This window comes from Perognathus longimembris, chromosome 6 (assembly GCF_023159225.1).
Source record: "Perognathus longimembris pacificus isolate PPM17 chromosome 6, ASM2315922v1, whole genome shotgun sequence".
Taxonomy (NCBI): Eukaryota; Metazoa; Chordata; class Mammalia; order Rodentia; family Heteromyidae; genus Perognathus; species Perognathus longimembris.
In genome coordinates this window covers 62586664-62703131 of record NC_063166.1, presented here as the reverse complement: position 1 = coordinate 62703131, position 116468 = coordinate 62586664, and the positions used below count along the sequence as shown (strand labels likewise).

General features: G+C 43.6%; 4 protein-coding genes and 1 long non-coding RNA gene across 6 annotated transcripts; 3 read left to right on the top strand and 2 right to left on the bottom strand.

Moving 5' to 3' along the window:
• Positions 1-3696: 3696 nt before the first annotated feature.
• On the top strand, positions 3697-23404 carry Crls1 (cardiolipin synthase 1). The gene is made up of 7 exons (XM_048348824.1): positions 3697-4164; positions 8853-8990; positions 13870-13999; positions 18882-18967; positions 19897-19965; positions 22266-22357; positions 23085-23404. Exons 1-7 carry the CDS (start codon positions 3844-3846, stop codon positions 23170-23172), a joined length of 924 nt encoding a protein of 307 aa, XP_048204781.1. The 5' UTR covers positions 3697-3843; the 3' UTR covers positions 23173-23404.
• A 3855-nt stretch (positions 23405-27259) lies between these two features.
• On the bottom strand, positions 27260-38553 carry Lrrn4 (leucine rich repeat neuronal 4). Its single transcript, XM_048348823.1, has 5 exons — positions 38471-38553; positions 36637-37303; positions 34509-34713; positions 29655-29792; positions 27260-28734 (listed from the first exon to the last, which is right to left on the bottom strand). The coding sequence occupies exons 1-5, from the start codon at positions 38498-38500 to the stop codon at positions 27549-27551; spliced, it is 2226 nt and encodes a 741-aa protein (XP_048204780.1). The 5' UTR covers positions 38501-38553; the 3' UTR covers positions 27260-27548.
• Positions 38554-49112: 10559 nt separating this feature from the next.
• On the bottom strand, positions 49113-85772 carry Fermt1 (FERM domain containing kindlin 1). Of its 2 annotated transcripts, none has more exons than XM_048348819.1 (15): positions 85389-85772; positions 81567-81792; positions 78331-78564; positions 74069-74215; positions 71626-71839; positions 70203-70305; positions 68104-68211; positions 67316-67447; positions 64461-64510; positions 62540-62664; positions 61039-61145; positions 59613-59834; positions 58664-58788; positions 53579-53720; positions 49113-51658 (listed from the first exon to the last, which is right to left on the bottom strand). In XM_048348819.1, exons 2-15 carry the CDS (start codon positions 81715-81717, stop codon positions 51485-51487), a joined length of 2034 nt encoding a protein of 677 aa, XP_048204776.1. In that variant the 5' UTR covers positions 81718-81792; positions 85389-85772; the 3' UTR covers positions 49113-51484. The 2 variants fall into 2 exon arrangements, with proteins under 2 accessions (XP_048204776.1, XP_048204775.1); XM_048348818.1 differs by having other exon boundaries at positions 81567-81790; positions 85393-85772.
• Positions 85773-86201: 429 nt separating this feature from the next.
• Positions 86202-94020, top strand: LOC125353274. The gene is made up of 3 exons (XR_007211303.1): positions 86202-86439; positions 92497-92591; positions 93496-94020. It is a non-coding gene; the product is annotated as an uncharacterized LOC125353274 (long non-coding RNA).
• Positions 94021-94546: 526 nt separating this feature from the next.
• LOC125352327 (cAMP-dependent protein kinase inhibitor gamma-like) lies at positions 94547-95081 on the top strand. The gene has a single exon (XM_048347423.1). The coding sequence runs from the start codon at positions 94814-94816 to the stop codon at positions 95042-95044; it is 231 nt and encodes a 76-aa protein (XP_048203380.1). The 5' UTR covers positions 94547-94813; the 3' UTR covers positions 95045-95081.
• Positions 95082-116468: the final 21387 nt, after the last annotated feature.

Genomic DNA, 116468 nt, shown 5'->3' with positions numbered 1-116468 from the left:
ATGGAACTCACACACACTCAGATGTGAGCCATTGTTGGAAAACCTACTACAACACAAGTTTTAGCAAACCAGAAGATGAATGAAAAATAAGAAGATGAGGGGCTGGGGATATAGCCTAGCGGCAAGAGTGCCTGCCTCGGTATACCCGAGGCCCTAGGTTCGATTCCCCAGCACCACATATACAGAAAACGGCCAGAAGCGGCGCTGTGGCTCAAGTGGCAGAGTGCTAGCCTTGAGCGGGAAGAAGCCAGGGACAGTGCTCAGGCCCTGAGTCCAAGGCCCAGGACTGGCCAAAAAAAAAGAAAAATAAGAAGATGAATGGTAAAATAAAAAATATTGCATTTATACTGAATACTTAACCAATATAAAACCAAAAAAAAAAAGTGAAATGTAGGATGACTGCCATAGAACACAATGTAAAATTAAAACCTTATATTTTTGTGGATGAGGGTACCAGGGTTTTTAAGATCAGGCCCTTCCTCTTGCCTAATTGGCACTCTGCCACCTGAGCCACACCTCCAACCTTGCTTTGTGCTAGTTATTTTGCAAATGGAGTCTCATGTACTTTTCTGCTCCAACTGGCTTTGAACTCCCATTTTATATATTTCAGCCTCCTGAATAGTTAGGATTATAGGGGCTGGGAATATGGCCTAGTGGCAAGAGCGCTTGCCTCGTATACATGAAGCCCTGGGTTCCATTCCTCAGTACCACATATATAGAAGAGGCACTCTGGCTCAAGTGGCAGAGTGCTAGCCTTGAACAAAAAGAAGCCAGGGACAGTGCTCAGGCCCTGAGTCCAAGCACCAGGACTGGCAAAAAAAAATACTGAATAGCTAGGATTATAGGCTTGAGTTACTGGTGCCTCAAAAAAAAACAAAAAAAAACCTGACACTAAAACAAGGAAAGCCAAGTACAGTGGTGCACTAAAACAAGGAAAGCCAAGTACAGTGGTGCACTTGTAAACCCAGCCACACACAGGCAGAAGCATGAGGATCTAGAGTTCTGAGCTAGCCTGGACAAAGATCTGCAAGACCCTTGCCCAAAACAGGAGTGCTGATGTGGAAAGCTTAGAGGCCGTGGGTTCAATCTGTACCCACGTCAAATCAGGAATAAGGTAGATGATAGTGTAAATACAATGTCTTTAAAGACTAGAGGGTTAAAAAATATCTAAAGTTTATTATTTATAGAATTAAAAGCATTTTTCGGTGAGGCTACGGTGGCTCACACCTGTATTACTATCTACTCAAGAGTTTGAGAACTGAGGATTGTGAGAGCTTGAAAGGATTGGGAGTTTGGAAGGCCTTCTCCCTCCCTGCTCTCTCAGAACGAGTTTCCTGGAAAGGTCATTTACTTTTGGTTTAACAGGAATTCAGATTTCTATCCTCAGTGTGGGCTAACTCCATCCTAAACTGCAAGGGAGCTTGGGGGAAGACTAAGGTTTTTTGTTTTTGCCTGTCGAGGGGCTCAAACTCAGGCCTGAGCAGGCTGCTGTCCCTGAGCTCTTCATCCCAAGGCTAGATAGAGCTCTACCACTGGAGGCACAGCACCACTTCCGTTGATTAATTGGAGATAAAAGAGTCTCCTGGACTTTCCTGCTCTGGCTGGCTTTGAACTGTTCCTCAGATCTCCGCCTCCAGAGAAGCTAGGGTTACAGGCTTGAGCCACTGTGCCTGCTTAGACTAAGGTTTGTACAAATTGAAGCTGTTTACTGTTTAGCTCATTCCCCAGATAAGGAACTTGTCTATCACATGTAAACAAAATAGTCACATGCTGTTTGTTTGTACCTTACTTTCTGCACATACTTCCCTATATGAAACCAATTTTTAAAAAAAACAAACAAAAAAAACCTTGGTTAATGGAACCTTGGGACCTGAAGCTGGCAGAAGGCTACAGGTCTCTTGGTACCCCAAACCTCAATCCTACCCTCTGGGCTCCATTACTGCCTTGTTCCTGGTTGAAGTGGGTTAAGGGCAGCCAACATGAGCAGAAAGTACTTGAGACTCTTATTTCCAGTTAGCTACCAAAAAGCTGGAAGTGGAGCTGTGGCTCATATGGCAGAATGCTAGCCTTGAACAAAAAGTGCTTAGAGACAATGCTCAGGTCCTGATTTTAAGCTTCAGGAACAGCAACAAATAACAAGAAAACGCTGGAAGTGAAGCTCAAAAAGCTCAGGGACAATATCAGGCCTGAGTTCAAGCCTCAGGACTGACGGAATATGTAGGTATAGATAGATATACATATATAGATATAGATATGTGTTAAAAAAGTTAGCATCAAATGAAAAAGTAGAAAAAGGAATTACACAATTCATCATTGTTCAAAGAGGAAACAAAGCTCTGGAAAGTAAAATATGAAGATATATGAAGTTACTGGGGGAAAGATGATAGAAGCCTAATTCATGAGAAGAAACTGCTCTAGATGTTCCCAGATTCTGTGTTCAGTATCTACTAATTACTGGACCAGACAGCCAGAATTGTAGAGAGCCAACCTGGCCAAAAGCACACAAGCCCTGCAAATTTAAAAGCAGCATAGACTGGGGCGTGGGTCCAGGGGTGGAGCGCTCCCTCACCTAGCAAGTGTGAGGCTCTAGGGTTAAAACTAGTACTGCTAAAAATGAAGAAAAAGAAAGCATATTCAGTTTGACAAAGTTCCATAAGAAGCTCAAACACCTATTGTGTACTCTTTTTGAGCTTGAAAAAAACAAGATCTTAACCTCTCAGCCTAAGCTTCATTACCTGTAAAAGTAAAGTCGAATGGAGCCTACAGTAGATTTGGAAGGATTATATAGGACAATATCTGGTATAATAGACCTTTCCCAGTAAACTAGTAATTGGTAACAGGGACAGTTTTCATTATTTGGACATGCACACCTTCATTTCATGCACTTCATGCTCATGAAGGAAAAAAAGGGGATGGAATATGGAACCAGAACATTATTACTTTTCTGCCAGATACCAATTTAAACCTCCCAAGAACCACTGTGCACAACTCTGGACTTTTTTCATGACTTTTTTTTTTTTTAATGTGGCTCCTGGGACTTGAATTCGGTGCCTGGGCACTGTCCCTGAACTGCTTTTGCTCAAGGCTAGCACTCTTCCACTTAAGCCACAGCGCCACTTCCAGCTTTTTCTGTATATGTGGTACTAAGGAATCAAACCCCGGGCCTCATGCATTCTAGGCAAGCACTCTACCATTAAAGCCACCTTCCCAGCCCACCCCTGGGTTTTTTTGCTCAAGAGTAGCACTCTACTTAGTGAGCCACAGTTCTGCTTCCAGCCTTTTTGGTAGATAATTGGGGATTCGAATTTCACAGACTTTCCTGCCCTGGCTGGCTTGGAACGGTGATCCTCAGATCTCAACCTCTTGAGTAGCTAGGATAGCAAACCCTGCTCCACCCCACAGACACCCAGGATTTCAGGCTGTAGGCTGAGACGTCTCGACCCCTTGCGCCCCTGTAGCAGTGCTCATCTCCTTGTCTCTGACCACTGGCCTGGGCTCCAGCCTGCGGAGATGCGGAGACAGAAGTTTAAAAAAAACAAAACAACAACAAAACAACACTGCTTTTTGCAAAGGCATCATGGACTGTACATGCCCGCGTCTGCCACCCGGGGGCGCTGAAGAACCGATCCGCGTTGGTGTCGTAAAAGCGTCGCGAAAGCGTCCTTGCTCGGCGGTTCCAGACTTCCTGTATAAGAGGAATGTGCTAGGGTCTGCTAATCAGTATGGAGGCTTCGGCCGCCGCCCCTCTCTGCGATCGCTGGGCCGCCGGGGTGGAGCGGCTCGCCGAGCGTGCGGCCTGCTGAGCTCCTGCCGCTTGCGGGCCCGTGGCGCGGCCGCAGAGACATGCTAGCCTGGCGCCTGGCGCGCGACTCGTGGGGGTCGCTGCGCGCGGCCGCACGGGCGCCATGGGCGCGCCTGGGCCGGGGGCGCGGTCGCGGGGCGCTGCTGCCGCCCGCCGTCTGCTGCCTGGGCTGCTTGGCCGAGCGCCGGTGGCTGCGCCCGGCCTCGCTTGGCCTGCGGCTGCCCTGGCCCGGCCCGCGGAGCCACTGCTCGGGCGCCGGGAAGGCGGCCTCGGGGCCTGCGGCCGGAGGAGGCGCCGCCGCCGCCACCGCCGCCGCCGAGCCCGCGACAGGCCGGTGGGGTCCGTCGAGCACCGCCAGCTTGGTACGTGCCGCGGGGGGGCGGGGTGCCGAGCGGGGCTGGAGGTTCCCGGGCCGCCTGGGCCCGCCTCCGAACTTTCCCAGGCTTTCCTGAGAAGTTTAGGGTCCGGTCATTCGGTCGGAGCGAATTTCTGGGGCCTCGGCCGGTGGGTCCCCTCCCCTCGCCCCCTTCTCCATCCTCCACACGGGTTGCTGGAAGGGGCGGTGTGCACATTGCATCGGGAAACTTCGGCCGGGGGCTCGCGCGTGCAAGCCTTAAGCCTTCCACCTCAGGCCGGAAGTTGAGATCTGAAGATCGAGGGTCAAGTGGCCACCAAAAAGCCGGGAGTGGGGCTGTGGCTCAAGTGGTAGAGCGCCAGTCTTGAGCGACAAAGCCCAGGGAAGGCAAGCCGACCGGCCCTGGGTTCGAGACCCAATACGGGCAGGCCTGCGCGCACTCCCCTTTGCTGATCTTATTAATCTTATTAAAAAGTTTTAAGCCGGGCGCGGGTGGCTCACGTCTGTAATTCTGGCTACCCAGGAGGCTGAGATCTGAGGATCGCGGTTCAAAGCCAGCCCGGGCAGGGCAGGAAAGCCTGTGAGTTAACCACCAGAAAACCGGACGTGTAGCTGTGGTTCAAGTGGTAGAGCACAAGCCTTGAGCTGGAGAGTTCAGGAAAAGTTCCCAAGCCAAGAATTCAAGCACCATGACCGACTCCCTCCCCCCCACCCCCCAAAAAAACTTTTTAAAATTCATCTAAAGCGTTTCTTTAAAGTGTAAGCCATGTCTAGGGAAGAATCTTGAGAAAGATACCCCTTCTTTTAGTGTTTCACCTAATTTCAGAGTGGATTCACTTCACTTTGTATGTGTGCCAGTAAACTCAGGGTCTCCTGCTCTATCTACCCTTGGCCTTTTTGCTCAAGGCTTGTGTGCTTAGCATTTGAGCCACTCCTCTTTCCACTTCCAGCCTCCTCCTCCCCCACCCCCATCCCATTTCAATACATATGGTTTTATATGATTAGAGGTACATAGGCATTGGTCTTTCTGTTTCTCCCCTAAGAGTATCCTCTTTTGGTTGCATGTGTGAATGCCTAAAGCCATGTATAGTTTATCATACCCTGGTATATTTTACATGTAGCTTCAGCATGTGAGAAAACATGTGTCCACTGTCTATTTGAGCACTTCCAGCTTTTTGCAAGTTAATTGGAGATAAGAGTCTTCACTGATTTGTTTGCCAGGCTGGCTTCAGACTGATCCTCAGATCCTCGGCTTCCTGAGTAGCTAGGATGACAATCTTGAGCCACCAGTGACCCACTTTTTGACTTTTGTCAACCTTACACATTAGACCGGAGAATAATTAGCTTTAACTAGTTGTTAAAAGATTTTTCAACTTCTTTTTCTTTTCTTTTTTTTTTTTTTTTTTTGGCCAGTCCTGGGCCTTGGACTCAGGGCCTGAGCACTGTCCCTGGCTTCTTCCCACTCAAGGCTAGCACTCTGCCACCTGAGCCACCAGCGCCCCTTCTGGCCGTTTTCCATATATATGGTGCTGGGGAATCGAACCTAGAGCTTCATGTGTAGGAGACAAGCACTCTTGCCACTAGGCCATATTCCCAGCCCCAGATTTTTCAACTTCTAATAAAGATGAAAACTATCCTTAAGGCCACAGAGGAAGGTATTTATCCACTTACCTGTTCAACTACTTCCCAGGCATAAGACCCCAGAGCTTTTGATGTCATGTTAGCAAGACTCATGCAATTATTACATCTTCAATTGTTAGGTCTTCAGTGGGCCCCTGTGCTGCTTTCATCAGTTTACAGCATGGGTTGAGGCTGCCAGATCCTGGCAGGGCTCTCAACTCCCCTACTAGCTAAAGCATGTTGCGGTTTGAATGCTGGAAGCTTTGAAGTTGCCCTCATCCTGGCTGAAGACCTTCCCAGAACGGCTGTAGTTGGTCGAGTATGCCACAGGTTATCTGGTTGGGTAATCTAAGATTAGCTCTCCTGATGTTCATTTTTAAAACTTTTACCAAGTCTAATGATTCGAAATTATGGAGATGTTTTAAGTGAGCTATTTTATAGGGAAACCAAAAGAATCCCTTTCACAGTTGGAGCAAACATTCCATTTTGTTTATTCAGTGTGAATGTGGCTGTTGGCCTCCATAGGTGTCTCTTGAGTATTTTGTTTGGGTCTTTCCCTTGGTTATCCTATTTTCTCAATGTTGACCTACCTTCCCCTTCCCAGCTGGTTCTGAGTTGCTGGAACACTAGATTTGTACTTGATGTATACTGTGCCAGGGTGATCAACAGACTTATCTTTTTCCCTCTGATCTCTGAAACATTCTAGTCTTTGAGCCTGATTTTGGAATCTAGTCTGAGGGTGTTTTCAGACAGTTATAGAATGTGGTCCTAGTTTCAGTTTAAGAACCCAGTGTAGAGGGTTGTGTTTCTCTTGTTTGGTAATTGTTCCTTGGAGAATTTAAAGTTGTCCTGTAGCTTTCCAGTGCCAGTACGCTGCCACTGACCCCAACAACCAGCTTTACCCCCTAAACTGAGGCGCTTCCTTGCTGGCTTCTGTTTCTAACCACAAACAGTGTCTTTCTAGAGTGCCTTTTCTTACAGAGTACTTCATGGGAGTCGAAAAGGTATCCTTAGAAATGAACTCTTCTTGTAGTTTGTTTTCCTAAATTAAAGTTAAAACTAGTTGATTACTGATTTTAAAAAAATGTTATCTAGCTGGGGGCTCATGCCTGTAATCCTAGATATTCCCGAGACTGAGATCAGAGGATCTCGTTCAAAGCCAGCCTGGGGGTAGGAAAGTCCTAGAGATTTGTATTTCCAGTTAACCACCCAAAAAAGCAAAGGTGGAGCTGTGGTTCAAGGGGTAGAGCACTAGCCTTGAGCACAAAAGCTCAAGGACAGTGTGCACGCCCTGAATTCAAGTCCTAGGACTGGCACACAGCAAAAAAAAAAAAAAAAAAAAAAGGTAGATGTAATTTAGGATTGTAGGAGCCATTGGTGCCTAGTTTTAAGATTTGTTTTGTGAAGACAAAGTCCCATGGGCATAGAATTAGCAGGCTTTGATTTAGTAGAGAAGAAAAACTCAGGCTTTAGGGAAAGGTATATTCTTATTGTTACTTTTTGTACTTTTTTTTTAAAGAATTCAAAGTCAAATTTATTGTTTTAGAATTGTGACAAAGTAGCAGAACTAGTATGATTCATGGAGGAAATATAAGAGAAAACTAAACCATAATAATAATGGGAGCCATTACCAGGGATAATAGCAATAAGGTGGAAATGAATTTTTGAATATTGGAGACTATATGAAAGAAGATCTACTGATCTAGTACATCCATAAGGTTTTTTTTGAAGAAACAAATGGAACAAATGAAACAATATCAAGGTAAACACTGGTAATCTGTGTCTTAACTCCATTGGGCTGAAGCTTAAAGTTGAAATACCCTCTTACAAATCAGGATTTGTTTGGCAAGGAAGGGTTGTTTTTCAGAGCAGCTGTCAAAGAGCCCTTTTGCTAGTGCCAGCTTCTAACAGCTTGGCTACAAATGAAGTTTCAAGGAATCAGAGCTCCCATATGGTAGCTGTGAGAGCCCATGGTTTTTACTTGGGAAGGTCTTAACTTTTTCATGGCTGTTTTGAAGTGATTTACACAGTTTTCCTTCATTTCCCTTTATCTCAATCTCTTTCTATTTCCACTTTCTCCCAGCAATTTTCTTTTTTTGTTGTTGTTGGTTGTGGGTGTGGGGCTTGGGTTCCTGAGCTCTTTTGCTCAAGGCTAGAGCTCTATCACTTTGAGCCACAGCTCCACTCCACTTCCAGTTTTCCTGTGATTAATTGGAGATGAGTCTCATGAACTTTCCTGCCTGGGTTGGCTTTGAACCACAGTCCTCAGTTCTCAGCCTCCTGAGTAGCTAGGAATATAGACGTGAGCCACCAGTGCTCACTTCATGACAAGGTTATAGAATTAAGTCTGGTCCCCCTTATGCATACCTTCATATGCTACTTATGACAAATGCTTGAGATTGATAATTTGGTGCTGTCTGTATGTGCTTGCATTCGTGCATGTGCCAGTACTGGGTCTTGAAATCAGGGCCTCACATGCTCACCTGGCTTTTTTGTTCAAGGCCAGTATTCTACCATTTGAGTCATCCAAATTTTTTTTTCCTTTTGTGGGCTGTGGGACTTGAACTCAGGGCCTGAGCGCTGTCCCTGAGCTCTTCTTGCTCAAGGGCTAGTGTCCGACCACTCTGAGCCACAGCTCCACTTATGGTTTTTGAGTGGTTAATTAGAGATAAGAGTCTCTCACAAGGACTTTTCTTCCCGGGCTGGCTTTGAACCGTGATCCTCACATCTCAGCCTCCTGAGTAGCTAGGATTACAGGCGCAAGCCACTGGTGCCCAGCTGCTTCCCAACTATTGATAGTTACTAGAAGGGTCTCATGGACTTTCCTGCTCAGGCTAGCTTTGAACTGTGATCTTTAGATCTCAGCCTCCTGAGTAGCTAGGTTGTTGACTCAAACTCAATATATTTTAAAAGTTTTTCTGTCATTGTGATAAAACTTTCTCATATACACACACTTATATAGGAGTACTTATGTAAAAATATTAAATTTTTAAGTGTGTATCTTCCCTAAATAAAATGTATTTTAAGTATGAACTTATGATATTTCATTTAAATTTTGTTATCTTTGTGTTTCAGTATGAAAATCCATGGACAATCCCAAATATGTTGTCAATGACAAGAATTGGCCTGGCCCCAGTTTTGGGCTATTTGATTCTTGAAGAAGATTTCAATGTTGCCCTAGGAGTTTTTGCTTTAGCTGGGCTAACTGATTTGGTAAGTTACAAATGCATTCTTGTTTGGCTCCTTTCCAAATCCCAGGGTCTCTACTGCTGCCTCAAAATAGCACAGTCTTAGCCATTCTTTGGAAGGAAATCTTCAAGATGAATTTGATCCTAGTACTTATCTTTAGCATCTGTGTTGAACTCCTTTTATATGAAGTTGTATAGAGGCATAGACATATAGTTTTTACCCTTTTTTTTTTTTTTTTTTTTTTGGCCAGTCCTGGGCCTTGGACTCAGGGCCTGAGCACTGTCCCTGGCTTCTTCCCGCTCAAGGCTAGCACTCTGCCACTTGAGCCACAGCGCCGCTTCTGGCCGTTTTCTGTATATGTGGTGCTGGGGAATCGAACCTAGGGCCTCGTGTATCCGAGGCAGGCACTCTTGCCACTAGGCTATATCCCCAGCCCCTAGTTTTTACCCTTTGATTTAAACATCTTCATAAAAGAATTACCTTTAGGAATTCCCAAGAGCTAAGTGCTTGCTTTAGGAATAGAAGGAAAGGAGAGAAGCTCTATGATTGTTTTTTAATTTATTGTGATAGAACTACTCTGATCTTCAAGAGTTGATTTTCCTAGTAGAGTTCTTGGAAATAGTAGACCAGTTGTTTTTACGGCCCAGAAATTTAGGATATGACCTTGTTGAAGCCAGAGCTCTGCTCAGCTTTCCTGTCAGCAGGAAAGGCTGGAGTGAGCCCACGTATTGGATTGCTGATTCTGCTCCACACAAGATTTCCTACTGGAAATCTTTGTTTGGGCTTCGGGCATCCTTCCATCTGCTACGTACTGCCCCAGAAGACAGAGAGGAGAATAGCTCTCTGATGTACCTGTGTCTGTTTTGAAGAGGAGTGTGTTGAGGGATCTCAAATTAGAACTGGAAAAAATAGTTTTATACCAGAAGGCTACATTACTTTTTGTTTCCTGGCCAGCTGTCATCACGTATGACATTTACATTTATCACCCACCTTCTTCCATAAAGGATTGAAAATAACTTGTAAAACTCCATGTAAATGGGGGAAAGGGAGAAGGGAAAGCTTCGTATCAGGGCATAGTTAGAATACAAATAGTAGCGTCTTATGTGGGGTTGGTCTGAGATCCAAGTGAGCACACAGGTAGGCAGTAATAGTTTGGTGTTCTCAAACCATTTCTGTTTCAAACTTTTATTTAGTTTATATTTAGTAAAAGTAGAAACTATTGTATAGTATCTTTCCCTGTAATGTCAGCTATCCTGAGCTTATAAACAATATTTTACCTGCCCAGTACCATTTGTGTGCACTATAGAATTAGCTGAAGAATTTGAAGGGTAAATGCATTGTTGTATGGAATTTCCAAAGAGCCATCAGAATACATTCTCTCAAATGAACTCTTCTCTTTATTCAGACTTTAGTTCTTATTTGCCTCTATCTCTTCCCGTTATCACAATCTCCTCTTTTTTGTACATGTGCCTGCTTTTATCTCTGAAACCTGGAAGTCTGTACTCATGTTAGTGTGGCCTCCCACCCTGCCAAAGACCATTATGCTGATGTTGGAAATTTTTTTGTACAATAGACAAAAGGTTCTTCATTATTGTATTCTCCTTTCATGGCTTTCTGCTAACTTGGGGGTTTGCTTTGTTTTGGAGAAGGCAGAGGTTTAGCTGCCACATGAGACTGCAATATTCCCGGAATGGGAGAGGACCTTGTTTCCATTTTTTGAATGTGTAAGATGCTATGTATGAAAATGTAGTTAACATACTATGTTGCACACTTATTCTGTGGAGGTTTTGGTGCCTACAGTTTGGCTGCTGTCCAGATAGCCTGCCTCACCTGGTTCACTACAGGAGAGTGAGAATAGAAGCTGAGCAACTGGGGAGAGAGGCTTGCCTAGGAGAGCGGTGGTAGTGTGTACTAAGATGGGTTTAGAGGAAAAGTGGATGGGTTTGAGATAGTATTTTAAACGGTGTTGATGTGTTGATAGACTGGATATATGGAGTGAAAAGGAGTCAGATGTAAACACTAGGCTGCTCCTTTTTCCTCTCTTTCCAATAGCCAGGTGAATGGAACAGCATTTTCTGGTATAGGCAGCACTGGCAGGACAAGAATTGTGATGGAGGCATCAGTTGAGTATTGACTGTATTAGTAAAGTTAGCGGAAGTCATTGTTGTAGAAGATTTGGGAGCCATCACATAGAGATGTCAAGTCTGGGTGAATGATCTAAGCTGGGGAAGAATGAGAGAAATGAGAGATAAGTACGGAGAAGAAATGGTAAAGGGTGCTGAGAAGGGTAGGGGTTAGAATGAAGGGGATATAAGGGGAAAGTCCTGGGTTGTGTTGAGATGAGGTAATCTGAAAACTCATTGGAGACCTTAGTGAGGGCCATCTAGAGGAGTGGAAACAATTGGAGTGCATTGGTGAGCTGATGTGAGGTCATGACAGTCAACATTGCTTTAAGGAAGTTACTTCATGGGAGAGTAGAAAAATAGAGGCAAGGAAAGTAGATATCCTGAGGAAATTTTGCTAACTGATTAGTAGCTGTCAGGTAGGGAAGGAGAGCTTGATGATGATGCAAGGGAAATAGGGGAAGGGAAGGCAGGAGACAAACTTGGAAGTGGGAGGCATGAGACTAGAGGAGATAGGGGAAGGGAGAGGATAGTATGCAGCAGTGTTGGGGTTGATGGTGGGAACAGGAGGAAGTGCTGATAATTGTCCCCAAGGACAATATAGACAGTCATGGACTAGAATGAGAGGTCCTAGGAGAGATGAATTAGGTCAGAGGTGAGAGGGTAAATTCCATAGACAGGTGGAAGATAGGGAGTACATTGTGTGTCCAAGGGAGATTGTGGTTGTGAATTTGAAGTGAGACAGGTGAAAGTGTTCAGAGGCCCAGGGATATATAGCAGTTGGACTGTGGCAGGGTTGAGTTGCTGTGAAGTTGTGGATGTTTATAAAATGATGACCTTGAGATCTATGAGTTAGTTCTGGTGAGGCCAGGAAGGTGGTGATGGTGAAAAGTGAGAACTAACTTCTCTGAGATCAGAAACTGAACTGACAACTACAGGCTTTCAAGGGCTCAACTCCCCATTCCAGACACTTCGTTAAACAGTAGTTCCTGTGTTCTACTGAAGAGAGATTGCATCCAGGCACTGGTGGCTCACCCCTGTAATCCCAGCTACTCAGGAGGCTGAGCTCTGAGGATTGAAATTCAAAGTCAAGCCTGGGCAGGAAAGTTCATGAGACTCTTATCCCCATTTAAAAAAAAAAAATCACAGAAGTAGAGCTGTGCTCAAGTGGTAGAGCCACTAGCTTTGGGCATAAAAGCTCAGGGACAACATCTGGGCACAGAGTTAAAGCCCCAGAACCAACACACAGACATACACACACAGAATAAAAAATAGATTGCTCCGTTGGTGTGATATAATATCTAGTTGACTGCATTTTTCGCTTTTTTTTGAGGATTTACCAGGTGCTAAGCACTAAATACAAATATCACATTTTGTGCTGGTGATAGGCAGATGTCTATCTTTCGGGTGAGGGAACTTAAAGAGAAACCAAATAACTTCCCCAAGGTAACACAGGCCCAGAGCCAAGACTTGAAGGCGTTTTCTTCTGCTACAGAGAGCCAAGTTCCTGTCTGTCTTACTGCTGTCTCCCTTCACTCACTGCGGTAGTTGGCTAGAGAGGACTTATTTATCCCGTAAAAATGTTTAATTATATCTCAAACAGAAATAGAAAAGTCAAACAGTTGCTGAAGCCTGAAGTCAATTCCTGGGGTGAACTGGAATTGTCTTGCTTGTGTAGCCTGCATAGGCAGTACTTGGTATCAGTCTTGTTTATTTACTTATTATTTTGACCTCATTGTGACCACATCTTTCCTTTTCTTAAGTTAGACACCTGTTGTTTTTATGGTAAGATTTCAAATTTAGTGCTAGCAACCAAGTCATTGTTTAAAGCTCTGGTGAATTTAACCAACCATGTAAGTATCAACATTTTAATTAGGCAGCTATTAGTCCACTACAAGTAATACAAATACAGTCAGCATAAATTAGTAGTGATACTGAACAAGTAAATTTTAAAATTGAAAATATTGTTATAATTTAAGGAGTTAGATCATACTGTAGAAAGTAGATAGCAGAAACTTTAGCGTCTCACACTTAAAAGTAGTCCCTCCAACTAAAAGCAGCTATTTGGGTTGTAGTAAAAATAACCCAGGCATCAAATGAGGAGCTTCTTGAAGCTCACCTATAATTAAAGCATTCTAGAGGCTGAGGCAGGATTAAGATTTTGAGGCCAATCTAGGCTACATATTAAGACCCTGTCTCTCCCCCCAGCTCTCCTCCCCCACAAACAAAGAGGTTCTGTCAGTCATGCTTCTTTGAGTGTTTTATGAGTTAATTACATGTCTAGATTTGTATCTGGGTTCATCTCACAATAGGGCATTGTGAAAACAGTAAGTGGGGGCTGGGAATGCAGCTTAGTGGTAGTGTTCTTGCCTAGCATTCATGAAGCCCTGGGTTTGATTCCTCAGTACCACATAAACAGAAAAGGCCAGAAGTGGTGCTGTGTCTCAAGTGGTAGAGTGCTAGCCCTGAGCAAAAAGAAGCCAGGAACAGTGCTCAGGCCCTGAGTTCAAGCCCCCAAGACTGGCAAAAAAAAAAAAAAAAAAAGTGGGAGGGCTGGGGGGAAGTGGGGATGGTGGTAATAGAAAAAAGGACATTGTTTTTAGGTCAGCTGCTAATTTAAATGTTATCTCCATAAAAGAATGAAAGCATTTGTAAAAGACAGAAGCAATTTTTATTAATGTTTTATGAAAGCATAGTTGTTATTCTCATATCTCTTTTAAGTTTCAAGGTATACTCTATTCCTATCATGCCATTTATAAAAAAAACACTTCTATTTTCAGTTGGATGGATTTATTGCTCGAAACTGGGCCAATCAAAAATCAGCTTTGGGAAGTGCTCTTGATCCACTTGCTGATAAAATACTTATCAGTATCTTATATGTTAGCTTGACCTATGCAGACCTTATTCCAGGTAAGAGACGCCATCATGCGTACTTTTAAATAGCACAGGGGAGAAGGACACTAGTCAGTTTAGCATTTATCTTGAGACACGTAATTTTTGTTCCCAAAATATATTTTTAAATTTTAAACTCCCCAAATTTGAAACGGTTACACTGTTTTGTTGTCCAGCTGTTTTATCGTTAATGTCCTAGTTATACTAGTAAAAGTAGTTTTCTTAGTACAGTTGTTTAAAACTAAAATTTAGTAAAAAATTTCACAGTGACAATTTATATTACTCTAGAAACTTTCGGTGCTATATTGTATTTTTAATGCCTCATGCTTTGAAAGTAATGTAAACTTTTCTTAAGCTTAATTATTAAGTAGAGTTTAATCCTAACAAGAACTGTGAAATTCTGAAGACACATCATCACTTTTCACCTTACTAGACACTTGTGTTATTTCCAAATCATACTTCTAGGTGCATTTTCTGAATCTTTTCTGTAGCAGAATCTTTGATTTTCTGTGTTGAATGTGCTTTTTTGTGTGTGCTTACTTTCTACTTGAGCTGTTTTCACAATCAGCTTTCCTTTCCCAAACCAGGCTAAACTTGTTTTTCTCCCAGAAGTAGAAATAAGACCTCAGACTACAGTAGCTACCATATGGCCCTTAACTAATGTCTGTCATTACCAACATTGGTAAGAAGTGCAGGGGTCTGTTAACCTTCTGAGTTCTCAAACCAAAGTAAAAATAAATGATGTTGTTTGTTTTTATGTGCTGCTTTGAAAGTTAGAATTGGGGTATGAATGTGATTCTTGATACCGAAAGGAAGGACTTGCTTTCATTGTAATGCATGTAAATAATCTTTAGGAAAAAAAGCCTATGGGGCATTCTGTAGACACTCAACATGTGTTCAATCTTTTTTGTAGAGCATGTGTTTTTACAGTTACTTTATTCAGGCTAGCCAGTCCCTTGTCTTGTTGAACATAGAAATTATATCTAGCTTTTTGCATTATGGATTGTTGCTTCACTTCCAAGCTGGGCTTCGCTTCCTTCGCTATCATTCTTGTAGTTTCCATTTTCTCTCCTTTATAGTGCATCTGTTTTTCCAGGATGTAGCCTGGCAGCAACATTTTTGGAGGTCTAGGGCATCTAAAATGTCTTTGTTCTACCCTCCATACAATTGAACCCTGCTATTTTTCTTCTTTTATTCTAACTTCCATAATTTTTCAACCTGATTATTTTCACTCAGAATTTTAAAGACTGTTCTACAAGGTCCATATTTCATCTTGCTATAGAAGTCTCATATCACTCCCATATGTTTTCTTTTCTATGTGATTGTGTTTTGAATTAGAAATCTTTAAGCTTTTTTTTTTTCCTAGTTGGTCTTTTAAAATTTTTCTCTCTCAAAAAAAAAAATCATGGTGAGCACTTGATGGCTCACACTTAAAATCCTAGCTACTCAAGAGGCCAAGATGTATGAGGTCTGAGGATCCCAGTTTGAAGCCAAACTAGTGCAGGAAAGTCCATGAGACAAAAAAAAAAAAAAGCTGTAAGTGGAGCTGTGGTTCAAGTGGTAGAGTGCTAGTCTTGAGCACAAAAGCAAAGGGATAGTATCAGGCCTGGTTTCAAATCACATTACTGGCATACAAACACATACATGTGTGCTCAGGTGTGCGTGTGCGATTTTCTACCTATAAACCACTTTTTATTAAGACATATGTATTGTAATTGTTACACTTCCCTGTGTAGATGGGATGAAAGGTACACTCCATCATATCCAGCCTTTTCTGTTGAGATGAGGATCTCATGTATATTTTCCCTGGACTGTGATTCTCCTTGAATTATAGACATGAGCCAGTGCAAGTCATCTAAATCTCCCATTTCTTCTTTTCATCTTTTGGTCTGCTCTTTAGTTATCACTGAGGCTAACATTCCTTTCTGTGTGTCTAATTTTTCTCTATTTTCCTTTACAGTTGTAATTTTGCTTCGTTATAGTCTTGCTGTTAAATGCATATACATTGGATTTTTATCTTCTTGATGAAATAAATGTTCCATTCAAAAGCATTTGATGCATCAGACAAGTTGCAGGTAGTCAAGTGAGTTCAGAGGTGTTTGTTGCTAGGTCACAGTGCTGGGTTAGAGCCTAGTGCATTGCCCCAAGCAACTCTGAATTCCATGAACCTATCTTCCTGTCCAGATGCAGGCTTGTGGGTTTACCATATACATGGATTTTTAACATTTTAATCATGTGAGTTGTGTGTTCAGAGTTTACCAGGTAATGATTGCTATAGAAAAGCTTGTCTTACAAGGTTTAAAAAAAATGCTTCTAAAAACTCATGGCTTGATTTTTTTTTTTGGTTTGTTTCTAGTCTAATACAGTTATATCTTGTTAGCTCCAGATTCTGTCAATTGAGTACATTGTAACAGTGCCATTATAGAGGACTAGACCAAAGTTCAGTAACTATAAACCAGCAGAGATTAAAGTTAAAATCTGTAATTAAAAATTGGTGAGATTGTATTCAAATTGCAGAGCCAATAGAATGTCAGGACTGGAGAGCAACATAAGTCAGTCTCAAGTAATTCATGTGTTGTCTGAAGGTATTATGAAGGAAATATATATGATCCTTTCATTTTTGGTAGTTAAAACAAGTTGAACTGAGTTTTGAGCTTTGGGTTTTGTTTTGTTTTGTTTTGTTTTGCAATACTGGAGTGTTCAGCAAGGCCTTGAGCCTGCCAGGCAAGCACTGAGCACCTGAGCAGTGCCCCCACTGTTTTTGCTTTTGCTGCTTTTCCAATAGATTTCATATTGATGCCTTGGCTGGCCTGGAATGTGATTCTATTTACGCTTCCCACCTAGCTGGGACCAGCAGGCACTACTGTGCCCAGATTTTTTTTTTTAAACTGATTGAGGTTGTCTTTGAACCACAGTCCTCCCAATCTCCACCTCCCAAGCAGCTAGGAGTATAGGTATGAGTCATAACACTCTGCTGACCTCTGGATTTTTGTTTTTTAAATGTTGTTTTGGGGACTGGGAATGTGGCTTAGTGGTAGAGTGCTGGCCTAGCATGCATGAAGCCCTAGGTTCGATTCCTCAATACTACATAAACAGAAAGAAAAACACACACACACCAGAAGTAGTGCTGTGGCTCAAGTTGTTTTTCAGAGGGGTGCCTGGTGCTCATACTTGTAATCCTAGCTAGTAAGGAGACTAATCTCAAATAATGGTTTGAAGCCAGCCTGGGAAGAAAAGTTTGAGACACTCCATTTCCAAATACCCAGCAGGGGCTGGAGGCATGACTTACACGTGGTAGAGGCCAGTGATAAGCAAGCCAAGTGAGAACATGAAAGCACTGAATTCAAGCCCCAGAGTAACAAAGACAAAAAATTCTTAGCTGGATTCCCATGGCCAAGAGTTTGCCAGACTCCATTTCAGCCAGTGGCTGGGCATGTCGCACATGCCTAACATCTCAAGCTTTTCTCAAAGTTCATACAACCCCAAGCAAGAAAGTTCAGAAGATCCCATCTCAGCAGAAAAACTGAATGTTAAGTAGCATATGTCTTTCATCCCAGATACGGTGGAAAGCATGACTAGGGGAGTGAACCGGGCTGGCTGGGAGGCAGCCTGACACTTAGCTCTTAAAACCAGAAACAAACCCAGAGCAAGTAGGGCTGGGGTAGGAAAGCTCCTGGCCAGCAAATAGGAAGAATTTCTTGTTTCTTACAAAAGGTACAGGTCTGTGGTTAGAACTTCCTATCGTAGAGAAGGATGCAGTGTGAAGTAAGTTTGCAGCCCTCTGTTGTCATTCAGTAGGGGACTATGGGTGCTTTGGCTACTTGTCTGAAATACCCTCCTGTCAGCTATGCCTGTGGGAGGCTGCCCTGCAGTAACAGGAATATCTTCAGATTTGGGTATTTGGAGCATTTTGCCTTTTGATTAGGGATTCTCAACTGGTAAAATCAAATCTGCCAAGTCAGTGCAAATACTCCAAAATCTGAAAAACATCGAACTCTGTCCTATACACTTTGGGTAAGAGATGTTCAGCCTATAAGAAAACTATGGACAAGTTGAATCCATTAAATGCCTGGGCAGGGAGAAGACTGGATACTGAGGAAGGAACTGGTTAGACAAGGATGATAACAGATTTGTCTTCTTACAGATAATACCTATAAAATGTACTCTCTATAGTGTAAAATGCAGTTGGAGGTATTTAAGCTCCCAAAACTCTGGAAGAGTTTTAAAAGGAGTTTTCGTAAATCTTCTTTCCTTATTATCCCTTTGCATTTTTTCCTCATGAGTTTGGTGAACTTGTCTCCCAATTCACAAAGATGAGAAGAAACAAGGGAGAAGATGGGGGTAGGGACTGACATCTGTAATTGTACCTTGTAAGCACACGTAAGGGAAAGCAATAAAGGAAACAGGAGGATCAAAGATCCTTGATCTGAAAGGAGGGAGTAGACTTCCAAAGCCATAGTCTATGTAAAGACTATGAAGTTGGGCACTGGTGGCTCATGTCTGTAATCCTAGCTATTCAGGAGGTTGAGATCTGAGGATCATAGGCAAGAAGGCAAGAAGGCAGGGATGCCCCTTCTCCCCGCCCCCCCGCAAAAAAAAGCCAGAAGTGGGGTTCTGGCTCAAGTGGTTAGAGTACTAGCCTTGAGCAAATGCAGCTCAATGACAGTACCCAGGCCCTGAGTTCAAGCACTAAGACCGATACCACACACACACACACACACACACACACACACACGACTGAAAGCCAGTGGTTATTACTGCAGATATACTAAATAAATCATCAAATACTTTAAATTTTTCAGTATGAAAAACATTGATTTGTTTTAAAATAAGGTTTTATTATAAAATGTCTATTAGTAATTTTCAAAATCCTCATAATTCTTTTGTATTTAATTTTCAGTTCCACTTACTTATATGATAATTTCAAGAGATGTAATGTTGATCGCTGCTGTTTTTTATGTCAGATATCGAACTCTTCCAACACCCGTGAGTTTGTTTCAGAAAATATTCTTTTAGTATTACTTGCAACTTAAAGCAAAAATTTAAAAGAAATTGTTCTACTGTATGCTGCTTTACTTGCAGGAGTAATTTATTGTGATTATTATTGATTACTTAGCAGTTTTATATAATTACCTTGCTGTTTGAATTGCACACTGAGATAATTATTTATTGAATACATGAATAATCAGTATTAAAAGGCCCTAGTCTAAGTCTAGCTCTTTACCTGATAGTATGTGGAACTTGGCCCAGCTTGCCTCGTTTCTATAGCAAAAGGTTGAAGGTGTTTCTCGGGGCTGCAAGCCCTGTTGCTGTCTTAATAGCCTCTACGATGGATTGTTAGAGCTAGTTTTTAAAAAATCCATGGTGTGTAAGCACCAGTGGTTTGCTTATAACACACTTTCATTGGTTCTGTGACCATTTTGAACACCTAAGCATCACATGGTAACTTCCTTTGCTTTCTAGTCCAGTAAAAAATATAACAGTATTCATTTAGTTTTTTTAACTATGATATAAGAGGGGCTGGGAATGGGGCTTAGTGGTAGAGTCTGAAGCCCTGGGTTCGATTCCTCAGTACCACATAAACAGAAAAGAAAGGAAAGAAGAGGTAAAAGAGTTTCATTGAATTTATTTAGTAAAAAATATGTGGTCAAGCAAACTTTATGATAGCTATTAGAATTTGGGAAAGAATGAAAAAAAATTATGAATTTTAAAGACTATTTTCACTAGCCTATGATTTGTAAAGAATATCCATACCACTCATTTAATATGTAAGGAAGATGCATATAAAGGGCCTTTTTAGTATAAGGCCAGGCATATACAATAAATATTCAGCAACTGTAACTTAAATAATAGCACAGTGTTTGTTTTAATTTTGAATAATAAATTGAAACTTTGTTCCTTTTGTCTTTTGCCAGCGAACACTAGCTAAGTATTTCAATCCTTGCTATGCTACTGCTAGGTTAAAGCCAACATTCATCAGCAAGGTAAGAGATGCACGCAACATTTGTTATTCCTTTGTGGATTTTTTGTGGATTTTTATTATGAATGTAAAACTCAGTCAAGAGTCTTAAAACTAAGACATTTAAATATATTGACTGGAAAGGATAGAGATTAAGTTAGGCAGACAACTCTAACCCAAGTTTCTTGTCCTCTTAAGTTTTTTGGACCCTTCATATAATGTTTTGCCTTGTGTTGGTGGTCTGAGAGTTTAAGCCTTGAATGAGAAAATAGGTCCAGGAAAGTAGATGAGAGTTAACATGCAATTGCTTCTTGACTGAAGATGCAGAGATTATGAAGAGTTTCTTGCAGTTTACCTCTCTCCCTCCCTATGGTTAAAAAAATACCAGGCAATTACAAAGTCCTTTCATTCTAAGACTGGCTGTCCTGCAGGGGCTTGGAGACTTATATTCCCTCATAAACAACTCTTGCACTTAGTTGTCCATTCTGCTTCCTTGAGTCTTTCAGGATAACAACTGTACACAAAACAAATTTTGCTCATAAAAGGATGAATGCCTCTTGATCTGTATTTCTTTCCCCAGTCAGTAGCCTTGGTGTAGTTGCTAAGTCCTTCTTTTGGTTCAACCTTTATGACAGACTTAGCAGATGGGAGAGACTGATCATCTGTGGAGCAGAGGAATTGTTGCTCTTGTACAGACTCCCTGGTGCAGGCTTCCCTGCGTGGTATATAGGTGCTGCTTTGGCTTCACGTGACTTGTATCAAGGACAGCAGTTTGGGTGCAGCACTCCACAGAAAGTTAAAAATGTACCAAATGAATTCTTGTTCTTGTAGGAAATCTTCCAGACAAAACTTACCATTTACTTTAAAAAATAAAGTGGGATGGATCCTTGCTGTACGTGGATGATTGAACCAAGGTGCTTCTTTACACATTATCACCCACAGTTGTATAATCACAGACTTGGACAGCATGCTTCTCATGATGTGTACATGGCATCCTCAGACTAGAACTAGACTAGATTTCCTCCAGTGCTGCCTTTGAGGGGTAGGGAATCCTGCTCAATACTTCCAGAGGCTCTAGAGATTAGTGTATTTTGGAGATGCCCCTTTCTAACGCCAGGACCCCCACTTCCCAATACTAAGTAGGAATTGAACTTGGAGCCTTGCACTTGCAAGGAAAAGTACACTGTTCCTTGAGTTTATTTTTTATTTTTATTTTTTTGCCAGTCCTGGGCCTTGGCCTCAGGGCCTGAGCACTGTCCCTGGCTTCTCTTTGCTCAAGGACAGCACTCTGCCACTTGAGTCACAGCGCCACTTCTGGCCATTTTCTGTGTATGTGGTGCTGGGGAATCGAACCCAGGGCTTCAAGTATACGAGGCAAGCGCTCTTGCCACTAGGCCATATCCCCAGCCCTTGAGTTTATTTTTGTAGTAGGTTCTTTCTTTTTGCCTTCCTGGGTGATGAGCCTCTTATTTAGGCTTCTTGGTGTTGCTAGGGATAACAAGCACAAACCACTGAGCCCAGTCATTGAGTAAGATGGACTCATATGAACTTTTATTTTCCAGCTAGCTTTGAGCCCATGATCCCTTGATCTCCACTTTCCAAGTAACTAGAATTAGAGACTTGAGCCACTGTGCCTAGTGTTTTTCAGTTTTGTTTTTTTTAAGTTAACTGTGGAGCTTGAACTCGGGGCCTGGCACTGTCCCTGAGCTTTTTTGTTCAAGGCTAGTGCTCTAGTGCTCTACCACTTTGGGCCACAGCACCATTTCCTATTTTCTGGTGGTTAATTGGAGATAATAGACTCAAGAACTTTCCTGCCCAAGCTGGCTTTGGAACTGTGATCCTTAGATCTCAGCCTCCTAGGTAGCTAGGCATGAGCCACCAACACCCAGCTCTATTTCAGTTTTTGACCTCATAGACTTTGACAGGTAGACAAGTAAAAGGAGCTTTGGATAAAGCACCAGGAAATCTGGTTTACAGGCTTGATTTTATTGTCCTCTCTGACATGCCACCTAATTCATTGTCCTCATCTAGGAAGAGATAGGTTAATTAAAACAGGACTGTTTAACTGACAGGAAAGAAGAGAAGGAATTGGGCAACATTATTGAACTGTTGTGGAAACTCATGGTAGTAACATGTCTGCTAGTTGTGAAGGACAGCTGTGTGTACAGGAGGCTGACATGAGGCTGACCCTTTATAAGTCCTCACCAGAGAACGCTGACGGCTATGGCATGGATATTGCAAATCAGCCTGAGACATACTGAAAGTATGTCTTAAAACAGGATCCCCTTGGCACCATTCACCCCCCTCCTTTTTTTTTTTTTTAAGGTAAATACAGCAGTCCAGTTAATCTTGGTGGCAGCTTCTTTGGCAGCTCCAGTTTTCAATTATGCTGACAGCATTTATCTTCAGATACTGTGGTAAGTAAAATTTAAAATTATTCTGAAAATGTTATCTAGATGGCTTTTTATTTTATTTTCTGTGTGCCCGTCTTGGGGCTTGAACTCAGGGCCTAGGTGCTGTTCCTAATGTTTTTCACTCAAGGCTGGTTTATTCTACCAGTTAAGCCACGGCTCTACTTCTGACTTTTTGGAAGTTCATTGGCAGTAAGAGTCTCCGACTTTCCTGCCTGGACTGGCTTTGAACCACAATCCTCAGATCTCAGCCTCCTGAGTAACTAGAATTACAAGCATGAGCCATCAGTGCCTGGCTTATGTAAGATTTTGTTTGGGTTTCTTTAATATGGGTGTCTTTCCTTTTTTGGTGCTGGAGGTCGAACCCTGGACATTTGCTTTGCCACTGAGCTACATCCCAACCTTTATATTAAGATGTTTATAGTAGGCTGGGAATGTGGCTTAGTGGTAGAGTGCTTGCCTAGCATGCATGAAGCCCTGGGTTCAATTCTTCAGTACCACATAAAGAGAAAAAGCTGGAAGTGGCACTGTGGCTCAAGTGGTAAAGCACTAGCATTGAGCACAGGGAGGCTCAGGGACAGAACCCAGGCTCAGAGTTCAACCCCGGGGTGGGGGGTTGTTTACAGTAAAAAAAAAAATTTAGGGAACAGTTCTTTTACATGTTTACATTATGGTTCCATAGTTACTGCTTTCAGTTTGACAAATGAATCCTGTTTCTTTTCTTCCATAAAAGGTGCTGTACAGCTTTTACCACAGCTGCATCCGGTTACAGCTATTATCATTATGGTCGGAAAACTGTTCAGGTGATAAAAGGCACATGAAAATCACCCACCAGCATCAGCAAGGAAGCAGTGTACGTCATCGGCAGCAGCCCCAGTGGAAATCTACAGGAGTTTCCCTGTTTTGGTGTTCAGCTTGAAAAAGGACTTGTCAGAACAAACCATGTCATCAAAATTGAAGTAGTGTACATTGAAAATAAGCTTGATCATGGGCATGTGCAGAATTTCCAGTGTATTTTTAAATACAAATAAAACTGTAATTTAGAATTTTTAATCTTAGCTTTCTTGAATAATTTATCATTTTCTTATTCCAATTATTGTCAGTCTGTTTTATGTGTTGTTGTTGTTGTTTTTTGCCAGTCCTGGGCCTTGAACTCAGGGCCTAAGCACTGTCCCTGGCTTCCTTTTGCTCAAGGCTAGCACTCTGCCACTTGAGCCACAGCGCCACTTCTGGCCATTTTGTATATATGTGGTGCTGAGGAATCGAACCTAGGGCTTAATATATAGGAGACAAGCACTCTTGCCACTAGGCCATATTCCCAGCCCTGTGTTGTTGTTTTTTGTTTGTTTTTTTTAAGAAATAATTCGGCATGGAAACTAAAGAGTTGACATTTCTCTAAGTGGAATTTAGGCTGTTTCCAAAGCAATGGGGATATATATCTTACACAACTTCATTATAGGTTTGAGTTTTAGGTTTATAGACACAGGAACAGCTCACGTGGTTCACATTAGATCATCTAGGATAATGAGAAGAAAGCTAGCTTAGCTTTATTTTATGAAGTTGAAAAAGATTTAAAATGCAGTAAGTTTTAAATCTGAAAATTAAGATCAAACAGGATCAAATGTGTTCGAGTTCATCATTTTGTTAGTCTTCCAACCTCTCAGGTACCTTATAGTTTATATATCAGGATAGCAGGCAGTTGAAATATGAGAACATATTTATCACTCTTCACATCAAAAAGGCAGTGAGTTACATCTCGCCTTCCCACTGTGTTTCTAAGGTAGCAATGTTTATATGATTTTGGAACCTGTACCCATATGTTGTGTAAATAATACAAAACTATATTTTTCAAAGGTTTTTTAAACTTTGGGTAGTATTCTTTTGTTAAGATGTTAAGGAATAAAATAATTGGAAAAGAGTGCTTTTTTTTTCCACCTTGGATTGTTCTGTGTTCCATGCTTACCTCTACCCTTCTGTGTTTCATGACATCCATTCAGGCGCAACCCTGCCACTTACATGATAAAAATAATTGGTTTAGGATCATTCAACTTAGAAGACACTGCTGCCCCTCCTGTTTGGGTAGAGGAAGATACAGGTAGAGTTTAATAGCTCCTCTTAGTGGTAGCAACCTAATGCTTCCCGTTGTCTGGTTTATTCCAAGGGGAGTACGGAATCATACCATGAGATTTTGCCCTCCCTCCCTTCTTCTGCAACCCCCAGTGCACTCTCAGCTGGAGGCACTAAGGCTGGCGCCTGCTGCTGAACCATCCTGGAAGTACACTCAGCACTAGTGAAGTATGAGCCCACAGAATTGTTTTCAAAGGGGAGACATAGAGCTGGGCACTGGTGGCTTATGCCTATAGTTTGAGCTACTTAGAAGGCTGAGATCTGAGGGTTGTGGTTCAAAGCCAGGAAAACCCATGAGAATTATCTCCAGCATATTACATAGAAAAAGCTGGAAGTGGCCTTGTGGCTCAAGTGGCAGCATGCTAGCTTTGAGCACAAAGAAGCTCAGGGACTGGCAAAAGATGAAAAAGAAAGGAAGACTTGCAGTTGCAATTAGAATTTTCGGCTTGATTGTTTTTTGTGGCTCAGTGTTGATGCCATCTGGAGGGACATATGGGTTGTACCCAGAGTCTTAAGGCACTTATCTGACTGTGGTAAATACACTTTCTACCTCCACCTTTAAGAAAATGGTTCAAGTATTGGGTTTTTGAGTACTAAAATGTTACACAACCCAGATTCTGCCCATTTATAAAACATACCGGAACTATGTTAAGTTGGACATGTTCCAATGTATGCTCATGCATACAGACTTACTACACTAACTTTTTTTGTCAGTTGTGAGATTTGAACTCAGGTCCTGGGGCTGTCCCTGAGCTTCTCTGTACTCCAGATTGGAGCTCTACCATTTGAGCCACAGTGCCACTTCCGCTGCATACAGCCTTAATATGTGATATATTCCAGTGTGCGCAGACTCAGATGAAACTGATATCTAATACCTGTATGAGGATTTAGCACTAGTTCATCACATTTTGGGGTTTTAGTAAATGTTAAACAGAAACATCCTTTAAATTGTCTCATCCAAGTCTCTGATGTGTTTAGGATTACACTAGAATTTTATTTATTTATTTATTTATTTATTTTGGCCAGTCCTGGGCCTTGGACTCAGGGCCTGAGCACTGTCCCCGGCTTCCTTTTTGCTCAAGGCTAGCACTCTGCCACTTGAGCCACAGCGCCACTTCTGGCCATTTTCTGTATATGTGGTGCTGGGGAATCGAACCCAGGGCCTCATGTATACGAGGCAAGCGCTCTTGCCACTAGGCCATATCCCCAGCCCCTAGAATTTTGAAAGGTCTTTTCAAAGTGTCAAATGAACCAGGAAGCAGGTGGCTCATACCTGTAATCCTAGCTACTCAGGAGGCTGCTTGTGGTTCAAAGCCAGCCCAGGCAGAAAAGTCCTCATGAGATACATCCCCAATTAACTACTAAAAAAAGCCAGAAGTGACCTGAGACAGCACCTAATCTATGTCAAGCCCCACGACCCAGAAAAAAGTTTCATATGCCTAAAAATACTATGCAGTTTTTCATGCCAAACTTGGATATGCTGTTCGTGCTGCTCATGGTTTGCAAGATACATGGGATTCAAACTTGCTGTCCATAGGATACAAATAAGTGTTGTAGATTGAATTATGTCCTGTTCCTCCCCCAAAGGGTACATGGGGGCTCTAGTTTCCAGGTATGGTCTCTTCTGTGGAAAAAAATGCTGAGATGGCTGCAGTGTAGCTTGGGGCCCTGTTTGCAAGCCAAGATATTCCAAGAATTGCCAGCAAGCATCAGAAGCTAAGCAAGGCGTGTGCACACGTTCACCCCTCCCTCAGCCTGCGAGAGGAACCAGCCTTGCTGATGAGTCTTTCAGGCTGTGGCCGGACGTGTAAGAAGTTTCTGTCATTTGAAGCCTCTTAGTTTATAAAGTTTTTTTTTTAATAGCCACTGGAGATTTGTTAACAAATCCTAAATAGAACATTTGAAATCTAGAAATACAGCCCCAATTGCAATTTTATAGACTTATAAAGGCACTGGTGGAACCCAGGGCCCAAATGCTCTGACCCTGAAGTTCTCTTTTTGCCTATTTCACCTTCCTAAATAAAAACAATTAGAAATTTTTGGTTTTAAAGTTCCTGATGTGAGCTTTTCAGGCTTCCTTCAAGAAAAAAAAAAAGTATTAATCACATAGTACCTTTGTCAGGTGAAATAAAATAGGTGCTGACCTTTAAGCAAAACAGCCTTTTCCTGTGTCACAAGTATTCTCAGAAGGACAATTTTAAGTGCAAAGCTGGAAGTCCATGTGCCATATGGTGAAATACAACTGATAAACCCAGAAGGCCCAAGAACAACCACACATTGCCCCAGAACTCACTGAGGCCAGAGCTTCATCAGGAGAACTTTGAAAAGACTTGGGGGGAAAAAAGGTTATTTCCAATATGGGAGAAGAGGTTGGATTGTTCCTGCTCAGTTTATCATCTTCTATAGATTATTCTATGGGATCCCAAGGGGCACCAACTGCTCCAAAGATGAAGAATGCCAAGAGTCAATTGGAGTGTCCAATATTCACCATGAGGTTTCTCGAACAGGGTAAAGTAGAAGAAAAGGTTGAGCTGGGCACTTGGCAGCTCATGCCTGTAAGTCCTAGCTACTCAGGATGCTAAAATCTGAGGATCATGGTTCAAAGCCAACCAGGGAAGGAAAGCCCATGAGACACTTAGCTCCAATTAACCACCAGAAATCTCGAAGTGGTACTGTGGCTCAAAGTGGTAGAGCACTAGCCTTGAGCAAAAGGAGCTCTGGGACAATGTCCAGACCCTAAGTTCAATCCCCACAACTAACGAAGAGAAGGAGGGAGGGAGGGAGGGAGGAAAGAAAATGTTTCTTGGCCAGAGAAGCAGTATGGCAAGTTTCACATTTGCCCTGGACCTTCTGACTTCTGACTTTGGAGGAATTAGAGGCGAGGTGGCCAGTTAGGGATCCTCTAGCTTCCTTTCTGCATTACAGATCCAGTTCCACTAGAAGGAAGCTGGGCTCATTGGAGGCCTGGGACTTCAGTGGTTTGTTGTTTGGTCTGGCTGCCAAGGATCAACCCAGGGCTTTGCACTTTGCTGGGGAAGTGTTCTACCACCAAACTATAATCCCTAGTAGCTCAAAAGAACTGATGGTTTTTGAAGGCCACCAGTGGTGTGTCAGAGTGTGGCCTGTTGAGTGTCTGGCATTGTCGGCAGAGACACAGGGACAGCACCAGGGTGCTGACCAGAAGCAGGCCGCTGGTGGCACATAGGCCAGCAAAGATGCCCACTGAACTGGGCCTGGTGGTGAAGGTGGTGCATGGCCTCCTCCAACCGGAGGCTGGCAGTGGACTTAGGCCTGCCCTATTGGCTGCCAGCACACACACGTGGTAGGTGGTGGCTGGCGAGAGCCCGTACAGGGGGTGTTGCCTGGCGGTGGCATAGATGTCCACCACTGAATGGTTCTCTGCCTTGCCTTCTGCAGAGTAGTGGATCTGGTATCCAAGCACCACCGAATTGGGGGCGCACCAGTGGATGAGGGCGGATGAGTCTGCAATCTCCAGCACCCCTTGTAGCTTTGGCGGGTCTGGGATGGTGTCTTCTCTGCTGAGGCCAGGGCAGAGGCACTGGAAGCGCCTCTGCAGCTCTGCACATGGGGTCTGCAGGTGCTTGCAGGGATGGTAATCACAAAGAACATTCTGGTGAGTAGCTCTCATCTCTTCCTTGCTCCCCTCCTCTTCCTCACTGTCATCCAACAGGAAGATTGGAATCTCAACCTCCTGAGTACTCAGATGAGGCAGAGACGTGGTCGTCTGGTGAGGCTGAGACGTGCTTGTGGGCTTCCCGGGGGTAGAGAATGGATCGAGGTGTTTGCTGGTCAGTGGAGTAGAGGCAGATGAGGTACCCGGCTCAAGGCTGAGACTGCCAGCGTATTCTCCACGCTCTGACCCCGCTGTGCTGGCAGCTCTGGGTGGAACATTCCCATTGCTGTAACTTGCTGTGGAGTTGGTAGTGAACAGGCTGATCCCTTTCCCAGCATTCTTGAGCATCCACAAAGCTTGTGTGAGGGGAGCCACAGTGTGGAAGGGGGGCTTGGTGACACTCTGCTGACCTGTGGGCTGAGCAGAGCGGTCTGGGCTCTGCTCAGTGGAGAGCCTCTGTGTTGGAGATATGTAGGCTGAGCTGTGGAAGGGATGAAGGGTAGGAGCCAGGAGGGTGGTGCTTTGGCTGGACTTGCACATAACAGGCATCTGGGAAAGGGGCACAGGAGCTGGGAAGGGGCTTTCGGATCCCCTAGCTGGTGTGCACACAGTGTCTGCAGCCCTATGGGGGAAACCAACCAGTTAGAAGATGTCTGGCTTTGGGCTGTCTGTTCAAGATGGGTGTCCCCTTCTGCCAAGCTCTTTTGTCATATCCCTGCCAGCTACCACCTGATACACAACAGCTTACTGGCTCTCAGGAAGCCTTTGGAGGCAGTCCTGACATCGCTCTCATTGGTGAAGAAGAAAACTGAAGTTCACAAACAGGAACTGACTGCCCAAGATACCATGGCTAGCAAATGGCTGAGCCTAAACCTGGGGGTGTCCACATCTAAGGAGAGTTTAAGGATAGGCTACGGTTCTGTTCTCTCCTGTCTGCCTCTTGGCACGGAGAATTGGTGATAATAGGCACACTACTGTTAGCTAATATCTTTGAGCCATTGTCATGTGTTAGGACGATTCTTCGTACTGAAACAGCTTATGTAATTTGCACGATCTTATGAAACAGTCTTTATTATTTTCCATTTTATAGACAAGGAAGTAGAAGCCCAGAGAAGCTGTGTAACTCAGGCAGGCCAACCTTACAAAGCAGAATGAAGCCAATCTCTCTAGCTCCAACCAGTAAAATAACAAGTTGTGCATTTTACCCATTTCTCTTTCCCACTGGGCATACAGCCAGCCTGTATTTCCCAGCCTCCTTTGCAGTTAGACATGGTCTATAGATTAAGTCGTGACCAATGAACCTGAGTGGAAGTGATGAGCCCCACTTCTGGGCCTGCTCCCACGCCTGCTCCTCCATGTGCTTTGTTCCTTCTGGCTGGCTGAAATGAGGGCAGAGCTTCCATCCTTACAAAGTGAGGAATACCCCGTTCAACTCTGTACAAATGCCTAGCATGTTCATGTGAGCAAGACACAAGCTGGGACGACTCAGCTCCCCAGGGCTGACCTTCACCCCCTCAGCCATCCACTTTGTAAATGTGTTACCTGCTTAGGACAGTTCTGTTTGTATCCCTGAAGAGCCAGGACAGCTCACAACTGCAAATGAGGGGGTTACCAAAGAGGCTGACAGATAGACGCTCGGAGGAATTCACCATCCAAGGAGGAAAGGAACTTAGGTTACAGCTGGAAGAACACAAAAAGAATCCACCATCAGACTTTTACAATTCAGCTAATAATGTTCTTGAGAGGCATGGCGGCATCATGGAAAAAAAAAAAAACATTCCATTACGGATGAGTGGATATTGTTTTGGCTAACATTCCCATAGCCTGGGACCTCTTTTTTTTTCTTTTCCTTTTTCTTTTTGTTGGTTGTGAGGCTTGAACTCAGGGCCTGGGCGCTGTCCCTGAGCCTCTTTGTGCTCAAGGCTAGCACTCTACCATTTGATTCACAGCACCACTTCCAGACCTCTTTCTTTTACCACTCAATTTGGTCAAATAAATATAGTACCCTCGTAACCACTGGTTAATTCAAAAACATTCTGTGATGAAAGAGGAATTTATAAATATAAATGTCTTCACAAAAGTAGACATTGATATTACAGACCACTGCTGGGGACCAAATCCAGAATCTCATACAGCAAGGCCAGTGTAGCTGCTGGGCTGTATTGCCTCCAAAACCGTTAGATGTGTGCTATTGTAGTTGGACCCACTCCATTGGATGTGTGCTATTGTATTTAGACCCCAGCTGCAGGCACCCAACCCCGACCATTGGGAAGATACCTTACCCATGTGCATCAGTTAGCTCTTGCTAAATACAGAACATTGCCAAAACTGAGTAGTTGAACGTGTTAAGTACCTCATTTCTTTCCCATGATTCTCTGAGTTAGCTTTGTGGCTCTGAATGGCTTCATGTAGACAAAGCTTTCTCTGAGTGTCCCAGGACCTTTCTCTATGCATCAGCTGGGAGGCCAGCCTAGATCTCACATGAGAGTGGGGCTCCCACAGCAAGAGAAGGTAAGCCCCATTGCTCAATGGCTTTCTAGTTTCTGCCATTATCACATTTCCTAATATCCCACTGGCTTGTACACAGCCCATTTTGATAAGAGGAGCTTCAGTCACAACGCAGATGGGTGTGCCCACAAGGGTGGGAAGGATTCTTGTGGTCATTGTTTTTTAAAAAGGAAATGGTCCACCTGCAATGGCAGGTCCCCTCCCTGCTGTCTCCTCTTTCTTCTCTAGAGTCCCATAAAATGTTTGGCTCCAACTCCTTTCCCAAAGTCTCTTGACTTTCTCAGATTCAGACAGATTCAGCATTCATCATATGCAGCTGAAGCTACACTTTTCTTTTCCTGTCCCTTCTAGCCAAAGGATGGCTGTCCTCCATCTGCCTGCAAGCCTCTACCCTCCACCTACTGTTCCTGAGGCAGATGCAAATGTTCTCAGAAAGGAAGGAAATAGCACCCAGCTCTGCTCTATTGCTACTGGCCTGTGGGCAGGTGCAAAGTCGGCCTCTCTGGAACTCTAGTTCTATGTGTGTGGGCCAGTTATTCACTTTATTTGTTTGATTCTTTACGTTTTTTTTTTTTTTTTTTTGCCAGTCCTGGGCCTTGGACTCAGGGCCTGAGCACTGTCCCTGGCTTCTTCCCGCTCAAGGCTAGCACTCTGCCGCTTGAGCCACAGCACCGCTTCTGGCCGTTTTCTGTATATGTGGTGCTGGGGAATCGAACCTAGGGCCTCGTGTATCCGAGGCAGGCACTCTTGCCACTAGGCCATATCCCCAGCCCGATTCTTTACTTTTTTGTTCTGGCACTGGGGCTTGAACTCAGGGCCTGAGTGCTTTCCGTTTTTGGGGGGGTTTTTTGCTCAAGGCTGGTGATCTACCACTTGAACTATAGCTCAACTTCTGGCTTTTTTGTATTAATTGGAGATCAGTCTCATGGACTTTTCTGCCTGGGCTGGCTTTGAAGCTCAATCCTCAGATCTCAGTCTTCTGAGTAGCTCAGACTATAGCTATGGGTATGAGCCACCAGTACCCAGCATATGTGGGCCATTTTTATTGAAACTTGAGATATGCCCACATAGATATGCTTGGGTGTACCTTCAGAGTTGTGGCCCAATTGTGTTCTTCCTAAAGAAGCCTCTTTGATCCAGTCTGTTGGGTCATTATCTCTAGCTGCATCCTAACCCAGCACAAAGTGAGCACCACTGCTATTGAGCATGGTAGATTATGATAATTGACAGGTGTCTGCTGCATCTATGGAACTGTGAACTCTTTGAAAGTGTGGAGTCTATGGCATCATCACCATCACCACCATGATCAACACCATTAGCATCCACATCACCACCATCATTATCCTCCTCCTCATCATTGTCATTCACCACCATTTCCCATAGAGCCATGATCACTAGTTCCATATGACTCCTGCTATGCTAGAAACAGAGTCAAGTATGCCACATGTACCATCCCCCCTCCCTTGTGAGAAACCCCAAAGTGAAATGCCATTGCTATCTCTCTATTGACACATAAAGAAATGTCATTTGTATGCTGACACCTTATAGAGTTTTTGAATTTTTTGTTTGTTTATAACAGCACTTGAAGTCAGGGCTTGGCACTCTCGCCCTATCTTTCTTGCTCACAGCAACAGCTCTACCCCTTGAGCTATGCCTCCAGTCCAGCATGTTTTGCTGGTTAATTGGAAATAGAGTCTTACAGACTTTTCTGCTCAGACTGGCTTAGAACTACATCCTCAAGTCTCAGCCTCTTTTTTTGTTTGTTTGCTAGTCCTGGGGCTTGAACTCAGGACCTGAGCACTGTCCCTGAGCTGCTTTTTGCTCAAGGCTTGCACTCTACCATTTGAGCCACAGCTCCTCTTCTGGCTTTTTCTGTTTATGTGATACTGAGGAACCCAGGGCTTCGTGCATGGTAGGCAAGCACTCTACCACTAAGCCACATTCCCAGCCCTAGGTCTCAGCCTCTTAAGGAGCTAGGATTATAAGTGTAAGGCACTGACACCAGACTAGTTTTTAGATTTTTTTTTTTAAATCAAGCTCACAGAAGTCAGAGCCAGAGATACAAAAGCATTTTCCTTCAAAACGTTGTGTACTCAACAGCTAACTATTGAATAAAGGAAAGAATGAACTAATGGTTCTGGTTTGATTTGAACAACTTAATCATTTTTAGAAGACGAGTTTCATCCATCTTTAGTGACTGCACTTAGTAAAATCTAACTATCGAGACCTGCCCCTAGACTTACGAGATTTTCTGCTGCTAACACTTCATCCAATGATTTCTGCAAGACTCTCATGCTTTTACAATACTATCTCACTGGACTCTGGGAGGAGGGAGGTGGAGGTGGGGAGGTAGTCTTTACTTGTTCCTTATTGCAAAGTGTCATGCTCTAAGTGTTTTTTGTTGGCTGGCTTAAAATCCCAATGCAGTTTCTACTTCTAATATTTTACACATGGAAAAAGGGGTGGGGGTGGGCAAGGGAAAAGCTGTTCAACAGTAGGATGTTCAAAATGGGACTGTTTCAGGCTCAGGTTCAACAGAGACCACACAGGCGGAGAGCACTGAGAGAGTTGCTGAGGATGACCATCTCCTAAGTGAGCTGCTACAGCCCCCAGGGCAGGACAAGGGAAGAGCCCTGTGAAGGGGTTTTGCTGGCTAGGTATCCATCTTTCAGCTCCATGACAAGTGGTCAGAAGGTAGAAGAGACTTCGAAGTGGAGACTGATTTGGAGGCCCCCCAAATTTCCACCAAACCACAGTATTGGGGAGGGAGCTGCTTCCCTATGCAAATGGAGTCTCCTCGATCTTTGAGATCACCCTCAGGACTATGGGTGCTCCTTGGAACTTGGGGACGTAAGGGACTTTGACTCACCCATGAGAAACCTGATAGGATTTCTTCAATCAGGCTGTTTGGAGCTAGCAGGGAAAAGTGAGGAATTGGCTGGGGGACTGACAGTAAATCAGAGGTGGCTGCTTTCTGGGGCCCAGATGTGGGCCCCAAAGGGGTCATATTCAAGGAATGCTGCCTTTCCTGTTAGAAATCAAGTCAGAGTTGCTCTTGGAGATGAGCGAGTTTGGGAACACAGTGGACACTCAGTAGGCCAGAGGCCTTTCTGTCATCTTTCCTGAGCAAACCCTGGGTGAGATTAAACTTGTCTAACATGGGGGAAGGGGTAGATCTGGTACAAAGAAGGCTGGTGTCCCCATTATTTCATCCTATGGTAAATTTCTCAGCCTGGGCTTTAGAGGAGGAGAAGGCATTAAAAAATCCAATGTATATCCTACAAAATTAAGAAGAGTGGGGGAAGGAGTGGGTAGGAGAGGGACTGGTAAGGATGTTGAAAGGGGTCACATTTGATCAAGATACATTATATTCATAAAATGCCTTGTTAAATGGCATCTTCTTTGTACAACTACTTAAAGATAATTTTAAGAAATGGAGAAAAAAGAATTTGGAATCTTAATGTTACTATGGACTGAATAGAGTTGTTTGTTATGAAGCTGTTACTAGGGTGGACCTTCCTAAGGTAATCTCCCAGAAGGCAAGGAAGAGAGGATTTGGAAGAGTAATGGGAGAAAAATTAAGGTGCAGGGCTAGGAATATGGCCTCGTGGCAAGAGTGCTTGCCTCGTATACATGAAGCCCTAGGTTCGATTCCCCAGCACCACATATATAGAAAAAGCCAGAAGTGGCACTGTGGTTCAAGTGGCAGAGTGCTAGCCTTGAGCAAACAGAAGCCAGGGACAGTGCTCAGGCCCTGAGTCCAAGCGCCAGGACTGGCCAAAAAAAAAAAAAAAAAAAGGTGCAGTTTGTTCTATAAAGTTTAATACAGCATAACAGGAATAAAAAAACACCAGTCATATGATTAAGATGTAACTTAGAAACACTTACTTCTGGAGCAGAAGGACCTGCAGACGAGGAGTATCTTGAAAGATGTGTGTGTGGACAGAAGTAAGTGCTGGAGAATCTTGACAATCTAGCTGCTGCAGGTTAGGGGTCATCTTAAAAATGCCTCCCTCCAGGATCCGTAGTCTGGGCATCTTCCTCAGGTAGAGGGATGTGAGATTTGGCAGGTCTCTGATCCACCCAGACTCAACTAAAACACAGGCAGGGAATATACCATTACTCAGAAAGAGGCCAGCACTGCATTTAGGAGACAACCAGAAAAACAGCCCCAAAGAAGGTCAGTATCAGGGTTGGCAGCTTTAGGGATCTCAAAAAGCATACCACTGAAGCTAAAAAGTCCCATAGGGATGACTGGTTCATCTTTTCTTTCACCTCTAGTTGGCCAAGGCCAGAGAGGACTGGCCTAAGGCAGACATAGTCCCTTACCCAGGACAGTTCTCCAAGCCTACTGCTACCTTACCCTGGGGCTAAACTCCACACACAATACAACCAGATTTCATAGAGAGCTTGTGGACTCTCTTTTTCTTGGTGTTGCCAATCCTGAGGCTTGAACTCAGAGCTTCCTGAGTAGCTCAGATTACAGGTGTGAGTCACTGGCACCTGGTCAACTGGTGGGATCTTTTGAAGAATCTAAGGAATGGGTAGAGAGCAAGGCTGTAGGAGCTTCAGAAATCTAATTGTGTGGCTTTCCCCAGCAAATGGAGAATGTGCCCCTTCCCCTTTGAATTTCCTTCTTGCTCTTTTCTCTCAGTCTGTGGAGGAATAGGTGTTGATATAGACCAGGAAGTGCTTTTAAAAGTCAATAAACAGTGTTGATTCAAGGTCAGAACACAGAGTACAAGAGAACCATTGTCCTAAGTTCCCTCCTATGTCATGCTTGAGTGACTCAATGCCTACAAGAACCAATTTGGCCAACTGAGTAAAAAAGTCAATTAATTCATCTTCTGATCAAGAGAAGCTTCACATTACCTGTGCCCTGGGTACTAAATTCACCCACTAATTCATCCCAAAGCCATGAACTTTCTCCCTGATACAAAGCATTTTATCCAGCCATGCAGCAGAGCAGCTACCATTTTGAGCTCTGGACATTGACTAGGTTGTTTTTGGTGGCTCCAAGAGCTAAGTGACCTGGAAGACCTCCATCAAGTTGTTCCACCTTTCTGTGCCTCAAATGTTAAAATGGAGCATGTGACAGTTTCTGCCTCTGAGGATGGGTATAATGAAAGCATGGGTGAGCTTCACGGGGGTGCACACAAGGCAATGCACCTGCCCATTACTATGAACTAAGTAAAAGCAGAAAAAGAGGCAAATGCACAACCAGGGCAAAGGCCTCCTCCATAGAGGCCCTGTATCCCTCATCAAGGCCTTGAGCAGGCCTTTATTCAGGCCCCTAGACATCACCTCACTAAGGCCTTAAGCAAGCGCATAGGCAGGCCCCTGGGCATCAGACTTGCCATGGCCTATTGTCCTGGAAAGACATGCGAGTCTACAACAGGTTGATCAGCCCCCAGATGTGTGCCTGGGAATGGGCACCCCAGTCAGAGGGGCAAAAGGATGCCGGGAGAGCTCATGAAGGCTACATGGAGCTTCTGACTGGGGGCTGATTTGGCCCGCAGACTCGCCATTGATCTTGAGAGTTATATAAGTCTGTCCTATCTTATGAATCCCTTCCTTGAGACCCTTTTACTTAGCAGGAGCTCTGCTTATCTTTTTTTTTTTTTTTTTTTTTTTTTTTTGCCAGTCCTGGGGCTTGGACTCAGGGCCTGAGCACTGTCCCTGGCTTCTTCTTGCTCAAGGCTAGCACTCTGCCACTTGAGCCACAGCGCCACTTCTGGCCATTTTGTGTATATGTGGTGCTGGAGAATCGAACCCAGGGCCTCATGTATACGAGGCAAGCACTCTTGCCACTAGGCCATATCCCCAGCCCCTCTGCTTATCTTTTCGTTCAACGAATCTTCTTCTGTGTCCGTGCGCTCATTCTTTGAGACCACAGAGACAAAGGACCAGAGGTAGGTGTTGCAGATTTTGAGGATCATAAACATCCGTATCATGCATCCCCTCGGAGACCACAGCCAGGTTCTGAACTCAGGCTGGCTGACTCGTCCCTACTCACCTCGTTCCAGGTCGGTGCCACTGAGGTCCAGGACCTCAAGAGTGGCCAGGGGCTCACCGGCTGCTCCTACGAACGCAGCCTCTGCGATGCCCCCTGGATCGCCTCGGCCCAGCGCACTGGAGGAGAGATTCAGTCGCCGCAGCGCGGGGAAGCAGGCAAAGGCCCGCGGCCGCAGCGCCTGCAGCGGGTTCGCGGCAAGCACCAGCACACGGAGGCTGTGCAGCGCGGGCCCGGCGCACGGGGGCAACTCGGCCAGCAAGTTGGAGCTGAGGTCCAGTGTGTGCAACATGGCAGGCATCTCCGCGTCCCAGCGCAGCTCTGCGATGCGGTTGTGGCGCAGCGACAGCACCTGCAGCTCGGGCAGGTGGCCCAGCTCGCTCGCACTCAGGACGCGCAGCAGGTTGTGGCTGCCGTCGAGGCTGCGCAGCGTGCGCGGCAGGCAGCGGGGCAGGTGTTCCAGGCCGCGGTTCTCCAAGGTCAAAGCGTCGGTTACCACGGTGGGGAGTCCTTTACAAGGCGAGTCGGTGACATTGCTGTCACCGCTGTCCCAGGGATTCTGCTGAGTGAGACGGAAGAGGGGAGCCCTCTCCTGGGAGCGACGCCCCAGGCTCTGGTGCAGCCATGTCAGCAGCAGCAGCAGCATCAAGGTCCACTGCATGGCGAGTGTCTGGGGAAAAACAGCCCGCAGCCCATGAATCAGGAACCCGGAAGGCAAATGCGCCTCCCCACCCAGGCCCCAGCATTCCCTGAAAGGTTAGGGGGAGCCAGGGTCCCGGGTAAGCAGTGATTTTGCCCCAGTCTGCTTCCCTCTAACCACACCTACACGTGCACCGGTGACACTCGCTGCCTTTCCTCCTCTTAGCAATGCCCATGATCATGGCTTTTCTTGGAGGAAGGCTCCCTAATCTGTGCACCCTGGGCCTGAATCTCCCAGTGACCCCCAGTTACCTTATCCATACCCTCTGAGCTTCTGCAGGGAGAGTCCAGCCTCCTCCTTTCACTGTAACTCTCCAGGAAAGAGTCAAGATTCCATAAACCCCACTGCCTTCAAGGTGAAGATGCTCTGCTTTGATAACATGTGGGACTGGAGGAAGTGTGTGTGTGTGTGTGAATGTGTGCGTGCGCGCATGTGTGCACGTATGCACTGTCCCTTAGCTTTTTCCGCACAAGACTGGAGCTCTACCATGTGAGCCACAGCTCTACTTCCAGCTTTTTGATCGTTAATTGGAGATAAGACTCTTAAGGACTTTCCTGCCTACACTGGTTTTGGACCTCAATCCTCAGGTCTCAGCAGGTGTGAGCCATGGGAACCTGCTCATGGAAGACTAAATTTGTCATGTCCAGCAAGATTCAGTTGCACTGTCCAAGTATAAATGAGTCTTTATGCCATTTGGCATAAAGTGAGTTCTGGGGTCCCTTTCTGAGGCCTGCGATCAGGGTTGCCTTTAGGAGAAGAAAGGAGCCTAGAGAGGGGGAAGGCTTGTGCATTTCCTGGTCCTTCATAGGTTCTGACAAAAGGGTCCACACTGTCAGCCCTTTCCCCAAAGGAAAGAAGGCCCAGAGCTGCTAGGTGGGAGGCACTGTTGAGCCCAGGATGTCAGATCAGATCAGCATAGGCATAGTGGCAAAGCTACTTCTAAGTAGGTCCTGGCCTTGAAGCAACCCCCATTATCCCTCCCCTGACTCTCTGTGTGGCTGCCAAAACAGCCTTCCAGGCTCTGGGACAAGGGTCTCTTTTCTTTGTGCTAGCTGGAGGTCAAAAGTGTGAGAAAGATCCTTCTTGGAAAATTGGGCCAGGAGTGTACGCACCCAGCAATAATGTTGTCCTACTCACCCGGAGCTGCCGGTGTTGACTGTGGCACATCTGAAAGTCCCTTCACTGTCTTCAGTGTTGTTTTTATTTTATCTATTCCAGGAACCAGTGATTTAGACAGCAGCTCAGTTCTGAATGCCTGTTGCCACTGGGAGGCCCGGTTCCCAGCTGCCCTTCCCCCTCCCCCTCCTCACAGAGGAGCCTTAGATTCTCAGCCTCCTCCAGCCCCTCCTTCCCCATGAAGGCATGCATGGTGCTCATTAGCCAATACTTTGACTGCCTGGCTCCTTCCTCCCTCCTCCCCCCATCTGGGGTCCAGGTCTGCCTCTTTCTAGGCCTGGCACCTCCTTCCTGCCTTCCACATCCTCATCGTTCCTTCCTCCACCTTTCACAGGCATGAGAAATGAAGGGGGTAAGGGTCAGATGTGAGGGCTAATGGAGAAGTGAGCAGAGGCAGTGATGTTACCTCTCAGGAATCCAAGATTCTGCCAGGCGGTCCCTACCTCCTTGGGATGGATAGAGCCAGGTTAGAGGAAGAAGATGTGTCTCCTCACTCTGGAGGAAAACTTGTAAGAAATTCACAGAGAAGCCACAGGACAGAGAATCCTTGAAGGCAGTCAGCTTCCAGTCAATCTAGCTCACATCAGGTCCAGGAAGAATTCGTTGGATGACGAGTGCTGTGGCTCATGCCTGTCTCACTACCCAGGAGCTGAGATCTGGGGATTGAGGTTTGAAGCAACCCTGGGCAGAAAAATCTATCAGACCCTTATCTCCAAATAACCAACAAAATACTGGAAGTGGAAATGTGAATCAAGTAGTAGAGGGCTAGCCTAGAGTCAAAGAGCTAAATGATTATATGAGGCCATGATTATATAAGACTAGTACCAATTAGCACACACAAACATACACAGAATTTGTTGGTTGCTCTGAGAGCAACCAACTGTACATTTCCTCTCCTCGTGCGGGAATAAATAAAGGGAACGGACATGTAGAAAGAGAGTTCCTGCCTTAAGGCTGGGATGGATTCCTGATTGCCCCAAACCTGGGGTCTCTCTGAAGATGTGGTGAACAAGCAGGAATGTTATTTACCATACCTCTCTTTGGAACATACAGCTCTGCTCAAGACCCCAGGCAGAGATAGCCCACGTTGCCTGGGTGCCTTTGATCCGCTCCTCTCCCCTTACTCCCCTCTGGTCCACGTAGGGGGCAGGGCAGGCTGATTATCCCCTGCTCTACGTGCACAGATCCAGAGACCAGACCTTATCTTTGCCCTGTCACTTCTTATCAGGCAGCTCTGAGCAACCCCAGGGCACCATTGAAGCCAAACCTGTTTGTGTGTTAATTGGATAATTGAGAGTACCTGGGGGTTTCCTTTGAGGTCTTCTCTACCCAAAGCCTCCAAAATCTTTTTCCAGTCTGGTGCCTGCCAGGACTTAGGTGCTCTGAAATATCCCAACATATGCCAGTGTTGGAGTGGGAGAGGCCTGTTCTGTAATCTCTCAAGAAAAAGTCTGAGACATGGGTCATCAGTGGACCCAGTGGGAAGGAGAAGCTGAAGGAAAGTTGAGAAGATGAGAGAGGAAGGGGGCTGCAGATCCCTAGGGCGTGGGAGCATGACCCTTATGCCTGACCTTGCACAGAGAACCCTCCGCAGAGGAATCAATGCGTCAAGCTTCCCTCAGAATTAAACCAACTTGGTTTGGCCAGGTGAAGAGACTGACCACCTTGAGGTCAGTAGGGGCTTGGGGGAGTCCAGGCAGGACTGGGAGAGGAGGTGGCTGAATCCATGGAAATAAACCCTGTTAATAGAGACCCTAAGGAAAAAGGGAGTTGGTGTTTCTGAATGTCCTGCAAAATAGGACCACAGAAAGTGGAGGTGTGGTTCAAATGGTAGAGTGCCAATCTTGAGCAAGAAAAAGCTAAAGGACAGTATCCAGGCCCTGAGTTCAAGCCCCAGTACCAGCACGTGCACGTGCACGCACACATACACACACACACACATCAATGTCAGGGACACACTCTCATGCACCGGTAGATGATGATGAAGGGTACAGACTGATGAGAGTGTCGTGAGATGATCATTCTGTGCTTTGGGAGCTCAAGTGCTCTCAGCCAACTTCCTGTTGTGCTGTTTGTGGACTGGTGTGTCAGTGTTAAGGAGGGCCTGGGGTGTGGGCTGATGAATAGTGATGTCAAAATTGGGGTCTCTTGCTCTGGTCCACTTTAGTCCTAGAGGATACATCCTTGCTGGGCCTCCAAGTCAGGCTCCCAAGCTGAGGCTGATGGTAGTCTCTGTCTAGCTTCTTTTATACAATTGAGTACTTAATGCATATAGAGTAGTCAGAGCCTAATTCCATATATTTTATCTCAGTGAGTCCTCTCCAGGTGCTGACTATTACTTTCAAGGACAATGAGGCTCCCAGAGGTTGATTGCATTCTGGAGCACACACTAATGACTTCATCATGGCATTCAGTCACCTTCCATGGGACTCAGCACTGAAATAGCCCCCTTGAAGCACAAAGAACTTTGATCCCTTACTTAGATCCCAACCATACAAGATGATAGGGCAGGCAGAATTTTCTTTTTCTTTTGTAGTTGGGCAGTTCGCTTTCAGAATACACAGAATTGACTTCTTGGGTTACTGGGCACAGGACTAAAGAAGAGTCTTAGGATCTTTCAGGTACCACTTGGGGGAATGTCCCGGCTCTTTTCAGCCCCTGCTTTTCCTTTAGCACTTTTATTTTTGGTCAGTCATGGGGCTTGAACTCTGGACCTGGGTGCTGTCCCTAAGCTCTTCAACTCAAGGCTAGTGCTCCGCTACTTGAGCCACAGCTCCACTTCCGGTTTTCTGGTGGTTAATTGGAGATAAGAGTCTTATGGACTTTCCTGCCCGGGCTGGCTTTGAACCTCAATCCACAGATCTCAGCTTCCTGAGTACCTAAGATAACAGGCATGAGCCACCGGCACCTGGCCCTTTAGCACTTTTTCTGAGGTCAGGAAAATATAGCAGAAATATTTGTCCCTGCCAGAGAAGGATGCTAAAATCTTGTGGCAAAAGTCCTGGGACTTAAGGTCACATGGAATGCCACAGCACATCTCATGTTTTGTGGCTTCCAGAAGCTGCTTTCCTGCCTAGAAACTCCCCTCTGAGCCCTTGATCAGTATAATCTCCATTTTGGCTCACTCCTCTGTACATGGTAGAGGTGCCCTCAAAACCATATTCCTGAGCTAAGTAGGTGTGTGCAGGGAGTTTATAGGAGAGGTGACCCAAGTGGCATAGAGAGGGAACCTGCCAGTGTGTTGATGAGCCAGGTGTTGCTGTGGGCAGTGGGAACTTTCTCAGAGAAGTGAAGAGCACACTTGGACTGCCCCATCACGTGGTGAGAAGGTGGGAGTATTCCTTCCTGGGCATCTGCTGCTTGTTGGTTCTTCCTGTCGTGTTAACTTGTGAACACATCTGGATTTCCCTGAACAACAACTCCACACAGGGCTTTGGGAGGGTACTACAGTGCCTGTGCTAACTCCCATCAGCACTTTACCCAAGCAAGCACTCTCTTGCCTTCCCTTGTCCCCCTCAAGCTGCACTAGGTAACTTTTTTTGCTGCTCTGTCCCAGGTGACACTGGCTGCCCACCATCAAGTGACTGATGTGATTCTACCATCCCTTAGAACCGACATTCCTGAGAACTGGGCCACATGGTTCATCCCATGATCCCCTCGAGTGCAGGGCAGAGCCTGGCACACAGTGAGCTATATTGCTACCCTCGTGCCTAGGGGAGAATGGGGAAGGACTTAAAAGAGGACAAATGAAGTCCAGGTGCTGGAGATGCGTAATCCAGGTCTTCAGTGGAGCTTGGGGAGAGAGAAGAGTTTTGTAATTCAGATTTCCTGAATGCTCATGGCTCTTTGGAAGAATTTTTCTTGAAAGGTCATATGGGTAGAGTGTTAGAAAAAAATGGCTGTAGGAAAAGAGCCAGTATACACACCCTTAGCTGTATTTCTCTGGAGATAGGTTAAAAAAAATCAAGGTTAATCATGGACCCCTGGCTTTCGAAGGGACTTTAGAATTTGTCTAATCCCACCTCTCTGTACCCATTTAAGGGAAAGATTGAGACTCAGAGAGGGAAACTGGCTTGGTGAGGTTTGGGTCACCCAGTCAGAGGGAAGGACATTATTTCCATGGTTCCAACCTGTGTTGGTTCACACAGACCTCCGGGCTCTGGCCCTGGCAGAGAGGACTTATTTACATAACTATGCCTAAGTCCACACACCAGCAGAGGAGTGCCAGGTGCTGGAAGAAATTTGAGGGGTTTGACCCCTCCTATTCTATGCCACTTAAACTTCCAGAATCCACAGATCTAAGACACCTTGCAAAGGGGTCCTGACTGGCTCTGTTCTAGCTCTAATGAGCTGGTAGGTAAGGAAGGCTGCCTCAGGTGACCGGTGATTGCTTCGCCAGCTGCCCTAGCTCTGCCCTCCAGATGCCAGCTACCTCTGCTCAGAGCTTCCTCTCCTCAGTGCTGAAGTTGGATTGTGCAAACTTCAAGCTACATTCTTCCCTGACACCATAGATAAGGCCAAGGAACAGGAGGGTGAGGGCGGGAGAAGATGGTACCAGGTTGTTAGGTCTCCAGGAAAAATGGATGGTATGCAGCAAAGAGGTTTCCAAGTGCTGGGGGCTGGCACAAGCAGCCAAGCTGCCTACAAGAAAAATTATCTTGAGGAAATGAAACAGTCATGGGTTGAGACTCAGGCTAATCTTACATTGAGAGGTCCCTCGTTTCCAGTAAGCTTTCAATATGGGGATTTGTTGAATGACTAGGATGTAAAAAGGTACCTTTTGAGAGCTTAAAAAAATCCATACAGGGGGCTGGGAAAATAGCCTAGTGGTAGAGTGCTTGCCTTGTATACATGAAGCCCTGGGTTTGATTCCTCAGTGCCATGTTTAGAGAAAAAGCCAGAAGGGGCATTGTGGCTCAAGTGGTAGAGTGCTAGCCTTGAACAAAAAGAAGGCAATACAGTGCTCAGGCCCTGATTTCAGGCCCCAGGACTGGCAAAAAACAAACAAACCAACCCCTAAAACAACAAAAAACACAACAAACAAACCATACAGGATGAGTCGATTGAATATGAAATGAGAGGTTGAATTTGAATCTGCTGCTTGTTTTTTGCTGTGGCTGTAGGAAGTGAGGTAAGACAGTGGATGGAGGCTGTTTCCATAGGCCATAGCCTGAGTTTATTATAGTCAGAGGCAGCACATGAAAGAAAAAAGAACCCTATAAATAAAGCCTTGCCTTGCTTTTGCATTTCGGAAAAAAAAAAAAAAAGAAAAAAGAACCCTAAATTGGGACAGAGCTGAGTGTCAGTGGCTCACGTCTGTATGCTAGCTACTCAGGAGGCTGAAATCTGGAGGACTGTCGTTCAAAGCCAGCCTGTTCAGAGAAATCCAAGGAGAGATTCTTAGTCTCAATCAACTAGCAAAAAGCCAGAGATGGAAGCATGGCTTACATGATAGAGTACCAGCAGTAAGTGAAAAACCCAGGAGAGCACAAAACTTGTTCTGCCCTTGATAACTGGCACAAACACAAAACATAGGACACAGAGTGCTAGATTCTCATCTTAGTGCTTCTCTCAGTGGATTCATTGTCTATTAGCTTCTGTGTCTCCTTTTTCATCTGTGCAGTGAATGAATTGGTTTAACAACTTACTTTCCTGTCCAAACATATTGTGTGTGCTGGACCTGGGGCTTGAATTGAGTGGGCCTGAGCATTGTCCCTTAGATTTTTTGCTCAAGGCTGGTGCTCTACCATAAGCAAACCACAGCTCTACTTTTAGCTTTTGCCTGTTAATTAGAGATAAGAGTCTCACAGACTTTCCTGCCAGGGCTGGCTTCGAACTGTCATCCTCAGTTCTCAGTCTCCCAAGTAGCTAGGATTAGAAGTGAGAGCCATTGGTACTTAGCCTGCAAAGTATTTTAACAGCTCATTTGCTTTCTTGAGGAGGTAACTACTAGACTCAAAGGATCATTTATGAAGTGAGGCAAAGGTGAGGATACAAATATTCCCTCAGCCTCTCAAGACAGGCCTAGTCCCCGAGGAAAAGGTTCCTCTGTGGTGAGATCTGGCATCAAGTATTTGTTGTAGGCATGAGTGAGAGTTGAGCTGACCGTCTGTGGGGGTGAGGGTGGCGGTGAAGGTGAAAGAGGACATTTCTGGTTCATTCTGCTGGGCGAAGGACAGAACCCTTTCCCTCCCAATGTGACTCCACCTCTGACCCAGATTTGCAAGCATAGTCAACAAGTGGAACAAGAATTGAGATCTGAGGAGTTTTTAATTTAAAACATTGGCATTTGAAATCTAGCATAAAAGTAATCAAGGGGGAAAGTCTATGGAGTTTTTTTTGTAGGTCTTAATATGTTTTGCATAAAATGAACTCAAGGACACTCATAAATAAAGATAATCAAAGGTTCTGGGCCTGAGAGGGCTGAAGTTTGCATGGTGAATCAAGAATGAGGGCTAGAGACAACTGCAAGTCAGAAGATTTGGGTTCAAATATTTACTTCTCAAGTACTTGTCTGGTTGCCTGGAAAATTTGCTTGGCCTTTTGTGTCCAGTTATGGAGTACCTGGGAACTGGAGAGCTGGGTATTCACATCTCTTTCCAAGTCTACACACTCACAGATATATCAGCTTTGGTGTGGATCTTAACACTGCAGGAACAGGCAAATCCCTGCTCTCCTGAACCTGAGACTTGCTAAACAATGTACTACTGTATGTTCCTAATTTGTGTAATGATACAGACAATACTTATCTGATGCAAAGTATTAATCCAGAAAACTCCTAGGAAGAGCAATACAACCTGTTATTGTGTGAGCATTACCTCTCTCTCTCTCTGCAAGTCTTGGGGTATGGACTCAGGGTCTGAGCACTGTCCCTGGCTTCTTTTTGCTCAAGGCTAGCGCTCTACCACTTGAGTTACAGCTCCACTTCCGGCCTGTTCTGTTTATGTGGTGCTGAGGAATCGAACCCAGGGCTTCATGCATGCTAGGAGAGCACTCTACTGCTAAGCCATATTCCCAGCCCCATTCCCCACGCCCCACCTCTTGCCAAAGAATATTAGCTATATGGTTAGGATGGCTCTTTGGGGGAGGGGCACGATGTCACTGTCATAGTGATTTGCATCACCATCATGTGGACTGGCCTGGCTGCCAATCATGGATCTTTGGAAGCATCCCAGAAAGGTAAGTGATAGCACCTACCTGAGTAAATGATAGAGATTCAGGCTCTTTTTGGAAGCTCCGCTTAGACTTCTATCCCCAACTCCCTGCTCCATAATGCTCCACCATTATAATGCAGTGCTACTGCAGTGTTCTTGCTCTCCCCCAATCCCTGTAGTGGTGCAAAGTGGGGTGTTCTTTACCAGTCAGGTACTGGGTCCAAATGAGCTGCCCCACTGCCAACATATCACATATTTGAATCTCATTTGCCTTTGCTGTTACAGGCTCTGCCTAGATTTATCTAGGCCTTTCAGGAAAATACATCTTAAATCAGATGACACAAGCTTGGGGCTTCGAACCTCCCCTCCCCAGAAACCCTCTGCTGCCCTTACAAAGGGCTTCATTTCCTCTCCAGGACCTACTTTTTGCAGGTTGGGGACCTTAGGGAGGAGCCAAAGATGCCATTTTTCAACTTTGAGATGTGAAGGAGAGAAACAGTTTATGTTATGTTCCTACATGGCCTGTGTAGTTAGATAGCTGAGGAGTGGCTACAGAATTTCCCCTATACCAACTAAAGGAACTGACAACTGAGGAATTATGGGTCTTTTTCACGGCCACAATGTGAATCAAAGAAAGGAGGAAATTTTGTTCAGTTAAAAGAACCTTTGCCACAATAGCAGGACCATTAGTGAACCTATAGCTAAATCTCTATTTCCCATTTGTTTATGTGTTTTTGTGGACTTTTTCTCTCTATCTGGACTGAGTCTCAGTCCATCATCTGTTGTTATAAACAATTACCCAAGATGGGTAATTTATAAACAAAAGAGATATACTTTGATTTAGGATTGTGAAAGTCCAAGGGCCTGGTGCCAGCATTTGCCAGGCCTTTGATGAAGGCCTGAGGTGCAGTACAGGGGCATACATGTGCATGCAAAGAGAGGAGGGGACAAAGGTGACACAGACCTAATAAGCTGCTCCTCTGTTGACTGACCCACTGTCATGGGAACTACATTAAACCTGTCAGGGAGGCAAGATCCTCATGACTGAAATCCCTCTGAAGGCCCTATGATGTTTCAAGTCTGTCACATCACATTCACAATTAAATCTCAACATGAGTTTTGTTGGGAAAATAACATCCAATAGACTAGTGAATCTTTTTTTTTTTTTTTTTTTTTTGCCAGTGCTGGGGCTTGGGACTCAGGGCCTGAGCACTGTCCCTGGTTTCTTTTTGCTCAAGGCTAGCACTCTAGCACTTGAGCCACAGCGCCCCCTTCTGGCTTTTTCTGTATATGTGGTGCTGAGGAATTGAACCCAGGGCTTCAGGTATACAAGGCCAAGCACTCAACCACTAGGTCATATTCCCAGCCCTTATTAGTGAATCTTGATTCAATGTGTGAGCAACTGTTGAAAGGCAGCTGGAGGCTTTTTCTATGCCCTTTAATTGGGAGGTATGTGAACTGGGTTTTATGGAAATCTGGGCTCAGTGGTGTCTTCCGTTATTAGGATCTTATACTTCATTTAGCAAGAATGTTCCTCATGCAAGAGGCCTGAAAGCTTACTCTCTCAAGGACTGAGGGGTCCACATGGGTATTGGTGAGGACAGGGAAAGGGGAACTGGGAGACTCTCTCTGCTCCCCCCCCTTTTTTTTTAACCAGTCCTGGGGCTTGGACTCAGGGCCTGAACACTGTCCCTGACTTCTTTTTGTTCAAGGCTAACACTCTACCACTTGAGCCACAGTGCCACTTCTGGCTTTTTCTGTTTATGTGGTGCTGAGGAATTGAACCCAGGGCTTCATGCATGCTAGGCAAGCACTCTACCACTAAGCCACATTCCCAGCCCCCTTGTCCCCTTTTCTGATACTAAATATTTCCACATCGCTTCAGTGAGGTACAAAGTTAAGGACAAAACTTGGATACAAGGAAGGGCCAAGTGCAGACTTTCAGATTTCCCCCTCCATTATTTCCAACACCCCAGAGCCTTTGGAGGTGAAAGGGAGCAAGAGAGGGAGAAAGGGGGACAGGGGTAAACTAGAGAAGAAGGCTGCTTCCCCATTCTTCTGCCTGTGGAGAAATTCTAGGGTGACAGGGGACAGAAGGCGGTAGAAAGGTCATATGGTTGTGTCAGATCATCATGAAAGAGAATACACAGTTACTCAATGTAAAAGCAAAAAGTAAATCTTGTGAGTGAAATAAGTGATTAAGTGACATCAGAAAAAAAATATTGCAAAATACCTTGGCCTCTGGTGCCTAGGACTAAAAGATTGAGTTTTCAAATGAAAGCCTCATTTCCTCACTGTTTTTTTTTTATTTTTTTATTTTTGGCCAGTCCTGGGACTTGGACTCAGGGCCTGAGCACTGTCCCTGGCTTCCTTTTTGCTCAAGGCTAGCACTCTGCCACTTGAGCCACAGCGCCACTTCTGGCCGTTTTCTGTATATGTGGTGCTGGGGAATCGAACCCAGGGCCTCATGTATACGAGGCAAGCTCTCTCGCCACTAGGCCATATCCCCAGCCCCTCCTCACTGTTTTTAACCCTGGGATGGACAATGAAAATTTCCCAGAATCAAAAAGCACCTCATTTCTGGCTCCCAGATCTTTCCAGTCTCCCCCTTTCCCTTTCCTTCCCTACCTAACTCTGGGCAGCATTCCCGAAACCCTGGCCCTTTCCTTGGCCATTGAACTCCCACACTGGGACATTGGTAGGGAGACAGGTTACCAGCCCAGACAGGCTGGAGAAAGAAGGGAAGAGGGATCTAAGTTAAGACAAATCAGCCTTTGGACTTTTGTTCCACTGGTTATTGGCCACACGACCCTGAGCAAGCTACTTAACCTGAGCCTGTTTTCTCCTTTATAAAATGAGAACTGCAGGAATGGCTGTAGATGAACTCCTGATTACTACCTGTTAAAGGCTTCTTACTTCTCTGGTCTTTGGCTATTCCTTTCCTCTGGATATATTTATTTCTTTGTTTCCTGGTGCTTTGTCAAAAGGTAGACCTGGAAGGGAACTCAAGCTCATGGTAAAGCAGGAAACTTGGCAATCAGTCAATGAGAAATGAGTTGAAAGCCAAGGTTAAATGAGGTCGGAAGTTAACCTCTCAGAAGCCATGTGGTTAGTCAGTCCTTCCTCAAGCCACTGGGGAGAAAGAACTAGAATCCTGGAACAGTGAGAAGCAGCAGGGGTCATACTTGACCTTGTGCTCCATTTAAAATATACAAAGTATTCACCTTTAAAGACAAAGCAAGCTGAACAGGAGACAACTGGACTATATTAACCATATACATCTTTTACTTATAAAAGTCATAGAAATACAAATAATGTAGAGATTTGGGGCATCTATGAGAGACAAGAAACCAAATGGCAATTAAAAACATGCATTAATTTTAAATTTCTATCATAGAGAAGTCAAATGACCTTTTATAGCCAAAGTAAAAATATCATATATATATTTTAAAAAATCCTCTATAAACCTAAAATCCTTAAGTTTTAGAACACATTTTAGATTTTCTTGTCACACTTGTTCATCCTTTGCAACATTGCTGTGTAATCACAAAGGCACAGCTCCTCTGCAAACTGTAACCAACAGACATTGTGTAAAACTTGCCAGCTCCTTGGAGCATTTTCACAGGAATGCCAGCCAATCAGAAAAGGAAGGAGGAAAGGGACTTGGCTGAAGGTCTAACTTTGGAAATTAGAGTTGTCATTATCAGGGAAGAAGTAAATGTAATCAAGGGGGCTTCTGGTTCTGGGGCTTAGACTCAGGGCCTGGAGTTGTCCCTTAGCTTTTATGCTCAAGGCTAGTGCGCTACCATTTGAGCCACAGCTCCACTTCTGGCCTTTTTCTCTTGGTGGTTAACTGGAAATGAGTCTCATGGCCTTTCCTGAATGGGCTGGCTTTGAACAGCAATCCTCAGATCTCAGCCTCCTACCTAGCTAGGATTACTGGTGTGAGTTGCTTGTCACCTGTTAGGGGGTGCTTATTTTAATCTGGGGCCCACTGTAATTTTAGAGACCTGTCTAAAAGGTTCTAAAATAACAGAACCCAGGGCTACAAAGAAATGGCCAACCCCAAATTTAACACAGTATACTTAGCAGTAGCTTCTACACAAAGTGCTCCAAATTAAACCTGTTATAATTGAGTCAGATTTTCCAGGTACCTTAAGTACTTGTGAGCTCTATGCTAGGCCTCAAAATTTCAATGGGTACACAGAAGGTTCTCAAGCATTCACTTGTAAGGCTAAGGAATCTGCAGAAGGTAGCTCTGGTTCAGAGCCAGGGGTTCTTTAGCCAGAGCTGTCTGCCTGTGACTCCCAGAACTGCTGACATGTCGCTTCCCAGATGGCTGTGTTGAAAAATAAAGTGACAGTTGGGGCTTGTGGGCCTCTGAGCTTAGGCCAGGCCTTCTGAGGCCACAGCCTAAGATCTTAGAACTGGAAAGGGAATTGGAAGGCCTCACCCTTCCAACTCAGGTTCTTTGTGTGGTACAGGATGTTTTCTAAAAGCAAAATAAAACAATATCTGAGATTACCCCTTTTCTCTAGTAATACTTATTAGTCTTCTCAAAATCCACCTACACCTCCCACCACCACCAAACCAAAGCAGCTGTCAGCAGGCTGGTGCTCCATTCCAGGCAGGATGTACCAGTAAACAGCTGAGCAAGGACCACCCCCCCACCCCCCAATCCCTTATTGGCTTGTGATTTACAATGCCATAGGTGTTTAGGGAAAAGGTCAGGAAAAGGTCCAGGTGGAGGATTCAGATGAAGTGTGCAGAAGCATTTCTCTACCACGCAGACCAGACAGGCCTCTTGAGTTAGCCAATGCTTATCAGACCTTGGACAAAGCACCTTTGAAAACAGGGCTGCTGTTCTCTTCCTAGCCAGTGGGGGTGAAGACCTGACTATAATCCTCACTGCTGGAGAATGTTTTATTTTTATGAATAGAGAATTGGGCCTGTCTTCCTGAGCCCCAAGTCCAGGGCAGAAACCACTGAGACATGAACCTGGGGCTGGAGTGACCATGCCTTCTAGAAGGAGCTACATATGGTACGCCTGGGCCTATAATTCCAGCATTCAGAAGGCTGTGGTAGGAGGATCGTGGGTTCCAAGCCAGCTTGGGTTACATAGTGAAACTCTGTTGGCCCCTTCTTACTAGAAAGGACTTTAATGTGTCTAAAAGGATGCCTAGAAATGGGGCCTTTAGTGGCAGTAGTACATGAGAGGGACAATGGTTAGCCAGTGGATCAACAGTCACCTTGACAGTTGTCACCTGTAGAGAGATGGCACTCATGATCACCATTTTGGCTCCTGGTACCAGTTAACCCTATCTTTCTCCTCGCATCTCTTTGACTTCCAAGGAGAAAGTGTGTGTGCGTGTGGGCTCCCTCTGCCATTTTGACGGAGGAGAGTGAAGATCAGTTTCATCAAGGAATGACCTATTTCTCATTATACCTGAGTTTTGCTATGTGTGGTTTTTACCCTTCTGTCTTTGTTCCTACTTACAGAGAGGCCAAAACCCACAAAGTTAATTGCTAGGCAACATTTGGCATGTGCTGTAAGTCACCAAGATGCATGTTGGGCCACAGAGCAATCTTGGTACCATCCTCTCATTTGATAGAAAAGGCCACAAAAAAAACCCCAACACTGCAGGTAGCACAAGGGAAAGTAAGGCAAGGGCTGTGCCAGAAGTGTGCTCAAGTGAGGTGAGGCTCCAGGTGTCCACGGGTGAAAATATTCTATGAGTCTGGAATCTACACATTGGGTAAGCCATGGTGCGCAGGGAGAACTTGGCACATCCAGGAGGCCAAGCAGGAAGCCTGCTTCCATTCAGTCCTGACCACCTGTCAATTTATGAAAGAGGTCCTCATCAAGTATTTCATTCTGGTCCTTGGAACGGGTGGACAAGAAAATGTAGCCACCAATGTACTCGTGCACGATCTTGCAATCTGCACTCAGGCAGGTGAAGGCGATGGAGACATTTTGGTCAAACTCAATGGCCACCTGGAAGAGAAGAGCATGGGTAGGCTTAAGCTCTGCAAGGATGAGAAAGCAGCTGTTTTGTCGGAGATGGTTCTGGAGCTGAGACTGCGGAGGGGGTAAAGGATGCCCCCTGTCCTTCACAAAGTTTGACTTTGGGAAAACATGACTGTGTTCTCTTTGCGCCCTCTTGTGGTGTACACTTCAATGCACACCTGGCAAAATATTCCTGTGTCCCAACACATATCCATTCAACATTTTCCATCTACCAATTTAGATATAGAAATTTCCTAAGCCCTTATGTAGTGAGGAACAGAATGTTTGAAGACTAGAGAATTAAAGATCTGGCTGAAAATTCCAGTAGCCATTGTCCTTCCTTGCCCAGAAGAAAGTCATAGATGCTAAGCACCAGAAGACTTAAAGAGATTCAGCTGGTTCTTAGTCTTGTGCAATGCCCACTAAACCATTTGCAGAATGTTAAGACTGATGCCCGATTCCTGCTCCTAGATTTAGTTGGTCTTGGGTGTGGACTGGACTATAGTATTTTAAAATTTTCTAGAAGGTCTATTTTTTTAAATTTGGTTGTACTAGGGTTTGAACTCAGGACCTTGTGCTTTGCTCTGAAGATGCTCTATCACTTGAGCCACATTATTTTTGGGGTGGCAGGTACATGGTACTACACCCAGATATTATTGGTTGAAATGGAGTCTCAGGAACTTTTCAAGTTCTTAGAAACCCAGGCTGGCCTTAGACTTCAATCCTCCTGATCTCAGTGCCCAAAGTAGCTAGGATTAAATGTGTGGGTCACCATGCCTGGCTGCCTTGGGTATCATGTAATCTCTGACTTTCATTCCACACATGTGTTCATAGATGGTGGTTAATGCTACTGAGAGGAATCCAGGGTTCTTAAAAAAAAAAGGAGGTGGTGGTTTCTTTTATTCCTCTATATTATAGATTTGCACTGGAAAAAGAAAAATGCCAAAGGAACAAGGATTCAAGGATTCCAAATTAGTAACACTAGGCTGCTCTACATCAGCAGTCTTATACTAAGAATTTAATCTTCATCTAGAATTTTCTACTATGTAGGTATGGCCTAAACATAGATCCTACCATATAACAGTGGAGGATGTTCTGAAAGCTGAGGGTTTTAGGGCTCAACTCAGAGGCTAAGCCTTTTTAAAAATTTGGTTTATTTGTTTAACTTTTTGCTGTTCCTGGGGATTGAAGTCAGGGCCTGGATGCTGTCTCTGAGCTTCTTTTGCTCAAGGCTGGTGCTCTACCATTTGAGCCACAGTGCTACTTCTGGCTTTTTCTAAGTAGTTTTATTGGAGATAAGAGTCTCCTGGCCTTTCCTGCTCGGGCTGGTTTCAAACTAAGATATTCAGAATCTCAGCCTCCTGAGTAGCTAGGATTACAAGTGTGAGCTAAGCCTTTTTCAATTACCTCTGTGGTACTCCACTTGCTCCTTCAAACAGATAATTGAGACTTTGGGGCTATAACCAGTTAGACACTCTCTCTCTCTCTCTCTCTCTCTCTCTCTCTCTCTCTCTCTCTCCTTCTTTCTCTCTCCCTCTCTATCTCTCTCTCAGAGGAGGCCTTGTTTGGATTTATTTTGTACAGTAGTTCTAGTGAGTATACTTTCTGCTAAGTAATGATCAGTCTGAATCTCATATAAGCCTCTGAAAACTAAACCTCTCTTCAATTTTAGCCTATCTGTATGGCAAGTCTTCACAGAAACTCAGCCAATTTAAGGTGTTAATTCAAAAGTATCTGGCTTATACTTGCTAGGAAACTGCCCTGAATTGCATGTGGTTGGTTTAAGTAGACAATTACTACATGCCTTCAGTTTCTAAATTCTAAATTTCAAAAATCAGAACAAACTGAAATTCTAAGGGGACACACCTTTATGAGTTCAGCCCAGACTACCAGAAACTTCCACCTTACCTGCCGAATTTCCCAGTTGACGTTCCACTGTTTCATAGTGGTGAATCTCCATGTTGTAATTGGAATCCCAGTGGTGGCATCAATTCGAATCAGCCGATTGTATGAAATTCCCAGAATGTCATCTTTCTTGCTTCCTCTAAATCTGAAGAGAAAGATATAATACTAATTAGGAGAAACAACAGCTATTCACAAGCAATTTCCTAAAAGACGATAAGAACATTTCTAAATTATCTTAGAAGGAGAATAAAGAACCAGCCTTCAATAGGATGGCATTTTTTGCTATGCAAACAGAATATAAAGACCAGAGAAAGCTGGGCACTGGTGGCTCACACCTATAATCCTAGCTACTCTGGAGGTTGAGATCTGAGGATTGTGGTTTGATGCCAGCGCAGGCACAAGAAAGTCTGTGAAACTTATCTTCAATTAACCAGGAAAAGAGCTAGAAGTGGAGCTGTGGCTCAAGTGGTAGAGTATCAGCCTTGAGTAAAAAAGCTCAAGGACAGCTCCCAAGCCCTGAGTTGAAGCCCCAAGACCACCACACTAACATACAGAGACACATAGACAGACACACACACAAAGAACAAAGAGAGAATTAGGCTATCTTGAAGACATTTTGCCAGTCCTGGGGCTTGAACTCAGGGCCTGAGCACTGTCCCTGGCTTCTTTTTGCTCAAGGCTAGCACTCTACCACTTGAGCCACAGCACCCCTTCTGGCCTTTTCTATATCTGTGGTACTGAGGAATCGAACTCAGGGCTTCATGGATGCTAGGCAAGCACTCTACCACTAGGCCACATTCCCAGTTCCTCTAGTCCTGCTTTTGTTGGTTAATTGAAAATGGATTTGGGGACCCAGGGAGACTAGGTAGGACTGCTCTGGACCTGGGTTAGGTAGTGGCAGTGGCAGATGTAGCCAGATATGCACGTTCTGAAGGCAGAGCCTGTAGGACTTGCCAGTAGACAGGATTATCAGTACAGAGAAACAGCTGGGTGAAGAATGACTCTGGGAACTTTAGCCTGAACATCTAGGAGAGGAGTTACTTTTAGTAGGATGCAGAATAACTGAAGGAGATAGGGAAGATTTTTTTTTTTTTTTTTTTTGCCAGTCCTGGGCCTTGGACTCAGGGCCTGAGCACTGTCCCTGGCTTCTTCCCGCTCAAGGCTAGCACTCTGCCACCTGAGCCACAGCGCCCCTTCTGGCCGTTTTCCATATATGTGGTGCTGGGGTATGGAACCGAGAGCTTCATGTGTAGGAGGCAAGCACTCTTGCCACTAGGCCATATTCCCAGCCCGATAGGGCAGATTTTAGAGGGAAAGGTCAGGGTTTCTGGACATGATGAGGTGCCATTCATCAGACAGACAAGGGAAGTTGGATGTAAGACTCTTTAGTCCAAGAGAGAGTTCTGGGTTCAAGACAAAACATTTCAGAGTAATCAGCATTTAATAGAAGCTGGGTAAAATAGCAGAGTCCTATAAGGGTGAGTTTGAAGACCCAAGGCCTGTTCATTGCAGTCTTTTCTGAGAAGATGAGAAAGAACCAGCAGTGAATGGCAGAAAAATGGCCAGAGAGCGAGTAGGAAAGTCAGCTGAGTTAGAAGCAAGTGAGTCAGGAGGCTTTGCTGAGGTCAGATGCCAGAATGACCAAGAGCTGATGGATTTAGCAATGTGAAGGTCATGGGTGACCAATGGGTGACCTCAACAAGACAAATTATGGATAGTCGAGTAGGGAATGATCTATTTGGAGTGAGTTCAGGAGAAAATAAGAGAAAGGAATAGGAGTCAGTGAGTAGGTACAATATGCTTAATGAGTTCTGCTATAAAGGGGACAGAAATGAGGGACAACAACTCAAGGCGCATAAAAAGACAGGGTGTGATGTGAATGTGAATGTGGGTATTGCAAAAGGAAGAAAAATATGATTTCTAGTTTAATAAATTACCTTCTGTCTTTTGTCTCCTTCATATTACTTCCCCATCCCTCAATACTGTGGCCTGAACTCATGGCCTTGTAGTCTAGCTTAGTCTTGTTCACTCAAGGCTGGCATTTGACCCCCTAAGCCACAGCTCTACTTCCAGCTTTTTCTTAGTTATTTGGAAACAAGAGTTTTAATGTTGTTTGCTAGACTGGCTTCAAACCTTGATTCTCATATCTCAGCCTCCTGAATAGATAAGATTATAGGCATGAGCTGCTGCTTACTTAATGAAATTGTTATTATAAAGGTGATATACAGAGAGGTTACAGCTATACAGGTCAGGTAGAGTATACAAATTTCTTTTTGGACAATGTCACCTCTTTTCTTCATACTCTTCCAGTTTCCCCCTCCCATCCCACCTACAAGTTGTATAGTTCATTTTCAACATAGTGTCTAGTGAGTACCACTGTTGCATCTGTTTACCCTTTGTCCCTCCATTTCCTGTTACTTTTCTGGAATCATTCTCCTACCTCTTACAATTCCTTCTGTTACCTTAATACTTTAACATGGCAGTAAAGTTAACCCATTTCTTGCCCAATCTGCTCCTCTCCAGGATATGCCAACTCCCCAGGGTGTTCTCCTGCCTCCAGGGAGTTGTGAAGCAGAGATCCAGGTTTCTTGGGGTGAGCAGGACCCTATGCATGGAGGGCTGTTCCTGTCCTGGCTTCTGATTTTAGAAAAGGAAGATTTCCTTTAACCCGATCTGTTGCTGTAGTCTTAAAGCACACACACACACACACACACACACACACACACACACACACACACACGTGTTGGAGGTGGAATTACAGGTGAAAGGAGGTAAAGGGGTAAACAGTCTACAAAGAAGAAGCAGTGAAAAGTAATTGTCCTTAGACTTTTGCAGGGCCCACCCACACGGCATGGTTTATCAGATGTGTGAACTGCCATGATTCCACAGGGCAGGTTTGGAATGCCCACTGAGCATGTGCAGGAGCTAGGGCTCCACAGGTCAGAGAAATGCCCAGGGTCCCCCACCTTGCAGGGACACAGGTCGGCCTGAAGGCTAGGCTGGGTGCTCAAGTGCTCATGTTTTTCCCACTATACATGCTGACTTCAGAGTTCCTAGTAAGGGTGTGCATATGTGTGTGTCCAACACAAGTTCATTCTTCCTCATTGGTGCATGGTGTATGTGTGTGTGTGTGTGTGTGAGATGCTTTTTTGTATTCTAGGCAGACAGTCCTTTTTTTGTGTGTGCTAGGGATTAGTTACATAGTTTAAGGTGACCTTGAACTCATGATCCTCCTGCCTCTGCTTTCTGACTGCTGGGATTTCAGATGGGCACCATCATGACTGACCTCTCCAACTCCTTTGCTAGGATGGATAAAGCAGAAGGAGTTGCTTATTTGGGACAAATGGTGGGGACAGAAAATTAAATGTCATGGTTCAGTGAACAGAAAAGTCTGAATAAAATCTCATGCTAGAAGAGGTAAGAAACAACGAGTTTGGGGGAAGAGCCACAAAAACAGTGAAAAATGGATTTTTGTATAAGCTAATGCTTTAAAGTACAAGCCAATTTTCTAATTTCCGAGAGTGAAATGAGAAAGTGACAGAGTATCTGCAGAATTAAGTGTAAATGTTGCTTTGGCATCAGTCTTCCTTACTGAAAAAAGAAATGTAATTCAATTTATTTATTTTTCGTTGGTCGTGGAGCTCGAACTTGGGAGACTGGGCACTGTCCGTAAGCCTTTTCACTTAGGGCTATCACTCTACCACTTTAAGCCACAGCACCACTTCTGGCTTTCTGATGGTTAATTGGAGATAAGAGTATCACAGACTTTCCTGGCCAGGCTGCCTTTGAGCCACATGACCCTCAGATCTCAACCTCCTGAGTAGCTTGGATTACAGATATAATCTACCAGTGCCTGGCTTGTAATTTGATTTGTAAGTATGCTTATGGTCAATGTTTTGGAAATCAATCATGTCACATGCCGGGGCTGAGACATCAGATCATCAACAAGAATACTAGGTTCAATGCCAAGGTGTTTCCCTGACTAGCAGGTGAACTAGCTAAGTCACTGAAGCTCTTTTTCCTGTATCTCAGTATTCTCATCTGTAAAATACAAGAAGGTGGGGCTAAGAATGTGGCTTAGTGATAGAGTGCTTGCTTAGCATGCGTGAAGCCCTGTGTTTGATTCCTCAGCACCGCATAAACAGAAAAATCCGGAAGTGGCTCTGTGATTCAAGTGGTAGAGTGCTAGCCTTGAGTAACTAGCCTTGAGTAAAAAAAGAAGCCAGGAATAGTGCTCAGGCCCTGAGTCTAAGCCCCAGGACTGGCAAAAAAAAAAAAAAAATACAAGAAGGTAACCGAGGGCCCCCTAAGGGACTTAAGAGCCAGAATTCTTCAAAGGCCACAGGGAAGAAATGAGTCAGCACCCAAAAAAGGCTGGGTGAACATAAAGGTGGGGTTTTTCAGGGCCTCAGTCTGGAGTCGTAAATGTTTTATAGTGCCACACATGCAGGGAGAGGGAAACTGTTATGAAGGATGCCACAGTTTGCATGAAACCAGCAGCTGGCATTTTACCCCTGGTTTTACAAAGGTAGTTAACCAAAAAGAACAAAATCTGCTTTTAAAATATAGTTCCTTTCCCATTGTTAGCTGAATTCAGGGAGTGCTGGTACTTTAGATAGAAGGTATGAAAGACATTTTCTTTTTTTGCCAGTCCTGGGGCTTGAACTCAGGGCCTAAGCACTGTCCTTGGCTTCTTTTTTCTCGAGGCTAGCACTCTACCTCTTGAGCCGCAGTGCCAGATCTGGCCTTTTCTGTTTATGCAGTGCTAAGAAATTGAACCCAGGGCTTTGTGCATGCTAGGCAACCACGCTACGTACGCTAAGCCACATTCCCAGCACAAGACATTTTTTTTAAAAGGCACAGTCCAAAGTGACTGAATCACTTGTGAAAGGACACAATTCTAAAAGAAGAAGAGGCTGACACTTTAGACTGAGAACAAATTAAGCTTCAAGAAAGTCACTTAAAATTGTCATCCTGGCACTTGGAAGGCTGATGCAGGAGAATCACAGGCCAGCCTGGCTAAAAAGTGACACTCTGTCCCAAATATCCTTACCTCCCTCCTCAAAGGAAAATGAACCCTGCAATCACCTGACAAGGTAGTAGGTGAGGCCGAATTCCGGAAGTGATTGCCATGCCTGGATGAACTGCAGCTTCGCTTCAACTAGGGGCATCTGGGCCACGTTCTGGTGAGCTTCCAGGATCCGGGCGGCCAGCTAAGCACAAACAGGAGACATCAGACTCTCCTCAGTGGCTTTTAATCATCACACGAACTCTACATCCCCAAATGAGAACAAGCAGGAAAAAGTTCCATTTCCATTCCATGCTCATTCATTCATTCTCTTTCTCCTCTCTTTTTCTCCACAATGACTGGAGAGTAGGAACAAGTCAGTTAACACATTCACTTGTATAGTTTGTAAACATGGAGAGTGAAGCTGGGTTTTGGTGGTGGTGGCTCACGCCTGTAATCCTAGCTACTCAGGAAGCTGAGACCTGAGGACCGTGGTTGGAAGCCAGCCCAGGCAGAAAAGTCCCTGTGAGACCCTTATCTCCAATCAACCATTCAAAAACTGGAGGTAGAGCTGTGGCTCCAAGGGTTAGAGCATTAGCCTGGAACAAAAGAGCTCAGGGACAGTGCCCAGGCCCTGAGTTCAAGTCCCACAAAAACCAACAATATAAAAGGGGAGTTTGGGTTTCCTCTTTTTGAGGTGTGTGGAACGTTCATGAGGGTAGCCTAACCTTACTTTAGTAAGCTCATGTCTGCAGCTTGTGATCTTCTTTTATGGAAGCCTACGTTAATGTTCAACTTATAGAGACAAAATCATTTTCGTTTTAATTAAAGTCAAAGGGGACTACCATCATGTTCAGACAGCAGTTTAGTCACTCACCTCTCACCAAATTAGCAGTAGTTTTCTACTGGCATCTCCGACCCAGAACATATTCAAATTTCCCTATCAATCCAGTTTTCAAGATTATGGACTTAACTAGCTGGAACACAGATTATCGAGGCAAATAAATGGCCAGGCAGGATTAGCAGTACCTGTTTGGACTTGTATTTTTTGGCACACCGAGGAGACACGAAACACTCTGGGTTCATGTCCATGTTTTCAACATTGGAAGCCATGGGAGCTGAAGAGTTCCTGTTTTTCATCTTCAGAAAGGAAAGGATGTTGAGGACCTCTGGCTGGTAGGAGCTGTCTGCCATGGTTCTGCCCTTTGATGCCAAAATACAGGCAGCCATCCAGCGGGCATATTGATTCTCCTGCAACAAATGGCAGAGGGCACAAATGCAAAGGTCAAGTGTAAAGCCAACTTTCTGTTAACTCTAGAATAGGGCTTGGGCTCTATAACACAAATCCAGAGACTTCCAAGCTAGGAAAGATGTTCAGTGTTGTACTGAGTTTCTAGATGCTAAGGGGCTAGAGAAGAGCAATGTCATCTTTGATCTATTTTGTTCAGAAAACTTTGCATTTAAAAATAACACAAGTGGGGAGGCAGGGGAAAAATGAAGGAGGAGGTAACAAGTTGAACAAAAAAATATACTCACTGCCTTACATATGAAACTGTAATCCCTCTGTGCTTCACTTTGACAATAAAGGGGGAAAGGAAAAAGAAAATGTGGGGGGAAAAATAACACAAGGATGCTAGGCACCAGTGGCTCATGTCTGTAATCCTAGCTACTCAGGAAGCTGAGATCTGAGACCTGTAGTTCAAGGCCAGCCTAGGCAGAAAAGTCTGTAAAACTTTGATCTCCAAGTAACCTGCAAAAAGCCAAAGTGAAGGTGTAGCTCAAATGGTAGAACACCAGTCTTGAGTGGAAAATCTCAGGGAGGCCCCGAGTTCAAGCCCTAGTATGAGAACAACAGCAACAACAACAAGACTCAAGGATACAAAGGAGAACCATTGAACACAAGTAAAACCCCAAATTACCAGACAGCTTCCTAAATATACATTTCCATTTTTATCTTATCTCTGATTTCTTTAACAAAAGGAAAGAATGAAAATGATTTGTTCATTTTCTACATTATGCATTTGCGAACTTTAAGGTATCAGTCAGGGCTGTGACAGGATCTGACCCAGTGAGTCACAGTCTCTACAATTCTACCATGGTGTTTGTGCTCACTTTTTTTACTCTAGGTCTGAGATCCAGACTTGAACTTTGTACCTGCCTGATCACTGGCTGCAGCTCTACCAACTGAGCCATGCCTCCAACCCCTCTGTGCTCACTTTTTCTTTTTTTGGCCAGTCCTGGGCCTTGGCCTCAGGGCCTGAGCACTGTCCCTGGCTTCTTTTTTGCTCAAAGCTAGCACTCTACCACTTGAGCCACAGCGCCACTTTTGGCCGTTTTCTATATATGTGGTACTGAGGAATCGAACCCAGGGCTTCATGTATTCGAGGCAAGCACTCTTGCCACTAGGCCATATTCTCAGCCTGAGAGTTTTAACAAAAATTATCATTTTACTTACATGTTCACATCTCAAATACATTTCATTCATGCCATCAGCCACAGGGATTAATAACTTTATTCCAAATCTTCTCCCAGCTACGTTCACATCAGGCACAACTTCACAGCCTGAAAGACAAAAGGCAGGACAAACCTGGGTTCTGAGGAGACTGTTATAATAAATGTCAGGCATGAATCTAAAAGACTTTGAATATAAACCCTTCAGATTTAGTTCTCTTCTGAAAAATGGTGGAATGCATAATAACATCAGCTAGAGGAAAACAAAGTAAAATAGGAACAATTAATGTGAATAAAGAAAAATGACTTTCTCTGAGCCAAGTACTAACCAGGTCCAACCCTACTTGGGTTCCCAAATCAGCAGAAATTGGGTGTAGTCAAGGTTAGTATGGCTATAGCCTAAAAAAAACAAACAAATTTTGTTTACAATTTCCTTAGAGTTAAAAAAGATCAACTGAATTCATTTTTCAGGCTGTTAGAAGCTGTTCTAATAAATCCTGATTGTCATGCTAGAAGGTAATACTGATTGCTTAAATATTTCAATTAACAGTGACACCAATATGGTTATAGTCACTTTCAGAGATTAGAATAGGTACTCAAGTGGCACTGAATTCATGAAGCTATTCTCAAATTTAATTATCAATCAATTAATTAAGCCTCCATGCATGCTCAGCACACATTCTACTGCTGAGCTTACTACCAGCCCAGATATACCTGGTTCTGAATTCAGAAAGTGCTTCAGGACCTTACAACATCATGAGCTACACTTATAGACACCAACTGCTGGGAGCTCGTAGCTCACGCCTGTAATCCTAGCTACTCAGGAGGCTGAGATCTGAGGGCCACAATTTGAAGCCAATTGGGGAAGAAAAGTCCCCATGAGACTCCTATCTCCAACAAACTGCTCAACAAAGCTGGAAGTGGCACTGTGGCTCAAGTGACAAAGCACTAGAGATCTGAGCACAAAGAGGCTCAGGGATAGAGCCCAGGCCCTGAGTTCAAGCCCCAGCACTGGGGGTGGGCAGAGGGGGAACCAATCACCACAGCTTCATAGACTCTGGACATACTGGGAAAGAAAGGACAGCAAAGCCAAGTGCCAGTGGCTCAGCCTATAATCCAGCTACTCAGGTGGCTGAGATCTGAGGATGGAGACAGAGACTCTTATCCAATTAACTAGCAAAAAGCTAGAAGGAAGTGGCAGAGCATCATCTGTCAGTGAAAAAGTTGAGCAAGACAGCACAAAGTCTTGAGTTCAAGCCCCAGTATTGGAGCACATGTGTGCATACGCGCACACACGTGTGAACACACACGTAGCATTGCACAGATAATCACATTTACTAGACCACATCCAAGGTTCTCACTTCATGAAGAAAAGGAGCTGCCATCTGAGAAGTAGTGGTATACAAAGACTACAAAGTAAATATCACTTCATATTTTTAGGAATCTTGCTTCAGTCTATTTGCCAAGTTATGACACAGCCCCCATGAGATGCAGAATGCTCTTACCTCTAAGGTTTAGTTTTTCTATTGGTTCTCCATATTCAACTTCCTTACTTTTAAAGTATGCTATAGATGTATCCTTAAAGACAAACCAGTATTGCTTGAAAGCTTTTAATAATAGCTTCTTGGGTCTGCAAATTAAAATACAATAAACAGTAAGGTGCTAAGTCCTACTATCCAGAACTGCAGAACACATTATAAAATTTGACATTAAGGTGCTATCCAGGCCTTGTGGATATTCATTATTAAAAAAAAAACAACACAATAATACAACCACAGTGTTAACACTCTTCTGTAGAGCATCGGTAACAGTCTTTGCTTAGCTAAAAATGTATTGTTGCCAGCATAAAAATTAGGGAGAATGTGGTCATATTAAAACAAACACGTACCCCCCCTGAAAACTCCAATGCATTACAGGAGACTATTACACTAAATTGTAAAATAAATTTGAAGAACATTGAATGGAATTGATGTTGCCAGGAATCAGAAAGCTTCTGTACTAAAATAGTATTTATCCTGTTCAGAACTGTAATTAGTATAATTCTTTGGAAAATATCTGAAGGCTTGAAACTATAACAAAAAGATATAGATAACAAGGTCTTGGTTTATTTCTAGGCATGTAAGACTTTCTCTCTAACATTAGGAATGAAATCCTCCTTTAAGATGTCTTTAGGAGTATCCCCAAATCTCAGATTCCTTCTGTGTCCTTGCAGGCTGGAAGCCTGTCTCCCAGATGACTTCCAATTCATCCATAAAGCAAATAATTATTAACCAATAATGACTGCTCTATTCTGAGCTCCAGAGGTTGGGCAGGTGGTGTGGGGGAAGCAAAGATGTTGGCTGGCTGGGAAATGATTTACTGAACAAAGGACTGTCTTCTATCCTTACAGAGCTCACAGTTTAAAGAGAGAAGCACACAGAATAAGGAGACTTCAACAGAACGTGGCAAAGCCTGTAAGAAGGGGTGTGGGAGTTCTCTGAAGGGGTAGCATTTAAACTGAGAATGAAGGATGAGGTAGGAATTTCTTGGAAGGACAGGAAAAAGTCCTTTTAGAAGGTGGTGATTGTGCCTGGTGAGAGCAGGGTGTGTCAGCACTGGGCACCTTATTGGAGGAGCTGAGTTAAACATTTCTTAAAGACCTTCCTTGGGCTGTGCCCTGTGTAGTCTTGGAGATGGGGGAGGGGGAGTTTGTGTGGCTGCAGTATTTCCATGAGTGGAGAACAATAGCAACAAGAAAAGCAAAAAGAATGGGGCTTTTGAATGCCTTGCAGAAAAGCTGGACTTTATTTTATAGAAGGAGAGTTCAAAGTCTCTGAACTGAAAAGTCTCAGAACTGAAAGGAAATTTAAGAGATGGCTGAGACTCAAACATTCAAACCCCAGCAGGTGCGCATTAGGACTTGGGTACCTGCATGCAAACAAGCTTTCCCAAGCCGACTCCCCATGCCAGTAATACTGGCCTAGACCAGGAATTCTCATACTCAAAAAGGACATACTTTTTTTTTTCCTCTGCTGTTACTAGAGGTTGAACTCAGGGCCTGGGTTCTGTCCCTTAGCTTTTTTTCACTCAAGGCTGGCACTTGTGCCAACCAGGCACCATATTAGGCTTCAAATGCATCATTTTATCTAGTCTTCCCAAAGAAGTCAAATGATTAAATGGTATATTCTCATCTTACAGATCAGGAAATTGAGGCTTGGAGACACAAAAATACTACCCAAGGTCACCTGGCTGGTGTGTGTGTGTGTGTGTGTGTGTGTGTGTGTGTGTGTGTTGGAGGAGGATTCACATTGTCTGTCTTACGCTGAAGTTCACAGTGTTACCATTGAACCACAAACTTGCCTAATGAATATGCAATCATGGCCAATACTGGTCTCTTTGTGTAATGTTTGTATGAGGAACTCTTGTTTCTCTTTAAAGATTACTTACCTAAATAACTTCAGATTATCTGCAAGTATAGGGATAACAGTAATGTGCTCCTAAGGGGGGGAAAAAAGCATTTAGTAAAAAGAAAGTTCATAGACAGGCCCGATTACCAATACGGTAGCCGCTTGCTATATGTATTTTTGCAATTGGTTGGTTTTTTTTGGGGGGAGGAACGGGGTGGCAAGGAGTTTGACCTAGGCACTGTTCCTTAGCATTTTCAGTGAAGGCTAGTGCTCTACCACTTGAGCCACAGTTCTACTTCCAGCTTTTTAGGTGGTTAATTGAGATAGAAGTCTTAGGGAGTTTCCTGCCTGGGCTGGCTTTGAACTGTGACCCTTAGATTTTAGACTCTCGAGTAGCCAGCCTTATAGGTATGAGTCCCTAGCCCCCAGCTTAGTCTTGCCATTGTAGAAACTTCAAATAAATAAAACGAGAACCTCAGTTCCTTAGTCACACTGGTCACATTTCCAGTAGTCCTCTTTGGGGGAGGTTGTATATTGTAGGTTCCTGGATCACTGGGGTGGGCTGGGAAGGAATGGGGACACAGGAGTTCCTGTGTAGCTTATAAAGTTTTGTTTCTTGATTTTGGATGGTAACTTAGGTGATAATTTAATGCTGCTTAGTTCACTTGTACCTTTACATATTTTTTTTTCATTTTTCTGTATGTGTCATATAGGCTCATACCTGTAATCCTAGCTACTCAGGAGGCTGAGATCTGAGGATTAGGGTTCAAACCCAGCCAGGGCAGGAATGTTCATGAGACCCTTCTCTCCAACTGATCACAGAAAAGGCCAGAAATGTAGCTGCTGCAAGTGGCAGAGCACTGGCCTTGAGCAAAACAAACTCAGGGACAGTGTCCAGGCTCTGAGTTAAAGCCCCAGAATGAATGCCTAAGAAAACAAAAACAAAAACACAAAAACTGACCAATAACCTCTGTCTCTACCATTCAAGCAGAAAGTCTGAATTTAAAATGATGACTTTTGTGCACACACAAAATCCTTCATTAAAAAAAAATGTAACCAGCCGTATCTAGGTCACTGGTTAAACCGTACAGGAGCCTGCAGGGTTCAAAGTACATTCTGTGAAAGGAGAATAGGCTGGTGCTTGTGTTCAAACTGAGAAGTCTATTGTTCAACAGCACGTTAAAAAGATTGAAGGAAGAAGGCGGAACTTTCCATTTATAACAAGAAGGATCCATTTCTTGCTGTATTTACTTAGTGGTTGGAGTAGCTGCAATTTCCTGGGGCTGGTGGCTGTGATAACTGTGAGACAGGGCTCTCTGCACTATGTCTCCATAGACTCTTGGCATTTAGCTTGGATCAAATATTTGTTCTTTCATGAAACCAATTTCCTATTTTAAGGCATTTAATGACAAGAGAACCTGCAGTGAACACAGAAGAATGTAGTGACTTGTTCTTATCTCTCAGCACTGTTTGGATCCAGTTATGATGGACCAATCTCTCAGATTAAATTTGACTAGACTAATAATTACACCTACCATAGATGAAAGACTAGAGTGTCACTCAATGAATGACTCAAACAGGAGGGGAATTCCAACTTCTCAAGCTGCTGTTCTGCCATATTTCATGGATAAGAAGCAAAGGGTGATCAGGGCTCTGTGTGTGTGTGTGTGTGTGTGTGTGTGTGTGTGTGTGTGTGTGTGTGTGTGGTATTTGGGCTAGAACCTAGGATCTTGTGCATGCTAGTCAGTCACTCTTACCATACTTGGGTCACATCATCACCCTCTTGATCCCCAAGTTTTCCCTTTAAAATTTTTATTTCTTTTTTGAGAGTACTGGGCTGGCTCTCAAACTTTCCATCTAGTACTGCTTCCTCCTGAGTAGCATGCATTATTACACTTGGCTCGATCAACCAGTTAATTTCTTTATATTCTACTGGAGGGTTTTTGTTTATCTATTTCCTGAAGCCAGAAAGAGTTCAGGAATGCTGAACTGTAATGCCCTAGAAAAAGGTCCCCACTTCTATCAACCTTGCTCAGTGGAAATCTATGACCAGGTAAACAGGCTTTCTCTTTCTCTGTTCATAGGGTACCCCATGTCACAGACAAGAGAGTTGTTTCTAGATGTAAGGAACCAGGCCCAAGTCTTATGCTAGTGAAGTGGAGATCATAGCAGTCTTTCCCACAGTACCATGCCAACTTGTCCCCAGGAAGAAATGAAATACAAAAAGTATTGTTAGGGTTAGGGCTGGGACTCAAGAGGGAGAGAGCTATCCTAGCAAGTGTGAGGCCCTGCGTTCAAATACCAGTACCGCCCCGAACAGACAAACAAGCAAGCAAACACCCTCAAAGTGCTGTTATTAGACGTGATGAAAGTATCTTACAGTCCCTTGTTGAGCTAACCTGAGGAGTTCTAAGCTTAAGCCTGTCACATGAAGATCCTATTTTCTCTGTTCCAAATCAGATGAAATAGGCCCTCCCTCCCTCCCTCCCTCCCTCCCTCCCTTCCTCCCTCCCTCCCTCCCTCCCTCCCTCCCTCCCTTCCTCCCTCCCTTCTTTCTTTTTTTCCCTTGGCTGGTCCTGAGGCTTGAACTCAAGACCTGGGTGCTGTCCCTGAGCCTCTATGTGCTCAAGGCTAGGGCTCTACCATTTGAGCCACAGCACCACTTCTGGCTTTTCTGGAGTAGTTTATTGGAAATATGAGTCTCATGGACTTTCCTGCCTGGGCTGGCTTCGAACTGAAATTTTCAGAGCTCAGCCTCCTCAGTAGCTAGGATTACAGGTGTGAGTCACCAGCTCCCAGCTTATAGCCTCTTATTTCTAATTTCACAAAGCTCATCTATATTTATCCATCAGTCAGAAAAAAGGCTCCATTCTCAGTGAACAGGAGAATTCATACCAGAGTGGTGGTTGCTTTTCCACCTTCAAGGGTCACTTCCAAATTAGACAGTGCTGCTTCAACTTCGTCAACCTCAGGCTGGTGTACACAATCTGGGATGTCAGCAGACAAGGACAGCTTGCTGATGTGGTACTAAAATCACAGGATATTTAAGAAACATTACCACCACAAACAAGTCCATAAGCCATTTGTTCTTCTTTGGAGAGAGGTCCCTGGGATCCTTAACATTTCCTGAAAGGAGGCCCTTTGCCTATGGCAAGACAATGACATTTTCATCTGACCCACTTGGCCCACAAAATCTTTACTTAGTCATATTCACAGTTGCCTCATCACTGATTGTACCTGTGGCAGGGAAATGATAAGAACTGTGAGACAGTTGGGCATTGCTGGCATAGCCCATTGCTGGCTGAGATCTGAGAACCATGGTTTGAAGCCAGCCTGGGCAGAAAAGTCTGTGAAATTCTTATCTCCATTTAGCCACCAAAAAATCTGGAAGTGGAGCTTTAGCTCAAGAGGTACAGTGCTAGCCTTAAGCTAAAAAGCTCAGGGATAGCACCTAGGCCATGAAAGTTCAAACCCCAGGGCTCACACACACAGATACACAGAATTGCACAACAGATACCTTACCTAGGATTTGCACCTGTGCAGATCAGTATTTTCAATTTAAATGTATTCTCCATGTGTCCATTAATTTCAGCAAAGAAGCAAATAGCATGAGGAACACAATACTTTGATCAGCACAAACTTGGTTTGTCTTTGGCAGAGGAAAGGTTGTAGAGTTCCCATACCTGTAGCGCTGCAAAGATCATCATTTCCTCCTCGGTGCAGTCAATTTCTTCCAGGAGAACTGCCCACCTGGCTTGTTCATAGAGCTGGTTTATCCGGACAGCATCATACTAGACAAAGAAATAGTGTGAGTGTGTGTATGTGTGTGTGAGCGTGTGCATGCGTGTGTGTCTCTGTGTGTGTGTTGGGTATATTTATATTCCACAACAACAAGATTCTAGAACTCTCCAGGCCATTTTCTGTGAACCAAGTGCACTATATTTCAGTTTAGAAAGTTGGGTGAACACCTTATCTTTTCACTGCCCTAGTGAATGCCACTTCTTCATTCAGAACAAACTTTCCTCAAGTATTTTCCAGAATTTCTTCAAAGGGGCAAGCTGACCCTTCCCAGTACTTCTGATGCTGCGGCGTAAGAAGGACACATGCAGAAATGAGTGGTGATTCACGAGATGGGAATCACGAGACTCATAGGAAAGTCTCTCTTTGTTTTGTTTTGGACTTTGCTGGTGCCATGGCTCAGCTTTTTCCAAAATGGATTGTAAACGAATACAAGAACAGGTACAACATCACCCTTCCTGGTGGCTCCAAACTGGAAACAATCCAACATCCCTCACTCTGCTGGCAGATGAGTAAAAAAGTGTGGCCCTGGCACACAATGGGGTGCTACTTGACAAGAAAAGAGAAGATGCCTCTGACATAGACAAGAACACAGAGCTTCCTTGGTGAAGACTTCAGACGCAAAGGATGATGACAGGCTGTAGGGGTCATCTGCAGGAAATTTCTAGAAGAGGCAAACTTTGAGACAGAAGGCAGACTGGTTGGTGCTGGTTGGGTAGCATGTTGGTTGACTAGCCAAAAACAGGTTTGAAGGAATTATTTTGAAACTTGTCATTCTATTGTATATGCATTTATTAAAATGACTGTATTTTACATTTACAGTGGTACATAAATTATAGGTCAAACAAGACTGGACAGCTGAAAATACCTCACGTGTGCTGTTCATGAAACTAGGTGTGGTGGTACATATTTAGAGGGCTGAGGTGGTAGGATCTCTTGAATCTTTGAGACAGAGAGAGAAAGGAACAAGAAAGAAGAGAAGGAGAGGAGGAGGATGGAGAAGGAGGGGAAAAGAAGAGGAGAGGGAGAGAAAGAGGAGAGAAGAGAGGGAGGAAAGGAGTTCATATTGACTGTTTATTTTTTAATAATAATGTAGTATGGATATAACATAACATATTTAACCAGGTCCCTTCTGATGGACGTTTAGGGGGTTTCCAATCGTTTCCTGCAACATGTAACAACTTTCTTTGTGAATGTATTTTTGGGGTACTGAGGACTGAACTCAGGGCTTTGCACTTGCTAGGCAAGCACTCTTCCACTACGCTAAATCCCAACTCCTAGAAACAGAATTCTGATGGAGATTGCTATATTGCCTTGCATTAAGGCCAGTGTAATTTGTATTTTGACTTACAATCAATGTATGAGAACAGCCACCAAATCTTATTTTATTCCATTCTTTAAAGAATGTATATTACTATATCTATTTTGAAAAAGGTTTTAGTTGCTAAACTTCAGTATCACTGTTTCATTTTGTGGTCCTATGTATTTCAGTTTATGAATTTTGAAAACATCAGTGTCTTGCTGTTTGGGTTCCCAGCACGCAGTTTAATTCTTGGTACAGTCACTCAATATATATTCATTCTACACACACACACACACACACACACACACACACACACACACACACACACCACGAGAGAGTAAGAAATACTGCTGTGGATAAGAAAAGAATTCTGACTGAAGGTTGGCAAAGCAAGATTCATGGACAAGTGTACTGTAGTAAATGGAGAAGATCAACATACACAAAGTCAGGGCTGGGACAATGCAATGTGGTTGTCCTGGCCATTCATAGAACCCTTCACTCTGTTTATATTTTCTCCCACAGGATACATGCCATGCTTCACACTGAGCACAAAGACCCAGGAAATCACTCAAGTTAACACCAATTTTGATAAGCAGATGACTCAGTTTTACATACAGTTCTCTGTATCCACCTTCAGAAAGAGATAGAGGGGGAAAAAAACCAGAAGTAAAAGTTTCTTACTTTAGGATTCAAGTCGAAGAAAGTGTAGTATTTAAATCGTAGCAGCAGTGGCTCATCGTCCTGGATGCCTTGTTCCATCAGGGAGCGCGAGGAATCCAGCCAACTAGAGAATCACACCATGGGGTTTAATAGCCAGCCAGTCAGGTCTTATAGAAGCCCATTATGTTGTGTTATAGATTGCATTATATATTTATATATATAATATAAAAATATAATATATGAATATTTATATATTATGTATATATTTTCATCCATCCATCCATCCATCCATCCATCATCCATCATATCTTTCTGTCTGTCTATCCAGCCATCCTTGAACAAAGGCAGAGTAAGCAATATCAAAACTAGTAAGCACACAATAATACTTTATGTTGTCATCTTATTTTATAGCATTTAAGGTTAAAATGAACAAGACATAGAATAGAATATATAGAATATGTAATTATAGAAGGTTACAATGAAATGGAATAATAAAAAAGTAGAATATTCTCAGGTGGGGGACACAGCTCAGTGGTAGAACACTTGTTTCACATGTGCAAGGCTGTAGTTTGGTCCCCAGCAACATAAAAATGAATTAAATAATAGACAAATGAAATCACATAATAAATGGTCTTTAGAAAACAATAATATTAAAAAAAATCTTTCTTTTTGTGTAAGTGGTACCGAGGAATTGAACCCAAGACCTCATGCATACTAAGCAAGCAGTCAATCACTAAGCCACATCCCCAGAAAGCAATATGAATTCTCATTGACATATTAAAGTAATCAACTAAAGGAAAGAAAGAACCACAGAATGTTGTTATTATCTCAGGATTTTTTTTTTTTTGTATCATTATATATTATAGGATGGCCTGAAACTTGAAATCCTCCTGCTTTGGCCTCCTATGTGCTGGGATTACAAGTGTGTGTTATGTCTGGTTTTAGTTCCACATTTAAATTGAAATATCCCCATGTGGCTAGTGGGTCTTTCACTGAATGCTGCAATTTTAGAATTCAGATATACACACTAGGTAATGGTGAGGGGTAGAGACTAAAAGTCAATAACAAAATGATAAAGAGATGGCTGTAGCATAATACCATGGAATAAAAATGGCTTGAAGCTGGGAGCTGGTGGCTTATGCCTGTAATCCTAGATACTCAGGAGGCTGAGATCTGAGGATCGTGGTTCAAAGCCAGACTGGGCAGGAAGGTCCATGAGACTTTTATGTGCAAATAACCAGCAAAATGCACATGGCTCCATTCAGGTTCTTTCTTTTTGGGAACAAGAATGACCAAGATGTAACACACATCCTAATTATAAGTCAGCTATGGTTTTTGCTAACGAAGCTCAATCTCCAGGTCTATTAACTTAAACATTAAACAGTCCCCCATCTCTGAGACAACTCTCTATGTCAGACAGAAGCAAAATGGAGTCCATCCTTACCCTGCATTCAGCTTGGCTTTATCAACCAGAGTCCGGGGCTGGTACCTGTCAGCCAGTTCTTCCTGTGACTGAAGAGGCTGGCTGAATGCCAGGATGTGGCAGTTTTGCTCCGCCAAGGGGCTATCACTGAACCAAGTCATGGTGGATGACACCGGTGTCCCATTGATGGGGTCATAGGTGGGAGTCATGGTTTTACTGTACAAGCCAGGACTTACTGCAAGTAAAGGGATACTCTGAGATTTGTAATGCTACAATATGGATATTAATATTTAGTGTATGAATATTAAAGTGATAGTTTTTATTTATTTATTTATTTTTTGGCCAGTCCTGGGCCTTGGACTCAGGGCCTGAGCACTGTCCCTGGCTTCTTTTTGCTCAAGGCTAGCACTCTGCCACTTGAGTCACAGCACCACTTCTGGCCATTTTCTGTATATGTGGTGCTGAGGAATCGAACCCAGGTCTTCATGTATATGAGGCAAGCGCTCTTGCCACTAGGCTATATCCCCAATCCCGTGATAGTAATTATTTTAAGGCTGGTACTAGGGCTTGAACTGGGGCTTTGTGCTCTTACTTGGCTTTTTTCACTCAAGGCTGGCACCCTACCACTTGAACCATACTTCCATTTCCATAGAGTAAGAATCTTTATGTGTGTGGGGAAGCACATTCCTCACAGTAAAATGAATTTTGACTTTAAATTTACTTTTTAGAATATCCATAGTAGTGAGGATGATGAGAAGTTAGTTATACACAAGTAGAGATCTTGTCTGTATTTGCAATCTGTAGAGCCTTCTAAATCTCAATGCCGATAGATGTTGAAGACCATTCTCCCCCCAACCATGTCAAGTTCTCTTACTTCAGCAGAAGTCTGGGCACTGCCAGAACACTGGGGATCTGGCACAGAGCAGCTGCCCAAGGCTGCAGGCAGCTCCTTAAGCAAAGAGCAGCACTTGCCAATGTTGAGACTTCAGTAGGCATATTATCTGGCCCTAGTTTGTTTAAAGTACAAAGACCTCTTTTATTCTTTACATTGGAATATACTATGCAGGAAGAAAGTACATGATGTAAGAAAGCCCCAGTGTTGCAAGCAAGTGGGCCTTCATTATTTTGATATAAAAAAGGAAGATATGTAGGTCTTCAGAAGTTTTAGCTGAGCACCACTTACAGGCCCAGTGAGAAAGTGAATTGAAGAATCACGTCAAGACTGAATTACAGCTAAGTGCTTGTGGTTTATACCTATAGTCTTCACTATGCAGGAGGCTGAGATCTGAGGAACATGGTTCAAAGCCAGCCTGGGCAGGAAAGTCCACGAGACTCTTATCTCCAATAGAATACCAAAAAGCCAGCAGTGGAGCTGTGGCTCAAGTGGTGGAGTGCTTAGTCTTGAGCAAAAAAAAAAAAAAAAAGAAAAAGCTCAGAGGTTTGGGATTTAGTGGAAGAGCACTTGTCTGGCAAGTGCAACACCCTTAGTTTGGTCCTCAGCTCTGAAAAAAAAAAAAAAAAGCTCAGGGACAGTGTCCTGGCCCTAGGATCAGCATTAAAAAAAGAGAGAGAGAAAGAGAATCACAAAGAGAGATGTAAGTACACTTGAAAGATCCAACCCATCTATTTTCTAAATACAACTGTTTTATCACCAATCCATAGCCAATTTGGCTAAAATTTTGCATTCATCAGCAACATAAGATATGCAATTAAAATCATGATTTATGAAGCATACCTGTTCAATATAAGTCTGAAGTAAACTTGTTATTTGTAAACCAAACCAGATGTTCCTTGCCCAACTCACTAGTCCTACAACTTGTATATGTGTATGTGTGTCTGAGAGAGAGAGAGAGAGAGAGAGAGAGAGAGAGAGAGAGAGAGAGAGAGAGAGAGAGAGAGAAAGAGAGAGACAGAAAGAGAGAGAGAGATTCCCTCAAGGCTAGAGCTCTATCACTTGAGCCACAGCTCTACTTCTGGCTTTTTGGTGGTTATTTGGATAAAAGTCTCATTGACTTTCCTGCCTGGGCTGGCTTTGAACTGCAATTCTCAGATCTCAACCTCCTGAATAGCTAGGATTACAGGTAGGAGCCATCAGTGTCCAGCTCCAGTCCTGCAATTTTATTATCCTTTTTTTTTTTTTTTGTCAGTTGTGGGGCTTGAACTCAGGGCCCAGGTGCTGTCCCTGAGCTTCTTTGTGCTCAAGGCTAGCAGTGTTCTACTACTAGAGCCACAGCACCATTTCTGGGTTTTGAAAGGTTAATTGGACATAAGAGTTTCATGGGGACTATTCTGACTGGGCTGGCTTTGAACCATGATCCTCAGATCTCAGCCTCTTGAGTAGCTAGGATTACAGCCATGAACTACTGGTGCCTGGCATTTTGTTATTCTTTTGATGGCCAGAGGGAGGGGTAATTTTTCTTCTTGTGTTTTGATCTACATTCACAAATCAAAATGACAATATTACCTGGTGAACCAGAACTTGTTGAAGAACTGTCCAAGTTGAGAACATCTTCAATAATGGGTTCCTTGCTATTTTTGAATTTTTTCTTTTTTTTCTTAAAATAGTCTTCAGAAGGCTTCAACAAGGAGAGTTCTTCTGGTCGTCTAATATCTAAAAGTAAAACAACCAATAACAAAAATTAAAAAGAGAAGAAAAATAAAAAGTAGAAGAAAATTCCACAAAATGTTATTTCCCTAGATTAAACAGATGAATCCATTAAATAAAAAGAAGAAAAAGAGGGGCTGGGAATATGGCCTAGTGGCAAGAGTGCTTGCCTCATATACATGAAGCCCTGGTTTGATTCCCCAGCACCACATATATAGAAAATGGCCAGAAGTGGTGCTGTGGCTCAAGTGGCAGAGTGCCAGCCTTGAGCAAAAAGAAGCCAGGGACAGTGCTCAGGCCCTGAGTCCAAGGCCCAGGACTGGCAACAAACAAACAAACAAACAAAAAAAGAAGAAGAAGAAGGAGGAGGAGGAGGAAGAGGAGGAGGAAATAAGAAGAAGGAAAGAAAATTCTTTTTGAGGCCTAGAGTCCTTTTCCCGAGACCTGTTGTCTCAGGAAGCTCCTGAAAGGTAAAGGAAGAAACTATTTGTGTCCCTCTTTGAAGAAACAAGGAGAACAGAGATCTTTGTGGAGGGAGGGGAGGCAAACAGTGGATGAAGACAGAAGCTAGTTCAAGTTCAAGTTCAAATGCTTGCAAGAGAAGGGATAGCAGAAGTAATGCTCCCTCATGTGCTCATCCCTACCTTAAACCACTTAGCATTTCATTGTTCTAGCATCACCTATCTAACACCAATTTTTATTTCCTTTCCTTTTCCCTCATTTCACTCTTTTCTTTCTCCCTCTCTTGCTGCTTAAAAAACAAAACAAAACAAGAAACAACCTCCCCCTACCTCTAAACCCCCAGCCTCCAACTAACCATAAAGGACTCTCCATTCTGCTTTGTGGATCATACATCCTTCAAGTCTTTACCTTCCACATCTCTAGGCAATTTTTGTTGTTGTTGACAATACAGGGATTTTTAACTCAGGGCCTTGGCACTGTCCTAACTTTCTCTGCTGAAGGCTAGCTACAATTCTACCATGTAAGCCACATTTCCACTTTCCAGATTTTTTTTTTCTTGGTGGTTAATTGGATATAAGAGTTTCATGGATTTTTCTGCCAGGCCAGGCTTCAAACTTTGATCCTCAGATCTCAGTCTCCTGAGTAGCTAAGATTATGGGTGTGAGATACCAGCACTGGGCCCAACAGCTCTTCCCACTTGTAGGGCAGACAGCCTCATGGTATAGCCCTCCCTTCTGCTGCTCAGACCTCATGACTCCCAATGGCTTTGAGGGCCTCCAACATTCACCTCATCAGGGTCTGCTTTTAGCGAAACCAAACTATGCTAATCAGTTTATGCAATATATGAGTTACTGCTCAGAACTGCTGATGGCCATTAACAGTACTGACTGCTCATAATTCCAGGTAAAAGCCCAGGAATGTGGCTGCTTTGTCACCTCTGGGCAGCTTTTCTAGAAGTTTACATACTGATTTCACTCATTCAATCAGGTCACACACCGCTAAGGGCGGAGACCGACTAGCAGTGCGGCTTGACTTTCCCTTCATAGTCTGTTAAGGAATAAAACAATTCCAGTGTAAGAAGTAAACATAAATCAGGCTTGGTGGCTCAAACCTGTAATCCTAGCTATCTGGGAGACTGAGAGGAGAGGAGGATTATGGTTTGAGGCCAGCATAGGGAAAAAGTTTGTAAGACCCTCATCTCAACCAATAAAAAAAATAAAAAACAAAAAAACTGAGTATAGTCCTCTCATCCTATCCTTTGTGTAAAAGAGGGACGAAAGTCTAAGCAGGACTGAGCAAAAGTGAGATTCTATCTATAACCCCCCCTCCAAAAAAAAACCAACACCCCCAAAACAAACCCCAAACAAAACACAGCAGAAAGGACTGGGGGCATAGCTCAAGGGATAGAGTGCCTGCCCAACAAGTGCAAGGCAAATTTAAGAATTAGATGTAAAATAACAAAACAACAACAAAAAACGCTTGTTATCTCCTAGTAGCACAAGATCTGTGCTTGGGAAATTTGTTCTCCTAGGGAAATTCTATTCTGATAAATTTGATTTAGCTTCAATTGGTCAGATATAAAAAAAAAATCCATGATGAGAAATGTCAAGGAGTGGCTGGGCATAGTGGCTCACACCCTTAGTACTTAGAATTTTGAGTTTAAGGCCAGATTTGGCTACGTATAGTGAGTATGCCGGCTGTCTGGACTACTGATCCTGAAACAGATAGACAGACAAGCAGGTAAGTAGGCAGGCAGACAGATGGACAGATAGATAGACAGACATGCTCACAGGAGCCCTTAAAACAACTCCTAGTATCTAATCAGCCCAAGAACCCAGCATGTCTACTGCTGTGTGCATAGTTCTGGTTCACTGTGGGTGTGGAACAGAATTGCATGCTTTGTTTTCAAATCTTCTGTAGAATGCCACTGAAAGCCGCTGTGTCTTTGTGCTTGGCCTTTGCCTGCTGTGCATTGGGGACCCAATTACAACAACTGCGTTCTGCAATGACGGGCTTCATCCTTTGTTTTACTCAATAGTTATTGGGCAACTGGTGTGGGCCACACATTGTGTGGAAGGTCAGGACCCCAGGTGTCAGGAAGCAGGTCTGCTCCTATCCTATCTCCTGTTACCAAACCATATCTCCTCCCTTTATTGTCCTATTCTTTTTTTTTTTTGGTGGTACTAGGGTTTGAACACAGGGCCTCGTGCTTGTCAGTCAGGTGCTCTACCCCTTGAGCCAGGCTCCCAGCCCTTTTAGCTTTAGTTATTTTATTGCATAGGATCTCCTGCTTATGCCTCAGCTGGCTTGATTACAATCCTATTTACACTTCCCGCATAGGTGGATAGGTAGGTACTACCACACACAGTGTTCAATTGGTTTAGGTGGGTTTTGTAATGTTTTTGTAGGGCTGGCTGCAACCAGTGACTCTACAGGTCTGAAGCTCAGTGCTCAGCTAAACACTACATTCTTTTCTTATGCACCTTTGTGGGTTTCTTTATCTGTGTCTGCTAGCATGGGAGCTCCACAAGGGTGGGGATTTCAGTGGTGTTTACCAGTAAGCCTCCTCAGCATTCACCATACCACCTGCCACACACTAGGTGCTCAGTCAATACTTGCTGAGTGACAGAATGAGATGTTTTTAGGGTTTAACCAGGAGAGAGGTTATTGAATGATAATGTCTTCAAATGTTGACTTTGGCCCTTGGTACCAAAGAAGATACATACAGGTCCAAAAAGTTTAAAATCAGATCATGATCTTGGCACAAGATCTTCTCCTTTTATGATGTCTCACAAACAAACTAAGTTGGAACACTGTTGTCCTGATGACTGCTGACTTAGGGGATATCTTAGGGGGTACCAACCCATAAAGAACTAAGCTTCCAGTTCCAATTAAATGCACCAGGCACTTGTGGAAACAGACTAATTTACTAGAATTGGGTGTGAGCAAGGTAATTAAGATGTAGAAACACGGCCATCTCAAAGGCAGTAGAGAGGGGGCTGGGAATGTCACTTAGTGGTAGAGTGTTTGCCTAGCATGCATGAAGCCCTGGGTTCAATTCCTCAGCATCACATACACAGAAAAAGCCAGAAGTGGTGCTGTGGCTCAAGTGGTAGAGTGCTAACCTTGAGCAAAAGGAAGCCAGGGACAGACAGTGTCTCAGGCCCTGAGACCAAGCTCCAGGACTGGCAAAAAACAAAACAAAACACACTACTCCTATGGGGATGAAGGAGTTAACAACCCCCACCTTTGTTGTTTTCCTTAAGTAAGAATGATACAAATATATATGAAGACATGAATTGAGGGAAAGATCCAAATTTAAATGGTTGTATTTACAAATGTCTTTTGAAATAGTCTTCAGCTTATTAGGAATGAATCTGTCCTCTGCCATTAAGGTTTTATTTGTGCTGGTACTGGGGCTTGAACTCAGGGCCTCACAATCTCACTTGGCTTTTATGGGTCTTTCTTTGCTCAAGGCTGGCTTCTCTACCAGCTGAGCCACACCTCAGCTTCCAGTAAATGAAGTTTCATGTAGGTTTACTCTGATTTACTGGGCTTGGATGTGTGCCTCCTCCTGAAGCAGGCAAAAATACACACATCATTGTCCTGTTTTCTTTTGGCGACAGTCTCTGGGGCTCTGGGTCCCTCTGGGTACTCACTCAGGGCTTTGCAGATGTCACCCACAGCCTTGAATACCACGGCAGAGAAACTGATCCGAAGCCTCACGGTCTTCATGTTGGGCAGGCGGAGGCGGAGCATCTTATGCTGTGGGGTGAAGAGAAGCCTGGCATCTGCCTGTACGCCATACTTATCCAGAGGCCAGTGGGTCCTCAGGAGCCAGCACTTCTTCTGTTCCCACCAAAGAGCAAAGTCTGACCAGTCTTGGGCTATGTCTGCAAAACCAAAGGAAAACCCATGTGGCGGACAGGAAGCTGAGCGTGGAGGGTCTGGGCAGGTCAGAGTCTGTGTGATGGCATGCAAAACCTGAAATGAACACTGGGTCCTCAGCTACCACCTCCCTACAGAGGTAAAGGCTCAGCCAACCCTGGCTCCTCTTCAGTGTCTCCAAGGCAAGGTGTGAGAAAATTGAGTCTGAACCTTGCATTGTTTATAAACAACTGTGTGTGTGTATGTGTATGTGTGTGTGTGTGTGTGTGTGTGTGTGTGTGTGTGTGTGTGTATGTGTGTGTTACTGGGGCTTGAACTCAGGGCAGGGCACTGTCCCTTTGTCTTTCCACTCAAGGCTAGTGTTCTACCATTTGAGCCACAGATCCACTTGAAGCTATTGGGTGGTTAATTGGAGATAAGAGCCTCATAGACTTTTCTGCCCATGCTAGCTTCAAATCTCTATCCTATAAGCTAGGAGTAGCTAGGATTTCAAGTGTGATCCTTCAGCACCTGGCTAGAACACAAATGTTGTTCATGATGAATGTGCAAGTTCTTTTTCCTTTTTTTTTTTTTTTTGGCCAGTCCTGGGCCTTGGACTCAGGGCCTGAGCACTGTCCCTGGCTTCTTCCCACTCAAGGCTAGCACTCTGCCACTTGAGCCACAGCGCCGCTTCTGGCCGTTTTCTGTATATGTGGTACTGGGGAATCGAACCTAGGGCCTCGTGTATCCGAGGCAGGCACTCTTGCCACTAGGCTATATCCCCAGCCCCATCAAGTTCTTTTTCCTAAAAATCTCTCGGTGCCACTGTCCTTTCTGTGAAGGCCAAAAGCATTGGGCTTTGTTTAATCCATCTCTATGGGGGGCCTCAGTGGCCCCAAGTGTCCACACAGAGACATTCCACTTTCCCTGTCACGTTCAATTCTAGTGATATCTGAGTGGAAGCATGCCTATGGCCTTAGAAGCCTGGAGAGTGGTCACTCTTAGTAACCACAATAACAAAAATACCCAGTAGAAAGGCCCACAGACAATGTGGACAATGATTGTCTATAGGATCTGAAGACGGAGATGACTCAAAATGCCATCGAGGAATAAACGGATACACTACATCAGGGTCATACAAGAGAATATGATACTGCAATGAAATGAAAGGATTCCAAACTATGTGCAAGAATCTGGGTAAATCTCTCAGGCATCATGTTGAGCGAAAGAAAGCATATGGGCAAGAGTGTACCCTGTATAATTCCCACTTACAAGAAGTCCAGAACCAAGCCACTGGTGTTAGAGAGCAGGAGAGTGGTCACCCTTGGGCCCATGGTGACTGGGTGGGGCTAGGGAAGGGGAGCAATTTTTTGATCTTCGTGATGATTACATGACCAACAACTCACTGAACCGGGCCCTTTTGATCAGTGTGCTTTTCTGTATGCAAATCACATTGCAGAAAGACTTGTAAAATAGATTTTATCTCTGTAAAAATGCAAAGCCATATCCCAGGTCTTAAATAAAAGTTCAAAGAAATACAGAGAAAATAAAACATTCTTAAATGTTAAGTCCATCAGGGTGACTTGAAGGCTTCTCTTTGCTTAGACAAGGACAGTAGCACATAATCATAGGACAATTGTCTTCTTGGGAACATTTCTACGTTATAAAATGCATTAGCAGAGCTAGGCAGCACCAGTGGCTCATGCCTGTAGTCTTAGCTACTCAGAAGCCTGAGATCTGAGGACATGGGTTCAGAGCTAGCTAGACAGGAAAGCCTGTGAGACTCTGATCTCTTAATAAATCACAGAGAATGCCAGAAGTAGCGCTGTGACTCAAATGGTAGAGCACTAGTCTTGAGCAAAAAGTTGCTCAGGGTCAGTGCCCAGGCTCAGAGTTTGAGCCTCAGGACTGGGGGTGGGGGTGGAGGGGAAAAGCATTAGCAGGGAGACAGCAAGGGAAAGGAAGGGGTGATATCGTCCAAAAAGAAATGTACTCTTTAACTAACTTATGTAACTGTAATTCCTCTGTAAATCACCTTTACCACAACAGTAAAAATTTAAATAAAAATAAAACACAAGGCATCTAGCCCTAAAAAAATGCATTAGCAGATGATTATTAGCACCGAATAGCCAAGTATTAACAGCAGTCACCATGTTTGGCTAGACTAAAAAGAATGGACTAATGGAATCCACACAAAAATGTTCATGAAAGATAATTGTTTCTACATATTCTACTATTTGTTAGAGCTGAAAATAAATGTGGCAACATGACCACAATAAGTCTAATTCCACGCCACCTAAAATCACATGACATGTTATCAGTGGACTGGGTCATGTGGAAATACAGTACCATACGTACATATGTACTTGGGAGATATAGTATGCCAGAAAAAACTCAAAGTTACTTTTCCTTTTCTTTTTCTGTTTTTGAGACAGGATGTAGCCCAGCCCAGGCTGGCTTTGAACTTGGGATTCTCCTGTCTCAGCCTCCACAGTCCTGAGATCACTGGTATATATATCACCATGCCTAGTTTAAGACTCAGTTTTGACAAAGGTTGTTGGGTTTGGTTGCAAGCTCTTAGCTTGGTGAGGGGGCTTATAATCTCAGCTACTCAGGAAGCTGAGATTTGAGAATTGTGTTTCAAAACCATCTCAGGCAGAAAAACCTGTGAGATTCTTATCTCCAAGTAAAAAGCAAAAACCCAGAGCAAATAGTCTTGAGCAGAGAGCTCAAGGAACAGCACCCAAGCTCTGAGTTCAAGCCCCAGTACAGGCAGACAGATAATGTGAATCCTAGCTCCAACACACACACACACACACACACACACACACGCACACGTGTGTGCGTACCATCCCATTCTCCATTCTCTTCCTGAAAAGACCAGGGGGGAGGTATGTAGGGAAGAAGAGTAAACTCCCTGGGCCATTGTAAGGCAGGTGATGAGAAACACCTGCGTGCTCAGGCAGCCTTGGCCAGCCAGGTAGCAGAGTTATATATACATAACAGCTACTTGGAAGCGGAAACTCACTGATCTGCTCCACCAACTTGAGCATCACTCCCCCAATGTGCAGGTCTCCTGACACTCTCAGCGTGACCTCTGTCTGCTCCTCTTCATTTGGGTGGTCAACTCGGACCACAAGCTCCCAGGAGGCAGAGGTAAAGTCACCGGACTCTAGCATTGTGGCGAAGGCAGGCGTCTTTTGGGGTTGGGATTGGGAACGTGTGAAGAAAATTAGACTGGGCCAGTAGATCCTGCAGGACAAAACATACTTTTGTTTTTATTTTTCATTTTGAGTTTCCTCTTCCAACAAACTCTGCCAGATTCCTCATGCTTAGGTATCAAGTTCAGCAAGCTAAACTATAAAGACAAAAAGCCTTGTGAAACTAGTCTCGAACCATGTGGATGTATGTATTTTATCTTTCCATTCAGCACCTTCCATACAGGACCACTTGACTGTAAGTGTTCTTTGTCTTCTGGGCACAGCCATATTCACTTTCCCTTTCTACTGGCCATTCCAGGTCTTCTCTGAATTATTCTAACGAAAGGCAATAAACTCTGGCAGTGATACATTAAAATTCCATCAACTTTATGGAGATATGACTTCTGTATAATAAAAATACACAGGTTTTAAATGTACCTAGTTCAATGAATTTTGTTACATGTAAATAATACCACAACAAAGTTGATTTTAGCCATGGGCTGGTGGCTCATGCCTGTAATCTTAACTACTCAGGAGGTTGAGATCAGAGGCTTGAGGTATAGAGCCAGCTCGGGCAGACAAATCCGAAAGACTCTTATCTCCAATTAACCAGCAAAAAAAAATAGAAGTGGAAGTGTGGCTCAAGTGGCAGAATGCCTGCCTAGAAAGTTCAAGGCTCTGGGCTCTGGGCACTACCAAACTGAAGAAACACAAAACAAGCCAGCCATAGACAGGCATAGGAAGCTTAGTTTTCAAAGTGCAGATAGAGGTGGGAAACCTGTTTTCCCCTTGTTGGAGGAGCCACAAAGAAAAACAGCTGCATCCAAACTGAAATGCTTCTTTTTGGAGTGAGGAGGGGCAAGTGGTTTATAAGAACACTAGAATCCAAAATTGTTAGAACTTACAAATTTGAGATATATTTTCTTTGAAACAGAAAATGATACTAGGCTGTTTTATAGACTTCAAATAAAAATGATTTAGATGACTATGAAGTTTAGGCGGAGCCCATGTTTTTCACAAGGCTTCCATTGAGGAAAGGAAGGCAGTCCGTTCATTCTCTTAAGGCTCCTGCCCTAGCCGTGGGCATCTTGGTAACATCTTCAAGAGGCCTGGTCTGTACCTAGACACTCTTTGTTTCCAGCTGACTCGAGCTGGTGGTTCACCCTGAATCACAACAGCCAAATGTTTGCCTTCAGTAAATCACTATCAAAGTGGGATTATAATAACCCCTGAGGATATTGCTTTTTCGTGTTAATGGGTGTGTGTGTGTGGGCGGTGGTGGGGGCGGTGAATTCAGACCATATATATATATATATATATATATATATATATATATCCACTTGAGCAATGTACCCCAGACGCTTTGCTTTTAAATTAATTTCCTAGGGGCTGGGAATATGGCCCAGTGGCAAGAGTGCTTGTCTCGTATACATGAAGCCCTGGGTTCGATTCCCCAGCACCACATATATAGAAAATGGCCGTAAGTGGCGCTGTGGTTCAAGTGGCAGAGTTGCTAGCCTTGAGCAAAAAGAAGCCAGGGACAGTGCTCAGGCCCTGAGTCCAAGGTCCAGGACTGGCAAAAAAAACAAACAAAAAAAACCCCCAAAACAGTCACAATGCATTTAAATTAATTTCCTCCCTCCCTCCCTCTCCCCTTCCTCCCTTTCTTTCTTCCTTCTTTTTATTGATAGGATTTTCTGCTTTTGCCCAGTTGTTCTTGGATGGTGATCCTCTTATCTCTGCTTCCCAAGTAGCTGGGAATACAAGCATGTCTACCATACCCGGCCAGGAACATTATTTTTATTTTTATTTTTATTTTGCCAGGGCTTCATGTATATGAGGCAAGCACTCTTGCCACTAGGCCATATTCCCAGCCCCAGGAACATTATTTTTATAATGTTAAGAATTGAAATACTGTGCTATACTTCTTCTTCTTCTTCTTCTTCTTCTTCTTCTTCTTCTTCTTCTTCTTCTTCTTCTTCTTCTTCTTCTTCTTCTTATTGTTATTGCCAGCCTTGGGGCTTGATGAGCTCAGAGCCTAGGCACTGTTCCTAGCTTTTTTTTACTCAAGGCTAGCACTCTACCTACCACTTGAGCCAGCGCCACTCTGGCTTTTTCTGTTTAAGTGGTGCTGAGGGCTTCATGCGTGCTAGGCAAGCACTCTATAGCTAAGCCACATTCCCAGCCCCCCCACCCCCCCCCCCCCGGGGTGTTTTGTTTTGTCAGTTTTGGGGCTTGAATGTTCTTTTGAAACTGCACATTTGAAAGCAGCCAGAGAATCTCAAATACACAGATACATTGATTGCTGCAAACCCATAAGTTGATGGCTGTGAATCTCAACAGATTTAAGGTGACTGAGCCCAAGTCAAGTGTTCAGAAGTAACTCCTTATGCTATTTTTAAAGTAATTGAACAGACCCCACAGGGTGACCTTTGGCATGGCTGTGGTGATTGCCTATCATGAGTGACTGCTCTCTAGGCACTGCTCTAGGTACTGCTCTCTGCATTAACTATGGTTTTGTTAGCACCTTTACCTTCTCCTTCCTCTCCACTTACAAATGAGGAAACCAAGGCTCTGGAAGGTCAAGCTACTTGCCACACAGTTCGATGGTGGAGCTGAGACATCAGTCTATGTCCTTCTTTCTCCAAATGTATCCAGCACACTGGGAAGTAATGGGTAATTTCACAAGACCAATACGAAAGCACTGCTCAAAAACCCCACCAGCGAAACTCTCTGTAGCTTTTACCCACACAAATCATTTCTAACCAACATAGCTCTTTCCTCATGGGGCGACCACCATAATACCTTCGTAGTTAAATTTTTGAGCTGGACATTGGGCTGTTTGAAGAACTTTATAATCTCTAAAATGCTATCATCTGAGATGTAGTTTCCCCTTCCCCCCCAGAATATTTTGTACATAAATAAAGGCATAAATAACCTTTCTTTTAAAGTGACTCTTTTTTATTTTTTTGCTTGTTTCTTGGATCAGCAGACACAAGGTCCTCTCCTTTCCTAATCGGAGTGATCAAAATACTTCTACAGGAAACGGATGATGAGACTCTTACAATAAAATTCCACCCCAAATCACACTATGGCATTCTTTCCTATCATTCTGCGCTGCACTGGAGTGAACTTTGCCTTTGCAGCAAGCTGTTACTTGTTGCAGAGAAACAGCAAACTTCAGCTGGGGAAAAAACACACCCAGGGAGACCACAAAACAAGACGGGTTGAGCATAGGCAGCCAGAAGTTTCTTCGCTGGAAGTTCCAGAAAGAGAGGGGGAAAATGGTGGGAGAAACACTCCCCAAGGCTTTCCCTGGAAGATTGCAAGGTGCTTGGTATCCAAGTTCACAACTCAGTTTGGTTTTGGCCAGAGTCACAGGGTGTTGGGGGGCGGTTGTTAGGTGGACAGAAAACCTACCTGCCCCTTACCTAGGAAAGGCTAGTGAGGCGGGGCTGTTGGGGAAATTGATTTTTTTTTTTTTTTTTGCAGGGAGAGAGAAGGTCACACCGGAAAAAAATTATTTCCAGTATCAACTGCAATTGAATTGCAAAGGGCTGTAGAAAGCTGTGGGAGGTGGTGGGCAGTGCCCATCAGCGCCCTCTCCTCTGGCTGGCCGCCCCCCCCACCCCAATCCCCACCCAAAGCACCCACCTCCTTTCCCTGACAGAGCAGGTGGCGTCCTTCCTTTTCAGGTGGGCACGTGGGCAGCTGCACACTTGGAAGATCCAGGTCGTGGACACCCGGGCTGATCCGAACCAGGGGTGGAACGCTCGGGTGGAGCTGCCGAGGGTCTTCCCCTCGGGAGGGAATGGGGGTGGTGGTGGTGGTGGTGGTGGTGGTTGGGGCTGGGTCGCCCGACGACCGATTTTCGGTCTGTAAACTTTAAATACCGAATTCGGTAGAACCGCTACCGATTCCGATCGTGTTAAGCCGGGCGCACCGTCTCCGCCCGGGGAGGCCAGCGCGCGCCGGGGCAGGCGAGGGCACGCCCAACCCCGGGCCTGCTAGGTCTTGCTGCGTGGGAGAGAAGGAGGCGCAGCGCTGGCTGCAGATTGGTTAACTCGGGGAAAAGGAAAAAAAAAAAAAAGTAGCCGCTGGGCTGCTGGGGGTGGGGGCTGGAGGGTTTGGGACGCTCGCGCTCGTCACCCATAGCCGCAGGGCGCTCTGACCCCACTTCCTGGCTGTCTGCTTTCTGCCTGCCCTCATCACCTGTGATCAGCCAGGTGGGAGACGCAGAAGCGATTCATCTCTGAGTAAGCGCGATGTAAATCCCCAGGAAGGGAGGAGGCGTCCCACGTGGAGGACCCCTCCCCACCCAGCCACCCAAAGCTTAGACTCTGGGCCAAGCGTCCGCGCCGTCCCGGAGGTGGCTCACTTCCCGCTCACCAGCCAGTCTGGCCGGTCACTTGCCCGGTCCAGGGTCTTTGCAGAGGTCCAGGCCCTTCCCCAAGGGCGGGTGACCTTGGAGAGTTTGCACAACCCGTCCCAGCCCCTCCTTTCTTCTCCACTCCAGGCTGTTTTGTTAAATGGCTCCCGGATGCCTGGTTGGGGCTGGGCTCTGAAGGGAAGGGAAACGGGAATCTCATTTCCTCTTCTGGAAAATGGGTCTGTAGGATGGAGTAGCCACCGTTCCCGGGTAGAATTTCATGTAGCATAATGCAGACTTCAGCCATGTATAGCAAGAACATAAGGTTTGAGGTGAGTTGTTATTTTATTATTAATTATTAATAATAATTATCATCATTATTATTATTTTGGTGCCAGTCCTGGGACTTGAGCTAAGGACCTGGGCACTGTCTCTTAGATTTTTTGTTTTGTTTTAGATCAAAGCTAGCACTTTGAGTGCCACTTGAGCCACAGCGGCACTTCTAGCTTTTTGATGGTTAATTGGAGATAAGAGTCTCTTGGACTTTCCTGCTTTGTCTGGCTTCGAACTGAGATCCTCAGATCTCAGCCTCCTGTGTAGCTAGGATTATAGGCATGAGCCACTAGTGCCCAGCAAGTAAGCTAAATTTTAATAAAAAATGTTTGACAAGAAATGTACTCACTACCTTATGTGTGTAACTGTAACCCTTCTGTATGTCACCTTGACAATAAAATTACATAAATATTCACTTTGATTTTTTGTAGTAAAAATGTAACATTTGGAAGTTGAATATTTTCATTTGCTTGGACATTACCATGTTTAGAAATTGTTTAGATTTGAAAGCATTGTAAATGTAAAGGTCTGGGGTGTGGCTCACCTACCACTGGGATAGATAACCAGCCCTGTAAAAATATATTATTGTTATTATTATTATTATTATTTTGCCAGTCTTGGGCCTTGGACTCAGGGCCTGAGCACTGTCCCTGGCTTCTCTTTGCTCAAGGCTAGCTAGAACTCTGCCACTTGAGCCGCAGTGCCACTTGTGGCCATTTTCTATATATGTGGTGCTGAGGAATTGAACCCAGGGCTTCATGTACAGGAGTCAAACACTCTTGCCACTAGGCCATATTCCCAGCCCTGTAAAAATATATTAAAAAATCAATTTGCTGGGCATCGGTGGCTCATCCCTGTAATCCTAGCTACTCAGGAGGCTGAGATCTGAGAATCTGGGTTCAAAACCAGCCTGGGCAGGAAAGTCTGTGAGACTCAAATCTCTAATTAACCACCAGAAAACCGGAAGTGACTCTGAGGCTCAAAGCGATAGAGCATAAAAGCCCTGGGACAGAGCCTAGTCCCATAACTGACAAAAAATTGTTTAAAAAGTTCAGTTGAATATTATCATTAAATTAGGGATCTTTATGGACAGATGTTTCATATGCAGCTGGATGCTATGACTCACACCAGTAATCCTAGCTACTCATGAGGCTGAGATCTGAGGATCATGGTTTGAAGCCAGTTGGAGCAGAAATGTCAGTGAAACTCTTATCTCCAACTAACCACCAAAAAACTGGGAGTGGAGGTATGGCTCAAGTGATAGAGCGCCAGCTTTGAGTGAAAAAGCTTAAGGTCAGTAACCAGGCCCTGAGTTCAAGCTCCAGTACAGGCACACACAAATTTCATTTTGTACACACACACACACACACACACACACCCTCACTTTTTTCTCTCTTGTAATCAAGCAGAGACCCAAGTGTGGAGGTGCACACTGGTTGTTCCAGAACTCTGGAGGCAGAGGCAGGAAGACTACCACACATTTGAGGCCAGCCTGGATTACATAACCAAGATCCTGTTTCATAAACCAAACCAAAACTCCTCCAAACAACAACATAAAATCCCCCAAACTAAAACCCAGGCAGAATCAACATTGTGGAGCTGTTACTTCATTAATGCAGACATATTAACAGGTGGTGAATTTAACTAGCTTATTTGCTCATCCAGCCACTCTATAAGCTAGACGCGGAATAGTTTCCTTGCCTTGGTCTTCACTCTGTAAAGTATGACAGGAAGAAATACAGTGGGTTGGGCATCTTTCCAGACTGCTGAGGGGCAAGACACCAGGCTTCAGAAGAGAAGGTGAATTTTGAGATAGAATATGAAATTTTGGATATGATTTTGATGGATGCTCATGGATGCTGTAGTTTCTCAAAAACTGCTTTAAGTTTTAGTTTGTTTTCTTGTGTTGAGGATCCAGGCCCTCCTTAGGCAAGTACACTACTTCCCAGTCAAGATATGTGTGTGTGTGTGTGTGTGTGTGTGTGTGTGTGTGTGTGTATACATCTGTGCCAGTATTGGGGCCTGAACTCAGAGTTTCATGCGTTCCCTTAGCTTTTTTAGTGCTGGCCCTAGAGCTTGAACTCAGGGTCTGGTTGCTGTCCGAGCTTTTTTGCTCAAGGCTTAGCACTCTACCACTTGAGCCATAGCTCTACTTCTGGCTTTTGGGTGGTTTATAGGAAATAAGAATCTTTTTTTCTGCCTGAACTGGCTTTGAACCACAATCATCAGATCTCAGCCTTTTTCGGAGTAGCGAGGATTACAGGCATGAGCTCCAGTGTCCAGCTCTCCCTTAGCTTTTTCACTAAAGACTGGTGCTCTACCACTTGAGCCACAGCTCTACTTCCAGCATTTGGTGGTTAATTATAGATAAGAGTCTCATGGACGTTTTTATTTTCTGGGCTGGCTTTGAACTTTGATCCTCAGATCTCAGCCTCCTGAGTAGCTAAAATTACAGATGTAAGCCACCTAGCTTCAAGTTTCTTTTAAAATTAGTACCTAGTTATTGTGCTTCAGGTTAGCAAAAGATACATATAGAGACATTGTTGTTCTTGACATGAAAATTTTCATGTTCCTGGTATAAATATTGCAATCCTATTTCTTACCCATCACCCATATGCTGATGGATCATGACTGTCTTGCCAGGTGGGATATGAGTGGGCTGGACTAGGAGAGAAATGTGACCATACCCTCAGTTCATTGAACAAACATGAGAAACAAACAAGCAAAGGGCCTTGAGAGCTATCCCAGCTACTTTTACCCACCAAACACACATGGCTTGCTTCCTCTAGTGCCTCCCTTTCCATTCGCTGAACCATCAAAGTTAAAAAATAATTCTCTATATGCTATAATTTAGATAGAACAAGAGAGCTGCTTGGAAGGAAGAAGAGGTAGATTGTTTACTCCATGAATGGTTTTTATTTGACAACATGAATGCAACATATATTTCTCCATTAACTCTTGAGCTCATGCATATGCTAGAAGTCTTTCAATTGAGTAAGAAATGGAATCAGACACCTACAGTGTAATTTGCACAAAATCACACTGTGTTCATGTGAGCAGAGGACATAATTTTTTATTTCTTCATTGGATATTCAATGATAGTTTCTCTGGTTTATGTAGCACTTCACATGGTAGCAGAGATGTTTAAAATAATCTAAGTTATTGGCAAGTCTCTCTCTCTCTCTCTCTCTCTCTCTCTCTCTCTCTCTCTCTCTCTCTCTCTCTCTCTCTCTCTCTCTCGCCATTCTTGGGGCTTGAACTCAGGGCCTGAGCACTGTCCCTGGCTTCTTTTTGCTGAAGGCTAGCACTCTACCACTTGAGCCACAGCACCACTTCTGCCTTTTTCTGTATATGTGGTGCTGAGGAATCGAACCCAGGGCTTCATGTATGTCAAGCAAGCACTCTACCACTAAGCCATATTTCCAGCCCTGCAAGTCTCTCTTCTTTCCCGTCTTGTGGGACTGCTTATTGGAAAACCCTCCTCTTTGAAGGCCCAGAAAACTAGTTCCTCAGGAGAGAATGTGTTTTGTTCATCGAGAAGAAATAGAATGTGCTTATTATAGGTACTTCATACTTCCCAGCTGGATGGATAACCAGCACTTTCTATGCCCAGGCAAGTTCTAAAATGTTCTCCTCACCGCAGTGGACAGGGTGTGTCTTGACTGTTTCCACGGGCATTGGGTGAAGATGATGGAGGAAGAGCAGAGAAGAGAAAAAAAGGCTTTCCTAGAAGCCAGGCTGGAGCCACCAGTGGAATGAGAAGAGCGGAAAACAAGGTGACCCTCGCTCTCTTCCTCCTCTTTCTCCCTCCTCATTACATTTTACTCATCAATCACAAGATATCCAAGTATATACAGTTGTAATTCACTCTTCCTATCACCCCGGACTATGAAGTTCCTTTCCTTGGGAATAATAGTTACCTGATTCTCTAGAACCTTCTAGAGACAATCTCCACCTGTAGACTATTTTTGCTTCTTAAGCAAGTGATAGTATTCTGAATACATTGTTCTACATTTTGCTGGTCTCACTTTACAATATCTTGGCAATTGTATCAGCCATGAATGCCCTCTTTAATATATGTGGAAATCTTTATGCTTTTATCCCAGTCCAGAAGCCAGAACTTAAATTACTGAAATTGCCCTGAGGGCCTGTTACTTAAGGACTCTCATATTCAGATACATACAGGCACAACACAGCCCTCCCTCATTCCCTCACTTTTTTCCTCCTTCCATTCTTACCTCCCTCCTATCTTTCCTTTCTGCTTTCTTTCTTTACTCTGGCAGTACTGGGGGTTGAATTCAGGACCTCAAGCAGGTGCTCTACTGCTGAACCATGCCTCCAGCCTTTGATGGGCTCTTTGTATGCCCCAGACACAACACTTAGTCCTTTGCCTGCATTATCTCATAGAATCCTCCTTTAGATGGTTCCTTCCATCTGGATTCCTCTGTCTCTGTTCTTCAGGTTTAATTCCTACCTTTCCTTTAAGAGCTATGGTTATGGTAACAACAGGTGAAGGAGGAGGACGAGAAATCTGAACTTTGAATGAAGATTGGCATTTTAATTAATAAATAGAGCTACATTCTCTAGTATCAAGTTCAGATTTTCTTTTCAATGACCAGGAACATCTGTAGCACTTTTCATGATATAAGAGGATTCAGATGCTTCATGAAATTGCTCTGATTTTCCCTCATGCAAGGAAAATAGGCACTCCTTCGCTGTCTCATAAGAAACAAGTAGAGTTGGATTTTTTTTCTTATTTGTTTGTTTTGGTTTTATAATTGTAGTGCATGAATCTTGCTTGATCAACCTACTGACTGGTGATAAGTTTTTTTTTTTAACAATGCCTAATTTGCGTGCCACGTTTTGTATTATTTGAATATATTTAATTTGTTTTGCTGCACTGAATCTTTAATCCATTGAATATTTCATTCCTTTTTCTCAAACATAAGTCTATGCTAAGTCTTTGTGCATGTGCCTAATCACTTTCTTAAGATAAATTCTGACAGGTAGTTAGACTTGGTTAAAGATCGTGTTTTGATATGATTGCCAATTTTCTTGCCAAAGATTGTGTCCATTAATACTGTCTCCCAATATTCTAGAGCTCTTTAAGATTATCATTGATGGTTATCACTGTCTGGTAGGAAATATTTGGACTGTCCCAAATGCTCTGCCAGGCCCTAGAGGTACTGCTGTGGGCATATAAGTGAAATTGGGGTGGAGCTGCAATGTAGGCAACTGAAACATAACAATGGTAACGTGAATGCTTATCTCCTTTAGTTTATAAAATGGTACGGTTATTTTATGTTATTATATTGTAAATAATTATATGTTACAAATAATTATACAGTATGAATAATTATAGGCTCTAAAGAATGGCATATTACAAATACATAATTATGAGTAATTATGTATTTATATTATTTTATATTCTGTTTATAATGTATTATATCCACCTACCTTAGTGCAAGGCTGTTTGGACTGTAATGTGTTTAAAGTGGCCGAGGATGTTGTGAAAATGTAGATTTCATGTCAGTAGATCTGGGCTGGAGCCTGAGAATCTGTAGTCTAGCAAGCTCCTGGGTGATGCCAATTCTGGGAGCATGGAGACTACATTTCCAATATCTAGACTTAGTTCATCTTAATTCCATAATGATTTAACCAAATAGATTTTTTCCCCCAGATTGAATCCAGGGACTTGTATATGCTAGAGAAGAACTCTACCACTGAGCCACACCTCTACCCCCAGCACTCAATGTCATCTGCCTACTCATATATCAACCCTATTATCCATTCACCCCTGTTCACTTGCCTTTTCACCTATCCATTCACCCACCTACCACTATATCCATCTGTACCCCCACCTATCTATCTAACCATTTACCTACCTACCCACCTACCACAAACCCATCTCCACACTTACCAATCAGCTCTACCACCTATTCAACTTATCTAAATGCCCACATGTGAGCACCTGCTACCTGTCAAGTAATATTTCCAGGGTTGAACAATCAATCACTTTGTGGTGAGTTCTTTCTAATCACTTGATACTGTTCTAGGTGCAGGAGACACATCTGTAAATAAACTATGGTCCCTGACTGCATGGGCTTTGTCATGCTTATAGAAAAGCAGTCATTCTGCAAAAATTGAGAAGGTAAAATGTGAAGCAACTTCTCCCTACTCTATCCTACCTCTGATTCCTCTCTCTACAGTGCACTTGAATTTTTTTGCTTTTGGAAAAATTTCTGGAGCATTTAGCATAGAAAGATGATCGTATCAAGGAAAGGAGCATCTTCTAAAGTTCAGTCACAGTCACCTTTTACAGAACATGTTCCATGTTCCAGAACAAAGGAGCATCACTATGTTCTAGAGCTGGGTGGAATTCATGTTCTAGACTTGAGTGAATTCATGTTCTGGAGTTGAGTAGATTCATGTTCTAGAGATGAGTGGCATTCATATCGTAAAGTCGAGTGACATTCATGTTCCAGAATGAAGTGTCATTGCTGTGTTCTAGAGCTAGTGGAATTCATGTTCTAGAGTCGAGTGGCATGCATGTTCTAGAGTTAAGTTTCTTTTTCCTTCCTTTCTTCAACAAATGCAGTGCACTTTATAGGTCATTCAAATGCCATAAGTGATGGGGGGATTATGTTTGACGTAAAGTGAAGTCCCTCGATTATCAGACAGAAATCAGGGTGCCTCAATTTTTGGTGGGTTCATCCTGTAGATGAAGGGCCACCTGGCCCTATTCTGCTCAGTGCTAAGGTTTTTCCTCTAGGGAAGATTCAAATCAGGTCGTCAGAGCCCAATGGCTCAGGAAGAGTCCCAGGCAGTTCCTAGGAACATACTCACGTCTATTTGTGTGAGGCATTCCTGAGTCTCAGGTACCCCAAGTAAGGCCTAGAAAAGCAAGGGCAGGCAATGGTGGCACCTTTCCTGACCCCCATGGACTCCAAGCCAGTTTGATGCACATGGTCAGCCATGGAGTGGTGCCCGTAACAGTATAGGCCCTTGCAAGGTCTAAGGTTCACACTGCCCTTCTTTATCCTTCTTGTCCACAGGTTTCCTGGATGGGACAGTTCATGATGGCAGCAATGGTTCAAATACTCATGTGGTCATGTGAAAGAAGAGTGAGAGGTCGCCAACAATTAACTGCTTGAAAACAGCTAGTCAAGAGGATTTAAAATTTTCCAACACAAATAAATGAATTGTGTCTGAGGCTATACATAAATTAATCACCCTAAGCTGATTATTTTTAAAGTGTATATGTATTAAACACATCATACTGGCGGGTGCTGGTGGCTCACACCCGTAATCCTAGCTACTCAGGAGGCTGAGATCTGAAGATTGCAGTTCAAAGTCAACTCGAGAGGGGAAGTCCGTGAGACTCTTATCTCCAGTTAACCACCAGAAAACTGGAAGTGGAGCTGGGGGTCAAAGTGGTACAGTACTTTGAGCAAATGAGCTCAGGGACAGTGCCCAGGCCCTGAATTCAGGCCCCATGAATGACAAAAAAAAGTCATAGTGTACCCCATAAGTAAGTATAGTTACTACATGTCAAATAAGAATTAAAAAAATATATTTAAGCTGGATGTGCGTGGTTTGTGCCTGTAATCCTAGCTACTTAGGAGGCTGAGATCTAAAGGATTGCAATTCAATGGGGCTGGGAATATGGCCTAGTGGCAAGAGTGTTTGCCTCATATACACGAAGCCCTAGGTTCAATTCCCCAGCACCATGTATATAGAAGTGGTGCTGTGGCTCAAGTGGCAGAGTGCTAGCCTTGAGCAAAAAGAAGCCAGGGACAGTGCTCAGGCCCTGAGTCCAAGGCCCAGGACTGGCTAAAAAAAAAAAAAAAAGACTAAAGTATTGCAATTCAAAGCCAGACTGGGCTGAGAAGTACTGGAGACTCCATTTTCCATTAACTAGTGAAAAGAGCATGTGTTGGTGATGGGGGATTGTTAAGGGCAAGGAGTCAGGCAGTGGAGATTGGAAACCAGAGGCAAAACAACAACAACAACAAAAAAGACAGAAAAGGTGACCCTGAGGCGGCAGGTGACACTGGGAAAGGGAAAGGGCAAGAGGAACTCCTGCGTGCACCCTTGGATCTAGACTGTTCACCTTGAAACATTGCTGGATTCTACCTTCACTTTTGCCCAGAACCTCTGGACTTGTAGGAAACTTGGCTCCTGAGAGACATGACACTTCTGAGAAAAAGCACAGGAGCAGTGGCTTTGGAGTGAAGCCTTCAGTTCACGATGACAATTTTTCATGTGTTTGTTTCATAGAAGTTCCACACTGACCAATCAAGAGCAGAAAATCTGAAGAGATGCCAGCAGGAAAAAGAAATTAAACCAGGCCCAAGGAGCAAGGCAACCGGCATGATGGAGGTCGAGTCCTCCTACTCAGACTTCATCTCCTGTGACCGGACAGGCCGTTGGAATGCAGTCCCTGACATCCAAGGCAACTCGGAGGCGGTGAGCGTGTGGAAGCTGGCTGGGGACATGGGCGAGCTGGCACTTGAGGGGGCAGAAGGACAGACGGAAGCAAGCACCTCTCACAAGGAGGCCAGCAGCCAGCCTGAGAGCTGTGATGGGACCACCTCGTCTTGAGCCTGCCTTTGTTCACAGAGGCTGGAAGAAAGACCCCTCCCCACACTTCCCCTTAGAACAAGCGCCTTGTCATTGGCCCAGCAGCCTCCTCTCTGAGCCCATGTGCCAGGCCAAACTGTGTGTCCCCTTCTCAGAAAGCCCTCTGCCCACATCCACAGGCTTCTGTGCCCACCACCCTTTCACCATGCCCATGTACACTTTGAGGACACTGTAAGCACAGGATGTTATTGAATCAACGGGGCAGGACTTGGGTCAGGCCCTATCGGCCAGGTGAACAGCCAGGCCATATTCCTTCTGTGGGCCATCTAGATGGGACAGACCACGTCCCACACCGCCCCTCCTTTCCAGCCCTAGCCTTTTGGGCCAAGACCTTCTTAGCCCTTTTAAAGGAAACTCTTTCAAACTTAAAAAAAAAAAAAAAAACACCCAACCACAACAAACTTCAAACCTTTCTTTAGCAGAGGGAGGGAGCTGACAATCAATTCTGTTTTGTTCTAGAAGCTGTTTCAAGCTGGGTTCTGGCCATATAGGCAGCTCTAAGGCCCCCTCACGGAACTTCTCAGGTCTGTTGATAGGAAAGGATTTGGGATCAAAGCTAACTGACCCATTCTTTGCCCTTTCTACCAAGATAAGTGACACTTAGACCTTGAAAAATAAATGCTGATTTGTGTGGAAAAAAAAATGACAGAAAAAAGAGCTAGGACTCAGTGGACTTCTGGGTTCATGCATGCTCCCAGATTTCTCTTGTTATAAGTAATAAGTCCCATTATGAATAATACAGCTCTTTCCTCCCTGAGTTGGTTTTCAGTAGTGTCTTCACGTTGAGTGGACAGCAGAAAGTAGACTAAGACAGTCTTGTCCTAGTATGCTGGACTGAAGATGCCATCACTGCTATAAAACTTTTGTTTTTTCTCTGGTGTGTTCTTAAGAACCATTGTCAGGGGAGCAAGGAAGCATCTTGGGGCTCATTTAGGATCTCCTCCAAAAGGAGGTAGAAGAATTCATGGGGTCCCTAGAGAGGACATGAGTGTGTGTGGGGTATGTCCAGTTAAACATCCTACAGTTTCTACTATCAGCATGCATCTTAAAATACAGTCCATCTTTAATGCAAACAGTGTCCAGTAAAGCACCATTATTTGTTGCAAATATACTAAAATTAGTTGGTTGGCTGTCTCAGTCCTGCAAAGCTTGATGGTATGGATCATATTCTTTTTTTTTCAATATTAAATTTAGTTTTCCTGTCAAGGTGATGTACAGAGGGATTACAGTTACATATGTAAGGTACATTTCTTGTCAAACTTGTTATCCCCCCATCATTTTTCTCCCACTTTCCCTTACCCCCACTGACTCCCAAGTTGTACAGTTGATTTCCAACTTATTGTTTTGTGAATATCACTGCTGCATTGGTTTACCCTTTGTCTCACCATTTTAATGTTCCCCTTCCCTTCCTTAATTCAGACAAACGTATATACAATACCCAGGGTACCAAAATCAAATACAGTGACAACAGGGAATAAATCATAGGGAAGAAAAGTGAAAGAAAAAAGAACTTCACATAGTCCATTAAAAATAACAACAATGAAAAACCTCTTGTTTCCATATCTTGGAGTTCGTTTTTCTCAGCATAATGGACCATACTCTTTCTTTAGTATTTCTTTCCTCTGTTCTAGCATTTTATGTATTATGTCTTAGAGCAAAGCAGCCAGAATCATTTTCTTTACCTACTTTATATTTGGGACTTGGATGAGGTCATGTGATGAAGATACTCACCCTGTGGGATGGATCTAGAGGAGAAAATATGGGTGGATGCCATCTCTAGCAGGACTTGGCATTAATCTACAGTAAGTGTTTAATAAATAGTTAATGACTATGGCTCCCTTTCTCTGAAGTTTTCTTGGTAATTTTGGGAAGTTGCTTTACCAAAAGTTGCCACTAGATGTCAAGATTGTCACATTTGTAACTCCGATTACGTGTACTTAAGGCCCAACCCTTCACAAAGGTGAATTTAACACACAAATACACTCATTTTATAATGATTTCCTATTATTTCCCCCTTGGCTGTACTGGAATTTGAACTCAGGGCCTCATGCTTGCTAGATGGGTGCTCTACCACTGGAGCTAAGTCTCCAGCTTTATGGATGTGAGACCTAAAAGATATATATATATATATGAACACACCTGGGACCATATCCACATACATGCATACATACATACATACATACATGTATATGTTAAACATGTTTGTAATTGTGAGGCTGTTCGAAGGGATGCAAAGGGGGGAAAAAGAAAAATTTTAGAGGTTGAATGTTACTAAATTGCATCTGTGACTGAAGATAGCAAATGAAACTCACTGAAAACTGTTGAATACGAAGGCACATGGCGGGGAGGGGAAGTAAGAGTAAGTGAATATGCCAGTCATATTTAAGTCTTGTGTATGCAGGTATGAAATACCATGGTGAAACTCCTTTGAACCATTACTGTATACTTAAAAGATGGATGCATGACAGGGAGTGTAAAAACATCCTGCTTGGCATGGAGGTACTGGTGGCCAGGGGGAAGGTGAAGAGAGAGGGTGAGGGAGGGTGCTTTTTATATGAAAATGGAACATGGTGCCTCCTGGGATTGGTTTGGAGGGGGATGAGGGGGTAGTGATGGAGGAAATGAATCTGATCAAGGCACATTGTGTACACACATGGTTGTGTCACCATGAACTTTTTTGTATGACTAATTAGGAAAGAAGGCAGGAGAACTAGAAGCTATTGTCAGAGACGGTGATGATGTGGTGATAGAAGCAGAGGTGGGAGTGATGCTGGCTTTGAACTTGGGAGGGGCCACACACAAAGGAATGTAGGCACCCTCTAGGATCTTGAAAAGTCAAGAAAACATTATTTTCTGGGGCTTCCAGAGAGAAAGAGCCCTGTTAGCACCCACCTTGATTTTAGCCCTGATGATACTGCTTGTGGCATGTCCAACCTCCAGAACTGTAAGGTAACAACTTTTCGTTAAGTCACCCAGTTTGCGATAAGTCACTGAGTTTGCAATAAGTCACTGAGTTTGTTACAGCAGCAACAGGAAACACAGCTTGTGACAAGTCACTGAATTTGCAATAAGTCACTGAGTTTGCGATAAGTCACTGAGTTTGCGTTATGTCACTGAGTTTGTTACAGCAGCAACAGGAAACTGAACACACTGACCCAAAAGTCCACAGTACAGAAAGTTAAGAGTTCCCATATTGAGATCAAGTGCTAGAAAGGCAATTGTACTTGTGGAAGAAGTAGGGGACTGGGGGATTGAAGAGTTGCCCATGAAGACAAAAGAAATTACTCAAACACAGCAGCTTACTCTTTCATTTTATGTCGCTTCTGTGGATCTTGGAAATGACTTCTCTGGATGCTTGGAGCTCTGAGTTTCTCAAGAGGTCACAGCGTCAAGTGGGGCTGCACTCAGCTGAAGGCTCGCTTGGGACCGGAAGCTCATTCTGGATGATGGTGTATGCCCATGGCTGTTGGTAGAAGGCCTCAGTCCTGACCCTCTGGTGCTCTTCATGGGTGGTGTGAGTGTCCTTACAATATGGCAGCCAAGTCCTTTGAGAATGGATGATCCTAGACAGAGGATGTGGGATCTGGTTTTAATAATCCCACTGTCACACGTTGGATTCCATTCCTGAGACACGAGGTCGTAGTCAAGGAGAGGAAAATTTAGTGTGCACCTCTTACAGAAAAGCATAAAAAACTCATGGATTGCTAATTTCTATTTTTTGGGGCTAGGGATTGAGCCCAGGACCTCACACACAGTTGGCAAGTGATCTATCACTGAGCTACATCCCCAGCCCAACATATTTTGAAACTATCATACATTATGTCTCTATCCTTTTGCTCCTTAAAAATTTTTCCATGAAAAAAATTTTCTGTGAAGAAATGTGTACCCAGAACTGAAACCTAGCAAATCTGAATAAAAAGCTTAAATATTCAACTAGACTATATATAGAAAATTTCAACCTAATTTAGTTTATTAAATACATTGAAGCCTTGATGTAATCAAGTTAGGAGTTACAATCTTAAGCCAAAGGGATGAAATTCTTCTTTATGGAAATTCCAACTTGGCATAGAATAGTATTTAAAAAAATACACCTTCAATTTTTAGAATAGTTTTAGAATTACATAAAAATTTCTAAGATAGCACAGGGTTAGTATAATGTATACCACACTCATTTTTCCTTACTGTTAGCATCTTCATCAGTATCTTATGTTTTTCACAACTAGTGAACCAATATGGAACACTTATTAATTAAAATCTGCCATTTATTTGGATTTCCTGTGTGTGTCTGTGTGTGTATGTGTGTGCTGGTCCTGGGGCTTGAACACAAGTCTGGGTGCTATCCCTGAACTATTGTGCTCAATGCTAGTGCTCTACCACTTGAGTCACAGCTCTACTTCTGGCCTTTTTTTTTTTTTGGTGGTTAGTTGGAGATAAAAGTTTTATGGAGGGCTGGGAATATGGCCTAGTGGCAAGAATGTTTGCCTCGTATACATGAAGCCATGGGTTCGGTTCCTCAGCACCACATAAATAGAAAATGGCCAGAAGTGCTGCTGTGGCTCAAGTTGGCAGAGTGCTAGCCTTGAGCAAAAAGAAGCCAGGGACAGTGCTCAAGCCCTGAGTTCAAGGTCCAAGACTGGCAAAAAAAAAAAAAAAGAAAAAAGGAAAAAAAGAAAGTTTAATGGATTTTTCTGACTGGGTTATCTTCAAATTATAATCCTGGATTTCTGGAATGATACATTTTTTTTTTCCAGAGTACTGTACATTTTTGGTATCTTATCAAGATCAAAGCTTTTTTTTTGTGGAGGAGAGAACAAAAGTCTGGATGGATTTACATTAGAACCTTGCCTCTCTCACAGGTAGCTGAGGGTTCTAGCTCAAGTGACTCCTCCTTCCTTACTTTAGTTTTATCATCCATAAAATGGGCACAATTTCACATTAGAGAAATGCTAGGAAGATTAAACAAATTCACATATGGGAAGTACCTTGCAGGTACCAGCCAGCTGGGGGATAAGTAGTTAATATTGTGCCAATCTCAGAACTTTGTGGAGTCCTCAGACCCAGAACAAAACACGTGTTGTACAATGTATTAAGTACAGGTTCTCTGTGTGGGACTAAGGGATAGGAGGTACATTGAGCCTTGGAGGGTAGAGGACAGTTAGATGAAGGAAGGGTGCAAGCAATGGGAAGAACCCACAGGAAGAGAGAAGTAGTTGGCATGCAGTGTCCTGGCACTGTTGGCACAGTGAGGCTGTCTGGCAGTTTTGGAGAGTGGCCAGCAGCTGGGTGATCTCAGGAGCTGGCCCATGGCCCTGACAGGTTGCAGTGGGAAGTTCCTCCTACTTATCCACTTAGGGTAATAGGGAGACATTGAGATTCTATCAGCAAGGGAAGGAAAACTCCTGACAGATCAGTGGCTGTAGAAAAGGATCAGATGGGGAAGCTCCTTAGAGCCAGGCCACGTGGACCAGAGGCTTTTCCATCTCTCAGTTTTGCAGGTGAGCAATGGTGTGAAACTGAGCATTGGAGGTGAGAGGGATGCAGATGAAAGACTCATATAATGGCTAACATTAGCTGAGCCTGACAGAATGCAGGCAGTTATGGAAATGGAGGCCATATTGACTTCTTGAGGCTACCTTAAGGAATTACCACAACTCTAGTCCTGTAACTCTAGTTGGACAGCTTTGCCTGCTCCATTGTAAAGATGAATAGAGTGAGCTGCCTGGAATTACAAAAATTATAGTGAAACAATTCCTGTTCAGAAGTCCAGGGAACTTGAAGTAAGGATACTGGACCTAACTGGCTCCATCTTGGCCACGTGGTGGATAATAGGAATTGGGATTAACTGGCACCATCTTGTCTTCATGGTAGAGGCAGGGAAGTTCCACTCTCAGATGATGGGTGTGCCTGAACCCCTAGAGATAAGGGTTGGGACTTGGATGATAGGTTACTGGACCTGTCAGTTCTGTGCCTTGAACTTGTGAGACTCTTGAGTTTCCTGTGACCCTGCCCTCTCCCCCTGCCCCTGTTTAGGCCTGGACCAGCTCAGGTGCCATCATGCCATGCTTCCTGTCTCATGCCTCCTGGCTCTCCTCTGATCACTATGGCATCCCACTTCAGCTCTCCACTGGAGCTGATCTGGGTTGTTGATATTGTCTTTCTGTTTTTTCTTTGCTCTCCTGCTTTGATAGTTTTCTAACTGTGTGAAGTGTATTTGAGCGGCTGTAGGTCTTTGTGACAGGAATCCACCTGCAGATGCCGGCTCTCCCATAAAGACCTCGAATTTGACCTATCAAATATGGCTTTTCTGTTTCTTGCAATTGAGTTCCTGGACAACAAATTCAAAAGCATGTGTGTTGAAACTTAAGCCTGCTAAGTGTCTTTGGAAATAAGTTATAGAAAGACCCTGCTTTTTCATAATAGCACAATGAATTTCAGAAGGACCATATGAGAAGATAAAAGATGGTTGGTAAGGCCAGGCTGCCATCTTAATGCTTAAATTTTGTTTTACAAAATTTTCTTTTTTCTTTTTGGCCAGTCCTGGGGCTTGGACTCAGGGCCTGAGCACTGTCCTTGGCTTCTTTTTGCTCAAGGCTAGCACTCTGCCACTTGAGCCACAGCGCCACTTCTGGCCATTTTCTGCATATGTGGTGCTGGGGAATTGAACCCAGGGTCTCTTGTATACAAGGCAAGCACTCTTACCACTAGGCCATATCCCCAGCCATTATGCTAGCTTTCAAACAGTATGCTAATACTGTTCAGTATTAATGTCATTGTTTAATGTAAAACTTTTCTGAAGCTGGCCCCTGTTGTGAAGTTACTGCAGTTGTCTATACCCAACTTGTTTTGCTCTGTATTGACCATACCTGTACTCCCTCTCCCACCCCCCATTTTCATCCTGTTTTGTCACCTGATGGTCAGATGATTTCCAGTGAAGGTCAAGATACCCTGACCTGTTTGTGACTGGTTTCTGGACATTTCTCGGAAGTAACGAGCCACTATAGTTAAGTTAAAGGGAAAATTCCTGAGGCTTTTGGGTATATAAACAGCCTTCTGAGATGGCCCAGGGCTGTATTCTGGGATCCTGACCTTGTTAGCATTTACCCCCCTCAGGTCCTCAGCTCCTCCCATTAGCCCCCAGATCCACCTATACTTAAACTCTCTGCCCTAGAACTATAATGGGCCACTCTCACTCACCATTAAGACCTACCTACTTCCCTTAGCCCCAGAGAAGCTACCACCTGGCTAAGGTACAGAAGCCAGCTGCCATGTTGCTCCCTCTCCCGTGGGAGATATGGCCCCATTAATAAACCTCCTCATGAACCTTCTTCTCTTGTCTGTGACTATCTCTGCATGGTCCCCTGGGATGGCTGGGACAGATCCTTTTAGACCTTAGGTACAGTCTTGGTGTGTCAATCCTTTTCTTGCTTGACCCCAACTTGGTTACCTCTGGGTCTTATTGCCTGTTGATCCAGGGACCCCATAACAGTGTGCTTCTTGGGGGAGGGGGGAGGGGGGACTGAGGGAGGAGGTAACAAACAGTACAAGAAATGTATCCAGTGCCTAACATATGAAACTGTAACCGCTCTGTATATCAGTTTGACAATAAAAATAAAAAAAAAACAGTGTGCTTCTTTTAATCACTCTTCTTCTTCTTCTTCTTCTTTTTTTTTATAATAAGCAAATACTGGTGGCCTGTCACATGTGATTAATCTGACATCCTTTCTCTCTGCTGTGGAATAGCTCTGTAACCTATCACTTCTGGGTTAGGAACTTTGCAAAGCAGAAAAAAAAAATCCCAGACAAACCACTTCCACAAAAACCTATAAAGCATATATATATATATATATATATATATATATATATATATATATATATATATATATATAAATGTTTTCTTGTATGCAATGGATAATTTCTGAAACAATAAATAAAAATAAATGAATGGTCTGAAATTAGAACAACACTTTACAGAGAAAGTGTTTTTTTTTTTTTTTTTTTGACTGTTGTCACTGAGGCTTGAACTCAGGGCCAAGTGCTTCTCCCCCTTTCCCCCCACCACCCCCAGCCCAGGTTGGTACTCTATGGCTTGAGCCACACCACTACTTCCTAAATTAAATGAAAAAAAAAAAAAAGATCTTGAACATCATGCTCCTCACAATCTTTCTAGTGCCATTTGAAGCTTTAATTTCAAATTGTATAATTAGTTTTTTTTTTTTTTTTTTTTTTTTTTGGCCAGTCCTGGGCCTTGGACTCAATGCCTGAGTACTGTTCCTGGCTTCTTCCCGCTCAAGGCTAGCACTCTGCCACTTGAGCCACAGCGCCGCTTCTGGCCGTTTTCTGTATATGTGGTGCTGGGGAATCGAACCTAGGGCCTCGCGTATCCGAGGCAGGCACTCTTGCCACTAGGCTATATCCCCAGCCCCATAATTAGTTTTTTGATTGTATGACTTTCTTATGATTGTATGATATCCTTAGGAAGATCAATCTTGCCAAGATAGGTTTTGACCAAGAATGCTTGATCAATTTTTGAACAAAATATTTATTTCCTTTTTTAATATTCTAAGTTGTAGTAAAGTAAGATGCTACAGGAAAATCCTGGAAAACCAAATAGCCAGGGAAGATGCTGTTCCAGCTCATTTTTTTTCTCCATCCATCCCCCTGCCCTCTTCTCCCTTCCCCTCCCCTTTCCCTGTCTGGCCTCTGGCCAATCAGAACCATGCACAGTTTAAAGAGGAGCTGACAGGAAACTCTGGGAAAATGCAGGGGTTCTGGGGTCTGGGTTTATGGCAGTTGTTGCTCATGGATGATCCTTAGACCTTAAGTTTTGTGAACCAAAGGCAATGCCACAAGCTACCCTTCTGCCTGACCTTTTCTTGCTCCAGCCCTGTGGGCCTGCAGTTCAGCTGTGCACAGCTGGGCGCCTCTGGAGGCAGCTGCTGCCAGGGAATTCTTTGAATGGCACCATCTTAGAGTGGTCGAATCCTGACGGTCCTGAAAGCAGAGAAATTAGAAACAGAACAAGGTGTGGAATGAGATTCTGCTGGGCATGGAAAGAGATTCGGCTCAGAATCAGTAGCTCATTCTCTCCTGACTGTTAGTGCTTTTTAAAAACAAAGTAGAATAATTCATAAATCAGATGTTAAAACACCACTGTTTTAACACTGTTTGTTTCTCTACAGGCTGCCCCTGTGAAGGCCACTGCTTGAAGCATTGATGGAGCTCCCTCTACTCTCCCTGGATGGCCTTTCCTGAAGTACTGACATTTAAAGCCCCCTGCAATCCAGTCCCCCCCTCCTCCATTCTCTGAATTTGTGCCACTGTCCCATAAGAACCATCTCAAGGCAGAGACAGGACTGTAGGATGCTCATTGATGCCACTTACTGGAAAACAGCCATCCATTGATGTCAAGGGAGAATATGGTATTGATTCCAAAATGGGTGTGGCCAGTTTCTCCACTTTTGAGAGACTCCTGACCAACTTCCTGGAAGACCTAGGCTAAGAACCCATTCCATGGGTGCTGATATGATCCCCCTAACATACACACAAGTTATGTCTCATCAGCCTTTTGCCTTTGTCAGAGAGAGTGTGGTATGGAAGGAAGCACGTGAGTTCTCTTTTCTCTGAGATACACGTTATAAGATTCCTGTTTCCCTTTAGTGGCTTTTCCTCTCACGGAGATGAGTTGGGTTTACATATTTCCATTTGTTGAGTGTTTGTTCGGGTTTGTCTCTTTCTTGTGTCAGACTCACCAGAGGACCAGCATCATTTATCTCCTGGTCTTTAAGGCTCATACACCATGAAATCTAGAATGCCTCAGTGGCACTACTTTGCCTTAATCCTTATGTGATTTAACTGAATTTTATGAATAAGTCCAGTTTAGAGATGATGAGACTAAAACAAACTGAGGTCAGGAATGTAGAGAGGCGTACAGTGATTGCTGAGGGTGGCAAGGGTGGCAAGGAGAGGAACAGAGAGGTTGGCTAATGGGTAACAAGGAAACACAGGTAAGAAGAATAACTCCAAACAACATATTTGGGTGATTACAATTTACAATCTGTTATATATTTTATAAACAACTTGAAAAGAGGAATTAGGTTTTCTACATGAATATGTAATTTACTAACTATGTATTATATTAATTAGTCTGATAATCATTATATAATGCCCACCAGTGTAATGATTAAATCAGATAATGATTAACTCTGTGCTCTGTAATTATGTACAATTGTACTCCATGAAGCTGTGTGATTTTACTCATCAATTGAAAAGTTAAGCCAGATGAGGTGGCTCAAGCTGTAGTTACTCAGGAGGCTGAGATCTGGAGGATCACAATTTGTGGCCATCCCACGCAAAAAGTTGATAAGATTTCATCTCAATCAGTACAAAGCTGAGGGCTGGGAATATGGCCTAGTGGTAGAGTGCTCACCTTGTATACATGAAGCCCTGGGTTTGATTCCTCAGCACCACATATATAGAAAAAGCTGGAAGTGGCGCTGTGGCTCAAGTGGTAGAGTGCTAGTCTTGAGCAAAAAGAAGCCAGGGACAGTGCTCAGGCCCTGAATTCAAGCCCCAGGACTGGCAAAAAACCCAAAAAACCAAAACCAGGACAAATCAATACAAAGCTGGTTTGGAAGGAACATACAGGTCTGTTTTCTCAGCCAAGAAACACAAGAGGAGAATCATGTTTCCAGCCAACCCAAGAAAAAAGTAAGACCTTATCTTAAAAATAATGAAACTAAAAAGGGCTAGAGGTGTGGTTGAAGTGGTAGAGTACCTGCTTGTCAAGTGCAAAGCCTTGAATTCAAGCCCCAGTAGATCTTCCTCCTAAGGTAATAAGAAAGAAAATATCTACACCCTAAGGTCTATGAAACGTTTGCTCAAAAAGATCTATAAAAAGAAGGATTATTTTTTCCCCCTCCAGACAAGAACTCTCTGGAAGGCCACTTAAATGAAAAGCGCCAGCCCTGGAATGCTCTTCTTGGTCAGACGGGTCATGTTAACATTTGTTTAGGCAAATCAGACCTAAAACCTTTCTGCTTCAGCAGCCATTTTGAAGAAAAAGTTCCATAAATATATCTAAAGACTCAAGAGCTTAATTAAATAGTAGTTTTTTTTCTTTTTCTGGTGGGAAGTTAAAAATATGAGTCAACAATGGATTAGAGATTAGATATTGCAACTCGATTAGAAATGACAACTCGACAGCTAGAATTTCTTTCTTTCTTTTCTGTTTTGAGACAGGACGTCATTATGAGCCCAGGTTAGCCGGAAACTCTCCACCAGAATTTCATTTTTAGGTGGGTGTTATCAATTTGTGAGTATGCATTACATCCTAGGCCTTTCCCATTGAACCATGTGAGAGTATCTTTGAGGATGGATGCTGCTTCCTCCTCTTCTCTTCCTCTTTTTTCCTCCTCTTCATCTTCTCATCTTCCTCTTTCTCTTCTTATTCTTCCTCCTCCTTCCCAGCATTTAGGTCCTCTCAGTGCCTTGTGCTTGCTTACTTACTTGCTAGGCTGGCACTCTACCACCTTGGCCCACTTTTTGCTGGTTATTTTGGAGATGGAGTCTTTTGGGCTTTTCTGCCCTACATAGCTATAAACCATAACCCTGTGGATTTCAGCCTACTGAATAGCTAGGATTATAGGCATAAGCCACGCTGCTAAGACAGGTTCTGTTCTCTTTTCCTTTGATTTGCAATTTCAATAAATGGTGCTTAGTAAATGGTTGGGATTAGGGGGTTCCTGGATCTGTTCTGGGTTCCACCTTTGTCAATCCCAGGGACATTTTGTGATCTTCCTAATGCATTATTTTCTTGTCAGTTAAATGAAAAAAGGATAATGGAAGTGGGATATGTGTGTGTGTGTGTGTGTGTGTGTGTGTGTGTGTATACATGGGTTCTTGTATGGGTTCTTCTGGGTTAAAAGTTCACCCCCTCTATCGTTCCAGATGGCAGTTCTGTTCCTTCTTCCACAGCTCTTTCTCTTTAGGAATAATGGGAAAGCCAGAGAAGCAAAGGCACTGTTCAGCCAGCACCTGCGCCGCCAGTCTGACAGGTGGGCCTTGAGAATGAACAGCCTCTGTGTGTGCTGGCCAAGCGCTGAGGCGGCAGCCTGCAGCTGGTCTCCCTGGCTCCCATTGGCCCTCAGGCTGTGTGGTCAGCCTTAAGCTTCCCGTCGCTCTCCAGCCATTGCTCAGTCATTTGCTTTTTTTTTTTTTTTTTTTTTTTCTATTCCTAGGAGACAGAGAAAGGCACTGGGGGCACATTTACAAATGCCTTGCAACCCCTATCATATTTATTTGACCAGATTATTATTATTATTGTTTTGGTATGTGGGTTGTTTGCAACTCACTTTCAGAGGGACATGTTTGTAATTTCAACTTGAAAGGCTGGCCATCTGAGAGCTATGACTAAGTGAGTTGCATGTATTAAAAGGTCATTCATAGTTGCCTAATGTCTTAACATATGTCATCTTCTGGTCTTTTTGTTTTTATTGTTTTGATCAATAATAATTTCTTTTCTTTTTTCTTTTTGAATGTGAGAGCTGGAAATTGAGAAATGACAAAACTATTTATGGTCCCTGTAAGCAGCTGGCTCATTTTAGCAACAAACATTATAAACATATTGTGTTTAATTCCCAATCCTTTGCTCTGCGTTTTAATGACTTGGACTTCATTGAACTGGAGGCACCCTGGATTCTGTTTCCTGCTGAGATTTGGTCATGGTGACATTCTGACTTGGCAGTGTGAGCGTCGCTCTGCTGAGTCATGTTTCTCTTAACTCTGTCCAGGTCTCCACAAACCTAACAACTAGAATTTGGTCACTTTGCAGGTGTCTGGAATGGTTCCAGGACCTATTGCTAAGGAAAGAGACCAGCTATAAACTTTCTGCCTTAAAGACATGCAAAGACATTTCTTTTCTCCCTCCAGAGGCCCTATTTCTGTTGAGGTGGGTGTTAAATGTGCAGTCTCATTAAAGAGCAGTTCTGAGGCGAATTGGTAGATTAAATTCTAAGCACTTAATGTGAAGTTTCCTCAGTTAACTCTCAAGGTACCCTTTAGAGGTAATTGCTAGTCCCTGTCCTATTTTCTGGTGAGAGTTGGTTGGGGAACTTGGCTGAAGGCATTTGCTGGTAAGTGGCGAACCAAGGTGTGAACCCTGGGCAGGGGACAGGCTCTGATGTCAGGGCTTGTGTTATTATTAGTATGAATCATTTTAAGTGAAAATGAGTCTAGTCCTTGGCCACCCACATCAGGAAGCCACCTGGGAGATAGGTAAAGCAGGTTACAGCAGGAAAAGAGGGGAAAGTGTGTCAGGAACCAGTCAGATGGAAGATCGGAGACTCCTAAATGAATACTCTCACAAACAAATAAACCTAGGAAACTGGGAAAATGAACTTGCCCCTACTTCACACCACTTTTGCAGGTAAAACACAATACTTAGTGGATCAAAGATCCTCAGAATAAAATGAATATTTTGTTCTGCAGACAAAAGGACAAAGGGAAAGGCTAAGATGTCAAGAACAGGAGCCAGACCACAGATAAAGAACAAAGCTGGGAGGGTTTCCTTGATGTTTTCCAGAAAGACACAAATTTTTTATTGAGATATATTCTTAAAAGCCTATGTCAAACAGTGGCAGGGAAAGGAGCAATAGGAAGGTAACACTGTATCATAATTTCCTGTGTGTATATACTTGCTTAAAGTATCTAAAGCTACAACTAAAGAGAACAGTAATTATGATAGAAAGTTTGATCAGATAGAATTCTTTTATGTGTCATCCTGAGGGATAATGCTTTTCATAATTAAACAAGGATAGCCAGGTGCTGGTGGCTCATGCCTGTAATCCTACCTACTCAGGAGGCTGAGATCTGAGGATCATGGTTCAAAGCCAGCCCCGGACGGAAAATCCATGAGACTCTCATCTCCAATTAGACACTAGAAAACCACAAGTGGCTCTGTGGCTCGAGTGGTAGAGCACTAGCCTTGAGCCGAAGAGCTCAGGGACAGCATCCAGGCCCAGAGTTCAAGCCCCATGACTGACTTAAAAAAAATTAAACAAGGGTCTTTTTGGTCACAGAAGAAAGATGTCATGACATCTCTTGTGTTGGTATGTGTAATCTGGTTCGTGTGAGTGTGTGTGTGTGTGTGTGACAGTATTGTGATTTGAACTCAGGGCCTTTTGCTTGCTTGACAAATACTCAACTGCTGAGTCATACCTCCAGCCCTTCTTGGCATGGGTTATTTTCAGGTAGGGTTTCAGTTTTTGCCTTGGGCCTTTCCCTGGACTGCTATCCTACTATTTTATGCTTCCTGTCATGGCTGAGATGATAGGTGTGTGCTACCACACCATTTAAATTTTTTTCCATTGAGATGAAGTCTTAAGAACTGAAAACTTTGAAGAATGCTGGAGCCGCAAATGTGAAGGCTAAGAGAATATTCCCAAGAAGTTTTCTCCTTCAGTCTGAGCTTTCTGTTTAAATATTATCCATTGTCCATAAAGACTATATAGTATATTTAAAGAAGTGGCTATGAAGAGGAGTGCCAGTAGCTCATGCCTGTAATCCTATTTAAGAGGCTGTAATCTGAAGAGCACGGTTGGAAGACAGACTGGGCAGGAAAGCATATGACTCTTTTTTTTTTTTTTTTGGCTAGTCCTGGGCCTTGGATTCAGGGCCTGAGCACTGTCCCTGGCTTCTTTTTGCTCAAGGCTAGCACTCTGCCACTTGAGCCACAGCGCCACTTCTGGCCATTTTCTATATATGTGGTGCTGGGGAATTGAACCCAGGGCCTCATGTATACGAGACAAGCACTCTTGCCACTAGGCCATATCCCCAGCCCCAGCATATGACTCTTCTATCTCCAATTAACCATAGCAAAATGTCACAAGTGGAGCTGTGGGTCATGAGGTAGAGTTCTAGTCTTGAGCAAAAAAACTCAAGGACAGTGCCCAAGCTCTGAGTTCAAACCCCAGAGCCAGCATATGCGCACACGCGCGTGCGCGCGCACACACACACACACACACACACACACACACACACACACAGCTATAGATGCCTCTGGGAGTATTGACAGAGTCAAAGCAAGTCAGGAGCCAAGGAAGAGCCTAACAACAATACGTCAAATGCTATGGAGATGAAGATGCAGTTAACTGAGGGATAAGTGCCACCAAGGCCCTGCAGTTACCAGCAACACAGTTTGTTGTCTAGTTCAAGCACAAAAGGAGTTATTGAATGACTTTAGGTAACTTAGAGATCTCTATCAGGAGAGGTTAAGACACTTGCTTTCATATTTCTAAACATCCTGAATATGCATCTCTATCTTGATTTATGATTTTTCAGTCTTAGATCTTATCTCTTTTCTGTTGTGGAATAACAGAATTTAATACTGTTCTCCCTTTGCAATGCCCTTTTATGTATATGCCCTGTATTCACAATATTTTCCTCCCATAAACTCCTCAAATATATATATAAAGATTTTTTTCTTAAGTCCTTTGAATTTATGATACTGATCTCCAACTGGTAAGGACTGAACAGTGCCCGAGTCATATACTGAAGTTCTAATCTATAATACAAAAAATGTTATGAAGTTGTATGTGCTGAAAGTTGGAGTATAGATGTTTATGATTGTTATATCTGCATCATAGATTTGTTAATATGAAGTGATCTTTTCTTATCTTTTCTGATATAGTTTGATGTCTGCCTTGTCAGAGCATAGCTAGTCTAGCTTGCTTTCAGGGTGCATTTGTGTGGAAAATCTCCCCCCTCCCCCCATTCTATTAATCGAAACCAGTGTTTATTACTTGTCAGTGAGGTGCATTAGTTACAGGCAACAAATAGGTCTTGCTTGTCAGTCTATATCTTTTGATTAGAGATTGGAGACCATTTATATTCTGAATTTTTAATGAAAAATATGAAGGAGTTCTTGGTTTTTGAGTGTTTAATTCTTCATTATTCCTTATTTGCTTACCTACTTATCTAGTGAGATTTATTCTTTCCAATATTTTACTGGTTGCATTTCTCTTCTCTGTGTAGAATCTCCTTAAGTATCTTCTGCATTGCTGGTTTAGTGGTGATGAGTTACTCCAGTTTTTTTTTTTTTTGTCATGGAACGTTTTTCTTCTTCAGTTATGGAGGATAGTTTTGTTGGGAGCAATAATCTGGGCTGTTATTATTACTTATTTTTTCAGGGATTGTAAGACATCATTTCATGCGCTCCTTTTAGTTTCTATTTAGAAGTCTGCTATTATTTTGATGAGTTTGTATTTATATGTCACCTGGCTTTTCTTTCTAGTAGCTTTCAATATTCCTTCATTGTTCTGCATGTCTAATATTTTAACAATAATATGGAGTGAGGAGATTCCCTACTGGCCTTTCCTGTGTTTAGTTCTAAGAGCCTCACGTGCATGGACGATGATCTCTTTCTCAAGACTTGAGAAAACTTTCTATCCTTTACCAAATGTTTTCTCTTTCTTTAGCTTGCACCTCTTCTTCTTTTTCTACCCTCTGATTCATGACTTTCCAGAGGTTTTTGCATGTTCTCTTTGTACTTGGTTTTTTTTTTTCCTTTATTGTCACCTGCATATTCCAATACATATACCTTGTCTTCAAGCCTTGAGATTTTCACTTTCAATTTGATCCAATCTACTGGAAACACTTCCAAGTAAAATTTTTTTCAGAATCTCTGTATCTTCTTTGAGTTTGTGCATGATTTTGTTTTTTCTTTTCATTCAGCTCTTTATTAGGAATATATTGGAATTAATTCAGGTATTTATTCATATCTTCCTCATTTTTTTTTTCTCATTTGTATTTTTCTTTTTTGTGGTGGAGGACCTTGTGCTTATTAGGCAGGAACTCTACCACCTGGTCACACTTCCAGAACTGTTGTTTTGTTATTGCTTTCTGAGCAGGGTTTTGCTTTTTGCTTTGGTTGGCCTAGGTCTTGATCCTCCTCCTTACATTTCTCACATAGCTGGATCAGCAGGCACCCAGTTTTAATTGGTTGACATGGGGTCTTCTAAGCTTTTTGCCCAGCCTGGTCTTAAATTATGATCCTCACAATTTCAGCTCTGAACTAGCTAGGATGATAGGGGTAAACTATCACGCCTACCTTCCTCTTTGTTGAATTCCTTGTCTGCGATTTCATCCATTTTGTTATCACAACTGCTTGTTACTGTGTAGATATTGAATTTTAGAGCAGTCATGTTATCTCTTTTTTTTAAACTATTTCTTATTTTTCTTTTAAAAATTTATTTCTTTATTGTCAAAGTGATGTACAGAGGGATTACAGTTTCATATGTAAGGCAGTGCATACATTTCTTATCCAACTTGTTACCTCCTCCCTCATTCCCCCCCATTCCCCCCTTCCCCATTTCCCCCCACCCCTATGAGTCATACAGTTGGTTTACAGAATATAGTTTTGTAAGTATTGCTGTTGCACTGGTTTGTTTTTATCCTTTGTCTCTCTATTTTGATATTACCCTTCCCTTCACTAGTTCCAATACACATATATACAATATTCAGGGTACTAAAATGAGTTACAGTGACATCAGGGGTAAAACCATGGGGAAGAAAGACAAGAGAAAAAGGTATAATTTCACATGGTATGTTGAAAATAACAACAACAATCATAAACCAGTTGTTTCTATAACTTGGAGTTCATTTTCTTAGCATCATCTTAAATGGTCACATTTACATAACTATTGAGGTATTGTGATCTAAGGATTATCCTAGACGTGTACTAAGGAAATGTTTCTTTGGGTCTGGCTCACTTCACTTATATTTCTTATTTTTCTGTGTTGGGATTTGCACATCTGAGACCAAATCATTGGTTAGAAATCCTCCCTCCCTCCCTCCCTCCCTCCCTCCCTCCCTCCCTCCCTCCCTCCCTCCCTCCCTCCCTCCCTCCCTCCCTCCCTCTCTCTCTCCCTCCTTTCCTTCCTTCCTTCCTTCTTTCTTTCTTCTCTTTTTTTCTCTCTCTTTTTCCATTTTTTTCACTCATGACTTACTCTAGTGCTCTACCACTTGAACCATAACTTCTAGCCTGAAATTTTGCTGATTAATTAGATATAGAGTCTCATACACTTTTCTGAATGGGTTGGCTTTGAATTGTGATCCTTAGATCTCAGTCTTTGGAGTAACTAGGATTATAGGCATGAGCCACCAGCACCTGGGTGGTTGAACATTTTAATCACCTGTTTTTTAGTTGTATTCCCAGAGTTCAGGCAAAACAATGTAGGGGTAGAATTGAGGAGCCATTTTTCACCATTGGACTGGGGATATTATTCAATAACCAAGCATTCATTTATATGTTTGGAGCACTGAATCTGATCCTCAGAATTTCTTGGACTAAGGCTATAGAAATCATAGTATTTGAGATGGGTTGGAGGCTTTATGACTTGCCTGTCAGTTAAAGGTAGGAAGTAGGATTTGGATGCTGAGTATTATGCTAGCTCTGGGCTCGGAGTTCTGTTTACATAGTAGTTCTCAAGCAATTGGACTTGCCCCTTGCCAGGGAAAGTGGGGCCTCCAATCTCTGTTCCATCCCTGATGTTTCAACTTCTCTGAGGGTCCGCACTGGATCTTTTCTTCCTCCATGACCAGTTCTTATAGATGTCTCCCATCTGGACACTATGGAAGTATGTCCTAAGATCCCTTGTGTTGTGTTAACTTCTTATTTTCCAACCTCCGAAGTGGCTCAGTCTCTCAAGATGGTGTCTCTCTATAGCCCTTTGGTATAAGGAAGCCACAGAATGTTTATCTTCATCAAGTCTAGCCTTTCACATCAGTATTGTCACTCTTTTCCAAATCCCTGCAGGTGTGGAATTATACTGCATCTAGAATTGCCCATATCTCACCTGGGCTGTCTTGTTTACCTTGTGGTTACCTTGCACCTTCCCCTCCCAAGGGAGCTATGGAGATAGCTTATGTCTGTTTTCCTACTGTTGGCTTTTACTTTTTTGTTTCTTTTTACTTCTCTTAACCTTTCTGTCCTTCCACCTCTTTTATGATTACTGGTGCTTCCCCCCTTCTATTTATAGTCTCTCTTTTGTTGTTTGAATTTTCTTACTCATAGAGTAAAAAATGAACTTTATTTTTAGTGCAGTTACTGGGGCTTGGACTGAGGACCATAGAGCTCTCACTTGGTTGTTTTCAAAGCTGGTGCTCTACCCGTTGACCCACACCTCCATTTCCAGCTTTGTGCGCATTAATCGAAGCTAAGATTTTTCTGTCAGGTTGATCCTCAGATCTCAGTCTCCTGAGTCATAAGCACTCAGAGAAATGAATGAATGCTTCTAATCCTTATAAGCATTAATCTCATCGTCATCAGTTGATGGCAAGGCTTGTATGGACACACTTCCTGACTATGTCCAAGGATGGAGGAAGATTATACATGGCTAAGAATAGTGGAAGCAAAGATTATCATCAGCTATTTTAGAAAGTGCCTACAATAGTTATATATATAAAATTATAGATAAGAAAACACAATTTGGAAAAAGTTTCATCTCTACTATTGATAATCTGATATTACACAGACTAACTTTTTAATGTAACCTTTTCTCTCATCTCTCTGGAAATTTCTCTATTCCCTCAAAGTTTATGTAGTGAAACTTCTTGAATTTGGTCTATTCTTGTAATGTACTAGACATTTAGAATTCTCCCCTGCCCACAAGAAAATATACTCTGAGTTCTGAGAATAATTTTCTTTTTTTCATCAAAGGGATACATGGATTTTATGGTATGTTCTCTCATTTTTCTGTTTTTGATTTGTTTTCTGGGAGTATTTTCTCTTTATTTTCCAAATATTTTGTTGAATTTTAAACTTTCTGCTTGGTTTTAATTTCTAAAATATCTTTTTTTGAGAGGGAGAGAGAAGGGTGGGGGAAAAGAGAGAGAAGGAGAACCAGGCTAGCTTCAAAACTCATGGTCCTCTTGCCTCAGCCTATGAATGCTGGTGTTACATGTGTGTACTACCACACCGGGTTATCAAGTTGTCTTTTACTTTGTTCTCAAGTGTTTCTCTTCGTTCTCTTTTTTGTAGTTCTCTTTTGTGGATATTACAATACATTCACCTTTTTTTTTTTTTTGCCACTCCTAGGGCTTTGAACTCAGGGCTTGAGCAGAGTCCCTGGATTCTTTTGCTCAAGGCTAGCACTCTACCACTTGAGCCATAGCGCCACTTCTGGCCTTTTCTGTTTATGTGGTGCTGAGGAATCCAGCCCAGGGCTTCAAGTATATGAGGCAAGCACTCTACCACTAGGCCATATTCCCAGCCCCTATCCCCCTGGTCCCTGTCCTCCTCTTTGATCTAAGTTTTCTTCCAAATCCTGGTGGTTCTTGGTTGTATTAGGAGTGGAGCTGGGCATTGTAGGGACAAGTAGTTTGTCTGGGCTGTTAATATATATTTATATATTTTATATTATATATATATATATAATTTTTACGTGTCAGCACCTATGGCTTTGTTTTCCTTCTTTTTTTTTTTTTTTGGACCAGTCCTGGGCCTTGGACTCAGGGCCTGAGCACTGTCCCTGGCTTCTTTTTGCTCAAGGCTAGCACTCTGCCACTTGAGCCACAGCGCCGCTTCTGGCCATTTTCTGTATATGTGGTGCTGGGGAATCGAACCTAGGGCCTCGTGTATTCGAGGCAGGCACTCTTGCCACTAGGCTATATCCCCAGCCCTGTTTTCCTTCTTAATTTGGTTTATTTTCCAAATATTGTATTGATATTTTTCCAGCAAAGAGATTTCAATTCTCTTGTCCAAGATGCCATCTGTACCTATGTTGCTGAGAAAGGAAGGCAGTCAAGATTCTTATTCTTGTCTATGTTGGCTTTCACACAACAGCCCTGATTTACAATGGGCAACTCCTCTTTAGCTGTGCTTAGGTCTCTCAGTTTCATCTTGTTTAAGAAATTAAACTATGAATTATCTGTTGTAGTCTCTTTTTATATTTTCTTTGTAATGGGGTTAAGCCTTAAAACCTTGTTACTATTGTTTTAGTGAGGTTCTGGACAGAAGTGTCTTGATCTCATGCACACCTTGGTTTTCCAGAATTCTGGAGCTCAGATGACCATTTCTATATTCTTTAGAGAAACCCTTGATATTGATGTCTAGCCAATTTGTACCTCACTCTCTCTGACTCTTATTAGATCAATGCCAAAACAAGGAGAAAATGTGTTTGGGCACCTCTGGCTGAATACAGTTAATCCTTGGGCCAAGAGAAACCTACTACAACTAACTTTCATTTGTTTAAACAGATGAGAAAAGTTCTTAGGCAGTGTGACATTAAATCATAAATCACTCAGAAACAACCAGGGATCTCAGGACACAAAATTAGTGTTTTCCCAAACTGCCATCTATTTTAAAGTTTATTTCTCACAAGAAGTTGGA

Coding starts and splice junctions, on each gene's coding strand:
- Crls1 (XM_048348824.1), top strand. CDS start 3,844: ATGCTAGCCTGGCGCCTGGCGCGCGACTCGTGGGGGTCGCTGCGCGCG. Junction 19,966..22,265: donor AGCCAACATTCATCAGCAAG/GTAAGAGATGCA, acceptor TTTTTTTTTAAG/GTAAATACAGCAGTCCAGTT. Junction 22,358..23,084: donor ATTTATCTTCAGATACTGTG/GTAAGTAAAATT, acceptor CTTCCATAAAAG/GTGCTGTACAGCTTTTACCA.
- Lrrn4 (XM_048348823.1), bottom strand. CDS start 38,500: ATGTGCCACAGTCAACACCGGCAGCTCCGG. Junction 37,304..38,470: donor GTCAACACCGGCAGCTCCGG/GTGAGTAGGACA, acceptor GTTTTTCCCCAG/ACACTCGCCATGCAGTGGAC. Junction 28,735..29,654: donor AACAGAACTGTCCTAAGCAG/GTAACACATTTA, acceptor TTTCCCCCATAG/GGCTGCAGACACTGTGTGCA.
- Fermt1 (XM_048348819.1), bottom strand. CDS start 81,717: ATGCTAGAGTCCGGTGACTTTACCTCTGCCTCCTGGGAGCTTGTGGTC. Junction 64,511..67,315: donor GAAAAGCAACCACCACTCTG/GTATGAATTCTC, acceptor TCCCCCCCTTAG/GAGCACATTACTGTTATCCC. Junction 59,835..61,038: donor TGTATTTGAGATGTGAACAT/GTAAGTAAAATG, acceptor CATTTGTTGCAG/GAGAATCAATATGCCCGCTG.
- LOC125352327 (XM_048347423.1), top strand. CDS start 94,814: ATGATGGAGGTCGAGTCCTCCTACTCAGACTTCATCTCCTGTGACCGG.